Genomic DNA, 136,099 nt, shown 5'->3' with positions numbered 1-136,099 from the left:
TGAACTATGGCACAAATGCAAATCAACACCTTGTATTGTTACATATCTAAGATATGTAACCCTGATTGTAAAGTCTGATTTATGGGAAGTAAGATTAAATTCCAACTAATTATTTATCACCATGGTTTGATGGTTCAGCGGATAAATCTATCTATATATATAAAAATTAAACCCGCTTTCCGTTGTCACGACATAACATGAAAACGGCTTGACCGATTTGGCTGAAAATTAGGGGGGAGGTAACTTAGACCCGGGAGAAGGTTTTAGGATAGTTTTTGTCACCATCCGGCTACGGGACGCGGGTGAAACCGCGGGCGAAAGCTAGTATCATATAATGATCAAATTATCCTAATCTAACAAAATAAAAGGATTAATAAAACTTTTACGATCGAAATATTCAATGAGACCGATTCTTTGAAATAATTTTTTAGTGAAGTATGCCCTGGAAATATCTGGAAAACACAATGGCGTAGCAAAATGGATTGGTTGTATGGATACCATGTACCTAACGTATTTATCTATGTGAGCCCTAAATACAAAATTGACGATCAAAGCTGCGTATCAAGGGTTCAACTAGACAGTTATTCTAAATCTGGGTGTTCCCCGTCTATATCCCGATAATAGACCAAATGTCTTATCCAAAAATACAATATTTCTATGCTATCGTCATAAATATGTAAATGTTCAAAGCTCCTTGCTCCTGTTTGAATTAAAACGCATTAACATTACCTGTCGCTTGAGATATTTCAATCTTTTTTGTGGGTCACTATTAGTAATAGACAATCACTAACACTACATAGGATATGTCTCACAAGCTAACGTAGCTACGGTTTCAGTTAGATGGTAATGGTTGGTGATTAACACTCAGTCCTTTTCAGTGTGAAAGGAGGCCCATGCCCAGCAATGAGACGATGTTGACTATGATGCTGAGGGATAGCTGTGGTTGCAATCGCAACTGCTACTCACAAGAATGAGGGTCTAAGATTCGATTCCCAGTTCGGGTCAAAATCACTATGTTTGAATTAATCACTAAGCTAGTGCAAAACCCATACAATCACATCGAGATTTCAGAAATTAATTTCCAAAAATGTCCGGTGTACTTATATTTTAATAGTCTTCATGTTTCAAACCACGTACTGAAACAATCCTTTTTGGCAGTCAGGTACAAGGCGACGATATCGAATCTAAAAAAAACGATAACCACTTTCGCTTTCATTATTCTAGAACTACATATTTTATTCAAAAACTTAAGTACATTCTATTTTATTTAAAGAACCAAATATTACTGAAATTTAGTTTAATTACTTCAATTAAATTTCCTGATTCTGATTTTGTAACTTAGATAATTCAATTCAATTATATTTGTTCGCAGCTCTCAAGTATCTAACTATTGTAAATGTGGACTCTATTTCGATTTCCGAAGTGAAATACTTAAGAATGTGTAAAACAACACTTACTTACATAACAATATGCAATTGCTGTGTGAATTTACTTGAAATGAATTTTCTCGAATTAAACAACAATCCAATCCAATTTTGATAAATAAGTCAGTGAGTTACATCTTTATACACCGCTACTAACTTTTACGATGAATTCAATTTAAAGTTTAATTTCAGAGAATTTCACCAGTTTTTCTTTCGTATTTTTCTTCTTCTCTGTATTCTGTGTGTGTACATAAACTGTTAAATAAATAAATAATAATTTATTTTTCTATCGTTGGAAAACCCGCGCTATACAAAAAAAGGTATTCATCGCGTAAGAGGCAAAAAGGCATTTATATTTTTTTATAGATAGCGGTAAGATAACACAATTAAACTGATATTTCAAAAAATATATTGAAAGTCTTAGGTTTCACTTACTGACTATAAACCTAAATACTTTCACTAGAACAGTATAGGTTAAACCTTTAAACTCCCCAGGTATATTAGCAGTCATGCATCCTCCGAGCCTTTTTCCCAATCATGTTGGGGTCGGCTTCCAGTCTAACCGGATTCAGCTGAGTACCAGTGCTTTACAAGAAGCGACTGCCTATCTGACCTCCTCAACCCAGTTACCCGGGCAACCCGATACCCCTTGGTTAGACTGGTGTCAGACTTACTGGCTTCTGACTACCCGTAACGACTGCCAAGGATGTTCAATGACAGCCGGGACCTACAGTTTAACGTGCTATCCGAAACACAGCCAATGGTGTCTAAGATATACTTAGAAAGTACATACAAACTTAGAAAAGTTGCATTGGTACTTGCCTGACCTGGGATCGAACCCGCGCCCTCATACTTGAGAGGTTGGTCCTTTACCCACTAGGCCACCACGACTTCCCCCAGGTATATTAGCAGTAATGATTATTAAAAACTTGTAACCCAAATACTTATATTGAAATAACTTAGAATCTGAGAATTTTCATACAGGTACATAGAAATATAAGGTTTGTCAACTTTAGTGTAGGTACTTTCTTTTTCTCGTATGGGTAACAGGAAAACTAAACCGGTTTTTTTTTTCAAAAATAAGATAGCAATGCAATGTCTACACATTTCCTACGTATTTTTGTTTGACCGCCACACACTCACCGAGGTCATTGCAAAGCTAGTGAAACAATGTAGTAACGCATACACGCGTCTGAAATTGCTTTACCTTTAATTTATATCCGGTCAGTATAAATATGAGTGTATGCGATTCAAATTTATCAGTCGACCGTCTGCGGTTTGAAGTGATCTAGTTCGTCAGAAAAAACACAGACCACGTTCACAATGAAATCGATGGTGGTGTTATTCGCTGTGATGGCCGTGGCTTGCGGCTCCCTGGTGCCGCTAGCGCAGCCCGCGCACCACGCGGCGCTCGTGCTGGACCCGCACGGCCGGCCGCTCGACACCGCCGAGGTGATCAACGCCCGCGCCCTGCACCTGCAGGCTAAGGCCCTGGACGGACACTACGCTCCCCTCGCGCACGCTGCCGTCGTGCCCTACGCGCACTCCGTGGTCGCGCCCGCCGTGCTGGCCGCGCCCGCCGCCGTCTCCCACCAGTCGCGTGTGGACGTGCGCAGCAGCCCCGCCGTCGTGAGCTCCGTCGTCGCCGCTCCCGTGCTGGCGCACGCCGCCTACTCCTCTCCCCTGCTGGCCCACTCCGCCCTCGCTCACTCGCACTACCTGAAGAAGCGCTCCCTGGGACACCTCGCCTACGCCGCTCCCGTGGTCGCCCACGTGGCGCCCTCCGCCGTGTCGCACCAGTCCCGCGTGGACGTCGTCTCCAGCCCCGCGGTGGTGTCTCACGCCGTCGCTCCCGTGGTGTCTCACGCCTACGCCGCTCCCGTGGTGGCGCACGCCGCCCCGGTGCTCGCCGTGGCTCCCTCCGCCGTCTCCCACCAGTCCCGCGTGGACGTGCGCAGCAGCCCCGCTGTCGTGTCCCACGCCGTGCACGCCGCTCCCGTCTACGCCGCCGCTGCTTACGCCGCTCCCGCGTACTCCGCGTACGGCGCTCACGCCGGACTCCTGCACTCTGCTCCCCTCGCCCACGGCCACGCCTGGTGAACTGCGAAACTGACGAACACCTAAGACTATGAACCTAAGATGATGTAAAAATAATAAAAAAAGTATTTATCAAATAAAATAATACTCAAAATAAAGTTTATATTTTATTCACCTGTTTGAAGTAATAAATAGGAAAGAAGTAAGGATTTTAATAAGGAATGATTTTCACAAGCCATATAGGAAATCCGAAATCTAATAATAATAAAATCGTAATTTCTTCATTAAAACTAAGGTTGTGAAAGGTAGTGGAATTTAAACGAAATAGGATTTGCCCGAAATATAGCCCAAGTTTGAACGTGCATAATATCTGGTTTAGCGTGTCACAATCCGCGCTTATTTATTCAAACGGGAGCTATGTCTGTCCGTTTGGCCACTGTTTCATTGTTCATTACATCTACATTATATTTTGTATGTAGTTCCTGAGTAAGTTGTTAGGCTCTCCTAAATATACATATTTATACATTCATAGTGTACTTTGAGTACATTGATAGCAGATACTTCGTCAGTATTATATTATCGGCCTATTTGTGGCACACACTGCAGGGGCAATAAAGCCCTCATTACATACAGAAAAAGTTCATCATGATAACACCATTAGATATGCAAACATACTTTAGTCTAGCATGGATTTGAAGTGTAGTACTTCTCGCAAAATAAGATAGGATAAAGGTTCAATTAGTCAAAATTAGTAAAACAGAAAACCCTATTTATTCATCATCCTCCGAGCCATTTCCCAACTATGTTGGGGTCGGCTTCCAGTCTAACCGGATTCAGCTGAGTACCAGTGCTTTACAAGAAGCGACTGCCTACAACCTATTTATTATTCCTTTAAAAATATTCCTTTAGGTCATAAGCAAATAATATAAAACACAAGGAAAGGCAAATAGTTTCAATCAGTGACAGCTAGAGATGTTCATCTTCTAAAAAGTAAACAGACTTGTAAGAAAGCGCAGGCCTAGAATATAATCACATCATTAAGTCATATTATTCATGACCAACATGATAAACATATTTAGAAATGTCTTAAAGAGTTACTGAAAGAGATTTAAGTATCTAAATAAATCTATTCCAACGCCGCAACAGTTAATTGATCAATTATTTAAATAACAAGTGAAGGTTTTGCCGATGCCGCTTGCTTTGTACTCAGTAACACCATTTCATTACTCTCAAAACCTGATTATTCACTGTCAACTATATGAAAGATTGCTTATCAGTCAACTTAATAGAAATAATAAAAGGCAGCAGATACAGAAATAGCCTCGTATTCAGAGCAATGTCTTCGAACAATGAGCTTAAATAGTCAGACAGTAATGGTTCGCGGAATGCGTTTAATGCACCTACTGAACGTTATATATTTGCCAATTGCTAACCTTGCGGAATAGGCAATTAAGGTTTAGCAGTATCCTTGCCACTATCGCTTCGGATACATAAAGATAGTAACTGGCTTTGTATCTATAATTATAATGGAACATACTATTACCCCTCTCACTTAGGATTTCTATCAATGATAGATGTTTCTAAAATCGCCTATAAGATAAATCTTTTCTATTCATGCTATAAAAGTGTTTCAAATAGGTAATTTATTACCATTATTTTAACATTCAAATTGTAGACTATTTTAATACCTACTTCTGAATGTTGCTTTTCACTAGAAAACTCCGAGATAGATACCTAGATATAGTTAATTACCTCACAATCGTTACATGAAACAAATACGCCGAGCGGCATCGCAGCCTATGACGTGAGCGCCACATTACAAAGTTCACTTATGTCGTGAAACATAATTTTAGGTAAGTACAGTCGACAAGTCTCTTATGCCCATTTTCTCCAACAAATTCCTACATTAAGAGATCCCCTAAGAGCATTTACTAATAATTTAGTTTTCACCAAAGTTTAGGTGTCCTTTACAACCTAAAATTGACACTTTTTGGAGGCCGGCTCTTCTCCATGAGAAAAACTTTTTGGAACCGTGCAAATAGTGTGACGTTTCATAGGGGCCTATAAGTAGAGGCCTATTTGAAAAAAAAACCATTTGATTTGATGAGGCCCGATTTATGCCTGCCGGAACAACCCCTGTCCTTATAATTACAGAATACAGACATACCTATTTAGAATTGTTTCTGGCTATGTATAGTGGAAACTAAATATATAGTGTTAATATAAACTTATCTATTCAGCAATATTTGTAAAATCCAACTCTAATCTCAATGCACACACATATGTATCAACAGTGGCGGTGTAGCATCGGGTAGCACCCGGGGCGAACTACTTATTGAGCACCCCTCTAAATAAAATAAAAGTAAAATATTTTTGTTTATTGTTTTCTTTTTTGAGGACTCTAATTCAACTCAGAATTAAGCACAAATTAAAAGAAACCGTGACTTAAGCGAGCGTCAGTTTTTTTTTGCTACTTCGGTGCTTTCTTTTTGTTAGATTGAGGACTCAAAACGTAAGCGTAGAACGAATTAGAAATGAAGAGAAGTCCGGAAGTAGGATTTTTTTTCTAACTTTGAGGAATTAATTAAAGTAATCAGATAAAAGCAAAAATACAAGAGAAGATTAGAATGGCACCCTTAGTGACTTGTCCCTTCTGCCCGCGCCATCCTGGTCGTGCAAATATGTGCCGACCGAGATGGCACCCCCGAGATGTGGCACCCGGGGCGGACCCCCTCCCTCCCCCCCCCTTACGCCGCTACTGTGTATCAATTTAATTATATAGTAGTATAATTTAATACAGCTGTCAATTTGAAAAATGAGCAATCGTTTCTAGAAATTCTGTCACTTAAGAGATTCGTGTATAAGTGGTACCTAGTGTGATGCAAATGAATTTAGGTATGTGTCCAAATTGGGAGAGCCCTTATTCTAAGTGGCACTTAGATAGGGAAACGATAACAGATTGTTGGTGAAAACGGGCATTAGATCCCTGTCATAGTTGGTACCTACTATATTTTACGTCGTTTCAATTTAGGTTTCTAATCTAACTTGAGGTGTCGGAAATAAAAAAGAGTAAGTATTTAAATATTATTTTATTATTTGTCTATTCATTTTAATAAATAAGTATTAAAACGAAAACTACAATCATTTTCGTCGAATCTCAGTTCTTTTTACCAGTGCGCAGCGCTCAGGTGGTGAGGAGCGGTCCAGATGGCAGAGTGGGCAATGGGGGCCAAGTGAGAGACAGCAGGTGCAGCGTACACGGCGGGGGCGGCGTACACGGCAGGAGCGGCGTGAGCGTAGGTCGACACCACCGCAGGCTCAGAAATCACATCAACACGGGACTGGTGAGACACGGCCGAGGGGACAGCGTGAACGACGGGCGCTACGAGATGAGCCAGAGAACGCTTCTTCAAGAGATGGGCAAGACCAGCGTGAGCGCCGTACGCGGAGTAACCGTGAGCAGCGTATGCGGGAGCAGCGTAAGCGGCGGCGGCGTAGACGGGAGCGGCGTGCACGGCGTGGGACACGACAGCGGGGCTGCTGCGCACGTCCACGCGGGACTGGTGGGAGACGGCGGAGGGAGCCACGGCGAGCACCGGGGCGGCGTGCGCCACCACGGGAGCGGCGTAGGCGTGAGACACCACGGGAGCGACGGCGTGAGACACCACCGCGGGGCTGGAGACGACGTCCACGCGGGACTGGTGCGACACGGCGGAGGGCGCCACGTGGGCGACCACGGGAGCGGCGTAGGCGAGGTGTCCCAGGGAGCGCTTCTTCAGGTAGTGCGAGTGAGCGAGGGCGGAGTGGGCCAGCAGGGGAGAGGAGTAGGCGGCGTGCGCCAGCACGGGAGCGGCGACGACGGAGCTCACGACGGCGGGGCTGCTGCGCACGTCCACACGCGACTGGTGGGAGACGGCGGCGGGCGCGGCCAGCACGGCGGGCGCGACCACGGAGTGCGCGTAGGGCACGACGGCAGCGTGCGCGAGGGGAGCGTAGTGTCCGTCCAGAGCCTTAGCCTGCAGGTGCAGGGCGCGGGCGTTGATCACCTCGGCGGTGTCGAGCGGCCGGCCGTGCGGGTCCAGCACTAGCGCCGCGTGGTGCGCGGGCTGCGCTAGCGGCACCAGGGAGCCGCAAGCCACAGCGCACAGGGCAGAGAACACCACCAGCGTATTCATTTTAACGTGGTCTGTGTTGTGAAATTCGACGATACACAAGATCACTTCAAACCGTGTAACGGCTGACTGATACTTTTCCCTCGCTATTGGACTGTTTATATAGTCCGAGCGGTCAAATTATAAGCTGGGTACATACACGGATCATAATTTCTTAGATGTTAAATTATATTAGGTAGTGAGTAGCAATGTCAAGTGTCATAATGAAAGTTATCAGCCTTGCAATAAGGCAGCTTTTGCGAAGTACTTAATCACGCTTCCGACACGGCAGTTACAACTGTGTGGTCATGGCTTATAGGTAAAATAAATACCAATAAAACAAGCATTTATTAAAAGTGCGTCAACGTGTGTAATACGGATATACAGAGAAAACAATAAAATAACAACGATTAGATATAAATATAGTAGAACTAATAGAGCAGTATTTCACAAGAGCTTCTGGTATGACTGCAACGTTACATAACGCAGTTGAATTGTCTTTCACTAAGCGCACTAGGTACCTAATCCTTAAGCATGAATCTATGTCACGCCCTACAACACTGAACTACTTGTAAATGACTGTTTGAATTGACATTATACACCAGAATGTTATGATTCTGTGTTCCATCCAATATGGATATTTTTGTCCTGTTTTTTTACCTTAGGAGTTGTCTGATATGTATCAATCTAATATATTATCACTCTTTCGTGCGCCGGAAAAAACATGGTAGGAAGAAGTAAAATACAATAAAAAAAATCAAATATGAATATGAGATTGTAGCCGAGAATGACAGAATACAATCAATATACCGCCAAAGTATGTCTTTGAATATTATTCTTGTTCCGTTATATTTTTGATGTAGGTACCTTGGTTGAAGGTGGTTACGCAAAATCAAAAGCACATCTTACGTAGATAATAACTGAGCGCGTGTAATTACATATTCTCACGCAAGTCTTGTTTCAAGTTTACTTGAGATCACGAGCTGAATACAATTTGTTTGGTTTTCGTCAACCCTGAAACTAATTAACACCAGTCTTGCTCACGATACATCATTTTTATGTTGCTACCCCTGTAGAGTGTGAACGATGACATGAATATAAAATAAACACTCATACTTACATACATTGAATGTATTTAAACTAGTTGTTTCAATGTCGAAAGTAAGTCAAGTGCAAGACTTACGCTTGGCCGGTTATTGTTCCATGCATAATTTATCTCTCGCGAGAAAGTAATGTACGTTACGTTTTATTATAGGAAAAGCTTAAATTAATATTCGTTAAGGGTCCATGACTTTTTTTCCACTACCAAAATCATATTTAGAACTACAAAGTCAGCTCTAAAATTATCTTTACTTACATGTTTACGAAATAGCATACAAAAGCTTTATCAATATTATTTAATTATACATTTACGTATTTACATTAGGTTAATTCGTTATACTTATCCTTACTTTGTATTTTTATGTTTTTCTACCATTTCTGCCAGTGTCACTGACAGACCAAAAAACAACTACGAAAGCAATCAGTTCCTATCTCTCAGACTTCCTTTACGTATGCGGAGACCTTTAGAAATACCAGCACCATATGTTATGCCGCCTACGTGCTCAATCACATTACGTACTGGCCAGATGGAAAACTATGGGTTAAGAAGGCTTCTTAATGGTTTAAGCTCTTAAGAGAATGTCACTGAAGAGCATAAAAACAATATTTGGAGCTTTTGCGTTTGGCAGTGTTTGAAATTGAAATTCATGCTGCTTAAAATTATTGAGAATTAAAGTTTCAGTTAATTTAAAATTTTGTTGAAGTCCGTGAAAATACTACTATAATGATACCTAATTAATAGCATACAAACGAAATAATAGTTCCCGTAGTTTTCCCATTCCTAGTCCACTAGCATCGCATCACAATAGCCCAAGTAGTTTTATTCCATATTTAGCAATAGTTTAGCACAGAACCGGGGATTGTCCTTGGGTACGTTTCTATAGTGTATATGTTATGGACCAAGTGATAAATTGGGCAGTATACATAATGCCCGGTCATTATGAAAAATGCCCAATATGAGAGTGCAATTTGATAATAATTATTCAAATAATCAAATTGACCGGGCACTATACATATTGCCCGTGACCTTTTGGGCAAAGTAATATAAACATATTTAATTTCATTTTTTTATTATTATTGACATTTAACTTAAACTAAATATTAAACCACACAGCATGGAAGTAAGCATGCAACATGCAGCAAGCATGGCTTCTGTCACGGCTCCGGCGCTGCGGGGCTCCGGCGGTCCCATGCGAGCTTATCGTCGCAGATGGTTTTCACGCTCACCACCGCAGCTTCGGCTTGCTGGCCGGCTCAGCCGGCCAGCCTCAGCCGCGTCGGCGAGCGTTAAAACTACCTGCGCCTCAGCTCGCAGGCCGCCTCGCCCCTCTGCGCCTACGCGGTTTTGAATTGCACTCTAGGGGTAGGGCAGACAAGACTACGTGGAGTCGGGTTTGCAGCGATTCGTTTTCGTCACTGACTTCAATTTTTAATACAATGTTTTGAATCCAAATTAAATTCTACCATCAAAAAACGAGCGAAGAAAAATGAGATCAAGAAAATCGATGCCGAGTGAGTAAATTAGATGACAATTGTCCAATAAATAATTTTGTGGTTAGACTTATAATTTCCCATTAAAAAAGAACATATAATTTTCGAAACAATAATCATAAAATATGTAGCGAGTAACAGAATTTATTTATTAGAACAACTGCCACCCTCGCACCGCATAAAATCTAGCTTTATTATCAAATTGCCCAACTGTCATGTAGCAATATAATAATGCCCGTGCAATGTGATAAATAATGAAGTTAAGATAGTTATTAATCATTTGGCCCGATAATGCTAGACATTATTCATAATGCTCGGGCATTATAAATAATGCCCGAATTAATCACATGGTCCATAACATATACAGGGATAATCGTCGGTTTTGTGTCGCCATTTCATTAAAGTTGTCTCAAAAGGGCTTCAGCGTGTTGGCTTCGGCCCCACGTTCGCCTTCCAAAAATCCGGGACTCTGTAGTCCCGTGGTCGGGTAGAGGCATACAAACGAAATAAAAATAATAAAATAAAATGATTTTTTAATCATAATTAGGTAAATTAAGACGATGTTAATTATTTTGCTATTAATTTCATAAATAATATAAATTATGTTAATGAAGAAATATAGCTGACCTGGATCCATTCCGTCGAGTGTATGTTATTATATTTTTATCAAAAATAAAATGTATATTTAATTTCGCAATATTGCGGAATTTATTAGACCTAGTTTCCATTATTATAACTATTTTTTATTGCAAGAATTCGTTGTGTAACAAATTGTACATATGTACTTTTCTTAGTATTTATATTTCTTTGTGTTTCTTATTTTATATCAGTCAAAAGAATACAATATTCGAGCTATTCTATTACAATAATAAGGTTACCTATATCAAAAAGCTCTGTTGTTCAGCCACACTCTATAGGAGTTCCTTATTTGTTACATTTTTACTGAAAATGTCACAGAGACGCGACGATCTATATACCAATTTATAAAGATATTATTTCATTTATTTTGATATCCTGCTAGTTAGATTTATATAATCTATGTATTGTAATATAATGAAAAATCTTTTTATTTTGTGTGTACCCAAAAGGCTCTGAAACTGCTGAACTAATTTTAAAAAAATCTTTCAGTGTTTTCAAGCTGCACTATTCCTGCGTAACATAGGCTATATTTTGTCCCGGTACGGGTAGTAGTTTCCACGGGACACGGGTGAAGCCGCGGTAAAACAGCTAGTGCCGTATAAGAAGAGAATAAGCTAACTGTGTACAGTTCCAAGAATAGTTATTAAAAGTGATACTCCTGAATCCATTCTGTATATTCGTAGGTGTACTGCTCGTATAAGAAAATTAAATAGAATATCAGTACATTCCGCTTAGAAGAGTCAACAAGTTTTAAAATAAACTGCTTCCCGTAACTCCATTAGCTTTTTAACTTGAATCGTTATCCTCATGCGATTATTTTAAGACTTTCCCAATATCTTTAAGCTCTCTCTAGTGTTAGCTAGCACGTTTTCCTTGCAATATCCTTACAGTTTACCGGAACGGCAAACAATGTTGTCATACAGCATTTATTTTAAAATATCTTATATCTTTATTTCAAAAATCTAAAAAATCAATCAAATATAGTTACCGAAGAAATTGTAACACACATTTACGTATGTATCCCATTGATATAAGTTATTCAAATCGTCTTCTTATTTTAAATCTAATTAAGGTAATATAGGTAAGAATAAGTTAGGCAAAGATTTTTCCATTCTCACCGCATTGGACAGGAATGCAAGGTATTCGTAAGTGCGATGCTGGGATTATCCTGCAGCACAGAATCTCTCTTCTCATTCAAATGAAGTCCCAAGCGTTCCATAGTAAGACGTCTCACAGTGTAGTGCAGCAGAAACATTCGAAGGCTTTGAACATAATAATCTAATGTATAGCAAATAGAGACATATTTACAACTTGTAACCTTATATTTGGTATTGAATATAATCGATAATGTTTCATATGAATAGAAATGACATCATTCAAATGAAGAAATCGATATTGTAAATCAAATAAATATCAATTTTGCAGTCAGAAATACACTGATATTTCATAATTGACATTAAACTTGTGCATAAGCATTCATTATCAATTATTATGGATTTGCATGTAGAATTAAATCGAAGTAGGAACTAATATGTAAATCAATTCATTGAGAATTTCTCATCTGCAGGTGTTATTGCGTTCAATTCGAATCGCACGATATTTCCGGGTACAATTCAATAAAAGTCAAGCTTTTTTCGAAAAATACAAAAGTCGTTTATTTACAAAAATATATACAGGTAACATTTTAACTTTAAAGCGTAATACCTAAACATCAATAACATCGGATCCTATCACTCTTGTCGTTTACCAGTAGGAAGCGTAGACGGAGGGGGCGTACACTGAGCGGGCTTCGAGTACGGCGGGAGCCACCACGTGCTGAGACACGACAGCCGGGGACGACTTCACGTCAACACGGGACTGGTGAGACACGGCCGATGCACCGGAGTACACGGTAGCTACAGGCGCGTATACAGAACGAGCCTCTACCACGGCAGCGGCGGGAGCTACCACCTGCTCAGCCACAACGGGAGCAGAGTAGCTGGTGACCACAGCCGGTGAGTGGTGCACATCCACGCGGGACTGGTGAGACACAGCAGAGCCACTGCTGTATACAGCAGGAGCGACAACAGTGCGGGCAGCTACCACAGGCTCAGCGACGACGGGAGCAGCGTAGCTGGTGACGACGGCCGGAGAGCTGTGCACGTCCACACGAGACTGGTGAGATACAGCTGAAGCACCGCTGTATACAGCAGGAGCGGCGACCACAGTGCGAGCAGCGACCACAGGCTCAGCGACGACTTCCACTGGAGCAACCACTTCCACGGGGGCGGAGACAGCGACCGCGGGGGAAGAGTGCACGTCTACCCTCGACTGGTGCGACACAGCCGACGGCAGGGAGTAGGCGAGGGCGACGTGCCCAATCGACCTCTTCTCCACGCTGGGAGCCGCCACCGCCGCGGCGACAAGGGCGAACAACACCACCAACGATCTCATCGCGAACGAGGTCTGTGTTGGGATCCGAAGATAAAAATTTGACGATCACTTCGTACCGAACTCGGTCGACTGATGACCAAATACGAATCGTCCCGCTATTTATACGTATGATAATAATCTACGTATGAGTATCCGAGTTTGTTATTTGGGCGTCTAGGAATACAAAACCGACCGTCCTTGTCGTTGTCGCCTAAATCAGCAGCTGCTTGAAAAGGTCGCACTAGTTGGTACAGTTACGCCTAATGTAGGCCTGTGACGTGATGCTTAATGGATGTTTGACATTTCATGAGGATACGTTGGTGACGATAGGCGGACCGTATCACAAAAAATCATTACAAACTAGTTGTGATCTAGAAATATTTATTACTTCAAGGGCAAGCAATATCCGCTTCATATCCGCAATTAACAGGTAGTATAGGCAGCTGTGATTGAATAGTACATTCGTTATTCTAGTTTTGTTTGTGAATATTTATTAGATTATGCTAAATCACGTAAATAAGGAACTTATTTCGACATGAATTTAACACTTTGATTAAAACTGAAACCACTTCTGTACGCGCAATATTTCACGCAGATGTTAACTCTATAAAAATACATTCTAATTTGATAATTCCGATGATACTAATTAAATATTTTTTGGATAAACAGCATGCAAATAACTAAGATTAGATGCTAAACACTAACTAATTCACTGTCACGAGCACGATTGCACAGTGGGTCATTACTGCTTATCTGAATACCAACTGTAGATTTCTGTTTGATATCTTCTGTTTGATATCTTAATCCTTCATTTATTGGACCTGGTTAAGTTAAAATATTCTCATGATCCAAAATAGGATTTTCATTCTACTTCAATAGAAGCAACATCCCAACTTCCAAATGCTAGTTATTTTTAAATCCCCTATTTTAAATAAGGATAATACCAGAACCTCTTTTCAACTTTGTAAGGTTGGTTGATCGGTTTCATAATGACAGTGAACTTTATTTTCCGTAACAGATACAAGTCGAAACTTTTAAGGGTTTCCTCGTACTAGGACGATAATTATACGCTTTTACTTGCAACGTTTCCGCGTATTTTCATAACTTATCAGAATTTATTTTTTTCTTATTTAGTTGGGTAGGTATGCACTTACATATTTTATGCTTGTTATTACGAAGCACTAATATTGACTGTAGAAATTTTATAATGAAGCAGAAGAAGAATTTTATTATTTAAAAAAAGATAATTGGTATTGACTAGTGTTCCCAGAAACGAAACCAAAATTCGTCCAATAAAATATTTTATACTGGAAGCACGACATATACCTGCATAAATAAACTAATATCTCTAGGATTATGTTATTTTTACACATCAAGAAAATAGAGCTCGCAGAACTTAAAAATAATTATAAAGAAGGTAAGTATAAAATGACGCCCTCTTCCGTACGTAGCATGAACTAAAAAGTTTATAGCACTGCTGTAATAGAGCCTTAATGTAATCGAGTACAGTCAACTTCAGGTCAGTGGTAACAGTTTTATAGGAAAATCGTACTTATTACTATTGAGTTAAGGTGCATGACAGTTACCACTGATGTGCGGTCTACCGTACATAGAGAAACTCAAGACTGGTTGAGCGTGTAGCATGAAGAGAATGTTCTCCGTCTGAGCTTTTCATATTCCAAGATAGATGTCGCTGTTCTAAATTTTAAATGGATTCAAGGGAAATTAATCCAGAATTATAAACATCATTTTGATCTTTATGACCGCATGCTACAATCTGGAAGAATGGAGAGGCAGAGGTAGAAAGAAGAAAATATAGATTGGTTGCCTGAAAAAGGACATGAATAAGAAGGGTGTGGATGTTAGTATTACGTCCGATAGAGAAAAATTGAAGAAAAATACATATTGCGTCGACACCCCAAATGATTTAGCAACGGGGCAGTAAGAAAAAAATGTTTTAGTTTCCTCACAATGAAAAGGTAATGATAACAAGTTTTTATTAATAGACATATTTCAACTGTTTCGCATAGTTCCTATGTGAAAATAATCATGAGCATAATGAATTGCGTCTTTCTATAGAGCTTACCATGGGAAAATAGAACAAAAGATGTGTGTTATTTTAATCAGTACATCTATTCTATCATCATTTCATACATGCCTTTGTATTAAAACTATGTTCAACTTTCTATGAAAGTAGTGTCTCGGAAGTGATATCATTTTGCATATCCATCCACAGATCACAAATTGTATGTGTATTAGTTACGTGAATACAAATATTGTGGAAAACATGAAAATCTTTATAATAATAATTATCGGGACATCTTTTATATAGGGACATCTTTTCATCTTTCTATCGGGACCTAAATAAAATACCTAAAAAAATCGAAGGTGCCTTTGTAAAAAAACTCGTAGGTATTTGATAAAAATAGCTTACAATTTTAATATATGAAGAAATAAAATCCCTTATTTTAAAAGTGTCATAGGTTAATTAGTAATACCTGTCGAAGACATGGCATACTTTTCAGTATTCCAAGGTTCAGACTGGGGTTTTTTCTATTGTCTCATTGTTCACAATTTTGGTCATGACCATTGACCATATATTCAAATTTTAATTTTATAAAACAAAATATACTAAGTATCTTATCAAATGCAATCTTTGTTTTTTCCTCAATTAATGTACGAAAAAACCCGTCGGTGGTAAAGTGCGTGTTGAATAGGAGTCCTTGAAGGGAACCTTAGGGAAGCCCGGTGTTGAAGTTACATGGCGACTGGACGCTATCTGGGTCATCGATTTAATTCGCACAGAGAAACCTGTGACTCGATTTACTACTAAAATTTTTTTGGACGTTGTCTATTTTGTTGTTGTATAGTAAGAATATTAAAAAAATTGAAATAACTTAAATAAGTATCTACTTAAACAGCTCAGCTTAGCCTTAAACAGCGCCGAGCTGCTTGTGACGGTCGTCACACCTATTTTTTCTTCCTTTATATACTCTCCTTGTAAGGCCCCTTGTGCATCTAGCACTCTTATATACGCCCCGATGTACTCCCCCTATATAATCTCTTATGTAATCCCATATGCACTCCCGTATTAACCGTCTTATCACTTTCCAAATGTATTTAATTAATGTGAATGCATTCCAATTTTCAACCATATCGCCTTAATTGTGTACCAATACATCACTGATTTTTCTTAACTATTTCACCTGGAAAGTCTTATCTATTGCCACCAATGTTAGACAGTAGATAAGTACTCGAACAGTCAAGTCATCGTGTAGCTTTAGATACACGCCGTGCGAGTGACACTGGCGAGTAACACTGCGTCTGTTCACGAACGAACAACCGTTACTTAAGCCTTTACGCAATACTTAGCTTGTATGCAGTATTACAAAATCACTTACACAACACAATTGCATTGTTAGACATCATTTGATAACATAAACAAATACTAAGTTCTAAATGTTAACCTAAAAAATAAAGCTGTAATAGCGACTCCACTCATTCTCTGTGTGCATATAAAAATTCTCTGATCGGCCTTGCGCGAGGCACGTTGCAATACCGAAGCGCAATTCGGAAAACCCGCGTCTTGCAATACGAGTCCCAGTCATTCAGCCAAACATTCAATATTTCATGAGTAACTTGTTACTTGATAGATACCTAAAATAATTGTTTGGAAAATCCGGAATTTATTAGAATGCCGTTTACAAGTAGTTAAAACTTGTAATTATTGAGGTTTATTTCCATTTTACTACATAATCAGAGCCTATAAAGGAAGTTTTCATTGCATATGCACGAAACTAAAGGGGTTTCAATAAATTAAATATTACGTAACTGGGCCACTAACCACGATTAACTAGATGTTTTAAATCGTGTGGTTAGCAATTTAGTTTTCCCAAAAGTAAATTAACCACATAATTGCACCGTAGTCTACTTGGCAGGTATTTAAAAGATACATAGATATTATAACTGCTTCGAAAAATGCACCAAGCTCCAACAAACCATTCGTAGACAAGACATCATGTTTACATTCTTTCTCATAGAAAAAAATCAAACAAAAACTGCTGCAAGAAATCAAAACGAAATGAAGACGCCACGGGTCCAAAGTCATTGATCTTAGATATTTACATAACAGTAAGCTAATTCCAGTGGAGATGCGATAAAAAACATAAACAGATTGTACCGAGGAGTTCCGTAAGTACGGCCGATGACGTCACGAGTTCGTCGCACTGTTGGCCAACGAGCCATAGAGGTCTGTTTACAACCTCCTCTATGTTGATTGATTGTGGTACAGGTAGTAAGTAGTAAAACCTCTTTTTATTTTAATGGCGTACATACGTCATTGCGATGAGAGCTCGCGGCATTTCTCCGTTCATTCATGTTTCAATCAATTGTGATGTAGACTACAAAATGAGTCACTGTATGTTGTCACTAGTTTTTACGAAAGAGTGTGAAGAAAATACAAACTTTTTTACTATTTTTTATTTAAAAGATATCGTCAAAATGTACTGTCTTATTTTGTTGTTGCTTTCGGCTAATCTACGCCGTTTGAATCGTGTAGGTTAGTAAAAATGCTTCTCTTACGTAAATACATACAAATTAAAATCAATCGGTTTCACTCGACCGATTGATATTTAATTGTAGCCTAACTGGGTCAGTTACGTAGAAATAATAATTAGTAACTATATTCAATATTCACGCACCCGAATATATTGTTTTACCTACTCACTAAACTGTAAGTAAGTTTTCACTTAATGCTAAAACGCTAGAAAACTAAAACTTTAATATTCCTGTGTGTGATGTATTTTATATTTATCGTGCCTTTCGTGTTTCGGAAGGAACTATACGGCAAATTATTAGTTCTGACTGCATTTGAACATTTTTGGCAATCGTTACGTGATCTGACTACCCTTTCAAAAAGTCTGACTAGTCTTACCAGGGTATATCGGGCTGCGAAGGTCGGAAGGTCGGGCTGCGGAGTCGCTCTATTTAAAACTGGTACTCAGCTATATCTGTTTAGACTAGAAGCCAACCCCAACATAGTTGGGAAAGGGTAGGCAAATGATGATTATTTCTACGTGTACGTGTAGAAACTACAATTATATAATAAATATTCATTGTAACAATTATTACCATGCTAGTTTTGCGGATAAAAATTATAAAGTCAAAACAAAGTGCAGCTCCTCACACATGCATACATAATATAATGTTACGAGTCACACACACAAGTTTGTTTACATAATATGTTAATAACACAAACACTGACTCATACATTTCTTAACTTCTCCAAAGTTAACTGTTTTATCCGTAACAGTTTTGTGCCAAGGACAAACAGTTGCGTATGAATGATTGACATAATTATGATACTTGGAAATATGCTATAATATTACCATATTATTTTTATATCTTCCAAAAAACCCATATCTGACATTGATAAAATTGTGTGTCTTTTCTTTGAATTCTAACTTAACTATGGCTAAAAGGTTATATTTTCCATAATTATACTGTTAGCTTGACGTGCGAAATCAAACCTTATAAACAGCAAATTGCAATAAAATTGTACGATCTTAGATTCATGAAGTACCTATACATTATCTGCCTAATAACTTTTTTATTTGCGTCTTAACCAATCGTTCGAAGTACGAAGCCGCTCCAATGTCGGTCCAAGTACAGAATCAGCAAACAAGGCCCATACCGTTGCATCGAGGAGTGAGACAAGGGGATGTTATTTCCCCGAAACTGTTCACTAATGCAATGGAGGATATGTTCAAGACGCTGAACTGGAAAGGACGCGGCATCAACATCAATGGCGAACACATCTCTCACTTGCGATTTGCTGACGATATCGTCATCATGGCGGAAACGCTGCAGGACGTACAACAGATGCTGAACGACCTGGCTGAATCTTCTCTACGCATCGGCCTACGGATGAACTTGGACAAAGCCAAGGTCATGTTCAATGAACATGTTCTACCGGAACCGATTGCGATACACGGCGCCGTTCTCGAAGTTGTTCGGAAATATGTATACCTCGGGCAGACATTGCAGTTAGGTAGAAACAACTTTGAGGACGAGGTGAATAGGAGAATTCAGTTGGGTTGGGCTGCATTTGGGAAGCTACGTTGAGTCCTAACATCGTCGATCCCACAGTGCCTAAAGACAAAAGTCTTCAATCAGTGCGTCCTACCTGTCATGACTTACGGAGCCGAAACCTGGACACTGACGGTACGGCTGGTCCACAAGTTTAAAGTCGCTCAGCGGGCTATGGAAAGAGCTATGCTTGGCATTTCTCTGAGGGATCGCATCAAAAATGAGGTAATCCGTCAGAGAACCAAAGTCATCGACATAGCCCACCGAATCAGCAAGCTGAAGTGGCAGTGGGCTGGCCATATTAGCCGAAGAACCGATAACCGTTGGAATAAACGAGTTCTAGAGTGGAGACCACACCTCGGCAAACGTAGTGTAGGACGTCCTCAGGCACGGTGGAGTGATGACTTGCGCAAGACGGCTGGCAGGAGCTGGATGCGAGAAGCTGAAAATCGATCTCAGTGGCGTGCACTTGGCTTATGATGGGAACCAATCGTTAAAAAAAACAACACAAAAGCAAAAACAGTCTCAAAAGCAATACAATATAAAGCCTGCAACTGGCAATACTTCTCACACAACAACAATCATACATAACAATTCAATTGATCTCCATACAGATGACATTTCATACAGCATCCCAACACACTCACATTATTTGGCAACTTGTACTGATTCAATAGTACATTAAAGTCATAGAAGTGGTTCAGCGAACTCTTGCGCAAGTGCCGCGGCGTCGTGCATTGCGCCCGCGCAGGTCCGGCTCGTGCTGGAAAGCCCCTCTTGTGCAAGTTAATGCACAAACGCGGTGTTGAAAAATATTAAATCCTGTTTCTAATTAGTAACAACTAGATAGTGAAGAATTTGGTAATTTTTCTTTTTTAACTGTAAAATGCCTGAGGACCTAGATAAGTTTAAATTATGTCTATAATATTTTGATGATGTATAAGCAAACTAAACAAACTGGTTCTATTACTGTTGCTGTAACATTGTCGCAAAATCATCATCTTCCGAGCCTTGTCCCAACTATGTGGGGTCGACTTCCAGTCTAACCGCATGCAGCTGAGTACCAGTGTTTTACAAGGAGCGACTGCCTACCTGACCTCCTCAACCTAGTTACCCGAGCAACCCCTTTTTAAGACTGGTTGTCAAACCTACACGTAACGACTGCCGAAGATGTCCAAATGACAGCCCAGAACTCCAGTGTACCCTCTCCGAAACACGGGGAATATTTTTATCTCAAAAGAAAATGTCCAAGCATTTGAAATTGAACAGCTGCACTCACGCTCGCAGGAAGTAAATAACAATTAGAACAGAAATAAATCGCATTATGAATTATGAATGTGACTTTATGTAACAGATTAAGCACAATGGGTGGCAAATGTCATATTGACTTCGTGACATAACGAATGCGTTTTAATGATACAAACATTATGCTATTCTTGCGTGTAGCGCGTTGATGTCTTTTGTATGACTTAATTTGTGATATAATTTATTTATCGCTGTATGAAGTCACTGGTTATAAATTAAACAAGATATCGTTATAATATTATAAATATGAGAGAGAGTTTGTTTGTTGTTGTTTTCACGTGGACCATAAAAGGACCATGGGCTCTATATAAAGACTGTACCCGCTTTTTCAACAAGGTCCAACAGTGATGAAACGTTTGTCATTTAAAAGATCTTGAAGAGCAATTTATTTCATTCAATTAATGAAAGCCAAGTTCGATTTCAGATTTGATAGTATTCTGGGGTGTTGATTACAAGCTCTTTTCTATTAGCTCTGCAAGTTGAATGGTGAGTGAAACCACGATGTACTACTAGTAATTATAAGAAGAAGACTTTTTAATACTACGATTACTCATGACTTGACGAATACTTTAATGTTATTAATTTACGTGTATTTAGAAAGTAAATGAATGAATCTTCATGAAACATTCATTCGGCTCGAAGATTTTTAGAAAAGAGTTTCAAGACATTTACATGTTTGATTAAATGATCACTGACATTCACATCAACGTTACATTATTTAGTGAACGTTATTTATATATATTTGGTCTCACTTAACTTTGTCGGACTTCTGGACAGATTTAGAGGAATATGAGATGTGTACTCTCTACTGGTCTTGGGACAACAAGAGTTGGAAAATCATCACATAATCCCTCTATTTCAAGATTTCTGAAACTCTATTCTTATTTGCCATGAATTAGCTACTTTAATCGACTGTCAGCGTACACATTGCTGATTCCCAGGATTTTATCTGCGTCTTAAGGGAACCACTTTCCGTACACGGATAAAATATCTACATATTATAACTCATGGCACTCACAAGTAACGTAGCTTATATTGATAAAACAATTTCTGAAATCGACTCAGTACATCCAGAGTTTACAACATCACAAACACACAAACTTTACCTCTTTAAAATATTAGTATAGAAATAAAGTTACCAAGCATTATTAACTTCGTTCTAAATCAAAGCCCTAATTACCAAATACATACATATTCGGCAAAATACTCGTAAAACTTGCCAGTAGACATTACTGGGTCAACGTGCCTTTTTAGAAAACTATGGTCCTGAGAAAGTGGCTTATTAACTCGATATGGAAGGGTGAGCCCCAGTCGTGGGTGGCTTATGTGCTATTAGATAACAATAGACAGGTATATATGTATGTTTGTGTGTGGCAATCAACTGTATTTCGTGCAATATTCTGTATGTTGAAGGAAACGTAGGATGCCAATTGTATTGTTTTGTTGGTGACATTGAAAGAAGGATGTTTTGATTGATATAGACAGGAACATTAGATGTGTTTCCAAGTTCATCTCTCATAGTTTGGCGTACATCCAAGAAGATGTGAACTTGATGTTCCTTGACAATGTTTTCTTAATCTGTTGCATCTTGAATTACAATAATATACGTATTCTGACGAAAAATGATTAACACTCTTAATATTCCCCGATATTTTGGAAACTCAAATGAGCCGGTATTTTTTTATTTTGTAAACAACATTTGGATATCAATATGTAGGCTCTTGAATGCATAACAAATCACCATGTTTGACAAACAACGCACTGCAATATGATATGATGCAACTGACCCAAAGTACACTATCAACTCAAGTCATGTATCAAAACTGCGACACACGACATCAGCCACTAATGTCAGTATTCAACTTACGTTAACAATATAGATCCGCTAAGACGACCTCAAAATCCCCATATTGCCAAACTTCTCGGAACATGAATGAACTAAGGGTTGATCAATGTTATCGTACGTCATACCCCGTACTATGATACCGTTGCGACAGAAGTTTAGCGACTGAATGTTCGCAAGTTTGGGTTGTTCGTGCTTGATGGGCGTTACACTGGTAGGAGGCTGCGTCGATCGTCTTACAAAATCGGTCCGCGTGCATCTTTGCGTAGCTCGAAGTATAAAGCGCCGCATTGGTAGAAGTGGAAGTCATTCGGACGCAGACAGTGCGCCGGTAAACTTGTGAAAATTTAAACATTACATTAGTTTTAGTGTCAAACAAGGAGTGAGGAAATATAAAGTAAGTTTCAAGTGATTACGTTTTGTGTTCGGGTTCGGAATTACGTCACAGGATTTGCGGTGAATGAAGCAATTGTTATTAACAATTGTAACATTTAAAACGTTATAGAATTTCTCTTAACATTTCCCACGAAGAAATGTAACTGCCGGTGCGTCAAAACATACGATTCACAGAAATAGAGCAATTTAAACTTGGTAGTGATTAAACACGTAATAAAAATAGTGTCCAAGTGCGTGATCAATCCAATTAAATGTTTAATTTTTTATGTCTACTTCCTAAAGTAAATAACTATTTTTAAAGAATATAGCTATTTCCACTTCCGACTGAGTAGCATCGTAAACATCGAAACGTAAAAGTAATAATTACTCCAGTTATAAGATTTACATACAATAAGAGTAGGCAGTTTCCCAAGTACATGATCCTCGCGGAAACTTTCACTTTCCGGTCGATGCTTGTCGTGCGCCTGCGCCGGTCTCCACAACATCAGGAATATGCAAAACATTGCATAACTGCGAAACTGTGTTGTGATATTTCATAATTTTGTGATTCAATAATAACAAGATTTATAGTTCAGATTTATATACAAGTAAAGAGGTATCAGGTTTTATTTGTTCGTTTGTACCCTAAAGGCTCCGTAACATCTAAACCGTTTTGGATCATTTTTCCACTGCTCGGAAGATATATGGCACGCTAGTGAAACTGCGGAACAGCTACATAGTCATAATTGCATATTCAGGGAATATATATTTTTTCTTGAAAATTAGTGAAATAACGCATTACCTATTTTTTTTTATTAATTATGAAATTATAATATTAAACTTATATAAATCATTACAAATGTCGCATACGCAGGACCACAGCGCGCGCGCACGCTTTCAACGAACGTTAGCATGAGATCACACGCCTTTCAAAACGCTTTTCCTTTACTTTTTCTCTGTCATCTACACTACACGCGCTACTTATCACATCATCTAAAAAATACGGAAACAAAAATGTAAATAGTCTCCTAATTGTGCCGCAATGTATTGCATAAAACACAATAAATAATATCGGAAATTATATAATTGTTATTGGCGGTTACCGAATTTGTGACGCATCGAGACGCGCGTGGCGTGCTAACGGGCTGCTCGTGCCACTTTGGGCTGACACCACGACACTGACACCAATATTTGTCTTTCTTTCATAACACAAGACAAAAGCTGACCTCAATAACGTGTTAGGATGCCTGTGGTTATGTCCTAAATGTCCTGGATGCATACAATTTTTGTTGCAATTAGACTTGATTCATCTCGTTATTATTACATGGGAGGAATTTTGTATTGATTATACTGATTGAATCATAAGTTTAACTGATTAATTTATACAAAAAAAAATGCGTCATTAGCAGCCATGATTGGTAGTTATTTAGCTGTGTGTACCCGGCGTGAGAGTGCTTTCGCGGACCCACGCCTTCCAATGACCGCGCAGCCACAACAAGCTGACGTTATGGAGCCTTACATAACTACTGTCTGCGAAAGTAAAAGTGATTCTCCGCTCGCAGTTTCGAAACAATGACATGCTTTACAAAATAAGGATCAAATGACATCAGCATTTTGGTAATTTGATTTTTATGTTTTTTACAGAACATGCGGTGGTCAACGATAACCTTTTTATTGCTGCCAATAATATTAGCAACGACGACAGCAGAGTGGTCTTGGGGCGGAGATGCAAATGCTAAGCCCGCTGAAAAAGCCGAGGAGAAGCCTGAGAGCTTATTGCAAGGAGAACAGTTACCCGAAGCTCAAGACAAAAACTTTGAATCAAACAGCACTGTCCTCGATGACATTGTCGACGAACTAGTAAGCAGTAAACAAGGTAGAAGCCTAGGCGGCTTCGACGATGTATACAGCGATCCCACGATCAAGGATGCCTTGGACGCAGGAGATGACGCTGAAGCTAGAAACCTGATTAAAGGCAGACTGTGCACTCTGGGTCTCATACAAGTACATATCACTTAGTGATCTTTCTAATTTGTTTGATTCAATTTACTTAGTTACAGTCAATATACTTAACTCTTTAATGTCTTAAATTATGTAGATAGTATACTAAAGTTTTCTAATTTAATCATTTCAGTGCGAAGAGGAAGAAACACAAGAAAAACGTTATCTGTCACCTGATGAACTGATTTACGCACAGCCTGTGGATATCAAACCTATTGGTAAACCGATCGCCTCAATCCCTGTTCGTGGCCCACCCAGAGCTTATGGTCCACCAAAGCCTATGCCTTACCCTTCACATTCAAGCAAACACCCTCCCAAGAGAATTGGATATGGCGGCCATCCTAGACCTGGTTTCTCAGAAAAATACGGAGTAGTTGGTGGCAACTACCAGTTCTCTCAAAGCAGTGCTCAATACAATGGTCACGAATCTAACTTTGTCACCAAATCACCCATTTATGCTACACCAGGACCTTATGCCTACGAGAACACTAAACCTAGTTACAACAAAGGCTCGTCTAACTCAGGTTCGAAAACTGATTCCGTCGTACAACAGCACATCCATCACCATTACGTGCATGATGCCGACAAGGACCCCAAAGTCATAATTAAACCGGTAGCTATTCCTGTCGGATCTATCGGACAGCTGAACTCACAAAGCTTTGGATCGCAATCACAAAGCATTGGATCGCACTCACAATCTACCGACATCTTAACTGCTGGAGGTGGTGACTATAGCAGTATTACTTCAGGTGGCTTCAAACCCATGTCTGGCGCATTTGGTTTCGATAACAACAAGCCAATCTATGAATCCGATACAATATATGGCTCACAATACGGTCACAATTCTAACAAAGTTGGGCACAATAGCCAACTTTTAACTCAAGGCTTACCAAATCAGTACGCCAATAACGCATTCGAAGATCAAAAGTATGGAAACAGCTTAAGTGGTTACGCCTCTCAGAACAGTGAATTTTACAAAAAAGAATTACACGTAGGAGGATCACAAAACAATGTTTACAATCAAGGTCCAGCAACCTTCGGGCAGAACAATGCTTATTTGGAAAACTACCATGAAGCTAAAGCTCAAGGGCACGATTGTGTATGTGTAAACTATGACCAATGCCCCAGCCAAGAAATCATTGGCCGCAGGGATGACTTGTACTTGCCAATTGATCCACGCAACAAAGGTAGCGAAATCGTAGCTTTAACTGAAGAACAATTAGACAACTTGAACAAAACTGAAGCTACCGTTGCAACCACTGAAAGCTCATCGAACGCGACGGAAACAAAGAAGATTAGCAAACGTGACACCAAGGAGGAGTCTACCACCGAGGTCGAGAAACAAGCCGAAGCGGTAAGTGTAACAAACCTTAATAACACCATACTTAATTTCGAATACTATGCATTACAATTTACAAGTCAAGCTATTTAATATGGTATACCCTGAATTATAATAACATTTACCCATTAAATTCCCATCTCGAGCACTTATCTATATGAAACCCTAAAGCCTTTGAAACTTTCATGACTTATTCATCATACAACAGCCTAAGGTAACATAGGTAGTTATTTGTTTTAAATTATATAAGGTAACATATTTATTTGGTCTAAATTATTTATGATACCTATTGATATTTAATATCGAAATGGAATGTAACGGTTTAAAAAAGAAATACTAAACAATGGGCACTGACACACTATCTAACATTAAATAGAATAATAAATTTGTTTAAAAATTATCAATAAATAAGTAAATATCACTACAGAGCCCCCGCCGATATCCTGGCTTCAACGATTATAGTGGTATTGACCACAGACGTGTGCAGCCCACGTTTGGTATCTCTTTTGCTTTGCCCCAAGGCGTTTCCAACCATCACCCTTACAACTCCCACCTCGGTCTGGCCGGTGCAGCTGCCACTTCAGGCGGTCTCAATTTAGGTCTCGCAGTAGTTAATCCGTTACTTTCAATTCAAGTGAGCAAAAATGAACATGGAGAAAAGGTTTATAAACCTCTTCTACATTTGCATGTTACTCCAAGTCAAAGTAAACTCAACGCATTAACCCATATTTTCGAAGAAAAAAAGCAACTCTTGTTAAACAAGCATCAGCATCAACATTACCACATGATATATCCGTCCGCGTATCCTGCGTATGCTCCTTATCCCATACACCCAATACCCCCAGCGGTCCACCCTCACCCTCACTCACATTTCCCGCACTATGAAAACCCTCATCATCAGTCATACCCGCACTATGTCCCGAATCATGAGGAACATCCGCATCATCTAGCTCATCCTGGACCTCTGCATCATTCACCGTACTTCAACGAACCCCCACCTCATTCGCCTTATGATGGGCCTCCTGTTTACTCCCCTCATTACGCGGATTACGAGCCAATTCACTACAAAGATCATCATAATCCTGAGGGATATGATGATTACTATGACGACAATGCTAGGAATTATGGTGATGAGGATTATACTCACGTCCAACATAGAAGTTTCAATAACCACGATAGATTTGAAAATGTAACTGATAATAACGATAATCGGGCTAGTCACTCAAACCGGTCCGCCTATTCCCGTTCCTACGATCCTCCTCCGACGCCACCTAGGGCAAACCGGGGATACCAAACATTCCGATTTCCTGAATCGAGAAAGAAGAGGGAAATAGATGTAGAAAATATGTCCATGACTATTTCAGAGGTAATTCACGCACTATTCCTTTAAACCACCCTAACTTTTATGTAGATATTTTATAACAAATGAATCTTCTTGTACAATGTGATTATACCTAAATACTATTTTTTGTGTTACCAACAACGTGGTTAAAAATATTTTTGTTTTGGTTTTAGCGTCAATATTTCGGACGTCCTCCTGTTCAACAATGCAGGCCAAACCAAGTGTGCTGCCGACGCCCTCTGCAACCGCAGGCCGCCAACAAAGGCCAATGCGGCATCAGACACTCTCAAGGCATCAACGGCAGGATTAAAACTCCTTCCTACGTAGACGGCGAGAGTGAGTTTGGAGAATACCCATGGCAAACAGCCATCTTGAAGAAGGACCCTAAGGAATCTGTGTACGTCTGCGGAGGAACACTCATTGACAGTCTTCACATCATGACTGCTGCTCACTGCGTTAAATCGTAAGTATCCGAATTATTCACATGTATATTTTTTTTGAAAACTCAAATGGAAAAGAACTAAATAGATAAAAAAATTAAAAATAAACAATATTAACATTTAAATATTTATCTTCAGATACAAGGGCTTCGAGCTAAGAGTACGTCTCGGAGAGTGGGACGTGAATCGTGACGTCGAGTTCTACCCCTACATTGAAAGAGACATCGTTTCTGTCCACGTGCACCCTCTTTACTACGCTGGAACTTTGGACAACGATCTCGCTATTTTGAAGATGGACCATCCCGTCGAATGGACCAAATTCCCTCATATCAGCCCCGCTTGTTTACCTGACAAGTACACAGACTATGCTGGTCAAAGATGCTGGACTACAGGATGGGGCAAAGATGCCTTCGGAGACTACGGAAAGTACCAGAACATCTTAAAGGAAGTTGATGTACCTATTCTATCGCACGGGCAATGCCAACAGCAGTTGAGACAAACACGATTGGGTTACAACTACGAGCTCAACCCCGGCTTCCTCTGCGCTGGAGGTGAAGAAGGCAAGGACGCGTGCAAGGGTGACGGCGGTGGCCCGCTGGTGTGCGAGCGCAGTGGCACGTGGCAGATTGTGGGCGTAGTCTCGTGGGGTATCGGCTGCGGCCAGCCCGGAGTCCCTGGCGTCTACGTCAAAGTAGCACAATACTTAGACTGGATCTCACAGATCACTGGCAAATACTCTAATTATAATTGAAATGATGCCTAGTTTATACGAAATGATCAATACTTAAAATTGTATAAGCATCTTATATTTATTTTTAGGTATTAGGCATACTTATTTAATATTTATTACTTTTAGGCTTTGGATGGTAATATCCAGAGCATCCGAGTAATTGCATATTATGCAGATTTTTGTATTAAAAAATAAATTATAGAGATAATAATGTAACATCTTTGTTTTTCTGTTATTTTATACCCTGATATTTTTAATAACAAGCACAACGTAGATAACTTTTTGCACCAAATGATAAGACATGCTATGTGAGAGCACATAGCATGTCTTATAAAATTAAAACCAAATTATCATTTGACAGTATATGACACTATCTTGATGACATTTAACGCTATCACGAACCATCGAGCTCGAACTAAAACGTAGTAATTATATACTCTCTGTCACGAACGTCCACCGTGGCTCCGATACTGGTCCTGTGGACTGGTCTCAATTTAAAACACAGCTAGAGTAAAAAGGCTTTACAAAAATGGCTGGCAAAAGTACCGATCGCAAAGGCAGAGTAAAAGAAACAAAATCTGCAGCGATTGAGCAGAATGAAACGGCAGGCTTCACATTACCCGACAGTCTGCCGTGTTCAGAAATCGACTTCCCAGTGCTTATCAAAAGAAGACCCAGGGCTAACTGGAAAGAAATAATTGATGAAAGCAATAAATGGCATAAAGAATTAGACGAGTACAATGAGAGCAAACAGGAACCCATTCCTAGACCACCGTTTCTTAGTAAGCTACTTGTTTTCACTTGTCCTAAAGATGTTAGTTTTGCCATTCTTCATCCTCACTAATACTTATTTACCTATAATTGTCGGAAAGTTTATCTTTCCGACAATTATCTCTCGGTACACCAGACCATTCACAGTTGTAGGTAATTTGGTATACAGATATACATATTAAAGTACCTAGAATTAATTCTTAGGGTTGAGAGTGCGACTCCTGGGGCCCGATTCTCCTAAGTTAATAATGTCAAAATCGAATAGAAATCGAATCGCAATATGATCGCAATAGCAGTTTTAACCATATCGGGCAGTCTGCTAATAATATAAGACCAATCGTATTCCAACGACATTCGATTGGTTTGCGATTGGTCTGCTATTTTGGTGATTTTGGTCTATACGGTAGTTTGCTCTACAATCATATTGCAATCGTAAATCATTTGCAGACAATATGATTCATTATTGAAAGACAGAAAAGGATAAAAACGTTTATTTCAAAGAAAAACTAGCGGAATGCCACATACGCTTCAATCGTAATCGAGTCGGGATTGGATCGCAGTCGAACGTGAATCGAATGGCGCTTAAGTAAAATTAGGAGAATCGGGCCCCTGGAACAAGTTGTGCAAGCTTGAGTAGTAGGTACGTGCATATGACTACAACCTCTATGGCCTAAACACGGACTAGTAGAATACTTATTTCATCCCTCTCCACATTTCTGTGATTTTCTCACTTCTTTCAAGTTCCATTCACTTTCAGAAACTGAAACCGATTACATTAAGAACGAGGTATTTGTTCAACTTATTCCTGCCTTAGTGGAAACTCTAAATAAGGCCAAGATATGGCAAGCCTTGACCAAAGAGAAGTGTTTCTTCAATGGAATAGACCACATTGTGCAGGTTTAACAGTATTCCTTTAGTATTATTATTACATAGGCAAAAGCATTTGTAATCAAATAACATGTTGCTCTAGATATTCTACATTTGTGTCAAATGTAAAATATGTGCCTACCTACAGCTACAGGTAGGTACTTAACTTCAGCTATCTCATAAACATACGACCATAAAAAAAATATTTTCGGAATATAGGTACCTAAATGATTGAGTACTTCTAGGTACTTTGGAACAACAACCCTCGTTATCCAGGACGTAAAGAAAGCAACTTACATTTATTCAACATGCCCTGGGTAAGAGCAACTCTTAAGAAGAAGTAAGTATGAGCTACTTTGAATACTGAAGCCAGAATCTTCAAAAACCAGAATAAGACTTAAATTAATTAACTGGAGATAGCTAGTCAATTGGCAAGAAGTCAAGTCTAATTGAGTTCTTATAGCAAAGCAAGGTAGGTTCTTTAGCTTTCGCCACTCAAGAAGGATATACTATTATATAGACACACTTATGATCCATTCGGGTAAAGATAAAAGATATATAAACAATCCTGATACTTTTTATTTTAAAAATCAGTAAAAAAATAAAATGCAATAGTGACAATAACTTAATCAATTTATTCATTCTTTTAAGCAGTATTTTTTTAAGAGGCATCAAGATTGTTTACCATTTAGATAAGTGCCTACTCAAATGGAGTAGGTAGTTACAAAAATAATAAAATTTAAAAATGCTGACTTCCAGACCTCGTCCACTGTACCCAAAGTCTTGGTTATGGCCTGAGGAGTACGCAGCCACTCTCATACAAAAGACTGTACGACAGTACTTCGTACAAAAACAGGAGGAAGTGCAAGAAATGCGCGAGTTCTGGAAGGTAATTATTATGATAAAAAGACGAAAGACTAAGTTCACTGACAACATAAACTTAGTTTTTCTTAAAACAACTGTTCTATTGAGACTTTATCGTGAAAATTCATAATTAAACATTTGTTTTATGAAAACTGATGTTTGTGTTGCTGGTGAACTTGGGCCTGATTAAGAGTTATACTCTTCTCTAATAAAAATTATAATCGATGACCTCTCAATTTGTGTGCCACAAAGTGTACATACTACTTAAGGTGAATGCTTTGACATACTATTATATTTTGCATTAAAAAATGTTTATTAGGTTACATTTGACTTGGAGAAACATTCGAGGTAAACACAGGCACCAAAAATTACTTTGAGTTATAAATATAATCACGCTGAAATGAAAAAATGAATTTCACGCTACGAGACGAAACATTCAACTTAAAAAATATATTGTAAAATTGTAAATCCTACAAATTGATATTTGCATCAGACTCTAATATATGTATAGTTATCTCAATGCTCTGTCTTGGTAACTTATGTAGTTGCTTGCAATTTCACATTTTCTCATGTTAATTTATGTATCACAGAAACTTGAAGTTGAACGCAACGTTCCTGACATGGAGATGAATCCGTTTCTGGCTAAAGCATTTGCATCGTCTTCACATATTAAAAAGTAATCGCTATTGTGCTGAGGCTGAAATATTCAAGAAAAAATACTTTTTCAATCTCGTAGCCAGTGCCAATAGATGCTTCATTAATACATCTTTTTTAAAAACGTCTTTACGAAGCTTATCTGAAGTTAAAATAGAACATCAAGAAATTTCCTTATGTAAATCTACTTTATTTCTATAACAATTCTATAATTAAATAAACATGTAATAATAATAATATTGATTTCTTTCAACTGAGGGGCACTCCTTCATAGAGAGAGGGGCTGACAGGAGTTCCGAGGCCCATTTTAAATGGTGCTGTTGGCTTTTCATCACCTTTAGCTATCCTCTTCACTCTATTGGGGCTGTGTTTGTAAGAGATCGGCATGGTAAAGTCTGTCATAACCTGAAATGCAACACAAATTCCATTAATACTTTAAATTATTTCAAACACGGTTTACAGATTTTTTAAATTGTTACTGCAAATTTAAAATTACACAGAGCAGAATCATCTCCTTAGACACAACTTTAAACCACTATAAAAAATGTGAAAAAAATAAGCCATAAGAATAGATAAGAAGTTAAACAGGGAAAATTGTGGCTAATCTTTCAAAAATTTACATTGGTTACATTCCAATGTTTGGTCAGTGCATTGTCTTAGAGATTGTTTGTGTTAATCTTGTTATACATATTAGATCTACAAGTGGTAGTGAAATCCTACTCACTTCCAGTCCTTTGTTTGCATGATCCGTGATGATAAACTTCTTCATAAGCGGGGGCATCTCGTAGCTGCTAGGAAGGATTACTTCTGGGTAGTCGTGTACTTTCTGCACGCTAGCTAACAATTTTGCCTCCTCATTCTTAGGTATTAGTTTGTAATCAGGCTTGTAAGATGTGCGGTATATTTCAGTAAGATTCGGCAACTTACGCCCTCTGAACGTTTTCTCAACCCATATTCTTACTCTGCGCCTTTCCTGAAAATCATAAAAATTACCTTCAGATAAATAAGCTCTTAGGAGTTACAATTTAATAATTATTTTTCCTGACTAATAATGAAAGTTACATGATAGAAACCCCTACCTCATCAGGACAAGCTTCAACTTTAACGATTTTCATAAAACACGGTTCAGGGTATCTTTCGAAAACAGACCGGACGATGATTCTTCCGACGCCAAAATTCTTCAGGCTCCCAACAATTTCCCACAAGGTTTTACCTTTGAAATCCGTTGTTCTTCCGACATATTTAATAACTGTCGTGGACATGGCTTAGAAGTTAAAGAGAAACCAAGTCACAAATACAATATTACAGGAATCTGAATCTTTGACTGAAAGTTTATTTATAGGTTAAGTACTGTAATTTGTACGTCAGTCTGACAGATGAAATATTGACATTGACAATTGACTTTTATGGTATTGACAATGACAACTATCACGTACGATGATTATTATATAGCAATGGCCGTTTGGTTTATTCACACATTATTCAAATCCCACGCCATATTCGAACGATTATATTTTATTAACAAATATTATAATTCTGATTATTTCATGTGTCTAAGGCCCCTAGCACAAAGCGTATTTGAATGCGCAGTCGACACATACTCGATTCAAACAATACATGAAGGCAACCTTGTAACTTCAGCACAGAGCGATCGGGAATGTGCAGGTTGTGAACAATTTGTAAAAAAAAAAATACCTATTATCTTCTATAATTCTTTAATTTCACAGTTTAATATGTACTTTTGACATCATCAACCATCCCCGAAATGAGACATGTTGGGGTCAGCTCCCAGTCTTACCTTGATCAGCCGATTCTCCTAATTTTACTATAGCGACATTCGATTCACATTCGACTGAGATCCAATCCCGACTCAATTACGATTGAAGCGTATGTGGCATTCCGCTATTTTTGTTGGAAATAAACGATTTTATCCTTTTCTGTCACTCAATAATAAATAATTTTGTCCGCAAATGATTTAAGATTGCAATATGATTGTAGATCAAACTACCGTATAGACCAAAATCACCAAAATAGCAGACCAATCGCAAACGAATCGAATATTAATAGTAGCAGAATGCCCGATATGGTTAAAACAGCTATTGCGATTCAATTTCTATTCAATTTTGACATTATTAACTTAGCAAAATCGGGCCCCCGATCTCTGTGGCCAAGCCGTAATTGTTATTTTATATAGCTATACTGTTAGTCCTCCACTCCATCCGAAAATAAAAACAAAAAGTCATAAAAAATCAACTTCAATTTATTTTCAATTTCTTATTTTGTTACTTTATGGAATTTACGCAATACAAATGTTGTAAAATATAATTACAATAGTTAACAGTTATTAAATTTTAAATGCAGGTTTTAATTATTTATTAACAATGTCATGGAAAAGTCCAATTTACGCTGACCAATTTATAATGTTGTAACTCATCGCCCATAAAACACTACAAAATGAATAGAAAAGTCCTTCATGCTACTTAGGGCTGATTTTTCAATCATCTATCTGAGGAATAAATATGGCGGTTTGACATATTTTCCATACAAAAGCTGTCAAAACGTTAAAAATATTCCCCAGATAGAAGTTATCTGGCGATTGAAAAATCAGCCCTTAGTGAAATCTTATCAACTACATTTTGCTAAATGAGGGTTTCATATTGAACTATGGATTAAATCCCATTAAGCCCTAATGTTAAATATAACAGGCAAGTTTTAGGCATTTTATTATACCTGCTATTATTAAATGATAATTTTAGAACTTAAATTGCCATGACATTGAATATTAATTGCTATGGCCATAAAATCACTGTTCAGAACAACACAAAACAAAAACAAATTTGCACTAGTCACTATCCATTAAGCAATCCCAATGTCTTAATCAAACTGCAATTAACAAAAATAATATATTTTAGACAATTAAATACCAAGCAATGAAATAGCAGTAATTGTCACCTTTGGTGGCATTATCCGTATACCTTTGCTATGTTAGAATAAAGAGCACAAGTAACTTGCACATTAAAAAGCATTGAAGCTCCCAGACGATGCGTTCATCGATACCAGGGAGCATAATTTTACTCAAACTGAGTTGTGAAAGTAGGTGGCCAATCTCTGCCGGATCGCTCGCCATAACTCTCAACTATTGAAGAAGCTACCCTTCTTACGTATAGCTGCTTCTATTTCCACAGCAACTAGTGTGTGACAATTAGCAATTACCTTTAAAATATACAACTTCGCTAATTCTTATCTATATTTTCCAATTGTCACCGATAAATAGTTGAAGTAGAATATAGAAACATACCAATCATAATTTTCTACGGTTATAACTGTACAGCAGTCACATTCCGTTGGCAAATAATTAAACATAAAATAAATATTAAATTTAGCTATAAATTGCCTAGTTACCAACCGGAATGGGCTTCGTGAACACGCAGGTGGTGAATAACAAGTCCATTCTTACAAGAGGCCCGTATACAATAAAAGTTACATCGCCCCACAATTAACTATTACTAAGCAATCGCAATAATAATTTAAGACATATTTACACATCATCGTCGGTATTCCACAATTAAATAAGGAACTTAAATTACAATAATTTAAGATAGTCGGGATATTATTATTAATAGGAATCAGTCAATCAGTATCCACAGTGATCGAGCAGTAGTCGATCGGTCGTCGTCTCGTAGCCGTCCGGCTTGCGGAGCGTGCGGGTGCCGGCGCGGGCGTGTCTTCATGCGCTTTTTGAACATATGTAGCGCCGCCCGCAGCTCGCGGCACGCTCCGTGGCGACGCCACTGAGCTCGGCAGCGACGGCGGCGTCACGAGGCGAGCCGGCCCCGCACCGGCCGATGCGGAACTTACGGACACGCACGAGGTCGATCATCGACGCGAAAGCTTTCGGCTTGGAATTTGCCATGCTCTAAATCAAGGCTAGAAGTAACCTAGAAGTGTGAACTCGCCGCATGAGGGACGAGGAGCGGGCGCGGGGCCCGGGGGCCGCGGCGGCGGCGCGGGCGCGACTCGGAGCTGCGGCCGCGCCGTCGTTTAAGTCGTGTCCCGTCCATATGTACCGATGCGCACTTCGTCGATAACGCTTGCCCACTCCAAAGCATACGAGTCTGGGTCTTCTAGGTAATATGTACGGTTTGGCTGTAAAAGAACAAAATATTCAGTTATAATTTTTTTTCTAATTTTGGTTATGTTTAATAACGAATTGATCTTTACTATTTATAGTGCCAGAGGCTATGTAAATTACTCACCGTGTGCACTAAAAATATTCTGAAGTTCTTGGCTTCGACTCGTAGTTCGGGTGACCAAGGGATCTCACCCTTGAGCACCATGTTGGCTGGATCGACGTAAAATAGGCGCGGTCCTGTGGTGAGCAGTAGCATACGACGTCGTGGAAACAGTCCCTTCCTTTTGTCAACCAGACCTTGCTTCAAAATTAGCTCTCCATCTACGAACTGATGCCACTTGCTTTCCCGGGATTGAACTTCGAGGCGACGACGTTTTTCTTCTGGACTAATGTTTAAGATTCCTGAAAACAACAGTGAAATTAGTAACCAGTATAATGACAAAGATTTACATATTTAGTAATTATGACAAACGAACTAATGACATTCGGTTCAGTTCGCACTGACTCTTAAAGCATATGTGTCCTACACAGCTGATTATAAGGTCAACATAATAAATACGCAGGGCGTAACGAGCGAGTCATTCATGGCATAAGCGGTTGAGAATGTGGCACTCCGGGACGACTGCGACGTGCCGGAAGACTGACGTCATACCAACTATAAAACCGTAAAGCATATATACTGACTGAGGACGTCCGTTCTGAATGTGTACAGAAGTGAATGCGATGACGTAGTGGTTACTCGTGCAACGAGTGCAAGGATCATATTACGGTGCACAATACTTAAACTATATCATCAAAATAAATGTGTACCTTTGTCTATGTATAATACTGTTTTCTTTAAAAAGTCTGTTTATTTAGAAAATAGTCACAAAATAAAACGTTATTGGACTCGGTTTAGTTATGAAACGAGAAGCGTATAAATTTGCCAAGAATTCAGGTCATGGACGCACCAGTTGCCTCTTACTCGTCGCTTCACTGCACTCGCCCGAGACTTTGTAATTGTCCACATCGGCTACATACTCAACCTACTAACATCTATTTAGACGTCTTTTATATTTGAAACTATCTGTACATCCGTTAGGTGCAATATAATAATGACAACATTAAAATAACTTGGAAAACAAGCTTATTTTAGAGCTTTTCGTTTTAGAAATCTACCTATGCACAAGAATAATGTAATAAAAAATAATTAATTACCTTTAGAGGTAGATAAGTCGAATTCCCACAGTCTCACGAGTTGCTTATTGCCCAATCCGGGTTCAAGATGATCTGGCACATTGTATTCTTCTTCAAACGAACCACCGGGCAAATACGGGCTAATAGTGGGTGGCGTCTGTTCCCACACGCTATCCCAGTCAATTCCGGCGAAAAATGGATGATTGCGAATACTATCATAAGTTTCTCCCTTATCATTAGCGCCAAGTCTCTTAGTATGGTCTAGTACCAACAGTTTTTCCACAAGGTCTTTAGCATCAGCCGGAAATCCTTCTGGGAATTCAAAGTCCATCTTGAGAATTTTTTGAAAAGTGAGGAACTCCGTAGCTGCGCGGAACGGAGGCAAACCCGAAATCATTTGGTAAATGATGCATCCCAACGCCCACAGGTCTGAGGCACGGGTGTCTACACAGTCATGTAATAATTCTGGACTTACATACTGTGGTGTTCCAACGAAACTAATTTTTCTAGATCGTTCATTTTGGGCGTCATTATCAGCATTGTTTGGTGAAGCACGAATTTCTTCAGGCTCCAGAATTTTAGCCGTTCCAAAATCGGCAATTTGCAAGTGCATATTTTCATCTAATAATATATTTTCCGGTTTTAAGTCACGGTGAATTATTCCTTTTGCGTGCATTTTTTCTAAGGCCATCAACAACTCAGCCGCATAAAATTTTGCTACGTTAAGCTCAAAAGAGCCAACTTGATTAATGTAAGATAACAATTCGCCATTTTTTGCAAAGGATAAGACGAAGTAAAGCCTTTCTTCATCTTGAAATGTGCAGTAAAGTTTCACGAAACCATGAGGTACATTGAACAACATGTTTAAGGCGTCTTTCTCGCGTTTAATGTACTCTCTTTTCTTCTTTCGAATGATGTGAAGTTTTTCACACACTTTAACTGTGAAAAAAAGAACAGGTCATTTTGTGGCTATTGTAAAGAACCCTAAATATTCAAGTTAACATTTTTTCTCTTTACATAATAATGTTCAAAATAAATAAAAAATACGTACTTGCATATTCCTTTCCACTGTGAATATCCTTTGCAAGAAACACGGTGCTGTAACAGCCCTCGCCGATTAATTTGCCAAAAATATAGTCCTTAGCAGTTCGCTTGGTGGGCTTTTGCGCCTGGCTGGGAGCCGGTGATGAGGCAGGTGCAACGGGTGCGGCAGACGCCGGCGCCGGCGTGGCCGGTGCGGGCGCAGGAGCTGCTTGCATCTTGATCGGTGTCTCTACTATGGTTTCGGCCGCAGCAATTGGGGCCCGTAACTCACTAGATGCTCGATCGTTGATCTGGAATAAAGGAAACACACACTGAGCAAGGTAACATTAAGACTTATTCACGGAACTGTACGTGATCACAAACTCTGTCTAGTGGAACGTCGATAGAGAAATGCGACGTCGTCGCGCTTCGAAAGCGTGCACTTGTTTATCGGCTCGCAGCAGCTGCGGTGGCGGCGGCGGCGATGGTGGCTACGTCATGCGCGGTGGGGGCCAGGGGGCAACGCGCCGTCTGCACAGTCGGCTTCTTTAAATTTAGGTGACCGCTAAATACGTAAACAATACTTAAACAACTAGGCGAGGTAAAAATTGGAAAAAAAAATCATCTCATATTTTAATACATGATGTGTATACAACAGTTGTCAATGGAACGTCAAAATAAACAAACATTTTATTGCATGTACTATGTAGGTTTTTACACCTTTTGATTGAATATTTAAAGGATGAGGGCTTTTTGTATGTTTTATATAACGTGTTTTAACTAATAATGACATGTATTAAAGAAAAGTTCTATGAACACACAAGAGAATATGATATTTCAGCTTTCGAGGATTCAAACAGTGAAAATGTTCCGCCTGCCACGTTCACTGGCCTCGCCTACAGTTCGATGATCCAATTTTTCGAGTTCGTAGCTCGAGTTTTTGTTCATTTTTTACGGGGCCGCCGTCGGACAAAAAATGACGCTTCCATTCAACGTGACTCAAGATAGAGATAGCCTTTGCGATTCCGTCTCGTTCTAACAACGCTGCAGATCACCGACGACTTCGTGTTTAACGGTATATTTGCCAAAAACAAACTTAATGAAAAGCAAATGAAAGTAACTATCATATAACCGTTACTTTGCGGGAATATCCATTCTTCAATTTTCTCCGAACAGTCAAGTTTTTTAGGTTAAGGTATTCCGTTGGTATTTGCGAAACCGTTTCGACACTACTTTCACTGAAAATTCTCGTGGATCCTGTATTGGGCATCATTTATTTCAGAGGCCTATTTACTAATGGAAAAAAACCGATGCTAGGGTTTTGCGGGAGGTGATGAGTTACATACAAACTATAATTACCACTAGGTCACAGCTAATTACGTGTGTCAGTTAAGAGATAAACAGGCTCCGAGGCTAGATATGACGATGGAAATGCCAACAGCTGTCAGCATTATATTTATATGAGCACCTAGATTTTATCCCTTGCAATTTTAAGAAGGGGTCATAGAAGTATTAATTTTGAGGGAATGTTTTTTTGGAATCTGCTGCAGCATAATGTTGCAATCCGACATCATGTAAGAGTGGAGCATAGTCCGTTGGCGCATGGTTTGGAATGAGTCACTAACATTAATTAAGCTCTGTTGTAAGCGCCGCAAATGGGTCTCGCATTCCGCGGCTGGGGCGCTGGGACGGTGCGGCGGCGGCGTGTAGACCACCGTCACAACGGTACTTACACTCGCATTCCCACAGCAACGGATTCCACCGTCCACTAACACCGACTACAGCCGACCTAGATCCCCACCACAGAACCTTCCTTACACATTGCACTACGCCGTTTGCTCTGTGCACGGTCTTTATGTAATGCTTCAAATTAGTGTGGAATGCTTTGAAGTATTTCTTATTGGGTTACTTTACTTATAGATCTTAACCGACAGAGCTGTTTCGAATAACAATGACATGGCCTAGAATGTGCAATAAACTGCCTATCAAGATAAAACGGATGTAATGCCTTTGTGTTTACCACTCCTGCAATCTACATCCGTTTTAGAGCTAACAGACGTTTAGTCAGCATATTGACGTTGTTTAACAGTTAACTGTTTGAGCATTCTCTTGTGAGCATTTTTACTTTAAAAAAAAAAGTGAAAGATGAATGAGAATTCCGAATGCGTGATCATGAATCACGAAGTAAACAACCTTTGTTGTAGAGTTACAACAACAACAACAAGCGACACCCTTCGGCGCACACAGAACGACCTCTAATTTATATTATAAATATGATTCCACCTACCTATACGTTTGCATTAGAAATCAAAAATTTAAAAGTTGTTTTTTACATATTTGTGCTGTAACTATCGCATTAATGACGTTTGAATACTTATTAACCACCAAATGTGCCAGTTTCGTTCATTTTGTTTTCTCTCCAGTGAAATCAGTATTTTTCCACAAGGCACAAGCCCTACAAAAATTATTATCGGGAAAGATAAAGAATGTGGGTGTACATAACCTCCTCCGCGGAGTATTATAGTTCGGCCATTCAGAGAATGCGTTCCTGACACGTCGCGATTGAACTGACGACGTAATAACATTCATTGATTATTGATATAATAATGTTGTTTTAATGCTCCTCAATTGTTAAAACGGTAAACAACCAGCAAAAATATTTTTATCGTAACTGCAACGCCATTGCAAAGTTACGTCGTCAGTTCAATCGCGACGTGTCAGGAACGCATTCTCTGAATGGCCGAACTATACGCCACAACATCACTGGTGGTGACGTATCTAGTAGTGATGGCGTTAACGCGTCTATTGTATCAGATAAGAACAGGTATGTGGGTAAAGGGCGAAATGTAGCAAATAGTAGGCGGGCATAGGTAATAGTGGGTTTTCGCAATCTGATGTAATATCTACCTAGTACTGGGATCTTAGACTAACTATCCACCAAGCTTACGAATCTGAGAAAATGGCATTGAGTAATAAAAACAAAAAACATAAGTCATAATTATTTTAAAAAATTGGCTAATACGCACGAAGCAAGATACGTCACGTGTATGGCACAACACTAGTGCAATATTGTCGAGGGTTGTGCAAATCATGCATATTACGCGGCAACGTTAACTGAACAATCTGCGTGCAAGGATACGTTGTGTTTACGATAGTTACATGATTGAAGCCGTAGCGGTCTACTGAATGCGGAGATCGTGAGGAGTTCGCACTGGTAAACAAGGTGAGCATGCCGGCGACGCGTGAACAAACAAGTGCGGTGCCGCGGCCGCGGTCGCCGCGCTGTTTGTTTGTTTGTATCACACGAGTACGACTATCTACCCGCGGCGGGCGTCGCACACTAGCCGACCGCCTAGGCGTTGTGAACGGAGCACGGACTCATCCAATGACATGCCTATAGAAAAACAGGGCGAAAGTGTGCATCACCGCTGTGTACAGCGAAAGTTTATAAACAGTGTACCCACTAGATTGTACATTGCCACGTCCCCCGTCATGACTTGAGATGTTTTCATTAATTTCTTAGGTATTCACACCTTTTATAGATGGTAAAACTGATAAAACATGAAAGGCCAAAACGTTTGCTCCAGTTATAAATCTTTAAAAAAAATTACATACCTACTTAATCCATAATATTTTATATTAATTTCAATTGTCTAAAAGCTACTTTTTATTTTTTTTTCAACTAGCTAGGTGTTCTACTGAAATACAACAAAATTGTATCATGTCGAATATAATACATTGAAATTACTATGTTCCATAACAAACCCGCACTTGAATCGTTATTGAACATTGGTGCGTACAGACAGACAGACCCACATGGGGTACCAACACAAACACAAGCGACAGACAGTCATTGACCTTACCTTAGATTTGGGCGAGGGCTGTTTCCCGCGCTTAGTAGAGCTGACGCCAAGTAACCGCAAAATCCTGTTTGCTGCTTCGAGCAGAGTTGCACTACCCCTCGATCCTCTTTTAACTCTGTTGGTCAATCCGCTCATTTCGACTTGTCTCGCACAATATTTTCTACCGTTTTGTTATTGTTTGAAACGGTCAAAAACACGATCACAGTTCATGAATGTTGATTATTGTTCAGTAAATAGTAACTAGTCACAAATTAAGTTCAGAAAATTGTTAATCACAAATTAATTTAAAAGATATGCAATTGAAGATAAATAAATAAACAACGATATTATTTCCCAACGTATTTGCGCGCGTATACACGTCCGTTCGGTCAAACGGCGCGTTGCGGACTAAACTAAATGCAATGCAACGAACTCAACGAACGAAGCGACCTGACGCGAGCGGAGCATTGACTACGTCTTCTCCCTCTCGCTAGACAGAATAATCGCATCGGTCGCGGTCGGTATGTACGACTGAGGGGAGGTGCGGCGCGAAGGCGCGCGCGGCTTGGTGTAGTTGGCGTGAGACGCCATTCCCCATTCGCAATGTTCGCAACCCACTCTACCCTCCGAGTTCGATGTGTGGGGAAGGACGAAGCGTGGCACGTCACCCTCACTCGCCTCCTACACTTGAATACCACCTACCGATCACCTACGTATTATTACCCTTCAAATATTTTGTATTTAAGGGTCAGTGTCTGATAGATTTGCTACAGGTAAAAGTCCACTGAAAAAAGGACTAGGTTGTCAATGCGACTTTTGACATTGAGTATCGATCGATTTCGCTTTAATTTTCAGGTTTTGCATTTATTTTTCCTATTTTTAGGAACTGTCGCATTCATTTCCCGCGTTTAAAAACTACTTAGTGAAAGAAAATACCTTATAAAAGTTGTCCCTTTCCTTATGGATTCGAATAACCATCTTTATCTAATTAATTTTATAGTATTTTTTTTATATCGATGCAAACAAACGCCATTTCGGCCATGTGATAGAAACGCTGCACCCGGGCGGCGCCAGAGATGCATCACGCGCAGTCGATAACAACGTCTAATCGCATTAAAATACAAGCGCCTGATATCTCAAGATTATTATTTAAAATATGTATTTATCTACATATTTTGTTTCGGATTGTGATAAAAATTTCATGAATAAAAAATTCGCTACTTTCTCTGAATTTCATTTCAGGTAGGACATTGCAAAAAAAATTGTCCGGTGTTTACAGACTACAGGTATGTGGGGTACCTATTGTTTATTTTTTCATAACAGGAGTGAATTCTGTTTCAAGAAATACCCGTTACACTGAACTGCGTAAGCGCATGCGGGTAATGAGTAGGCAATTGTGAAGAGTTTTTTTTATTATTCTCTGTGTCTCTGTTCAAATAAGGACAATGCCTATTCACAACTGAGTTGATGGACTTGGCTTGATGGTTCCCAGTTGCGGCTCTTTGAATGGCAACCAGTGTGGGCGCGTAAGCGGTCTTCTTCTATTAACGAAGGACTGCACTATCGTGTACATTTTTATTTGAAAATTCTAAATTTTTTTGATGGATTTCAACTAAAACGCGAAGCGGTTACATAACAATACGAAGCTAGCAAAGCTGCTGAGGATTCTGTAAAATCTTTAACTTTTAATCTAAAAATACACATAATTATAAGATATCTTCGGTCAGTTGCACACACCTGGATAGAAGATTCTTTGAAACTTATTCCAAAACAACTTTAAGCTGAGAAAGGTTGTTTTTTTTTCTTGATTGAATGTATTATGTAGGTTGAGTGGTCCGCAGCAGCTGTCGGAGGCACGTGTTCGAAGCTCGTGCTGCGGCACACATGTGCATTTAGACTACCATCCCCGCATTCATGTAATGCACACCTACAACAATATGCTGCAACATGTTCATTTGTGCGAGTATCGACATTCACCATTAACTTTATACCCATAAAGTATATTTGTTTACATCATGGCTATAGTATAGTTTTAATAGGCGAGTATTTTCAATTATTTCGATCTAATAAATTATTATATAACACGATAGATCTAAAAAAAATAATGTGACTTTCTAGAGCATTTAATTGACTATGCGTATAAAGAGCACTTTGCCAAATCAATCAAAACTCCGGATTAATCGGAGGGACAAAGGAATTTTAAATTTCATTTTGCAACTTAAAAAACATAGGTATTTTTTTTCTACGTTTTGCTTAATTAAATCAACAAAATAACTTTCAACAACAAGTTAAATACATAAAGTTGTTTACGTCCTGCTGCTTTATGTATTTAGGGGCAACCTGTGGTAAAGATAAAAAATACTGACGTTCAAGTGTTTAAAGTTTATGTGCATACGTACATACACACTACGTAAATGTAAATAAAAATGACAAGTCATATCGTATTAAAGCAGGTGGTGGTATTAATAAACAAGACTGTCGACGCAATAACAAACGTGCACTTTGAAAATATACTTAACGAGCTCATGCACCTCAGGATTCGAGTCAAATGGATGTAAAATATCGCCAGGTGGAAAAGTTTTTTTAGTTGCAGTCTGTCGGTCGCAGTTGCAACCCCTGACGGAGCCCCGACGAAGCTACATTTCAAAACAAAATAAAAGCTGCATCGAACATTGAACCCACCACCTGGCACTGTTTTTATGTGATACCGTACCCATATGGGGTAAAAAAACAAGTACATATTGGCTTCCTTATCCCTTACCTACAATTGTTAGTTTTAGTTATTAAATATTTTTCGAGGCTTGATTTTGATTATTGTTGGATACATTGGATGGTACCGGTTACCATATTGCACGAACACCTGCAAACTCACGTGTGTGGTAAAAATAATCACATATGTTTGTCACCTATTAACACAATCGTTATCAGTATCTAGTATAATGAGTATCATAGGTGACTGTGATGTTGCTCAGGATTCATTGGAAGTTAAACAAAAAACAAAGTGACACAAGTCAGTATGATGATAAAAGAGGGACAGGTACGTTTCACTCGGTTCACGCCTCTAGCAATTTCGGCGTAGGTGTATCGATATCGCAACGATAACGATCGATAACGTCCGCAAAATCATGAGCAGATAAGCCTTATCATATAAGATAAGTGTTATAAATAATTACAAAACAATGCTTGTGATTGTCAACAAAGTATTTTTATTTGCATATTATATGCCAGGTATAAGGAGATACCTGAAATTCTTTAATTTATTATAATTTATATTGTTTATCTACTACAAACAAAGCCGTGTTCTACACGTGTTCAATTCTCGTTTGATGGGGAAAACAATTTCTCATTCTATCGAGCAATCCTTTAGCAATGTAGGTACAGTACGTATTTTCCTCGGCATGAATTCCACTTTCATTTCTCCTTTGACTTAACCCATACCCGACATAGTTCCATGGCAATATCTTCTCTATTATTGAAAACACGTGCAAACACCGCAAGGTCGTACGACAATGTTGCAAGTTATTTACCTATACCAATAATATGTATTTTATGTGTATTGTGTGTAACTGTTGCACGTTCATGTAACTGCATGTCATTGCACTCTAATGCAATACGGAGTCTTACACATGTAAGCATGATATACCATTTAGTACGTACTATTGTTATACATGCGCAAGTGCTAAAACCTGATGAATGTGCAATTATATCCTCAGAATTTCCGCGTGCACAGGTTGGGTAACCCACATAATTATAAAGCGGTGACTTCATACAGAATTTGACACGGATAAACCTGGCAAGCGCAAAGTGAATGGTTTTTATGTTTTTTCGTATTATGTTATGGTATTGGCGATACGAAGGCGCCTAGCGAAGGTTATCGACGTTCCGAAATGTCGTGACTCCGGCCTTGAGTAGTCCTTTGACCCTCCATTGGTAGTAATATCCGCCGCTCTCAAACCACCTGCTCGAGTGCCCCTCGCATATTAAATATTTTAAATCTTCAACGGTTCTAAAACCTCCATAGCTACTTTGAATATACAAACACACCATACAAACAGGCTATAGCTGTAACATTTACTTACAATTTATGGATCTTTATCCCTTTAACTAATTGTTCATTGTTATGTCCTCCTTTAAAGAGGAACTATGGTTCTATATAAATGTGTTACCTACGTGCCATGATAATTATCATAAAAAGGTTTTTACTTGAGCATTACCTAATTAAAAATCTAACCATTTTAGAGTTTAACTTCACAGTGTTTCACAGAATATGAAATCATTATTTTCGCAACACACGAGCGTGATAAGTTCGATGACCGATGAATAAATTCAAGGGCTTTAGGCGTAGCTTTTATTTTCCTGATAACCTTCAAATAGCGGCCCCGCGGGTAAGGTGAACTCGCGAATATACATAGGTACTCTTCCGAATTTCCCTTTATTTTTCCTAGTCACTGGTTAATTTAATAAAATAAACTTGATACTCTAAACTTAACGAAATAACTTAAACAGACTTTGACACGTGGAAGGATTTTTTCTAAGCGGTTTTTAATAACATTCCCTTTTACGTTTAATATATGCTGTGTAAAAAAAAAAAAAAAAACCTATTAAAACACCGTAAATAAAAATTGCAAGATCAAGAATCACATGGGATCGTTTTCTTGCATGAATATTTATAATTAAAGTAGTTGTTTAAAATAAACAAGTGAATTGATAAATATAAAAATAGTTGGTTGTCACTACCTACATATTTGTTTTTTTGGAACACGCCGATAAAGTTGGGTAATCCGATGCCCGACTTCTATGCGATGTGAAGCTTCCTTCACTATTAAAAGGCTTCTTTCCTGTTTATGGTTCATTAAAAGTTTAATTACATTTATTTGTAACTGCATATTGAAATCTAATAATGATATGACACTAAAGATAATTGAGGGCATGCGATGAATGAATATTCTTTGTAATGCATTAATGATGGATGACACAGTCATCGTTATGGTATGCAGTGTGTGGCCAGTCCCCACCCGCGGACAATATCGATAAAAAATAATGGACAGAGCATGTGTTGTCTCATCGGAAAACAATTAACGCACAACAAACAATTTAGTTGCGGTCACCGATAGCAGAGCGGTTCAAAGTACAAGAATTTGTGCCGAGATAACATTCATGTTTATCACATGCACTTCCAAAACACATGAACATCAAATTGTTTGTGCAGGCGCCTACTTCAAAATAGGGTAGTTTTTGTTATCTAAGTTATGTACACTAAGCAGATATTTAAAATATATTTTAGTGTACCTATTCACGTGTTATATTCTACGTAAATAGACACTTTTATTTTTATTCTATGCGTAAGGTTATTTATGGTAAAGTCATGACTTATTTCGCAGTTTACCCACGTCATGAAGTACTCGTATCTTATTGTTAATCTTCATTATCACAAATGGAAATTCGTATGACGTAAACAAAGTTTATAATTAAAAACAGTCTACTTAAGTTTGTATGTGATTCACATACAAATCACTCTTTGTGAATAAATCATTTCTTTTTGTATACTATCGTAGTATTATTTTATATCATTATTTACCAACTCCCAGTTTCAGCAGCGTACCGTGGGACCTACTCCGTGCATACCGATAAAACTAGCTGAAGATTTCTTATTGATCATCGAGTGAAAATGAACTTTTAAATTGGCCCAGTGTGTCCTGAGATTAGCGCGTTCAAATAAACCAACAAACTTAAGTTTTATAATATTAATATAGATTGGGCTGTTGTTAGTTGTTATCGATAGTTTTTGTTTTGTAATCAACGTTATCTTATAGTGGTTGATTAAAATTTTATACGTTACTTTATCATGTTCAGTAAAAACCCTAAAACTACTTACCCGTTAAGAGGAAACAGTCCGTGCAATATTTTATTAGTACGATGAATCATTTTACTCATCGTTTTCCTTATACATAGGAATCAAAGAAGTTAGCGTGGCAATAAGTAGATATCTTATCGTAGTGTTTGTATTTTATGAAAACAACTTATAAGTTATGTTTCTAAGTAATAGTTCATTTTTCTGTAAAAATAATCTAGTTAACTTTAAAAAATAGGCGATTGATGATTTTAAATTCTGTTTTACTTTAAATAGTTTAATAATAGGTTTAAGTTTAAAATAGTGTCAACAACTTGGTATATTTTTAGAAAAATATGTTGTAAGCAAATAATAAATTGCTCAACGAGCTGGAATTGTAGTTCTTCGAAGTTAAAAATAACTGAGCCTGATAAACTGGCAAGACTATGTAAAGTGCAAGGCAAAAAGTGTGTTAAAAGTTGCCTTGCAAACACTGCAGCGCGGCGTCCATGCACCGCACACAAATATTTTGCCAGGGTAGATAAATTCGCACTGATAAAATATCCAAACACTATGGGCCTTACTACAAAAACTTTAAACCCTGTTTTACACTTGTCTAATAAAATTTTGGCTGCAAAATGAACCATATGTCAACGTCATAATTTGACATTTTTTTAGACAAGGCATAAACTGACGTTTAAAAGTTTTTGTGGTAAGACGGATTATGTCTACTATGTGAAGGCTTCAAAACATATAAGCACAATACATTCTTAAAAATAAATTTTACTTTATATCTATAAATAGTTATTTAAACCACCCTACTTTACAATAGAGATGGGCAGCCCTACACGAGCGGAATGCCTTCCACTCACAATTCCACATACTTTAATCACTTCCCGCGCGTCTAGACATCGACCTCTAGTTCCAAGTCCTCGCTACTGCCAAATTAACTCTTAGGACTTGTTCTTAAGATCCCTATTTCGTCGAGAGTAGCCCAACGTTAACGATTAATAAAAACGGGCTCGCTGTCCTCGGAAAGTGCATTGATCTCAAGGCGCGTCCTTCTGTGGCACAAAAATTGCTGCACGTGAAGTGGGCGTCTCTTTTGTGTATAAACACAAGAAATAGGTGCGAGCAGGACGCAGTGAACGTAGTAGGCAGGATGCGCGTGGTGAGCACCGGCCAATACACCCAAGCGAGCGCAATGAACGGCAGCCATTAATGTGGAAGTACCACGCCGCATTTTGGCGCCAATACATCCGTTTAGGGAAATACTAACTGTTCTATTTATCTTATAACTTGTAACCTTTACCTTGAGCAGATAACATTTTTACACTTTTAATGAAACTGTAAAGCGAAATTACTAACTTTTTTCCTATTTAAGAAAACATTCTGGTAATAATTTACTGTATAAAAATTTTACTATCGATACGTACAATATATTTAATGTATAACAAAATATATGTTAAGCTGTTTTACAGCTTCTTTGCCAGCCACACAAACACCACGATGCGCCATCCGGTTTCGCGCCAAAAGCGTATTCTCCAAGATGGCGGAAACCACGTGCTCCACAAATACAAACAGAGCCCATGCTTGCTTACTACGATTTGTTTTTCATATCGTGGAATGCTTAAATATTTTCTAGGACCTTGCATATGTATTTCATTTTTATCATGCACATTTCGAACTAGATCGAACTAAAACTTACGTTTAATTTATGTACACAAACATCTAAAATGATTATCGTCAATAATAATATTTCATTCAAAATACATTTCAATAGATGCATAGGATAGGATCAACTTTTTTTACAATCCTTCTTGGAAAAGTATGGCGACTTAAAAAAACAAAAAGTATAAAGGCGGCAAGTCGAGGGCGGCATCGCAATGTGCAGTTCTGCGTTAGAATGTGTGGGTGCAAATTCCACGAAGGATGAGATGCCTGCCGATACATTCAACTTTACTCAACCGGCTAGCCTACCAGTGACCGTTGCGTTTGAAATTGCAAGCAAAGGATCCTCCTTCGCCGTGATATACAAACATAAAATTCGCAAAGAATATATATTTTGTGGAATAAGTAGATATATGAAAATGTACCTCAAAACTGGTGAATACAGACAAGCACTCAAGCGAAAAAATCAACGATCCGAACTGTCTGGCCGTTGAACCCAGAAGCAAATGGCAAAAAGCTGCTACACATCGAATGGAAATGTCTTGATCTTTAACGGATTTTCATTTCCGGGAAAAACTTGGATGCAGTAGATTTTTAAAATAAGGTTTAATTGAAATCAAAACTTCATTGGAAAGACAGTTGCTGGTAAATTATTTCTAATCTTGCAATATAAGAGTTTATAGTATGAGAAGAGCATGGAAGTGGAGAAATGAGTTTTGGGAACCACCTATTATTTTTTAATATACTGAAAACTGCGTATTTGAGGACACAAATTAATTGTTACCTTCCCAAATGTTTAAAGGTTCGAACTGTAAAATTCCTTATGTTACACATATATTATTATTAAAATTTGATCATGTCAGAACACCTCCTGAGAAATAAGTTTGCATAGAACAGAAATCAAATTTTACTTTTTTTTCGCATATTCGGTTAAGTGTATGATTTTCTTCCATCTGCATTTGTTTTCACTTAAACGCCACCGAATATTTTTAAGGAAATACGAATTGAACTAGCTCAGCCTTGAAATGGAAGAAAAAACTCTGTTTACTACGCATTAACTTTAGAGGTCCATGACCTACCGGGTTCAAAGCATGAACGTCCATTTTGTTACATAACAAATTTATTTGTTTCGCAATAATAACATTTTATAGTGATTTGATCCTAATCATAAATTATTATGACACATTAATTAATTTGCTAATCTATAAAAAAAATGAAAATGTATCTTCTAAACTGCGAATTTGTTTCGAAGTCAATCGATATTTATTATCTGCCGGGATCGGCCGAGATGAATCAACTGAAGGGAATGCAAACAGGTCTGGGCGATTCGGTCGTGGCTGTTAGACGCAGCCAGGCGGCCCATTGGTCGCGCGAAGCCACGCATGGTACCTCAGCCACGGTCATTCGCCGAAGTTGCACACCGGCGCCCGTTGCACCGTTGGCGAGACGGACTTGAATTCCACACATACCATTCTCGCCTACCATTACACGAATCCACTTGCATTACTGAGTAAAAGCAATACTAAAAGCTTTTCATCTGGACATACGTTTTGAAGATTATTTTGAGGTTGAACAAGCAGTCAGGAATACATTTGCCAACCCAATCTATCTATTATAAAAATAACATGTACCGTAATATAAAATTGATTTGTTTTTTTTAGTGCGCACTTAAGTAGCTGTAGTCAGTAAGATTGCGAGAACAAAGGAGTGATTCAGATTTCCGGCCTGGTATGGCTCTTTGTTTATCTTGTGGATTTTCGATACTTGCATAGAGTAATTTTAGGAAAATTGTTCAAGATTCATAGCTGATGATGTAAAAGCATCATCAGCTATGAATCTTGAACAATTTGCAAACATAAAATAGGCCAGGACATACGGAATTATTTTGTCGAAGACCGTGAGTTAGAATCGCAAACAAACGGATGATTTACTATTGCAACAAGCAACGTTAAAAACCTAGCAGACCTATGAAAAGGAGTGAGTTTTACGGTTTATTTCTTTGGTAGGTTGCTTTGACCGATTTTTTGAAAGTTTGCAATTTGGCCTGGCTTGGCAAAGAATCTTAAATCAAACCCTCTTGGGCCTTAGAACGTAAAAATTGCTACACCAGGATATATTAATCTAGGAAGTGTTAGGGTACAATAAGGCTGCATAACATCTGCAGCTATTGTTTCGCCAGAGGCACACGTAGTAAGGGAAGTAGCGTGTTGATGTTGCAAGGCGTGGGTGGTCTGCGCATGAGTCACCGTAGCCGCGCGGAGGCAGCGCCGGGCGCAAGCTCACGGATCCTAAGTATTGTCCGCGCCCATTCACGACCTGCCAGCATACAATGCGGTGTTGCAACTATTGCATCCTGCATTGCTAATATTGGATATTGTATATTAAAGAAAACTTACATTTTTCACCGGTTAAATTAAAATTAACTTTTTAGAGATCAGCCACAGGCGATGAACTGATATTTAATTATGTTATTCATTACGCTTTATTATTATTAATTATTTATCAGATTTGTATTCCATCTTGATCACATTAGGGACAATAACGCGATGAAAGATTTCCTCCAACTTTCTTGGAAGGGGATTAAAAAAGCGATTTCCATGTGACCACAGACGTATCAAACTTTTTTCATATTATGAAGAGTGTGTTGGCAACTCAGACCTTCCTGTAAGTACAATACCATGGACATATAAAGCTACAACGACCACTGTGTCAGACGTACATGGCTTCGAAACGGTTTATATCAACAATTAAGCCCCATTCATTCGTAACACAGATTTTAAAGATAAGGATTTGAATGTGTCTCTCCGTACTAGGAAACTACACTTATTTAAAGCTATTGAATTTAAATATAACTTACTGAGTACTATAGAACGATGAGTAATCTGGGTTTGTTATGGACAACTCATCTAGCTTAACGGTCGCTTGGTAAACAGACGGTATATAAAAATAGAATATCTCTTGTCTATGACGTGGACCCTCTTTATGATTAATTCTTTTGTCATCCGGTAATCTTATATTCAAGGCCCAAATACGGGTTGCTTTTGCCTTTAGAAGAGGCTCTTAAATAAAGTTTTAATAAAGATAAGCCATGATAGGAAGGTAGGATGATTTTGTTCAGAATTTTATGTAAGAAAACTCTCGAGTCTTTGCGATCTGTTTATAACATAAATAAATGCGTATAGATGTAATAACATGAGCAATAAGTGTACTACGCATTTGTAAGTGGTAGTATAGGGAGGTGATGCCCGGAGCGTACGTTCACCCAGGCCGTCTCGGTCACAGGAGCGACGCGCCGCCCTTACCCAGCCAACCCTCCCCGGGCGGCTCGCTAAATACTTTAATTTCGTCCTTCCCCTGCCGCGGCGTCCCAGACGAGACTTCGAGACGAGTGAACGACCGCTCATATTGTACGTGTTACTGCAGTAGGAACTGTGCACTGCACTGCACACATGTCCGTTTTAAGGGTTGCAGCCAGTTCAAGTGCCTTTAACATTTGATTTTCTTAAATAAAAAAGTAGCGATGGAGATTGATATATCTTTCTTATTATTATTTTGTTTATTGGGAAAATGATTGAGAGATGATGTCTATCTACAATCTACATAGATGAAAAGAATTGAATAGAACAATTATAGTCAACAAGTAATAACAACAAGTCTGTCTATCCCCAAACAGGCAAACTTTCACATTTATTAGTGTTTTTATCAGGATTTATTAATTAAAGAGAAACAAGGACAATGACATATAAAATCCTTCCTTATTATTTTTCCTCTTGGCACAAATGCATGTTATTTTTATAAAGTCAAGTCAATGTAGAGATGAATGCCTTTTCCTCGTTGATGAATCTGATTCTGAAAACATTTTTATAACTTTGAATAATTTCAATGCTGTATTTAATTCAATACTTCAAACAGGAAGCACATTGTAATAATTATTATAAACATCATTATCATCACTTCGTGTTTATTAACTTAAGAATACATTGTCATGCAAGTTATGAAAATATGACAGGAAACTGTAATAGCCTGAACGCCTGTACGAATATCGAAGATTCAATTTCTGACCACTCGTCTGGCTAGCTAGGAATTAAACACTTCTTTGTTCTATACAAACAAGGATGTTGGTCCGGACTTTGGTTCGCAGAATAAACGTGTGTCTGACCTTACTGTATGAAATAGGTAGGTTGTTCTTATTTTCCTCCATTCTCCCGCATTCTACTGGTTACATTCGTTACATAATAAATTAATATTTTTATATAAGGTCCTTATGTCAAGCCACGCCGTATTACGCTATTATTAAATATTTTTCCAACCTAAAGGACAAGTGGTACTTAGTTAAACAATCATGACCTTTTCTTGCGAATCTCATTCGTGTTCGACTGGTTTTATGAGGATTTGCGTTCTCGTACAATACACCTTTAGTATCACCGTTCTTTATATCCATTGTGTTAGCCAGACAGTATTGAATTTCCATAGTGACTGTCAGAGACATGATTTAATTTAGAAACCAGTAAGTTGAACGTAGAGGTCGACGAGATGCTCGCCGCCTCGCCGTCTGCTCACCTTGGGTGAACCCAAGCCCGAGCGATATCCGGCTATATCTAAACACACGTATTTAATTATGACGTGGTATTATGAATTTACCACTTTCACCTAGCGGCAGCGTCAATGTAACTGATTTAATTATGATGTAATAAACATCTGTGCATCTGAATTGTAGCTTTTATTATTTACAATCTTATATTCATATTTACGTCCACCATACCCTAATATTGCTTTATTAAGAGCATTGTATTCAGCTCCCACGTTTCTCCCCGATGCAATAGAGAGCATGCGGGTAGAAGGCGCATGTAGGATAATAACTCAAACAATATTCCCAATAAGCCACAATCGAATCAATCAAATAAATTGACCGTGTTCACAAGTTATCGGCTGTCAAGCAAATTACTAATGGCTACGTCGCTTTTCACAATAGTGCAAGTAGTATTGTAGCATAGTAAACTTGAAGCACGTGTATGCCGATAAGAGTGCAAGATATATGCACGTACATGCCATCATGTATAGTTTATCGATTATTCACAGCTCTGCAAAGGCCATAAACCTAATCTTTTGTTACATAACGTCTCCGTGCTCCTTAGCTATTGTAGGTACCTGTAGATAAATAAAGCGATATAAAACGGTGCGTGCGACGCGCTTACACGTGGTTTATACTATACGCTGAACTGAACTTACTACATTAACCGCTTATCAGTTACAAGAAAAAATAATAGTGAGCACGGAAAAGGAATGAAATTTTCCATTATCGCAATATAAAATGAAATCAAGCACGATGACGAAGTGCAACACTAGCACGTGTAACTGAGAGAAACTTTCGATCAAAGCCACTGCAGTTTTTATTTATTGTACGGAAAAGTTTTAGGTATTGGTAGGTAGGTACTATCGATGCGTTTTGATCGTTTTAAGTTCCATTCGTCACTGGTTCACACGATCTATCATATGCTTAGAATGGCATTAATAAATCTTCACTAAACAGAAGCACACTACATTTCGAAGAATGAAAAACAGATCAGCAGGGCAGCGTCTGCGTGTTTTATTTATATATTTTCATTGAGTCGACCGGCCGTCCCCACCATTACGAGGACGCATAAAATGCAACACGGTTTAAATATACACTATCTCTCCAGAATAATTTAAATGACGTACGCTACTTTTTTTTCTTTGTCTTAGCACTAAAGCACTAAGCAGGCCCATGAAAAATGATGTATCGAATATCAAATCTGTGATCAATGACCGCGTTGGCATAGTGCCTAAAACATTTTTGTATCTATCTACGCATAAAACCGTATCAAAGAAGTCGTCTTGGTGTATCAGCCGGAATGGAATTTAAAAAAAGAATACAACACTGTAAGTCATCCTATTGTTGGCGCGAAGCGATGCATCGGCATGGCGGCGGCGTCTGCGCGCCCGCGGCTCATGTTGCGGCTAAAAGCGGACTCGACACCAAAGCGCACGCAGAAATAAACGCAAATAAGCAACACCCAAGACCACGCAGACATAAACCAATGTAGCAAACATCACATTATCTAGTTTCAGAATGCACCGGCTATTACTATACGCGCATCCCAGGTTCGGCACAAGGACGCTACGCAATCTGCGCGCTACGAATGACGAAATATTTACACGAATACTGCCAAAATGACTGAAGTAACTTCTGCAAAACAGCCACGCAGGCATTTCCTGTAACTCGTCCCAACAGTAAACAAGGTGAACCTTTTGTTGCACTTCAGGCGATTGTATGGTTATGATATGACGTCATTGTAAGATTGTACCTGCGTCTTTCGTCAATTGTTATGCATGTATACCGATTTATTTAACACCCTCTGTTATTAGTAAGTTTTATAGTGATTGGTTCGTTGATAATAACATTCCTTTATTTCTATTGTATAATTAAAAAGGAGAGTTATGATTACGACATCAATTGTTCAGATTGACGTGCGTATGAGTAATCCTCTGTGCGAGTTTATTAATGACAATGCCGATGCATACGTAATAGAACGGTTACCTAACATCACTGCTAGTAGTTATGGCTTAATATAATAAATTATGAATATTTAGAAACAAATGCTGTCAGCTGTGATATGTTTACATACAATGTTAATACCAGCACTTAATGTTAATTAGGTAGTACGATATGTAGGAGGTATAGGTATGTGGGTGACTAGCTACAAACGATTAATCTAGATTGCTTGCATTTAATGCAATTCAAATGTTAGGGTTAAAAAAAAACGAAAACCCAAAACTGGAAACGGTCTAGGTTGGCAGTTTTTTGTCCATTGAGAATTTTATTTTTCATAGTTTACATTGCGCCTGAATTTCTTCATTGCTGAAGTATCATCGCTGGCTCACACGTTACATATCAAAACCAATAAGGTAAGAATGCAGAGACAACAACCAATTTACAAATTATTTAAGTAATTATTTTATAATGAGTTTCTGCCTATACACGCTATTATATAAGTCATAATATTTATCTACGACGTTGCATGATTCCTAATTGTATACAAGGCCTATGACGGAACACGACGATTTTAGTCAGTAAGAGTCTGACACTCCCTCACCGCTGCTAACCCACAGCGGGAGGGGTCATTTGATGATTTTACGTCGATAAAAAAAAAAAAAAAAAAAAAAAAAAAAAAAAAAAAAAGGCCGAAACGCACGCATCCGCATTGGCGCTGCAAAATACTGAACATAATAGGCATGGCTTTTTGTCTAGTTTATGTATGAAGCTATTTTTATCTGTATTTCCTGTACTTATTGTCATAGACCTTGAAAAACACCACAAAAACATGGAAATTTCTTTGTGTAAGTTTCTTTACAATACGACCTTTATAGAAACACGGTTCGATAACTATGCTAAAGGTTTGGCCACGTCATCATTTGTATGCTATTAGCAAGGAATGTTAATAATTGGGTAAACCATATAGGCATATAAGCTATCAACCACTTACGGAAACGACAGTTTATATCATTAACGGTGAGATAACTGGTGCAGGTATTACCTAGAACCGCACAAAACCTCATATAATAAGTGCTGGTTCTACACAGAAATAATGAGTTTGAATTACCATGTCAATTAACGATCAGTGCGTCTTAAATTTATGTTTCACTGTTTTGGATTGATGATCGAGCTGCTTATTGATATGCAACATAACTGCATAATTTGCTAACTAATCCACAAGAATTTCAGGAAGTCAAAACTCTTTCAGTTATGGATTCCTGCCTCGTGACATATAGACTTTGACGGTAAATCGAGTAATAAAAATAGATATTACTACTCATTGAGGGTCCAAAGGTCCTCAGGCACGGTGGAGTGATGACTTGCGCAAGACGGCTGGCAGGAGCGATGGATGCGAGAAGCCGAAAATCGATCTCAGTGGCGTGCACTTGGAGAGGCCTATGTCCAGCAGTGGACTGCGATAGGCTGATGATGATGGTCCAAAGCTGACCCTAGTGTGCAGACTTGTAGAGTACAGTGCCTTTTACTGTATCGCATCTGATCTCTCTAACATTCTTCGGTTATAGCTAGGTCGGTTTGCATTGCACTGGTCTAGTAATTAGGGTAATGTTTACCGTTGCGCGGCCAAACGAATGAATCACGAGTTGCGTAGGAGCAACAGGCATCCGCGCGTCCAAATCAGTCGCCTTGTGACACTCGCACGCTGTTTTTAAACTGACCCTATTATAAATAATATCTATATTGTCCTCCGTCAAAAAGTGTGACGCCAGAACTGAAAAAAAATCTTCTAACGTAACGTTGTTTGTCGTGATAAATAGATCAGTAGTTGGTCAGGGTTCGTTTGCGTGAACAAGACATGATTTACAAACATTATCTAGTAGTACGTTAATTTGTTTTGAAGTTAGGAAATTATAGTTTTCATGAACATAGTTTTGAGCTAGGTACAGTTAAATAGGCACCATAGTATACCGTAGCGTTCTATTTGGCATTGTAGATAGTTCTTTAAGAATATGAGCCAAACAACAATGGAAAATCTGCTTCTTGCATCACTATCTGACGTTTTTATAATAAAAATAGCGTTCATTCAGAAAGTATCACACGATTAGCACAAAATTACATCACACTGGTACAACAAACGTAGGTACGTCACCTCGTGATAAGGCATGTGTAACATAATTGTTGTACATTCAATGCAGATGTGTCCAACGCGTACGTCAGGATGTAGTATGTACAGAACGAGGCGCCCTCGTCTCGTGATCACAAGTCACAAGCCGCATGCGACGCTGGGCGGGCCCGCGGGACGTCGCCGGCGCCGCGCCAAGCTGCACCGACGCGGCGGCGTCGTCGGCGAGGCCGCGTCATCCATCCATCACGGAGCTCATCATCTACTATTAATAGCACACGCCAGTGTATACTAGTGTTTCATTCTTCGAATTCCGCTCACAGTAAACAATATCGTCATTCTCGCAAAAACGAACCTAAGATATTCTGATTTCTGATCCTTTTCCTATATTCATTCAACCAGCTTATAAAACAGAAATTCAACGTGAACACTTGATAACCTATTTATCAGAAGGTCGTGTTTGTAAACATGGCACACAATTTTACTCACGCTCAAGCTGTTTTATAGCTAGAGGTCATAAATTTTTAAAACAGTCGGCGTGATACGGAGATGCTTGTTATGAAATAACAAGTTAATGTATGTTATTATAACAATGACAGCAAAACATTAAGACGAAACATCTTAACATAGAGTGAACAGTGAAGAGAATATTGATAGTTTCAATGAAACAGATAAAGAGCTGTCGCCACAAAGTGTGTAGTGGCTTATTATAGTTAAATACGGTATGTGCGTGTGCAGGGTACAATGATTGTAAACAGTAAACACGGGGCATCGCTCGCGGCAAACAGCTCCGAGAATATTCCGCTGGACTCCGCTCTGACACAAACACATCAGGCGCACTACACCGGAAATACCCGGCCGCTTGCACCACATACACAAATACACACCAACACAATACGGTTACATTATTTTGGACAAAACATTTACATACTATAAATTATTGATTTCGTTTATCTCTGTTAGCTAGAAACGTTACGAGATGTCCTGATTTAGAACTCATGGAATCGAACAAATGGGAGGATGATTTGTGATCTTTGTACAGCTTGCTGCCTGCACGCGATGTGTGTGTTACATTGTGCTGGCTAGTTTAAAGTATTCACAATATAGTGGCTATGTATTTACTAATGCAGACTTCATGGTTTAGAAATTCGGCAATCCTCACCTAAGGGATGTGATTAAATGCCGTTTATGGGTCAGTTTATATTTCGACTGCAAGCAAGCAATACCTCCTATCTGACATTTTTGTTACAAAAAACTCGTATCTTTTTTCTTTTACTATTAACTACCCTTAGACTCAAAATAAAAATAAAAAAACTTTATTAATCGATACTATCCGTAAAAAAAGAAAACTTAGATTTTCAGTATCTCATTATACCTTGGAATAAGGATATTATTAAGTTTTATTGTTCCCCTTTAAAATCCACCCGGAGTCAGATAGGAGGTATTGCTTGCTTGCAGTCGATTTGTCAATATTCCCCAGCAATATAACATTCTTGAATGATTAATAATACGAAAAATCGCAAAAAAGTAATACTATTTTTTAATAAGTAGACATGTCACCTTTTAATCTATATCTATACATATAATAAATCTGTAGAAAAGTAATTTTTGTACATTGAAGAAATTGACAAAAAAAATAGCCAGCATGTTAAAGGATAACTAACAGAACCCATTTCCATCATTTTTGTCATTTTTGTCTGTTTGTCTGTTTGTCTGTTTGTCTGTTTATCTGTTTATCTGTTTGTTCGTTCGGGATTCACGTAAAATCTACGAATTCAATGCAGAAAATGCTTATATACAAACATTCTACGTAACTTGGGGTATTACTTAGTTTTTGTTTCATCGAAATCGATTCACTCTATCAAAAGATATGATTAATTTTGTGAATTCAAGATGTAAAATATTACGACACGCAATCTGTTTGTCAAAACTGTACATTTGAATGTTGTACTTATATTAGTTGATCGACCTATTATTAACCTTTACACAGAAAATCACACCTTCATAAGTAACTTCGGAAGAAAAAAAAAATATGAAAATTTTGTTTAGCCAAGGTTAAAGTAGCTCCATCTGTGGTAATCTGTGTTAAATAAAATACATAAAATTTGTCAAAGGAGCGAGGTGGTAAATGACAATAAATTACCATACATTCTTTATAGAGGATTATTATTTCAACAGATGGAGTTGTGTATTTTCCGTAATTCACCATATTTTAACACGTAGTGTAATTTTTCGATAGACATTTCAATAGTGTTTGTCAGTTTGCCGTGCCACATCAAAATCCAATTATAATTATTACCTTGATGAAAGGAAAATTAATAGATCTCAGCCAAATTTAAAACGGTGCCATCTAAATTATTTTTTGATCATTATGTCAAAAATGATGACTTTAGTATAACAATTAATTATCATTTAAAGTTACAGATGGAGTTCATATCAGGATGTTTTCATAAACATAGATTAGCTTATCTTCCTCTAATGTGGTGGCCTTAAAACAAATTACTTTGAGTGAGTAGTATTAAGTAGACCTTAATTATTTTTTCTGATGCAAAATATGTAAACTTAATCCTAGAAGAAAGGAGGATCTGTCTCTCGCAAGCGCTGCTAAGCGTGAGGTAGGTATGTAATGTAGGATTCTGTAGCTTTAAGAACAAGCCCAGATACAAAGTGCAGATAAGAAATGGGAGCTTTCTCGATTTAATACCATACACACGTAAAATGCTTTATGAGTCTGAAAACGTACAAATTGCGCGTCGCATACCAGAGACATGCTTACTTTCAACTTCTGATCGCAAACACACTGGTCACGATTACGAACAGTCTCAGTAAGACCCGAGCCAAGTCAAAAAAAACACCTTTTATATAAAACTACGTTTGATGTCATTCAATCACAAAGACAGAATTGTTTTCTGTTGCAAATCCTATCCACCTGTATCCTATCCTAATCCAGCATGCATTGCAGGTGTGCATTACACAAAAACCAATGGTATCCTATTCGAGAAGTCAAAAGAGTCGACCTGCCAACGTCAGCTTCTGCGCTAAGCAAGTGTTCTTAATAGTACCATCAGAATTACATTCATCGTTGAATGAGGTGAATAAATTTTCAGAAACCACAATAACAGTAGGAGCCAAAGCGTATTATCGCTTCATAGAGCTCTGATTGGCCCCAGGTGACCAAGTTAGGTCTGATTTGTTCGTTCATCAGATCTTTGAAAGTGTTTCGGTGGATACTTACTGTCGTCCTGTGTGACACAAAATATGGTATATAAACGTCCTCCGCAAGAGCGAAATTTTCCCGGTGTGCGGTAGTGACGCACAGTATACAACACTTATGTTTCTTTCGATTTGCTGGCTCCACCAAGAAATGACAAATTGCAAGCGTACATTTTGAAAATCTTGGCAAAGCTGCAGGTTTCAAGTACGAACACATGAAGTGGACTCTCACAGATACGTACATTTTGCCTATTCGTGAACTAATGCAAACATTTCGGTGGAGTCCCGGCTTAGGCCTCCCCCACATTAGGCGTGCGCGATCCTCGGGCGTGTGAGTAGCGCGGGCGCCGCGCGTGCGTCGCGTTTTGCTGCCCTGCGGCATTTACCTACAGCGCGCTCGCGGCGCGCACGCGCCGCTCTCCTTGACGTTTAACTGCTAAGGCGTTTAGCGGGCGGCGGGGATAGCGGGCGAAGGGGTAAGAACGCAACTCAAGCGCCGCGTGCTCGCCACGAGCGCGTCGCTTGCACTCTTCACACATGCCGCAGGGCAGCAAAACGCGACGTTCATGCAGCGTGCTCGCGACGCCCGCGCTACTCACACGCAGGAGGATCGCGCACGCGTAATGTGGGGTCAGCCTTACCATAGTGAGTAAGTGCACAGAAAATCCCCGTCATACAAGTGTTTCTCCCCAGTAGTGAAACTATCCTACCCTATGCGCCTGCTGATGATGATGACTCATTTTATCATCCATCCAGCTATTCCTCAACTATGTTGGTGTTGCCTTCCAGTCACTGAATCTGTTTGATTGAGTACCAATATTTTGCTTGGAGCGACTACCTATCTACCTATCTTCAATCCAGTCTCACTACACAAGACGATATCCATGGTGAAACTGACAGACTTTCTGGCTTCTGATTAGTCGCAGCAGCTGCAGAAAATGTACAAATGACAGCTTTTTCAGACTCAAAGCATATAGACATAGATTATAACTGTTTCCTGTGAAAATTACTTACGCACCATACGTAATAATTTTCCAAATTGGCTGACTAGATCCAGAGATATTCACAACGTCACAAACTTTACTTCTTTTGTTTAGATAAATGGTCACATCCACAACTCAACCTTGATCAATGAATCTATGCGACTGCTAAGTGCTAATCCTAATTATACTGTCACGTGAAAGAATGCACCCACGGGATATGTAGTATTTTGACTATTCTATATTGCCTACGCAGACGAAGTTGCGGGCAACAGCTAGTGTTTATATAAACAAAGGGAAGATGGCACCCAACAAAAAATAAACACACACCTAGAGCCACACGCCAGATTTGTGAGTTCATTTCCGTAATCGAAAGTGGGTATCTTATTTCAAGCACATAAACAAAAACAACGAAATGAGTTGATCGTTTCGGAGCCAGACATAAGGAAAACATCTCATGAACTGAGTAAATAATAATCGATAAAGCTTATCTTTAAGCTAAGCTTAGATCATCGAACTAACAATAATTAAATATTTTTATCCCTAAATGGAGATGGCTTTCGCTTCAATCAACGTACGGAAAATCAAACAAATAAAACTAACCTCCTACAAAGGTTAAAAACATTAAACCGAATTGAGGCATTTATGCCCTTAAATGAATTTGTCTTGCAAATCAATCATTGTTATTCCGATTTCCAAATTCGGCTATTAAAATAAAATTATCAGATAATTTGACCACGGCCTAAGTAGGATAGGCACGGATGGTGAAAGATTATTACAAAGACTTCTTAATGATATTAAGAATGTGAAGTGCGAAATAACCAGGTTTACACCTTTGAGGGCAAGGTCCGGGGGTCCAAGCAAGAGTCCAAGTGTATTGTTTTCACATGAGCACGTTAATATCCATGTTATTAAGCGTGTTTTTGCGATGGGTGTCAGTAACCGGCGATGCGACGGTCAGTCACCGGAATGGCATGGTGAGTTGTTCCAAGGTCTGCGCAAATATGCGTGTAGGTACGTTCCACTAAGAACGTGTTCCGATTCAACTTATGAACTAATATTTTTATGACCAACATGAGTAGTTGGGTCTATTTCCAATATATTTCCACACTGGGGTTTTTCCTAACAACCAAAATTCAAAAGTTGCCATATAATGTGTAATGAATCCAGCACAACCCACTAATATACAGCACAGTAAAGTATAGTGACTCTGATAAAGTAAATAAAAAAAAAAAAACAGGAACACAAACCAAGCTAACCGCAATGGAATTCCGGCTCTACACTTTCAAATTATAAGGAAAACATGTAGTACAAATTTCGATCATAGGTATATAAATATAAACTGATATCTTTCATTATTTCAACAGCATGAATCTAAGAGAAAATTAATTAAGTAATACGAGATTAAAAGGAGGAAATGATGCTTTATTACGTACACCGGAAAATTGTATCACAAGTTCGCAAAGTGTTGTTTCTATGTACTAGTTTCACTTGTGAAACTAGTGAGGTGTGCTCAAATCAAATTAGCATAATTTCATCATGATTTTTTAATTTATTTCATAGGATGTGCGTCAAAAATTTACTTTCTATAATTTGATATTTGTCAAGAACCTACACATAAAATAATGAAATGTCACTTAAACTAGCTGAAAATGACGACAACGTAGATGAAACCTAGCGTGCCATTTTTATCAACTACGCAAAGTTTTCCGCCCACAGACTCGCATTTTAGCCGTAATTGATAAACAATTGTCATGTGAAAAAGAGTACGTAACACGTACGTACACGTAGTTCTTACGTATACGTTTAAATTTATCACCGGTTGAAATTACGAAGGGAAACGTCTCGTGAGAAAACCCACGCGATAGTAACTAAATCTGGCGGTGTATATAATAGTGGCCCGAGAACGGAGAACATTGCGCCACTTATCATGGTGGGCAGCTCAGGGCTCCACGTGGGTACTCCATTCATTAGTCAGGCTCAGTACCCACGATGGTGACGTTCACAATGAGATAATATGCAAGTTTCATGTTGTATTGTGAGATTGTGACCAATAAAGTAAATGGGTAGGTATTGTACCTTTTAACTTGAACTGGGTGTTCTGCAGTATGACAGAGATTAAACAAATTCGACATCATAGCGCATCTTAAACCCAGTTGGCATTACTTAGTTGGCGACAGTAGATATTAGGGGTTACTTTAAGCCCACTGGAAAGACTTAAACAAGCTGTGACTAACTGATGCCAGTTAGGGAAATGTAGACAAGGAAATGGGAGACATAATTGCATTTGCAGAACAAAATAGACATGTTATGGGCAAACGGAATATGTGTATCTGAGTACATTATTTACGTGGCATTGATGTTTAGAACCAATGCGGTCTATGTCTATTCCCTTCATTATTATGACGAAAGTGCACCATTTAACTGAGTACTTAAAAACTTTGAGAAATAGTGCCATTAGCCGTATAGAAAAAGTTGGTCGTATCACGTATGGTCGTAGAACTGGTAGATATCAATAAATTATATTTTGATTGACGATAAACAACGCGAGCGTGAGGCCACAAAACTCGAACAGTGAGGCCCGCTTGTACAAATACGGCGCGGCCGGGTGAAAGACATCCGTAATCTAACTAATATTAATAGTCTACGTATTGACGTCGCCTTTATACAGTCTATGCCTATCACAATACAGTAATTTACGCACCAAAACTCACAAAAAACTGCCTACGTCTACTACAAAAATATTTTTTTAGGTAGGTAACTACCTAATCGAAATAATTAGGTCTTTTATGATATGGTCTTTAATTATTGATTATACCAAGTAGGTACATAATTGCGTTAAAAAATACCAATGAAAAAAAAATGGCAGAAATACATTATATTCTGTACCTATCTAGCATCTAGCAAGTTTAATGATATGCAATTATGATGGAATTCCAATGAAATAGAGAAAAACTATGATTTATGTAAAATTGTACGTAGTGTTGTGAAGTTATCGCAGTTAGTTATCTTGTTATTACAGGGTTCTGTATTAATGACAGTTTATTTCCACGTGCGGGGTGGCGCGCGGCGCGGCGCGGCGCCCGGCGGCGGCGCCTCTTGCTGAAAGACGTAAATAGGTTCAACGACCCCGACCTTGGCGGCGCCGACGCAAACCGTATTGTCTTCGCTACACATATTAAAATAATAATTACATAACACAAAATACGATAACATATTAAATTTAGCACGCAACTTCGAAGTGTGAGGTACTTTCTGCGTGCCTATCTTGCCGTATATTTTATCTTATCTGAAATATTTTACCTATTTGTCCCATAAACAACAGAACGTGATCGGGATTATATTTAATCATGCAGCGAGCAATTTTCTGTCCGTGTGGAAATGAATGTAATTATATTGCGTTTCATCACAGCGCCATGTGACATGGTATAACAATAACACGGCGTTAATACTTTACCTGTCTGCAGGTTTTTAGGTCGACTATGATGTGTCAAAGGTTGGGCCGTGAGTCGATCAGAGACAATAGGACGTGGGAACTGTGCGATGCCTACGCGGTTCCCACGCGTGATGGAGCGCCCGCGCCGGACCGCTCGCAGCCGCAGCCCCGGAAGCGGCGCACGCTATTATGTATTACCACAACACTTTCATACTTAGCTGAGTTTTATTTCAATTCAAACAAAATTTATTCAAATGTTACAATTCACAATACAGACGTAGTAGTTGTTAGCGTCACGATCACGGCACTGATCAGTGATCGTTTATCAAAACCAGTTCAGTTCAATTAATTTAGTCAAATTCGGAGCCAATTTTTGAATTATAAAAAACCAGCCTCTCCTAAAATTGAAATGCTATTTTGGTGAGCGTATTGTTATTATTTGGAAACATATAAATTCTTCATACTGATATACATATGTATTAAGCTTCAGCCAGTTTATAGTACATTATCTCGATTTCATAAACAATGGACGCAAATGATGCAAGAACTAAGCATGAGCCATATTAATAACAAGAGAAATGCAGTGCAATACAGCTAATTATACCAGTATCAATAACGGAGGCTTTGGGCGATTTTACCCACAAAATGACGGCTTTTTCTAATGTTATAGAGCTGATAAAACCAACGATATCGTTTTACATAATTAACCTGACTACCCCTAAAATATGGGATACCTTTTGTGGATAAAATATGAAATTGCAAATAGAAAAATGTGGATGGTTTTTGCATAGTTATAAACTGCGTCTAATAGATGTGTTTAGGCTATTTTCAGTTAATTCGTGAATTTAATCTTTACGACCTACAGCGTGACCTTTGAAATATTTTACTCTATTTCAGTTTCACCTCAAGCATTTACTGAGCATTAATTAAATTTGGTGCAGAAAGAAACGCCTCCTAGGCGTCAAGCATAAACGAAATCGATTCATCATGTTCACGTCTTCATACATTTACAAATGTTCACACCAAATTTTTTATGTAGCAGTGTCGCATTCACATTTATGTGAGTACGCGAACAAACAAGGTCGTATAGGTCGTCATAACGCTTCTTTATTTCAGCAATAAACATACAAAAGACAGTATTCTCACGTCCATGTCCTTCACTAGAAGTACAGAAACACGTCGCGTGACCCACCCATGGCAATGTGACTGCTTAATGACACGAGCGCTACCTACACTTTAGCTGTTTACACAAACAGAACACAGATAACGACAAATGAACAACAATTGTACAATAACATGTTATTCTGAGACGGAAACACGAAATAATTGTACAGAATGATCATTACTGATTTCATGATGATGATGATGTTGTTTTTCAATAGTTTAAGCTTCAGCACAATGGCACCAGCCCGTTTGTTTGTTAACATCCTAGCATTAGCAGCTAAACGAACAAACATCATTGTATTCATTAATGATCTACTTCATTTGTGGAGAAGAGTTAAGCTAAAAATACAATAATAAATTCACCGTCTTGAATATGAACTATGCATGTTACTTATTTTCATCTCAAAGTCATGCGGTCGTGGTCGGTCATCGCAATGTAAAATTCGTTTTAAAACTATGTGTAGAATATGCATAAAAGAAAAATTCTGCATGAATATTAAAAATCTATTAACAGACTAATCATAATGCAATGCTTTAATTTTCGGTGTAATTTATAAATGTACATCATCTATGTATTGTAATAATGACGACAATTAATGATAAGATTATCAGTTATTATGAATAGAATAAAATAAATAATTATGATGTCTTAACTAATTTGTTCAAGAATGCGTAATTAAAGATTGAATATTAATAGTTCTGATGACATTTAACTTTGGCCGGTCAGTTTCACCTTGGGTCTTCACGCAGACACCTTCATATCTTAGCCGCTTAAGTCATTGAGTTATGTATGAACTCAAGCAGTATTCTGGACGAGATATTCGTCGGAAAATTCGTATTTTCCGTCTCGTGTTTTACCATTACCGCCCTACTATTTCACTATATAATTTCCCCAGTTTTGAGTATAGTTGGTAAAAAAATATCATTAGTAAATAGATGACGTATTTATTTCAACAAAAGATTATCTATAGTCTTCTGGCATAAAATGATCATAACATAAACATATTTACGCCAATAAATAAACACTAAAGCAGTAGTTAAGTGCAACAATATTAATATAATAAACACGTAATTATGCGGAGGGGACTTACATAATCCGTGTGATATGAACCCTTCACCCCCGTTATCGTGGTCTCGTGGCCGGCCCGTGCAAGTCCCTGGGGTCACTAGCATTAGCTATAAAGTAAAACCTTGTATTCGAGGTACGTAGCTAGGTACATGAAATTCGTCTACCCTTAGCGTTCGAGTACTACGATATTAAAAGGGTCACGGCCTGTCTAGACAATACTATTGATGTATATAAACTAAAACTCTTGTCTAGACGTCTGTATAATTTAACATTTCGGGCGAGAATCATTGTAACGTTATTGTAGTATCTGAGACACGTTATGTTTTTTTAGTCTAACTGAAACTGTATTGTTCGGTTTACTCAGCTATAAAGATAATTATGCACGGAGATAAACATGTGAATGCCATTTTCCACACGTTTTTCGAACCCCTACGTGTTGTTATTATAAACTTTCACGTAAATTAATTAATGCCGTTGTTGATGTTATTATAAACTTAGATGGCGTTATCGCGATACTAGCTTTTGCATCTGCATCGCCAGTCTTATTCTTGTAGGTATTAATTATAAATTCCTGGAAGTCTTTACAGTCCTGAAACATTTTTTAAGTATACAAAACTTAGCCTCATTGCTGCACGTTTTTTGAGTTATTCAGCTTAGTTAAGGGAAACAATGAAATGTAATCTAAGTATATTGTATTTTTATTATCGCCAAGTTACAAATTATTCAAGTAAAGAAGTTCTTCAAACTGATAAAATACTTTGAATATAAAGAAACAGCCAAATAGAACACTGAACAGCGCACAGAATGTAAAAAGTAAGCACACAAAACATAGCTTTCTTCCTGTTTTCGAGTGGTTTCGGCACAATACACCATATGTTAGCTTGGGTATACGATATTTACGTATGTTATGAAAAAGGATAAATCCCATATTTAGTGTTAGAGCCATAAAATAGAACCCATTCAAGGAAAAAACAAAGCTAATGACTGTGAAAAACCCCATAGAATGTAATACAATGTAAACAAAATAATTATTAATCATTATTGTTATTCTACCGATCCCATACAAAAGATAAACAAAATTAACCAAAATAATTGTACAGATTCAGTTTGTTCGTACCCAACTTTGTAAAGTGCAGGAGGTTCTCAATTCATCTATGTTTGTTTTGTAATTATAATCAAAAATATTAAAGAATGAGATAAGATACCCATAATTACACATTCTAAATATTGAGAATGCTTTAAATCAGATACTAGCTTTTTCTCGCTGTTTCACTCGTGTCCCGGGGAGCGCGAGGCATCCCGGTAATGATTTTTTTTTTCAAATAGGTTCGGGAGCTTTGGAGCCTGTAGTGTACCAATCAATCAAAAATCTGATTTATAATATTAGTTAAATAGGAAAAAAACTGATTTCTTTGTCTTACTATATGAAACTAACAGCAGTTCTCCATTTTCCATTTTCACCATTAAAAAGAACTCTCAAGTAATAAAATGGGATATAGCTGATTTTTTTTTCCATTACATGATTTTTGTTCAAAACAAATACTTGCCGCAATGGTTTCTGTGCATTGGTAAAATGTATGCCCGCTGCAAAAACTTGTAGACGAGAACAAAAGATTAACAAGAAGTCTTAGCGGATATGATTTGGCAGTACAGTTAAAACCGTACGAACGTAGTACTCGAACATACTACGAACGTGAAGGCACGCGAAAGACCCATTGTTTATGACAGATAACCGAATGCGATTGTCGATTGAGATTAGCGGCGACTAAACATCCTGTTTTACAATTAAGAATACTACAATAAGTATCTATAGACGAATTTGCAACAACTATTTTTAAAATCTTGTAGACAATGCTTCGAACTACAATGAGCGAACAATCAAAGCACCGGATAAAGATAAACAGTTATTGGTGAAAGACAATGTACTAGTTTTCTAATTATACCGTTAAATGAGCAGATGATTGTTTTGTGTATCCGTACCTAAATTAATATTAATTAATCTTTAAAATAATGAAGCGTAGACCGAAATAAATATGAACAAAATATGCATATGTATAAACAAAAGCATAATTAAGTTCCCTAATTACATTTAATAAGCATGCATTTTATTTTGAAAACATTAAATATTTATAATAGGTATCTGTTTTAACTTACCGAGCTGTTCCGTATTATGTTGAGCACAAGCAAAGATTTCATAGACATTTTCGTCAAATGAAAATTGTTCCATTTATTTTCACACACTGACGAAATGTTATTGAATAAACACAAAAAAACTATGGTTCAAATGCGTTCTGACCAACCTGCGGAACCGCGGCGGAGTTTGTTTACAAACTGAAACGGGGACACGGCACCTTTTCTTGCGAAATACTTTATAAACTAGTGACTAAGTAAAGTTGGCAAAACAACTTGCGTCACTCTTGAGCCCGATTCACGCGCCCTACACTTTTGTGGAATCCGTACCGAGTATGCTGCGTGAATGGAAATCATTTTCCCACTAAGCCGTATGTGTATTTATTTGTCATAATTTATTAGAATATGCACATGACGCACACACATACTTTTAAACATATGTGTTATGTTGAGAAGTCTGCTTTTGTTGTTCTGCTATACGCTGGGATTCTTTCATTAGAATTCAAAAGACTGATTAATTTAAACGAACCAAATAATACAAAACTTTGTTTTCATTCATTCGTCCTAAGTCGTAAAAATGTTGCAACTAAGACGTTTTTTTATTGACTTTAAAATACACTCCTAGCGTAAAGGTCAGATTTAAAACATGACTGTTATAAAAAGCCTGAACTTATCAATAAAATGACTTTACATCTTATTAAAAATAGTCCAATGATTTCATAAAACTTTATTTATTTGCTGTTTCACTACAGCTAGGCAGCCGTATAATAATTTCAACCCTAACGGATTTTAAGTTGGACCACGGAACTCTAAAAATATATTCAATTTACCCGGTGAGTTCTGTGAAAAGTAAACTTTTTTGATATTTTTCAGAGACATTAATTAAAAATAATACTTGAGACGGGCTTGTGACGCTCACGGCTATGTCGGAAAAATTCGTACGAAACATGACGATGCACGCAAGGAAATGCGCTCCATCTTCGTTATTGTTAGTACCTATACATAAGGTGGAAATGAAAATATATTTTGCTAATCTGAAACACGGCGTTACTTTTTTTTTCAAATTCAGTTTGTTTTATTTGTCACGTTTTCCCTGTAAAACGGGTGAAAACTTAAGAAGGGCACGGGAAGTAGTTCCATAAGAACACAGGTAAAACAATGGGAATAGCTAGTTTAATAATACATATATGATTGAGGTAAGCGGCAGAGTCTAACATAAACAGGTAAACCAGTTGTGTTTTTTTATTAGTAACTGTTGTTTTTATTTATTTTTCATAAGGTAGGTATGTTGTTCATTTGACTGAAAAATAATGGTCTGAGTAATCTGAGAACAAAGTCTTTTAAAGTAAGAAGGTTATTCTGGTTTATACTGAACGTTAAGAAACATGAACTGAGCAACCTATAAGAACTTACTCATCACATAACATCAATAGCAACTTTAATTCTTAGTAAAGTGCTTATTTCCGATAAAGCAAAGTTACTAAGCTAAAATATGCATTATTATTTAATTCTGAAATCTATGTATTTTATATCAGCGTTTCTTTAGGGCTTGGTAATTATATTGGTGAATTCGTCGATCTAGATTTTATTTATCTCTTTGTATCTTCAAGTATATTTCAATACTTATATACAACGAGATATCAAACTTCCATGCTTACAAGTTTCAGGCGGAAAGCTTGACCCATGTTTCGGATGGTACCTAAACTATACTTCGGCCGTTCAGAGAATGCGTTCCTGACACCTATCAGTTAGTCACGACTAGTGATGGGCACAACATAACACTGAGTTCGTTACCGTTCCTTCAAAATGAACCGCCGCATTATTTTAAGATTATTTTCGTTTTAAATTGGCGGAATCATTTGTTTTATATTTTAGTTATTTAAGTGGAAACCAAAAAAAGGTAATATTCATATAATAAAATTGTTTTATTTATTCTTTGTTACAAGTACATTGAATTGAATGTGCGAACAGAATATTAATCAGACTCCGATTTGCTTGAGGAGGTGGTGTCTTCATCATCATCTTCGCCTACATGTATAATTATATTATTATCAATAACAGAATCAATCCTGATATCTCGGTCTAACAAAAGCCGGGTAATCAAATAAAAACAGATCGAAAACACTTGAAAAACGTGGTCTATGCGCACGAAACGACAACGGACGACTGTTTTAGCGTCACAAAATGGCGGCCCATAACGCCATTTGGGGTTACCATTTTTAATCTAAGTATAAAAATGCGGTTTGGTCATAGTTTTATTTTTATATTTCATAAACGTTATAATTAAGTCTTATAGTCCATTATTTTCCAATTCTTAAAAAGAAAATCAAAACGTATTATTTTATATTATAACTGTATAAGAACAGATTACGATACTTGCCTGTTATTTTTAGCACAGCACTACAAAATATAAACCGCTGACATAACCTTGTAATAGCGCAGTATAGATTTAGAAAAATATTGTTTACCAAGTTATTTGACACTCAGTTTGGCACAAAATTATAACATTCATTGATTATTGATATAATAATGTTGTTTTAATGCTCCTCAATTGTTAAAACGGTAAACAACCAGCAAAAATATTTTTATCGTAACTGCAACGCCATTGCAAAGTTACGTCGTCAGTTCAATCGCGACGTGTCAGGAACGCATTCTCTGAATGGCCGAACTATAATGCGATAAACCCGCACAACATGAAAACATTTGAATTAGGTTTTTACAGTTTTTAAAATAACAAGTCTGTAGTTATAAATAAACTCGATAAGTACACAATGTAGTTATACATTAAATAGTGTGCAGTGCGTTATAATGATGACGCATGACGTTGCGGGGAAATCCTGCAACCACAACAACAGAAGTGTTATTTTTTGTTTATTTTGTATGGATGTTTTTTTTTGTTCTTTTGTAACTGTTATCTGCGTTGATAAGAATCGCTGAAGTGTAACAACGCAATAATAGCATTTCTATCTCTACTTGGATCATACTGTGCATTTATACAGTTGATTGACATTTTACTTAAGACGCCACCGTGATTTTGATAGCCGTTTGCCATGCCAAATTATAGGACTACCCGCTTACCAATGGATCTGAAATTTTGATATAGGTAAATTGATATCTTTATCTAGATTCTGCCAGAACGAAAACACGATACTGATAATTTTACTCGATCATAATTAATTCCGAAAACACGTCTAAAAAAGTACTATTTTTGAAATTACAAGGAAGTTACACTATCTTTATGTTTCAAAATTACTCTAATATATTCTTAACATCAATATTAACGTTCTGTCAAAGTCATTTTTCCATAACTATTACCAAACATTTTTAATTAAAGTTTTAAGATATTGGATTTTTTGAGCGGCAGCGATCATGATAGACGCTACGCAATTCTGAACCTTATGTCCGTGCTCTAGCGATTGATACACAATGTGTACGGAGACGAGCCAGTCCGGCGATAGCCCTCGTCGAGGTCGGACCTGTGCATGTTGTCGCTCCGGCCGTAGGTATAATAATTTGTGACGATAACTCAGATTTGCGCGCGGCCCTATGTGTGCGTCGGCTTGTAAATATACAACTTTCGCTCGTGTGACAGTGACGTCGTCCGAGCATGACGTGTTCTTATCGCTTTTTGTTATGGGTACAGTCGTTTACAAAAATGTCTAGTTGTTCACGAAGAAAATGTTTAAGGAGTCAGGTAGCGTTTCAAAAAATGAAACAACATCCAAAGCTTTTTATTATTACAGTTTTCTTATCCATCCAGTTTTCTTATCCATCTTACAGTTTTTCATTATTTTCTCATAAGTTTTTTCAAATTGACATTGACAGTATCTAAGAAATAAATGAGGTGAAATATCTAAGATGAATTAAATACTCCTTACATATTTTCTAGCTCGGGGTACGAGGACAATAAATAAAAGTGTGGACTTGATTTTTCAAGTAGCGATTCAGAATCATTATAAATAAATAAATATTTTTATTGGGTATTAAACAAATCAAAAACTAACTTAATAATTTCAATAGATATTTACACAGATAAATAAACATTAAATTACGTAATAACTGTTTTTCCTTTAACAGCCGTAACCCCTAAATAACTGTATTTGTACCCGACTGTACCTCTTGTCACGCACACAAAGTCACTGTATAATTATGTACAAGGGTTACCCACACATAACGGCGCGCAAGACTGAGTTGAACTTACTATGAACAAAAAATCTATGGAGACCGTGTTATACTATAAATTCTTTTTTTTTACATTATATTATTATTTATATTTCAGTTTTAATAAATATGTTTAAAAATGAATTACTTAGCTTCATTACTTCTTTGATACCTTACAGCTTCACTACATACATTTATAGCATACATAACACACAAGATCTGCGACGCTTTTATTCCTTAACCACTTAATTTTTACTAGCTGTTTAACGCGATTTTAGCCGCATTCCCGGGGAACTTCTTCCTGTGCCCGGATAAAATATGGCCTACATTCACTGGGGATAGTGTAAATCTCTAATTGTGAAAGCAAATCAAATCAGTTAAACAGTTTCAGAGCTTATACAATCCACAGAAACGAACAATCAAATCTTCCCTCTTTATAACATTAGTATAAATTATTTAACACTGGTCAAACGCTTTCATTTGATACCCATATTGAGAGAGCTATAAAAAAACAATGCAATTCAGCATTTTCTGGCGGTGGCTATCTTGGACTTTAAATAATATTATACATGATTCTACATACTAATCAAGCCCTTTCATTTTATATCCATACTGAAGGAATTGTAAAAAAAATATGTTATTCGCCATTTTGTGGCGGCGGCCATCTTGGGCCGATATTCACCAAATAAAGCTAGGAACACTCCCGATTAATTTCATTTCAAACAAAAAAACCTAAATACATATCGATTCATCCGTTCTGGATATACAAACACACATACACGACACACCACACATACATACACACAACCATACGCGTCCAAATTATCATATTACTCTTCATAAAAAGTTTTCATTACAAATAATTTTTGTAAGTACAACAAAAAAAAAATCCGATCAAAAAATAAAAAACTTAGGTAAGTTGCGGCTCCCTATCTTCCCTGTTCGGTTCTCCTGACCCCGCGCTGACCTCGGCGTCTGCGATTGGCGCGAAATTCAAATTTTACACATTGAGTGAAGAGTATAGCTTGCGCGACGCGATAGACGCGGAAGTGTAGTGGGCGGAGCTATCTAAAATCAAAAAATCCGCGGTGCGGTCTTAAATTCGACTTAGGAAGTGAATTCAAGTTGCGTTCACCCCATTCCACATCGTTTACTTTTAATGTGTGTAAGAAATAACATTTTGTTTATTTACATCCTATATCCTGTAATCGTCGACTATAATAAAAATATTTCTTTATAAAAGAACAATAATGATGAATTTAGTACAAAAAGCACCGTTATTTGTTAGGAAATCCCAAAGTGAAGGAAATTAATATTTGCCCTTGGACTAGTTTGGTTGGCGATATCACATACAACAACATAACGAGGGAGTAACTATGCATACTTAGGCCGAGATGTTTTTGTTTATTAGGTATTATAAATATGGAGACTTCGATGTAATTTAATATTTAATGTGAAAGATATTACACACAGTAATACAGAAAAATAACTACTGCAATACCCTTTAAGTTACGGCTCGAGTTTATCAAAGAAAATCCTTCATCGAGTTCTTAAAAAAAACTTATTACCCGTGATAATTTTTTAAGTCAAGACTGACATAATTTCGTTTATTTATAACAATATCAGTACATAGTATTTAGTACTTGATCCCACGAGTAAAATACTTGATTAAGGTTTGGGCACGCTAAGTGCCACAACGTACTCGAATGAAATCTAGCATAAATATTGCGATATGTTGATAAAAATGCACTCTGAAATAACAGATAGCGAACCCACGTCGAAGATACGAAGACGAGATAGTGGGTACTCATAATACATAACAACACTTACTGAGTTTGACTCACCGACCTATGTCAATGCCCATACCATTTCCTTTGCAAAATATTAAAAGCAACTGCATCTGGCTAATTAAAATTATTCTTGATTCCGTTTTCCTCTATACGTAATCGTAATTAACTTTCTTCGAAAGCTAAAAATAGCCAGCAACACAAACAGCAGTAGAACAGCTAGAAGGTTGTACTATTTTGTATTACCTAGAAAATATAGCCGTAAATACGGCGCGGCATGACGGCTTGCGTCGTGACCCAGAGACGGACGACCTTATGCGCAGCAACCTTCGGTATTAACGGAACTCGGCAAGTACAGTACCTACAGCTGTGGACTTATGTAACGTTGGCGTGTACGCTCCCCCTCCAGCTCGCCTTCTCCTGGCGCCTACCTGCCGCCTCCCAACCCTCGTGGAACACACCCACGCCCCGCAGCTGCACTGCACCACGACCTTTAGCCTTTCCGCTGCAGCTTGACCCATATAGAACTGATGCAATATTATGTCATATGGGTGAAATACTACGCTATGTGGGTTTCAGTAGCTCACAAAATCAATACTGAGTTCCAGTTATGTGCTATTTAAAAGTACCTAATTCATGTTTGTAAACGTCCATTTTCAGAATTGCCTGTCCTTTTGTGTTCTGGCATTTAAACTAAATTATAGCCTACGCTTATGTACGGACCAAACGCCTACTTTAGATATCTATCAGAATCTATCCCTCATTCTCTAGAACATTGTCAAGTTTTTCATCTTATGACTTGATATAACGTCATAGTAGGAGTAGAGTAGTGGGTGTTAAAGTTCAGCTCTGCCTACGCCTTCGGGGTAGTGCAGGCGGAACGGCATATTGTAATATTTAATGATAGTGCAGTATACAAAGGTTTCCTTTTTATTACGCATAATGTCATACATAATGACAAACTGCTAATTTTAGTACAAGGTGGACAGTGTACAATACGGGCAAGTAGGTACGCAGTTGCCGAACATCAATAAAGTTATAAATAGTACTACTGAAAATGTAGCAGGTAACATCGGGAACATGATTACAACTACGTTGCTCAATGTATTTTGATTCTCATTGTGTTTTATTGTTGTGCAAACACACGGTCATTCTGTACCCTTGCCGGGCTGTTTAGTGTATTACTGACGTCACCGTTGAAATAGCCTTAGAAGCAATCATAAAGGTTATACAAGCGTTCAAAGTGCGCAATTTCCAGCGTCACGCGTCCCGCGCCGTGCACCGTGAGCAGAGAGTGTCAAGTGGGCGGATGTACCTTTCAGTTTCAGGTTCTAATGAAAACATTACGCAACCTTTCACTCACGCAGCATTTTAATGGGTTTGCGTTCAAAAACTTGTTTGTATAAAACACGTCACGTGTGTGCCATGATTTCTGCTGGACATCTACGGTTTCGAGTGTAGAATTTTTCAGGAGCAAAATGTACAGTCTTAATCCTATTTTGTACTTCTCCAAAAAAAATTAAAGAAGATAGTATTTTAGTAATTCAAATAATTTCAATTCCGTCTCCGTTTTTGGAATCGGTAAAAGTGTTGTAAATAATAAAATTGCTAACAAGAATTCGTTGCCCGTTTTTCGCCAGGCTGTATCTCATAAACCGCAGTACATGAAGACAGTTTTTTCACAGATGAAGGATTTTCATAGATAGGGAACCCTGCGTGCGCGAGTCCAACTCGAACTTGGCCTGTTTTATTACTTGTTATTTGCTATCGACCTACACATCACTATAAAGACAATTCCAGGATCTCTGTAATTACAGCGTTGTTTGTTACTTTATCATCAAGATCGTTTCAGGTATGACGTCTGTTTGCCTCGTCATAACACAAAAATAGCAAAACATCATCCTTTACACGTAGATTTGTAATAATATTGTCGTACGCACAACAGTTGAGTAAACAGGTAAATACTTTTTTTTTTAAGTTCATAAGAACAAGGAGGCCAACGCCACAGAGTATGTTCTAGTCATGAGGTGACTTAAGTATGTCTATGGTTGGTTACAAGTGGCGCCAACGCGTTAGGTCGACTGTGGTTTCTTTCAGCTAAGTCTTAGTTCTACACATACTAGGTTTCCTATGTAATTCTATACTGTCCTTATCATGTCACTTAGCACACACTACATTTTAAGTGGTTTTACATAATATCAATAGAATGCAAAAGAAAAATATTCATGAATTTCCATCGTATTAAACCAGTAGCAGAAGAAAATATTAAATGGAAAACTCATCCTAACATTTCCTAAGCATGAATGCAATCAGACAGTTATTTTTCTTTTTCATAGAAATTGATTTTCAAAGAATAATTGACTAATACGAAAGGAAAGAAAATTATGATGTTTTGAAACGTAACTCCATAAATAAATCGAAGTAGCAACAATGTTCTAGAAAACTAGTTATGTAGAACAAAGTGCCTGAGTAAGAGGATTATAACGATTTCCTTGCAGCTCTATAAGTGCAGTGTTACGTCAGTAAACAATGCTAAATGCTGCATTCTGTTGTAAAGTGAAGGGCGTTATGTAGGGCGCGCCTAAGCCGACTGTTACGCACATGCAAATAGTGCACACACACAGGCTAGCTCCATTGTGCCATGAGCTTCTAGTACTCTCGTGAAATCTAAGATTAGCCCACTATGCGGTTTGTATTGTTCCTTGCATAATGCAGAACACAGTTTCGAATCGATATACGCATACTCGCTGTTATGATTTCATTCATCTTTCATACGGTTTTGCATACTGATACACTTTAGCCACGTGATGCATTTCCCAAAAAATTTTATAGAAGCCGTGAACTATGAACTATCTGAAAAATCATTGCATGAGTTTTATAACTTCCTTTGAATGCGAAACTACGATTCAAATAAAATGAAGTGACTTGTTTGCTAGAGGTTTTATGAAGTGAAACTTAAATGCGTAAACAGTACTACAACATTTTTGTGGCACGTGTACAAACATTGCGGGGAGACTTAACGACTTAATAATGTCCGTAAAACGGTTCCACTGATTGTGGAAACCATACAGTCACAACAGAATATTGTGCCACGTGAAAGTAAACAAAACAAGAACGTTAATTACCTTATCTTGGCTATAACATCTAACTTTGTAAATATTACACTATTTGGCTAAAGCAAAACCAAGCAAAAAAAGCCCAATATTTCTTTGAAGCGGAATTGGCTGACGTCACTCGTGAAAACTAAATATTACTGGAAATCGCACTTCGATATTTTATCAGTTCCAGGTAAATAAAGTACTACACATTGATATAATCCGATAAAGGTTACCTACTGATTTTGAACACAAACAAATGACGTTGTTTAGTGTTACCTATTACTCACAAATACTGACATCTGAAATTGGCAGAAGGGCAATTTATCTGAAGTCGTTTAGTACTCTGGAGATGCCTCGAGTTTTCCTATTTTCTTAGATAATTATCTGGTTAAGAAGAAATGCTGTTATTGTGGTCATTGTTTGCGCTAAAATAGGTGGATGACATCGTAATTGCAGTTTGCAGCAGAAGTGGGGCGGGCGTCGGCGTCGGGGGTGGCAAGGTACGGCGACGGGGGTAGACAGGGGGTGTAGTATCGGACGCGCCAGGCGCTACGTCACTTACGGCGCCACGTGCGCGATCAATAGTGACGTCGTAGTGGCATCGGGGGGAGGGGGCGGACAGCCTGCGCGCGCACTACCAGCCAGCGACCTACTTACGATTACGTTTCACGTTCCGTCTACGTAACGCGATCGAACTCTACAATGAGGGTGGCGCGGAAACAAAGTTACAGTGGCGCAGGCGCGGGACTTAACTTGCTAGACGATCTGATCTGCCCTTTAGGTATTTGTATAAATTCAACAGGGTTCTGGCCATGACTCTTATTATTTTTAAACATATGCAAGAGGTACATGAAAAAAAGCCTGTTTGATTTAGCATTTCCACACCACAACATAACAATCCCATGAAATCCACCATCCACATGCAAATAAATAAATAATAAATGAATTTAACCAAAGTAAACATACACAAGAAGTTTAATATTCAATTGGGGTGCTTAGTAATCGCATTAAACATGGAAGCTAGCGGAACAAGGCTACTACGGCTCCATCGATTTCCCGCACCACGTGGGTGAAGGCACGGGTAGCCCACGTGGCCAACTTAACAGAAAATAAAGCGTCTACGTTATGTTATAAAAACAGAACCAGATAATTTTACTTGCTAAGTACTGCAATATCTTTGAAGTCGAATAGTTTTTTTAATGAAATATTTGGACAAAACAAAATGAAGTCAAAATCATCCCTGTGTACGTAATACCTGAAAATTATGTTTACTTGTCCTAATCGCGAAGGTCGACAAAATTGGACTACATTACCATATCAAAAGCAAATAGACCTCGAGCCTTTTATTGCACGTTTAGTGTGCTTGCAGGTCGATGAAGTTGGCGAGGAGCCTTACTTGAACATAGATTTGAATTCGTTTACTGGTTGCGAACATACCTTAAGTAGATTTATGTAAGTATAGCAAAGTATTTCTGAAGGTCTAATAGCTTAACTTTTTTGCGCGTTTAACTGCAATGGATCTTCGTTACCTGGTAGACATTAAAAAAAGAAGTAAATAATATGAGTGAAAAAATTGAATTCTCCGAAGTCGAAAACATGATTTCATCATTAGGTATCAGACATCCTTCAAAAGTTGTTTATCATTTTCATCACTCAAGCCAAGGTCCTCTATTATATTACTTTTTACGTGAAACTTAAAACAATAGAATTAATTTCCAAAGTTTCAAACAAATAAACAAAACGAAATAAAAACAACCGGTTCTAAGCGGTTTATTTGACATTGATGCTACTAATTACACCAGGTGCTTAAAACAATTAAAGTTACATCACGGAGCTATGCAGGTATTAGCAACAGTCATTAAACATTATGATATTTTCGACATTGGTTGAGTATTTAGCTGTCGTGCGGAATTACGAGTGCAATCACGAGTGGCGCTTGCGACCTAACGCCTACAGCCGTGGCCTAGTTGCAGGGGACAGGTCAGCTCACTGGCGGCTCACAATCATGTCATAGGCAGGCACGTGGTGACGCTACACTTGTTTGAAAACCTACGGCCTGTATCGGATATCACACAAACATCACATTCTGAAACCGTGCTCGAAATAAATATCGCGTGCTGTCCCAAAAACATTTTTGGTACGACAGATACTACATTTTTCAATGAAAGTTAAAATGGATTTATAAGTTCTAAATAGGCATGACGTTCGTGCACCCTAGATCCGAAACGTAAACATTGCTATACCTCTCTGGGATTTACCATGACTTCATAATTACAAGGAAATGAACTTAATTTCATATTTACACATTATCCCAAAACCGTTTTGAGTTGCCATTTCTCAGAAACGGTTACGGCAACCAATGCACAAGCTAAAACCAAGCTACGAGTCGATATGAATGATGAACCCGATTAATTGATGAAAATGCAACGGCATCATACAACGTTAAATTATTCTCCGCCCAACGCAGGTCTTGTTATTTCAGTAAAATTAGAAGGCAACTTTTTCCAACAATATTATTTATACCTCCGTGCTATTATTAAATCGCAAAGGAATATTGAAGTGACACAAATAAAGTATGATTAATTAACTTTGCGGTACTATCCTTATTCCGCTGAAACACGTAGTTGACACTTGCTAATTACAAAAACCCCACGTGGTTTAAAACCGCCGGTCGCAACGTGCTTGTGACCGGGTTTAGTGTATTGTTACACCAAGTCGATAAATTCAGTCTTATTCAAATGAGCAGCGTGCTTTGTCAGAAAATATAAATGAGTGTCAAAGACGAAACATGGGTAAAAATATTTTTGTAGGTATTGGGAGCTCACTTTCCATGAATTTGCAAATCAAGAAATCAAAGTCTATTTTCCTATAGAAAATAAACATTCTATTCTAGCCAATACAGCAAACGTCGTCCTGCATGAATATTACATAATTCGTGTAACCTCGTGGCCGGAGCCGCGTCTGGCGAGGCTCCTCACGTTGTCGTTGTCATGTCAACCCGACATAAAGATTATAGCGGGGGTGTGCGTCTGTCTCCTATCTGACCTACCCGTGTCGATTCCGCCCTGATACGTTCCTAACAACACATCAATATTTCACAGACATTTCGGCTTTCATATATTCATTAAGCTCCTCCATAAATTGATGAATAGCTATGGAAGCATTACTAAAATTATGTTCTTTTTTTCCTCTTCTTTACCCAATCTCGTGTATTTCTCCAACATGTATTAGGTACATAAGTTGAGAGTAGAATAGAGAGTAGAAACTGCATTGGCAAGTTAATGCACAAGCTGCGGTGGTCTGCGTGCGCACAGCTTGGGGTACCGAGGAGCTTGATCAATAAAGGGGACCCAAACAAACGGGCGCTGCGGCGGCGTGGGCGACTGACCTATTTACCACCAGGCCAGCGGATGCAGCAAAATTACGGCGCGGAACATGCAGCTTGCATAACCACGTCGAACAAATGTTCAATCGATAAACGGTTACGGAAAACATACTCAAGTGCCACACTGCCTTGTCAATATCCGAAGAAATAGAAAACGTTCTCAGAATACACACCTCGGTAAATTAGCACACAGCAAGGCATATACCTACCTTATTCAAACAAAACTTAGAGCGTTATGCTTACTTACACAGAACGGTCTTTCCTTATTATCTTACTGGAAATCACCAGTTGGCAGTTTCTTATTTGTACATAATAATATTTATTTTCCTGCAGCAAGATTTAACAGGAAAATCAACATGCAGGTGATTATGCATTTTTCCGCTAGATATAAATAAATTATTACTCCGAGAATGCATTAAAAAATGCAGTAGGTATTGTAAACGATTAAGAATAGAAAGCTATATGAATACAGCTCTGAGTCAAATAAAGTGGGCGAGAGTATTTAGTGTCACCGAGATGCACTGCATGCTGATAATGTTTAACGGCTGATAAAAATAGAGTGATGTAAAACGTGACGTGCGAGACGCTGTAAGCAAAGGTTGGCGTATTATTAACGCATTCTAATTTTGGGGACCCACCGACCCAAACAAACCATCGCGAGCAGGTGACCTACATTCCGGCTGCGTCTGCTGGCCGGGCGCAAGGTACGGCATGAATCATACGGGAGGTGCGGCGCGCCCGGCCCCACTCATTACACCAGATTGTTCCCTACGGATACAGGCTTCGCTCATCAAATGTAAAACAATTCAAACATGTATTCGTGACTGCTCTTGTGAATATATCCTTGATTTCAATAATGCCTGAAAAGGAAATCTTATTTTTCCTGGACTGAAAATCTACAACAGTACACCATCGTTAATCAAATAGTTCTGTTTATGTTCTCCGATAAAATATTATGGCATCGTATTTGGTGTTCTATTTTCCAAATAGCTTTATGTGATGTTGTGGTGGTAGGTTGCACCGCGGCGCGGCGCCAGTAGGATGGGCATCATAACAAGCGCCCGTATCAAACGTAGCTTGTTTTACTCGCTGACCCAGTTTTGTAACGCAGTCGCAGCTCAGCGCAGCCGCATCGCATCGCGCTCTAACATTAAAGCGTTTTTAGATGTAGCTTTGTTTAGTTTTTTACCCCTGCTCTAAATCATTCAGATTCCTTGGTGAATACGATTTCCGCATCTATGCTACGTAGGATATTAAGTGAACTCGAATATTGTAGACTTATACACTAACCGTTTGCAAAGCTGAATAAATATCATAAATCTAACGTTACCTACGTCATTACCTAAAAATGCATTTGTAGTCAAATAACTAATTATATGTATGCATGTACATGCATTATCTACAAATCTGGAATATCAATGATATCCAGATGTTCGATCCTTTCGTCCAAATGACGCATTATAGAACAAAACATGTTGTATGAGAACGGAATGCACAATTAAGTAAAAAACAATTTCGAAATCCGCTCTATTACGTAATTATGTATGACAACTCTCTAAACTGGATTTTTAGGTTCGAAACTCGTTCCGTCGGCATATGAATGGATTTGGAATGTAACAATGCCGTGTTCTCGTACTCACAGCAGGTAACATGAAAAATGCACAGTCGCGACCTTAGCCCAGTTGTGAGCGGCGGCGAGGCGGCGACGTAGTGGAGCACTCGCCGGCTGCGTGGAGCGAAGCCCCACCAGCCAACTGTGACACCATTTCGAAACATCAAGCTGTAGGTTGACGTGATTGACACAACTTGTGGCGGTTTTGACTTATGTAGCCACTGTGGGTAGCGTGTAAATTACACATTCGACTGCTTTATTACAGCACGCATAACTAACGGGACGTCTGAAAATAAAGTACCATTCAACTTTGACACAATTTATCCGCCCTAATGGATACTTCTGTACAGCAAAATGATCATTCATCATTCACACACGCTTCGCAGAAACAACAGATCTTAAGGAGCTTGCATTAACACGTGGATGATCAATTAGATAGTTCGAGAATCTTAATTACTTAAGTATGTAATAAGGAAACAAAAATCTTCAAGTAAACAAGGTGTAACGACGGCGATTGTTTTCAACAGCTGTACACAATTCAATGTTACGTAAATTGATGTTACAGCCGCGGTGGTAGGAGTGTGCTGAGTGACAGTGGAGGTGGCGACTGCCGACCTTGCCGTGGTCGTTCCAGACAAACGAAACACTGCCGCTGCTGTACAACAACACGTGGCAATTACAAAATATTAGATAAATTGATATAAAATATTATATTCTTAGTTTCTTGTTTTGTTTCTTTGTTTCCCGATTGCAAAGAAGAGTCTTGATCTTACTTCTACCAGCAATTACTTTCAAATACGTAAATCAGGCTCTATTTAATTTACTATGAGATTACTTCTATTGAAAAAGTATGAAAAATATAGATTAGTACATAAGGAAATGCCATACTAAAATGTGAAACCAGATTCTTATGTAATATCTAAGTTAACAGTAACAAAGCAGTACTTTGATTACGAAACGCTAACGGGAACCAAATAATGGACAGAGGAAAAGTCATCAAGTCATATGCTGTGAGAATTTAACAGCTGGTCAAGAGCTTTTCAATTTCTAAATTATAGAAGAGCATGGCAAATCGTCGATGTTGATAATTCGTATAAAATTATAATTTTTTTCCAATTAGTCCAGTCAATTTAGACATAAAAGTATTCTAGGGAATTCTAACGGCAAGTATTTTTTTTAAAAAGACAAAAAAAGTAATCGTAACGGTTTTATTCAAATAATCACAAAATGTAAACAACAAAAATGATATCACCGAGAGCTCCGATCGCGATGACGGCTGGCCGAAAAGAGACCCGAGCGGCGGTGCGCGCGGGCTTATATAGCAACATTCAGCTGGTAGTTTCTTGATCTCCTACACGGCCTCTCCTGACAGGAGACCGTCCCCGGGCTCCTTCCTTCCTTGTTCGACTAGTCCAGCAGGGGCATGGATAGCCCTGGCCCAGTCACTGCAGCAGGCTCCTGGTCTTGGTGCACATCAGCGGTAGGCGTGGCACTTGTATGCCTCTGAGTCAAAATCTCGCTGAAATCGGACGTAGATGGCTGTTGCCCATCGTCGACAGGCAGCGTCGCAGCTAGAGCAGGTGGCGGTAACCCGCGACCAAACTCAACTGCTTCATCAGGTTGAGCGGTACCAGGAACCTCATCTTCCGTGTCTGCACCTATGCACAAAAACAGCTATTAGCTTAGATCACACATTAACAACAATTTAAAGTGCGAAGCTTGACATCTCATAAATATGACGCGTCCATCATATAAACAAGATACGAAGCCTCACTAGCATAGATTAAGCCATAGGCGCTACGTTAGCATAACTTAATCAGGGCGTAAGACATAGGCACGACGTTAGCATAACTTAGCCCGGCGAAACAGAGGCCCGACGTTTGCATGTTCGCCCCATAGTTGTTAGGAAAAGAGGCACGACGTTAGCTTTCTCCCGACAATTGTACACACAGAAAGGAAGCACTACGTTTGCTATTTCTGACAACATACACAAAGACAGTTTGCAACCTGCTTTGGAGTAAACAAGCAACTCACCATCAAAGTAAGCAGCACATACTTCAGGTGTCCACTCTCCTCGCCAAGGAATCATAAATTCCGCTGCCGCTTGTGTCGACTTCCCATAGGAGCCGGCTAGGAGTTGCAGCTCGTAGCGTCCATGCGGGAGAACCTTCGTCACACGGTACGGGCCGCGCATACCGGAGTCCAGCTTCCCCGTTGACTGCGCCTGCTTTTTAACAAAAACTAAGGAGTTTATTTCAAAGTCACGAGGCACCTTTCTGCCTTGGTTTACATAGTCGTCCTGGCTTTGCTGGTTTTGCCTGAGTCGTTCCGATGCTCTTTGACGGCTCATTTCACGTAAAGCCTCTCTGTTTGGACTGGAGCCCTCCAGTGCCACGTCGCGCACCAAACTTCGTATGAGAGGCGTCGCCGCTTCTATACCAACAAGCAGGTTCAGGGCAGAGTACTGCGTTGTTCTGTGCCGCGTGATGTTCAATACAAGTTGAATCTTCCAGATAACAGAAGGCCATTTCTGCTGCCGATAATTTGCTTCAATGCGAATCATATTTAACACCGTCCTGCAGTAACGTTCAGCCTGGCCGTTAGATTGGTGCATCTCGGGTGTAATTAAATGAACTTCACAACCCATGCCTCTAACCCAGTCAAGAAATTCGGTACTTTGGAACATACGACCTCTGTCGGCGACAATTAATTTAGGGGCTCCGAAGAGTGAAAAAACATTAGTAACATTACGCTTCAATTCATTGGAATCTTGCCGATACATCGGGTAAAGCAAAACAAACTTAGAGAAGGCGTCAATGACTATGAGAACGTATCGATAGCCATCCGCCTCAGGAAGTGGTCCCAGAGCATCCATATGGACAGTTTCAAAAGGCACTTCTGGTTTTTCCCAAGAATGAATAGGCTGTAATGGGGCCCGAGCAATTTTTTTATGAGAAATGCACACTATACAGTGTGCTACATATTTTTGGACAAATCTTCTCAAACCAGGGAACCAAAAATGTTTCGTAATTAAATCAAACGTCTTTTCTACCCCAGGATGTTCGTGCTCATCGTGAAACACACGAAGTAGGCTAAGCCTATGCCCCTTAGGAATATAACACAAGAATCGGGTGGGTTCACCAGTAGGTGCATACTTAACGTAGAGGGTGTCGTTTTTAACAATGTATCGACTTGAGTCTATCTGACCATCATTCAATCGCTGAATGAGGGTTCGAGTCTCTTCATCAGAAGCCTGAGCAATCTGTGCCCAGTTCAGTGGCTTCTGAACCGTGCACACATTGACTGGATTCCGACTAAGGTAGTCAGCATGTGACATAAGTGAACCCTTTCGATAGTCCAAGTTGAAATCGAAGTCCTGCAGGTATACCCACCACCGAGCCACTCTAGGAAGCAAATCCTTTTTGCGCTGCGTAAGTTTCAACGCATTGCAGTCGGTGACTACAGTGAAGCGTACACCCACAAGGTAGTGCCTAAAATGTTGCAAGGCTTTGACTACCGCAAGGGTTTCAAGTTCGTACGAGTGGTACTTACTTTCAGCTCCCTGTGTTAGCTTACTATAGTAAGCGACCACTCGTTTACGACCGCCCTCGTGCACCTGGAGTAGCACGGCCCCGTAGCCGACAGAGCTTGCGTCCGTGTGCACCTCAATCGGCAACGAGGGGTCGTACACCGCAAGTACGGGCTCACTTGTCAAGCATTCGATAATTTCTTTGCGAGCTGCTTGTTGCTCTGGTCCCCATTTAAAGTCTACACCCTTGCGTGTTAAAGCCGCTATACAGGCTGTCTTTTGCGCAAAGTCAGGTATATAACGCCGGAAATAGCCAGCTAGACCCATGAACTGACGGACCTGCTTGACATTTCTAGGTTCGTCTGTATCAGTTAATGCCCTAACTTTTTCCGTACTCGGCCGTACCTGACCCTCACTAATATTACGACCTAGATACTCAATCGAGGGTGACAGAAAAGAACACTTCTTTAAATTTATTGAGAAGCCTGCGTCGGTCAAAGTAGTAAGCACCCTATGCAAAAGAACTAGTCCCTGCTCTATGGTCCTGCTCAGTATCAGGACGTCATCGATATAGACCAGGATTTCACCAGACTCTATGTGTTCCCGGAGTGTTTTCGTTATGATCCGCTGGTATACAACTGGGGCATTTGCAAGACCATATGGCATTTTTAAATATTCGTAATGCCCCTCGGGCGTTACAAATCCAGTTAGAGGGATGGACTCCTCCTGGAGAGGGATCTGATGAAACCCTGTGGCCATATCTAATTTTGTAAAATATTTGTTTCGTCCTAGACGATCTATGTGGTCATCAATTCGTGGCAACGGAAAACGATCTTTAACGGTTATGTCATTTAGCTTCCGGAAATCGACGCACATACGGTCAGACCCGTCCTTCTTTTTGACGAGCAGAATCGGACTAGCAAAATCTGATTCCGATTCTCGAATGACTCCCTTATCTAACAAGTCCCTAATAATTTCACGAACGCGAAGGGTCTCAGCGTGGGAAAGACGGTATGGTCGATAATTAATAGGAGTTTCACTCTTCAGTCTGATGACCATATTCCCTGTATTTACCGTAGATGTGGCAGTACCGGATATAAAAAATTGCGAAAAGTCGTTAATAACCGCCAACAATTGTTCGAGTTCATCGCCAACAAGAGGTGTGTTGATAGGTATTGATACATCAGACTGAACAGTCATCACTTGGTCCGATTTCGTAATTTCTCTCTTAAGTAGTTGGGAATCGCGTGTACGTATGTAACGGACGCCCTCTCTATTGAGGACATCTGTACCCACTATGACCGGTGTGTTCATGTATTCGGAAGCAACCACAAACATATCGACTTCAAGAGTTATACCATCAAATTCGATCGGCAAAGTTACATAAGAGGTACTTTCAATTTCCTGACTACCAAGTCCCTTTAATATACGAAACGATGGCTTACGCGCACATTTGAAATGTTTTAATAAACTTAAGGAAATAAGGGAAATTGTTGAGCCACTATCAATTAAAACGTCAATAGGCACACCTTGGATAACAGCCACAATAACGTCATTATTGCGGGTAGTTTGAGTTTCGCGGCAAAAGTTAACATTGTTTTTATTGCGTGCCTCGGATTTCTGTTTTGCAAAGCAGTTCTCGATTTTGTGTCCCGATTTTTTACAAAATGAACATGTATCAGATTTAGTTGGCACAAAAACAGGCTTAGAAAGTGCATTATTTGTACTAGTCGTGGAAGAACCTTCCTCTGGATTGACTTTAGACCGTTTACTACACTGAGCTTGTTTATGTCCCGATTGACCGCATACAAAACACCTAGCTTCGTCAAAACGTCGTTTTCTCGAGGGTAAATTACACGAAATGTTTTTATTTTTACCGGCATAGTTTTGAGAGGTGTTACGAACAACACTATTTTTAGATGTGTCAGGTTTTACATATGTTGAAAAGAATTCTACCAGATCGTTAGGTAACAGCTTAGCATTTGTGGCGGACGCTTGAATCTGGGGATCAGTTATTCCACGTATCACAATTGCTGATATTAGTTCGTCACTGAGCCCCCGTACAATGCGTAAACGAAGGAGTGAACGACGAGCATAGTCGGCATATGTAGCATAGTTGTCAGACTTGGTATTCATTACTTCAAACAGAATATTAGCAATGTTAGGTGTTTTTGGACATAACGGCTTAAATTCTTTCTTAAAATTACTCCAACTACGATCGCTAGTCACCCATTCGTTAAGCCATGTTTTGGCGTCTCCTTTTAAGCAGTTACCAATACGTGAAAGGCATTCATGATCACTCCAATTATTTAACAATTTAGCACGATCTACCTCCTCACACCAATCGTTGATGTTATGTAAGCTAGGGTCGAAATTCGAAATGTAATAATGTTGGCTTGGTCTTACTACCGTGTTGATTGAACGAATAGCATCCACAATTCGATCTGTTACCGAGGACGGGGCGTTTACTTCACTAATAACATGTTCGGATCTGTCACACGCCGCTTGATACATGTGTGGAGTACTTGGGTGTCGCGACGGGAGCGGCGGCGTCGTAGAACGTCCCGCACAGTGCGCTGGCGACGCAGGCCTCTCAGGCGCGGGTGACGTCACGCGTATATTCGATTCCCGGCGCCTATGAGACGGCGAAACATTCTGCTCGTCACGTTGCACTGGCGGTGGCGTGTCTCGCGCAGCCACCTGACCTTCTAACGCTCTAAGCCTAGCTAACATCTCACTCATCTCACGCTTTAGACCACTATCCACTGGGGTACGATCACGATATCTACTACGACGCCTATGCTTTCGCCGGCTGCGACTTTCGCGTTCACGACAATCGCTATCAGACATTTTTTTTTTTTTTTTTTTTTTTGTCTTTTTACCCTCTTGCGCTAGAAAACAAAAAACCAGAATGGCCAGCAGGATAGAACCACGTTGGTCCTATCCCACTTCTGATCTAGGGAATTCTAACGGCAAGTATTTTTTTTAAAAAGACAAAAAAAGTAATCGTAACGGTTTTATTCAAATAATCACAAAATGTAAACAACAAAAATGATATCACCGAGAGCTCCGATCGCGATGACGGCTGGCCGAAAAGAGACCCGAGCGGCGGTGCGCGCGGGCTTATATAGCAACATTCAGCTGGTAGTTTCTTGATCTCCTACAGTATATATATTGATCCTGGCCGATTTCGGCCACAGCGACTTGGATCTGCGCTTAATTTTGAGAGCTTCGCTGGTGTGCTCTCCAGTGACTGACAAAGCCAATTTTTGCAGTGAATGTCCGTCCACATTCACTGCAAGTCAGCACTCCTCCGATATAGGTGTATTGGATGGCCGCGGGTGGTCGGGCCTTCAGCTCATCTCGCCTAGCGTCGAGCTGTTCTCTCCGCCGGCTCTCAAACTCGCACACCTTGTCCTTAATAGTCCGCCTCCATTTGGTCCTATCTGCCGCCATAGCCTCCCAGTATGACGGATCTAAGTCATATCTCTTCATGTGGCGTTTCAGCTCATCTTTGTACCGCAGACGTTGACCACCCTGCTTACGCTTGCCAGTCTCCAGTTCTGAGTAGAAGACGCGCTTTGCTACTCTGGCATCTGACATCCGGAAGACATGACCAGCCCAGCGCAGCTGTCGACGCATTAGATAGGCCTCAATACCGCTGACATTAGCGCGTCTAAGTACTTCCGTGTTACGAACACGGTCCGACCACTGGATGCACATAATGTCACGTAGGCATTTTAGATGGAATCTATCTAATGTCCGAATATGCTCGTGGTATAGACACCAAGTCTCAGAGGCATATAGGAGATTTGGCAGAACTATTGCCATGTACACAGCTACTTTTGTAGAGAGCTTTATGTCATGTGAGCGGAACACCTTGGCACGAAGTCTACCAAAAGCTGCAGCAGCTGCTCCTATTCGGCTGTTGACTTCGTTATCAAGGAGACACCTGGATGTTATGGTGCTGCCAAGATATTTGAATTGGTTTACTTGCTTAAGCGAGACATCTCCGAGTCTAATGTCAACTGGGGCACTGTTCACAGTATCAAGTGCCATGACTTCGGTTTTCTTGACATTTATCTTCAGGCCAAATCTGCTGCATGCCTGCAGTAGTCTCGACATAAGCCTCTGCAGCCCATCTGGGGATTCCGCCACAAAACATAAGTCATCTGCATACATCATCTCAGTGATAGTCGCGTGAGACACTCTTGTGCGAGCCTTGAGTCTATTTAGGTTGAAGACACCACCGCCATCGGTACGAAAACAAATACGGATACCTTCGGACAGAGTCTGCAAGGCTTCCCGAACGACAACTGCAAAGTACAGGGCAAAGAGAGTTGGAGCGAGCACGCAGCCCTGTTTCACACCGCAGCTCACTTTAAAGAACTCCGAGTCTTCGCCCTGCACACTGACACAACAGCGCATGTCATCATGCAGAAGTCGTATCATTCTTATAAACTTGTCCGTGCATCCAAGTTTCGCTAGTACCACCCATAAGGCTTTGCGCGGCACCGAGTCGAAAGCTTTTTCCAAGTCAACAAAGCAAAGAAACAATGGTTGACTCTGCTCACGACTCTTCTCTAGAAGTTGACGGATAGAGAAGATGGCTTCACACGTACCTCGATTCGGCCGGAAGCCAAATTGGGTTTCAGGCAGTATGTCTTCAGACAAGGGCATCAAGCGGTTCAGTAAAATTCGTGCAAAGATTTTGCCTGGAGAGGTAAGAAGAGAGATACCTCTATAGGAGTTGCAGTCAGATTTGTCGCCTTTGTTCTTGTACAAGGAGCACACCCGAGAGACTCGAAACTCATCGGGTACTCGCTCCTCGTTCCACATCTTTGCAAAGAGTTTCCAAATGGTCTCGTGCAACTCCGCACCCCCATATTTCAGCAACTCTCCAGGAACATTATCAATGCCGACCGCTTTTTTGTTCTGTTGTTGTTGAACGGCGACGATGACCTCACGCAGGGTCAGTGGATCGTCTAGCTGCTTGACAGTGGGCAGTGATGCCATCGAGCAGATGAACGACATGTCCACAGCTCTATCGACATTGAGCAAGTCGTTGAAATGCTCTACCCATCTCTTCAGTACGTCCTGCTTGTTGGTCAGTAGCTGTGTGCCGTCATGAGATCTTAAGGGCACTCTTGTACGACTGGTTTTACCGACCAGTTTGCGAACCTCATCATAAAACGCACCTAGCTGTTTCGTGTCAGAGAGCCACTGCATACGTTCGGCCTTTTGACGCCACCACTTGTCTTTTATTTCCCATACATATCTCCGCAACTCGGCTCCACTTTGCTTAACACGCTCCGCTTGTTGATCATCCCTAAACTGACATAGTATGGAGACATAAAAGTAGTGGTTAAATAACATTAATTCCCGGAAAGCTGAATTTTGGTGGAGAGCTTGGGTTAACCATAACAAATAAAATGTCAAAAGTCCCCATCGATCCCATGTGTGCGTCAAAAGTTATTCGGGTCAAACGTCAAAATTTTAGGTTTTTTGGATTTTTCTCGAAAACGGTGAGTTTTATCAAAAAAAGACATCAGACCAAAGTTGTAGATCTTAAAATTCTCTACAAAATGGTTCCTTGATTTTTTTCCCTAGGATTTACCATTCGTGAGAAATCGCGATTCTAAGACTCACATAATACATGACATGCACAATTGCACACATTTCCAAGCCACATGTGAGGTAGTGTCCTCGGCGCGTTACCCGTCCTCGAAGGGTTTTTGGCAACTCGTCATCACTGCTAAAACCGAAAGATATGCAATTGACAGCCAGAACCCACCGTTTTAACCTGCCATCCGAAATGCGGAGGAACTCGTCATGACAAGATGGTCACCCACTCACAGACCACCCCTGCCGACCCCTGCTTATCCACAAGTATAACCAGACTAATAAAACAATAAAAATAATTTGTTGAATACATGAAAAAGACTGTAACACCTGAAATACAATCAGTATTTAGTATATCTCTCAACACATGAAATGCTTTGTGTGTCCTTTGGCCACAAATTGATGGAATCATCCTTTCCAGTGCGAATGTGTGAGTTCTATTCTATTATGTTGGACATCTGATACCTAAAGTCTAAAGTCTTAAATTACCAAACCGCCTTGAGCTAGCATGGTGTTAAACGCTCATTTCTTCTCGGTATGAGAAGAGGCATTCAATTAGTGGTCCCAGCTGTTATTTAATAAGTTGTTATTTAATATAATAAAACGAGCGATTAAAAAAACTCTTTGCGACTGATGATGACATACTGTATTAATAACTTCCCAAGTAGCATTTTGTTCCATTTAAGAGTACACATTTAGTTCCAAGGTGAACTTAAAGCATTACTACAGTTCACTTGTGCTGTATTAGCTGCATTGTTGTAATTAATTACACCTATACCTGTCTAAGGGACTTACAGGAGTGTAGAGTAATACTTTTATACGGTTATGGGTGTTATAATACTCTAACAACTATCCTTTAGTCAGCTTTCTGACTAAGAGCATTATAGGAGGGTAGAGATACGGCAACCGCTGTTTAACGGCCTACTTGTTCGATGTTATAGAGTTAGCATTTGAATAGAACACTTCTGGTCATTTAATAAGCCAAAGGCTGTTATGTTTACTTGTCTTAGACTGTTGTACAGCCAGTAGCTGTGTTAGGACTTGTTTGTGATACTGAAAATAACCTTTTTTTTACTATCTGTACAGAAGTGTTTAAATGATTCACATGTGGACTGTAGGCTGTTAGAAGGGCTATATAACAGTTCACATAGCCGTATTTCATGTCCACCATTTTGTTCCACGTAACCTAAAATACTTACCAAATAAATCTACAAGATTAATGCAGATTTATCACAAAATACGCAGATAGAGCGAATGAGTTTTGGTTTCATGTTAAAATTAATTACCGTAGTATAATTATAATGCCAATAAAATTTAAAAAAATGAAAATGTAAATTTTCCTCTCAGCCAGTTTTAAATATTTCAAAATGAATAAAGCGTCTTTACAGAGAAAATTTTAAACTCAAACTCAAACTCAAACTCAAAATCGTTTATTCAAATTAGGCTAATAAATCAGCACTTTTCGAACGTCAAAAACAAAAGACAGCCCCCAAAACGCCCGCCCTTCACCACTTCCTATGTGTTTTTGCTGGGAAGAAGAAGTGGCGCAACAAACTCCCCAGCAACACATGTCTGTCTGTAAGGTTTGAAGAACCAGAATGTATACAAAACAAGTCAAATAAAAATATCATTATCACATGATAACCATTATATAAAATTAGGAAAGAAAAAACAATACAAACTAACACAAGTAGGCTAGCACACAGATTTACACCCATAAATACTAAGCACTCAAGCATTACTTATAGTCTATTAACTGTATCTAAAGCCTCCTGTTACTGAAATAAAAATGTATTTTTAACATAAGCATAAAATCGGCGTGCCCACCCACATGCGCAGATGGTTATGTTGTAGCTGTACAACACAAACAAGGTGTACCTGCTAGGACTACAGTATTATTATTTTCTCCAAAAAAGCTAATAGAAAATCATACTATTATTAATAGTGTCAACAGCTACCAACACGACCTGGTACCGCCAGCAGCACCCGTTCACGAGTATAACGCGAGGATCAGCCATCGCCCCCTTCGCACATTTTTGAGGGAAGGGGACAACCCGACCCCCAACGCTACCGCTGGCCATACCGTCTAAGGGAGCATGACGTGCTTGCAGCTATTCAACAAAAGTAGAACATGTAAGAAGTACTGCAGTACTAGCAAGCCATAAAGCAACAACGCTAAGTAAAATTTAACAGAAGTTCCCAAAGTAATTAAAAAAAGAAAAAATCAGAATTAATGTCTGAAGTAATGTCAATCAATGTAAAAAATAATCATAATAAGTTTAAAATTTAGTTATAGCGATAACAAGAATGAGCTGCCTTGCGTTCAACTTAGCGACCAACTATTCCTATCATTTAAATAATCATTAATGCTATAATAAGCCTTCTTTGAAAGAATTGACTTTACTTGTAATTTAAATGCATGAAACGGTAATTGTAGTAAAGTTAGAGGTAGTTTATTGTAAAAGCGGATACCGAGCCCCAAAAATGATCCATGAACCTTATGAAGTCTGTGAGTGGGTACACACAGTTTGTGCTTGTTTCTAGTGTTAATACTGTGAACATCGCTTTTTTTGGTGTACAAATGAATATTTTGCCTAATGTAAAGTATATTGGCATAGATAAATTGTGATGCCACAGTAAGAATGCCTATTTCTTTAAAGAGCTCTCTTAGCGAATGTCTACTACCTAACCGGTATATCGCACGAACAGCTCGTTTTTGTAAAACAAATATGTTTTGAATATCAGCAGCTTTGCCCCACAGAAGAATACCGTAGGACATAACGCTGTGAAAGTAGCTAAAATAGACTACTCGAGCTGTTTCTACGTCAGTGAATTGTCTTACTTTTCTGACGGCGTACGCAGCTGAGCTAAGCCTTCCCGCGAGGCTAGCTATGTGCGAGCCCCACTGAAGTCTGCTATCGACTGATATACCAAGAAATACTGTGGATTCGACAGTTTCTAGAACCTCGTTACTTAATATAATATTCGGGCCTAGGTTTTTCACGTTCGGTAGAGTAAATTTAAGGCATTTTGTTTTCTTCGCATTTAAGACCAAGTTATTAGTACTAAACCAGTGTGTAACCAACGAAAGTGCACTGTTTACGTCGTTAAATTGTTGTTTGTCATTTAGTTGTCAATATGTATACATTTCACGATAAAGTTGCATTCCCATGGCATTAACATGATATAGTATATAAAACAGGTACTACCGCGTGTTATATTATAATTATAATCCGCCGGAGTTAGTTTGTGCCGAATCCGTGCACTTCGTACAATTGTCAAACTAATATATTAAAATGTGGAAATAATTTAGGACACTAGTGAATTTAAGGTAGCTTACTGGAGTACTTTTGTCCGATTTTAACTGTGAAGGCTGTGTATTTAGCCACTTATTACTCTTTATTACACATTATTATCATGTACGTTGTATGGTTCACACTGTGTTCCATATAGTGCCGTAAGTCAGCCTTAAGTCCGATGTTACTACTTAAACTGCTATTATAATATAAATAAATAATGTCGGGACACACATTTAAGTAAGCGAAAAATTAACTAAACTAACAACGAATATTGATTAATAATAAAATCCAGAACGAGCTTACAAAAAGTGAATTGTGATAAATTCATTTCATATATTAAAATTTTATCCGAGCGACTACATTACTAAGTTAGCGACTGGAAATACAGAGGGCAACTTCAATATTAAGATAGAATCGATTTTTCTAAGTGAGGTTATACATAACGTACTACTAAATAGTTCACTTTGAGCAAAGTTTTGTAAGCTGCTTTATTAATGATTATTGGTTTCTGATATTCTTTTTTAAGATGGCAGAATTTTGAAAACGAATCACTGCAAACCCGACTCCTCGTAGTCTTGTCTGCCCTACCCCTAGAGTTCAATTCAAAACCGCGTAGGCGCGGAGGGGCGAGGCGGCCTGCGAGCTGAGGCGCAGGTAGTATTAACGCTCGCCGACGCGGCTGAGGCGCAAGCCGAAGCTGCGGTGGTGAGCGTGAAAACCATCTGCGACGATAAGCTCGCATGGGACCGCCGGAGCCCCGCAGCGCCGGAGCCGTGACAGAAGCCATGCTTCTGCATGTTGCATTGTGCTTCCATGCTGCATGCCTGCTTGCATGCTTCGCTTCAATCCCCTTCCCTCGCTCCGCTATCCCCCGCTTACCCCTTGATATCTTAATTATACATTTCCGATTAATATTTAGGAAATGTATAGATTTCCTAGGAAATGTGTCTAATGTAATTAATTTCACACATTTTGTATTCGAAACACTTCATTTAAGATAAAATGCCGCTCAGTATAAAAAATAAGTTAGCCAAATATTGAAAAAAATGCAGGACGTAACGTTGACACTCAAACAAACATTAAGTCGCTCAAATATTATGAAGCTGCTCATTTTGTATTTTAAGTAACTCAAATTAATGTTTGTAAGATACTATTCTGTTGATTTTTCGTCACTTGCAGTCAGTCGCTCACTTAGTAATTATATAACCCAAATTAATTAATTTTGACACTTAAAATTGTAATTCAGTCACTCGTTTAAATACTATCCTTTAATAAGTACGCATTTTCACTTGAACAGAACCTTTAGCACTAAAAGAAACAGGGACCTATATGATGTTTTACAAGGCCACATGGGTAGTGGGAATTCAGTTAGGGACTGACTGTCTTTTCAATAAATATTTTCAGGATAGTGTAGTATATAGAAAAGAGACCCAGATAGGTATTTATACTTTTAAGTGCCTTTTATGTATGTACTTGGTTTATATGTGCATATTATGTATACTGTGACTTAGAATCGCGATTTCTCGCGAATGGTAAATCCTAGGAAAAAAATCAAAAAACTATTTTATAGAGAATTTTAAGATCTACAACTTTGGTCTGATGTCTTTTTTTGATAAAACTCACCGTTTTCGAGAAAAATCCAGAAAACCTAAAATTTTGACGTTTGACCTCGAATATCTTTTGCCGCACACATGGGATCGATGGGGACTTTTGACATTTTATTTGTAATGGTTAACCAAGCTCTCCACCAAAATTCAGCTTTTCGGGAATTTTTGTTATTTCAAATGTCTATTTTGACCGGGCTAAATGCACCGCACGTCGAAAGTTTACCAATGGCGAAACGTGCGCAGTCTAAAGTATCAAAAGTTTCGTCATGCCTAGAGAAACTACTGAAAATTCTGCTAACTTCAGTCATAATAAGATGACGTGAGCTACAAATTTAGAATAGCTTCAAATTATAAATTAGGAGTGTACAGTGTCGAGTCATTGCAAAAGAAACGTTATTTATTTACGCTAAGGCTGCCGGCGCCACGGAAGGCATGACAAGACAATTTCACAATAGATACGTAACATTACATGCTATGAAACAATTTTTTAAACAATATCTGTATTTGAGTTATTAAATTGTTTGCCAGTCGACACTACATATAACTACTAACTAAAGGTAGATTAATTATTTTATGATAACTTTACATTAAACAGGCGGCTTAATTATGCAAATAATAGGGTATTTTAGTCTAGATGAGAAAAAAATTAAAAGTGTAAGTATTACAATGATTGTTTAGAGGAAAAGCAATCGGGAAATGTTAGTTTCACTTCGTAAGGTACATAAATATATTTTTTATTGCAGTTTAAAGTTTTTAGGTTTTTTTATCTGTCTTTGAACACTACGAAATGTCGCCGCCATGCTAATGACGTCATTACGGTAGTAAACAAAAGTGTCAGTTAAAATTTTCAATACTTATCAAAATATGTATTACTGACAGCTGAAGTTTGTTTACTAACGTAATGACGTCATGACCAAAAAACAATCATGGCGTCCGTTGTGTGCCGCGTTTTCGCGAAATACGCGCGAAATTTGAAATTATGATAAAACAATTAATTTATATTCGTACATAACGTGAGAAAAAAAATATTTTTTATTTTTTAGAGATATATTAAGACTAAAGGATTTATTTAAGATAAATTTCAAAAATGCATGTAATACCCTATTTTAAAAAATCTGAATTTACACAATAATCAGATTGTCAACTTCTGTATCACAATATCCAAATAATAAACAGTAAGTATCAATGAGAGAGAGATTTCGCAATGAGATTCTTGTTGAGAGTTTAGCACATACACAATGAAGATAACATCATGACTTGACAGCTTAAACATTAAGAAATGCTTTACAAAGTGATCAACTTACTTTCAATAACGCTTAAATAGCAAGCGATTCTTCGCAACAGGACAAGAAAGAGAGAGTCAATCGTAGCCTCGTTGTTGTTGCAATAGTTTTGCAAATACACTGCCTCCAGCAAGGCTGTCGACACGAGCGCACACCTCACGCAGCCGGATCCGACCACCTGGTTACGTACCCTTTAACTGCAGTACGTTCCTTGCTGTACATTTGTACTTTATTAATCTATCTATCAAAAATATATTCGAAGGCATTTTAAACGACAAACAAAAGTAACAGATTTTTTATCATTTATATTGTAAATATTTCACTATCGTCACGATAATAATTTACTGACGTAGATATGCTATTATCAAAATATCGTAAAAGTACGGCTTGCGTCAATTATTTATCTATGGAGGTCCAATGTTCGACGACAGATTTTGTAAAACCAAATTTTAAGGTTACCAAAACAACAGGAAAATTACTTAACATAATTGCAGTATGTTATTTACATTGTGATGGAACGTTATCCTGGAAAAAATGGTAGAGGCATCTATTCACTTTGCTTTAACACAACTACAATGCGTTGAACGTAATGAACATGTTGTTGAAACAACAGTGCTTTAGTCTGATTGAGAATACTTTTATAAGTTTATAAACATTGCAACAATGATGTTTTAATTCAGAGAACAATATAATAAACCACGAAGAATCATACTTATTTACAGGAAGAAGACGATAGATATCAGAGTTTCTTTCTACCTTGTTGATCACAGTTGAACAACTTCGCTTTTAAAATCTTTTATTCATCAAAATTCTGAATGTAAGCCGTAGGTACAGCGGCGAAAAGAAACTATACAAAGACCTGTCTTACTTGACACTTGACTGGAAAGTAAGTACCGTCTGTAATCTGTATGAAGCAATGAAGGTTTCGCTGCGACTGCGCCGCCCGCGCCGTCAAAACAAGTTGCGCAATGCGCTCGCATTCCGCTTCTGTGGCGGATGTCACACTCACAAGATTGTAGACCGTAACTGTGCTTGTTATTTGCTCTTCGGATGTTTACAAGCTATTGACTACGCTCGTTAATTAGAACATCATTTTTTATTCAGTCTGGTACTCGAAGTGTCTATCTATCTACAGTTACATTTACTTTAGACTTTCACATCTCAAAAACAAAGATTGCACGCACCTAGATCTAAAACCTGAAAGTTAGATTGGTATTGAGCTTCCTGACTTCCAAGAACGAAAGTTTTAATTGTTTACATTAAAACATTATAGCTTAAATTTTTCAAAATATCATCATCCTCCGAGCCTTTTTCCCAAACTATGTTGGGGTCGGCTTCCAGTCTAACCGGATTCAGCTGAGTACCAGTGCTTTACAAGAAGCGACTGCCTATCTGACCTCCTCAACCCAGTTACCCAGGCAACCCGATACCCCTTGGTTAGACTGGTGTCAGACTTACTGGCTTCTGACTACCCGTAACGACTGCCAAGGATGTTCAATGACAGCCGGGACCTACAGTTTAACGTGCCATCCGAAACACAGTCATTGGTGTCTAAGATATACTTAGAAAGTACATACAAACTTAGAAAAGTTGCATTGGTACTTGCCTGACCTGGGATCGAACCCGCGCCCTCATACTCGAGAGGTTGGTTCTTTGCCCACTAGGCCACCACGACTTTCAAAATATGTACTTGCAAAACAAGATTTATTGCTCAACATTCGATTTACGAAATTTTGTTTTCAAGTTTGTCAGGGGAAAGTCTTAAGTTGTTAATTATAAAAGTGAGTTTACGTGGCTTCATTTCGGAAAATAATGGTGGTCGCTAGTTGCTCTGCTGTTGTTGGTGGCTTGTTATTGTAAGAGTTGTTTGTAAACAGGATCTTTTACCGTTACGACACAGTTTTGTTTCAAAACAAAATATTACCGTTATGTAAGTTAGAAAGTTGCGAAATAAATTATACTTCTATCAAAGAAGCTAAACCAACCAAAACATATCATTTCTTTAATTATTCTGCAGAATACGTGCATGCAATGGATTCCTGATTAACAGTAACTGTACTTGAAACCGGTCACACGAGAATTTATCTATTTGACGCGCAGTTATGTATATGTAAGCATGTTTGAAGGTTTTCCTTTTCCTCGATTATATAATGTTTTTCTTGGAAACGATCGATGAAAGTAGCGTGGGCGGAGAACAGTTGACCTATATGAATGACATGTTGTACGACCGTGAGGATCACAAACAATAATAAGTAAGTTATTGCATTGATTAAAATTCGAGTTTATCTTTTTCATTATTCAAAGAAATGTGGCTTTCATCAGCACGTTTTTATGAATAAATAGCGTTTTATGCTAGGGTGAGTCCGGAATGATTGCATATGACAGAAACGAGACGTGGCATTCACGCAGGCGCGGTCATGTTGCGTTTGTTTGTAAACATGTCCACTGACTACTGAAGGTTACTCATAAAGCCGACTTGCCACCAACCCGGCATTTGGCTCCAACGTGGCACTACAAAAAATCATGTCTGCATTTGCTATGAAGCACGTTATGCAGGCAACCAAAACAACACCGTCAGACTTCATTTTCGACTTCACTAGTAAGGGAAACAAAGGTCGATTCTACCTTGTCGGAAATCTTGTAAATTCCCAAACATTAAGTGAACCTATTCCTAGAAACTTTTTTAGATTTTTATATAAAACCGAACTTTAATTCAGGATGTTAGTGTACGGGAGATATTCTTTGAAATAATATTTTCTGCAGGTACTCAAATAATCTCAATCTTAAAAGCTATAGAAATGAATGTCCTAATGAGGAAACGTTGGTAAACAAACAGGGATCCAAAACAAGAGTGACGCATCACAAGAATTTCCAATGCAAGCCCAAAGGACGTGAATCAGTGTTTACCACACATTCTTTGTATGAGCGGTGGGTTACGATATCTACCTTAAAAGGTCGTGTTTCTTACTTACCTCGTTCCGCAATAAATAACGGCTTGGCTAAGTGCGTATGACGCCTTAACCTAGTTGCTGGCGCCCTTGGTCGCCATCTGCCCATCTATTTGTTCCTGGATAGACAAGAAAATAACTAGCTTTATAAATAGAACTTATTTTTAGAATGTTGTTGTTCTGATAGATTTATGACAATCGTTTTAATAACTGCTTAATACTAGAGATTGCTAATGCTTTTTATGGTTCTCAAGTTTTCAGCGTTACCAGCGACGATGCACTGATGGCAAAATTTCTGATGAAATATAACCTTTTTTTTTCTAAGAACAGTAGAGATGAAGGTCATTAATTACGGTTTCCCACATAATTTGCTCCACCTGATAGGTATAAATGGATGGGAAACTACATTTCCTGAACAATACAAAGGACCATGTTTACAGAACCTAGCGAGTAGCCCTGTAACCTGTTGAACCTAATATGGTTATCTCAGAAGTTAGTTTCAAATGAAATCTCGTGAAAAAGTCAATGACAGCATTTCTGCCATAATAGGTACTTAACACGTCCACTATGTTTCTGAAGCTTAGGTAATCATTTTTCAACAAATAAACAGTCGTCATATATCATCCGTCGTCATGAAGTGCATGTCAACTGGTAGTAGTATACCTTACAAAAGTAAAAGTTGTTTTAAATTGAAAGGAACTTTCTTCTCAGACAATAACCACTAGACTAAACGTCTCAGTCCTGCTAATTCCTGGATTAAAGTTTTGTTGCGGGATCGCAATCCCCAATAACCACACGTCCAGGACTAGACTAAAGAAAGGGATGATGCTAAGTGACGACTTTGCGCCGCGTGAAGAGTTTGCAAGTAGTCTTTTGTCACATGATCGCGTACTTTTACGGCTCATCCAATAGGTGCCGTAAAGACCTTTCGCGACCATGTGCTACAAACTCTTGGCTGCAAGGGTCTCAAAATGAACAGCAGTAGGCTACGGTCTGGGGGTTACAAACCACAGAAATGAAACTGACATTTTGGGCACAGAGAATAAGGTACCTATTAGGTATTTGGAGCATTCATTACATTACATGGAGTGTCTTGTCGGTTCTTCTCCATGACATCAACTCTTTGGAAGAATGCATCTTGCTCCAGACTTTTCATAAGGAAACTGTACTGAGTAGGTACCTATTTGAAAAAGAAAACCTTTGACCTTTACTTGGACGGAAAATGACGAGGCGTCGTTCTTGCATTTTACCTAATTATTTTTAGCAAAAAACAATTTGTCTAGGTACTTATAAATAGGCCGTTTTTATCTAGTACCTCCTGTGTTGTGGCCAGTAGGTACCTATAGGAGTGTAGGGACGGTAGTCGTCTGTTAAGTAGTACTTAAGTTTTTTTTAAATGCCCATGTAGGTCATTTAAATTAAATAAACTCGGTACCTACCTATGTAGGTGGTAATACCTAACTAAGCATTAAAATATAAACAACTAAATTCTATTTTGTTATTTCAATTTGTCAAAGGAACTTGATATGTATTCCAGAAGCAATAACATGCGATTGCGATTCAAATTAAATTACAAATATCGGGAATTCAAATAACAACATATTTTGTACAAAAATATTTACCTAGTTACTTATACTTAAGCTTGGTTAAGTAATTAAACGTGAAATGATTAGTAATTAATTAGTAACACGGTAACAAAATCAAAAAATATTTAATTTGAAAATGACACAAACTTGTCAATTTGCAGACAGAATTATTGATAAACAAACGACATTGACTTGACAAGATTAGATTCAAGGTCGTCTAGTCTAGTAATGTAGGTATGAATAAAAGTTGGGTTATGTAGCAATAGGAAATTAAAAAATATCCTTAAGGAACATTCAATGAGTGGATGCAAATACTATGTTATAAATTAATTGCAGGAGATACTAAAATTAAGATGATAACACATACCTACGGTCAGAATTTCAGCCATTGCAAAATTATGACCTCGATTATTAAATTTGTTACAGTTTTCAACACAAACACCAAAATTAACAAATGTACAAAGTTTTCACTGACTGTCTGTATTGATAACTATTCACACAACTTCACAGTAATACACTTGAACGTTTGATTGCAATTTTCCTAAAAAACAATCACTTAAATTATTACTATCAGCCATTCAACCCAAAATCCAGCATGACAGACTATTACGAAGTTAGACATTGCGCCATCTGGTGGCTACTGATGCGACCAAAACAGAGGTCGTGCTTTATTTCCAGACGGAAATCGTCAATCTGTGCGGTGAATACAAGTGTTTATTTCCTGGTATTACAATTCATCCAATAGGTGGCGGTAAAGTAGCACTATGGTATATTACATAAAAAAAAAACAATAATCTTAGAAACTGATTTAATTAAACTAGGTAGGTACTTCGCTACGCTACAAATTGATGTCATAAAATGAAAAGATTTTAAAATTTTATTTTTCTGTTCGTTGCTAATACCTAAAATATTGTCAATGATGGCGTACGGCTATGTATGTGTTTTCAATCGCACTTTTACAGCAAACCGAACTTTAAGATCACAAAAAAACTTAACTGTTCTGCTCTTAGAATTGAGAGTAATCATCGAATGAAAAATAATTATTCCAGACAATACTTACGTTTGAAAAATATGGAAGGCAATAGCCGGCTGGGTCATCGTCTATGCCCACTTCCGATAAAATCGATGACAGATTTTTTGTAGGGGAAAAATTAAAATGGAACATACTGAAAACAATCGTGTAATGCACACGTGTCTCAGAAAATATAGGTATCTAGTCCTATAAAAATCGACCTGATTTTTTGTCCTAGTCTGACGAGGACGGGCAGCCTTGACGCAAAATATGAACTCTAAGCAAGTTCCTAATAAAATTTTTCAATAATCTGTTCAAGAGCACACACTACCTGAGGGCGGCACGGATCTTTACAGTACTCGTAGCACCCCTAGGGTTATGTACCGTGGGTGCCTCGGGTCCTACCCGTTCTATTTAGATGTGGCGCTGCATGTTTTCCCCTTCCATACTTGTATCTAACATGTCACATTCACTTCAACTCGTATATTTCAACTACATCGACTGAGTACACAGCCCGTCCAAGTTTCTTTGGGGGGTCTTCTTTGGTATGGTATCCATCTCGATGCCCATGACAGCCTGTTTCACAGCAACTTCACTTTCTCTTACGTGTAATGGGATTGGTAATATCAATAAAAAAAGGTCTAATAATCATACATTTATTATTCTGAATTTAATACTGTATTACATAGAAGAAATGCACTTCTTAGAAACATTCAGAAGACTTCCCTTTGGGACAGTTTTGTATAAGGAGTCTCTCTCCATATTTTGTCGCTCGTGATAATATTAATCAATATTTATGAAGATCTGCATTGCCACATACTTAAAAATCTATGTATATTTTTCACCAACTCTCAATTTTCGAAACTAAATCCTTAAATAGTAAAGCATAAAAGTACGATTGCCTATGATGTTGGATCAATAAAATTTTGCAAATTAACAACAAATAATATACTCTAGTAGTGCTTATACTGCCGCTGCCACATAATTTGTCAACAACATTTTCCATCACAATAAAGAAAACTAGAAATTAATAAAAAAACGAAATGAACATTAAATTTTTTCAATTCGGTGACCGCATAGAAAGGCATTGTGACACATATCCAACATAGTGAATACTCATTTTTTTGAGAAAACACACAGCAAGAGAGAAGAAAATACTACCAATATAAATACAGACATCTTATTCATTCAGTCAAAGTGGAACATGTATAAAATATTTATTAATAAGAAATAATCAGTCTTGTTTAGAGAAAACATTTTGTCAAAACGCGGTGAGCACGCCTTGATATAAATATTATCACAATACAATATGTCAGATATGATGTCATCCCTTCTCATGGACGTTACTAGTATATAAATCGCCTGCTACGCTACTTAGTGTTATTATCACAGTTGTTAGTAGAGGTGGGTGCAGTACTTTGTACATAATAATACAGGAGCTACCTGCGATCCGCGACCAATCCGGACACGACACACGATGGCCAATCTAAATTACGCACGCATATCTAGCAGGCCGTTACCGCCACGGTTAATAAATAGTAAAAAAAAAACTAACGACGACTTCCCTGGCCAGCTAGCATTAAGATATCATCTTTAAGACGAAATTACGCACATAAATACACATCCTTTCATGGCAGTCTTCTCTTATAATGTACACAAATAACAAAGCAAGTCCGCATTAAACTCGTTACGAATGCGAAACTCACAAACACGTTGTTCACCCCTTAAATCCGTTTATTAGACCCATTGCTATTACATCGTATCTCCGGGATGTATAATAAAACAGGGTTCTTACTATAGATAATAACTTTTACGTCCCATTGAACTGGTTCATTTACGTCACCTAACGGTAAACGGAAAACTAAATTGAATAACAATAAATTATTAAATCTTACACCTATTATAATTATTATATATTTGTGAACGACTTGCAAGCTTTGTTGTCACAAACATTCTCATGAAATTCGTTCAAATAGTCAAAAAATATATTTTTGTCTAGGAAACACATTCCAGACTTTGGAAGTGTTCTTATGCATTAACAATTGACCAACGCAACGACAGGTTATATAGTAATGAAATATCACAGATTTTTCCAAATCTTTGGACAGTAACGGGCATCTAAATAATACATTTGTTACTTTCAGTATAATTTGTACCTATTGACTTTCTTATTAATATAGCCTTTAGAACCCGTGTACGTACAAAGAAATCCAGTAAGTTACTAGACGACTTATCTGAAATGATGTCATAAAAATAATCAAAAATAAGAACAAATCACTTATTTTGCTATGAAAGTAAATATTGTGGTTGATTATTTATCACACACAAAATACTAATCACTCTAAGTTAAATGCATGGTATATACACACTTCTACATTTTTGTGAATGGTAAAATGAGTTTTTATTCAAAGCCCAACTTTGTCTTAGATCAAATTGACGCTGACTAATTAGTATCCCTAGGCATAATATTCAAGATTATAAAGATCTAATCTTTAATAAAAAAATAACATTGAAATCAGTGACTGAAATGTCATTGACATCACTTTACATAAGAAAAATATTCACAATTTTATCTGGCAATACAGATTGTTACTATGAAGTATATCAAAAGCATTTTTTAACGCGTTTTTTAAGTATTTAATTTTCTAATACTAAATTGTCCCATTATCCACTGGATTCAATCGCTGATAGTAAAAATAATTTATATAAAATATTTCAGATAAATTTTCTGTCATATTAAAACCTTTCCCCTAAATTTTCAATCATCTTCTATATGTTTCGTGCATTTCGTACATCATACAGACACTTTTAAAGAAAACGAAAGGCACCCGGGATTACACAATTGGGTACCCACACCAACTACTACTCTAACAAATATAAAGATTAAATTCTAAAGTGGAACTGACAATTTTTTTTTCATAATATGTCCCACTGCACAATCATATTTTGGAAAAACTTAATTCTCTGTTGGTGGCATCCTAGCTATTCACAAATTCGGTGTGAAAATTGATACACAACTTACAGTCCTACATTTTGAGTTTTATCACAACTGCTCAAATATGCACATTACTGTTTTCTTATTGTATTTTCTAACCAACACTTTGTGTAAGTTCTTGAATCCCCTATACTTTAACCTTTATAGCATACCCAACCAACAGAGAATAATCTTATAAACCTAACACACATTAATATAACTTTAATTCAAATGGATCTGAAAGAGAATTCACAAAAGTTTTATGAATAGACAAAGTTTTTACGTTCTAAAGTAATCTAGTTGACAATGCAATTTTTAACATTAGTCACTATGGTTAGGATAATATTGTCCACACACTTTGTAAAAGTAATTTTGTAAGCCTTCAATCAGATCTAATAATAATAGATGAAATTAATAAAGTATTATTGACATCGAAAGAATCAACACCCCGCTTAGATTATAATGATTAACTGATATTTATAGCTCAAGTACCAAAACATGGACAATGAGAGAGCTTAAAGGGAAATCTATGATGAACATCAAGTATTACTATTATTTCGATAATGCTATTTATGCCTACAAATTGGCATGCGACTTTAAACCGGTTTTAGTTTAGGGCTTAGAGGCGGTGTGTCATCAAAAACTTCTTACTGCTGCACTGGAGCCGCGTAAAGCAGGGAGCCAGGAGGCAGGTGTGCGTAAGGCCCGCTTACACCCACTGCAGCTTGGTAACCGCAGGGTCCACCGCCGCCAACACCGCCGCCGTAAAATTTGCCGCCTAATTTGTAAAACATCAGTATTTCAATCTCATACATACTCAAACACAAAGTATATGGTACAGAAATTTAATACAAACCTAGCATCTCTTGATGATGAGGATGCATCTGAGGGTAATGCTGTGGGGTAGCAAAGTGTGGAGGAGGAGATCCATAAGATGAGCCAGTGCCATTGTTCTTGTTGCCAGCATTATTGTTGCGATACTGCTGCCCACCATTGCGCATGTCTGTTACACATATAGTTGAAAAATAAATTAATTTATTAAAATTCATGGCAATCTGTTTTACATTGTTTTTTTTACCAATATAACATTAAAGAAGGCTGTAAATACTAACTATTGTATGGGCGTTGACCATATCCGTTTTGTCCATTGTATCCATTTTGATATCCATTATTGTATCCACCCTGGTAATTGCCCATAGATTCAAAAACATTGGGGCTAGGGAAGGGCACTTGCTTTTGATAGTTATTTTGCCGGTATCCTTGATTTCCTTGGTTTTGGTTTGAGAATCGAGGAGCTTGAGGATTACCGCCACGGTTTTGGTAAGTGTTCTGGCTTTCTTCAGGATTTGTGTTGGCCATTTTGTTATTCCACTGGTTATTTTGTTGACGCGGCGAACTGGCACCACTGTTATTTTCTTTGCGTTGTTGCCAACGGTTACGACCTGACAATAAAAAAATATAAATTTATTGTACTTTTGTAATTATATTTTTCGTGTCTCATAAACTAAACTGTATTGAAATGGAAAACTTACCAGAGTTGTTGTTGTTGCTGCGAGCCATATCGTTTAATTTTGTTGGTGGATTCTGGCCAGTTTCTCGTAGGACAGCGAGTAAGCCGCGAGCCTGACGAGCATCTCCAGTTGTGAAGTAGGTATAAGCTGTTCCAGACTGTTGACAACGCCCAGTTCGACCTATACAAAATGTAACATTTTAATGTAGTTATTATGAATATTTATTAGTTATTAATATTGAATATGAAGGTTTATATATTTTGTTCAAACTAACCAATTCTATGAATGTAATCCTCAGACGAATTTGGGTAATCAAAGTTTATGACAAATTTGACGTCTTCGACATCGAGACCGCGCGCTGCAACGTCCGTGGCAATCAGGATGCTATTGACTCCATTCCTGAATTCGGTCAACACTGCATCGCGCTCAATTTGCGACTTGTCCCCGTGTATAGCAAGAGCATTGTGGCCCCTGCGACGTACAGCACGAGCAATATCATCCACCTGGAAATATTATGTTAAATCAGCCTATTCTCTGGTATAGGATTAAATAGATACCAAATTTTTATAAAAAATACCTTTTTCTTAGTTTCCACAAAAACTATGACCTTGTTATCTCTCTCTTGTGAAATCTCTTTCAGTAAGTTAGTCAATTTAATCTCTTTTTCGTGCTCTTCACAAACTTCAATTATTTGTTTAATATTATTGTTGGCAGACAGATTCAATGAACCAATATTTACTTTTACATAATCATTAAGGAAGTCTTCAGCAAGAGCTTGAATTTCTTTAGGCCATGTAGCGGACCACATGAGAACTTGACGATCTGGGCGAATCTGTTCAATGATCTTCCGGATTTGTGGTTCGAAACCCATGTCCAACATTCTATCGGCTTCATCCAAAACTAAGTAAGTGCAGCGACGCAAGTTAGTTGTGCCGCGTTCCAAGAAATCGATCAATCGTCCAGGTGTTGCAATCACTATCTCTACACCTCTTTCCAAGTCCCTTGCTTGTGGTCCCTTAGGTGAGCCTCCAAACAGACAAGTGTTTCTAATAGTGCCACGAGCACTATAACTCTGAGCAACAGATTGAATTTGCTGGGCCAATTCCCTGGTAGGAGCCAGAATAAGCGCAATAGGGCCATCCCCTCGCTGAATGCGCTGTTGATGGCTAATATGAACAGCGGCGGGTAACATGTATGCAAGAGTTTTACCCGAACCAGTGGATGCTATGCCTACCATATCACGACCAGACAGGGCAATTGGCCATCCCTGAGCCTGGATACCTGTTGGCTCAGCATACCCTTGTTCCTTGATCGTACTAATTATGTGATCAGGGAAATTGCCTTCATCAAAGACTTGATTAGGGCGGGGAACATTGTTGCCACTGACAGTTATTTCCTTTGAAACTCTGAATTTTTGCACTTCTTCATCTGAGCGACCCTCCACATTAGCATGTGGCTTGTAAAAGTCTTTCTGGATAGGCTCAAGTTGTGATAAATCCCACATTGGCTTTACCAAGCTATCACCAGGGTGTTTGGTCTTTTTTCCCCTCTGCTTCCCATTAAAATCAACATTTTGTTGCATATTGTTGGGATTGAAAACTTTTTTAGGCCCAAAGTTTTGCTGTCCATTTTGATTATTGAAATTCTTGGGACCATAATTGTTTTTTGGGAAACCTTGTTTCGGTCCACCAAAATCATTTTTGCCATTGTTATAAAACTGCATATTTCCACCTACTGCCTTATCTGCTTCATAATCATTCTTCTTTAGGGGCTGGTTATTATAATTATTTTTCATCTTGTTGAAATCTTTAGGCCCACCAAAATCGCCCTGGTTTCCACCATTTTCATTTTTGTGATTGAATTCATTCCTCATTCCATTAAAATCGTTTCTGGGCCGAAAATTGGGTTTGTTTCCCAGCATGTCTCAACCTTCATTTAGTAAGTGAGGTAACCGATGCTCTCAATGTATGGGACGACCTACTCAAGTACGTAAAGTTACCTTCCTGTAGTGTACCAATTTTTTTTTTGCATGCAAAACATAAGAATCTACGTATCAAAATATTGTTTACGTTGTTAAATTTATAATAACTACATACAATACTCACAATATTCTCAATTAAAATATTGTTCAACCACACGGAACTTTAGACACCAAGTTCACACACAATAGAAAGCAAATACTGAATTTTACCGCCACAGATTGTTTTTAAATATATAACACGCTGAAAATAAAGCGTTCTCTCAAACGTAGTAATGTAATGCTAATAGGGTATTTCCTACTTAGCAGTATAATAGTCGATAAAAAAATAGAGTTGTCAAGTTGTCATCGTAGTTTTGGCGTCAGCAACCGTGTAACGATATCCACCGATATCCACTTCATGCGATACAGAATACCAATGTTTTGAACTTATAGGTTGACATCAAAGTTCCGATGACAACTGAGGCCAGTTGACATCTGAGAATTCGAAAGTTAGCGAATAAGCCAGCAGTTACACATCAATCAACCGATGCGATGATAAGGTTGGGCCGTACATCCGTGGACCGTATCATGAAATTACACGGCACGTTAAATTGGTCATAAAAATATCGTAAACATTATTAACATTCCATTAATACTCCATGGGTGCGGGGGTAAGTCAATGACAACCAGTGTAATCAAAGGTATCGATGGGCCGAGGAAGAAGCCACCTCCGGGGTCTAGCATCGTAGTAGGAGGGGTCACCATCGCTGTCGAATCGACGATGAAATACCTCGGTCTCGTTCTCGACAGTCGGTGGGACTTCGGGCCGCATTTCCAACGTCTCGCTCCCCGATTGTTGGCCGCAGCTTCTGCGCTCTCACGCCTGCTGCCCAACCTCAGGGGACCCAATACCTCCTGCCGGAGGCTCTATATGGGGGTCGTGCGGGCGATGGCGCTCTACGCAGCGCCAGTGTGGGCGAACACCCTGATGGCCCGCAATCTTGCAGTGCTGCGAAGACCTCAGCGAGCGATGGCCATCAGGGTCATAAGGGGATACCGTACGATATCCTTTGAAGCGGCATGCCTCCTAGCCGGATCCCCACCATGGGACCTAGACGGGAAAGTCCTCGCGTCACTCTATACATGGCGCGAGGAAGCAGTGCAGCGGGGTGAGTGCCTCGTGCCTCGACAAGTCGAGGCGCGCAGAGCAGAGCTCCGCCAGGTGTTAATGATGGAATGGGAGCAGCGACTTGCGCGACCCACGGCAGGGCACGCCGTTGTCGCGGCGGTCAGGCCCGTTATGAAGGAGTGGCTGGAGAGAAGCCACGGCGCCCTCAGCTTCCGCCTGACACAGGTTCTTACCGGACATGGGTGTTTCGGAAAGTTCCTGTGTCGCATAGGCCGGGAGCCCACGCCCAAGTGCCATCACTGTGGGATCTGCAGCGAGGACTCGGCGTTGCACACGTTGGTGGAGTGCCCAGCATGGGCAACGCAGCGCCGTGACCTCGCGGCAGCAGTAGATGCTGCGGGAAGTCTTTCGCTGCCGGCTGTTGTGTCCTGCATGGTCGGCAGCGAAGAAGGGTGGAACGCCGTCGCCTCCTTTTGTGAGGATGTGATGGTTTTAAAGGAGGCGGCGGAAAGGGAGAGAGAAACTGCTTCCTCTCTCCCCGCCCGCAGCAGACGTGGTGGGCGTCGCAGGGTGGCTGATCTCCGGCCACCATAGGGCGCGGCCTGCGGGCGACAGACTAGGGGCGTCTGTCGTCCGATCAGAAACAGGCCTCGAGACGGTGGCGTTGTGTTGCGCGCGCCTCTCTTAGTGGAGTTTGCTGTGGCCGCTGGGTGACGGCCACAGAGGTTGACGGGGCCCGCCTTTGAACATCTGGCGGGTCAATACCTGTCGGGGGTGCGGAAGAATGCTTTGGCGATACCCGTGCCCTCGACAATAGGTAAGGTAGAAGGCAACACTGGGTGGGTTTTTAGCCGGTAAGAGTCCGGCACACCCCCTCCACCGACCCCAGGTGGAGGGAAGTCCATGAGGATTTTCCCCCTGCCAAAAAAAAAAAAAAAAAAAAAAAAAAAAAAAAAAAAAAAAAAAAAAAAAAAAAAAAAAAAAAAAAAAAGGTATCGGGTTAACCAAGTAAGTACTGGATTGATTAGTAGGTAGGCTACTACGGATAGGCCGTTATAGTGTAAAACGCTGGTACTCAGTTGCATTAAATTAGACTGAAAGCCGAAACGGTAGGGTAAAATCTAGGCAGATGATGGGGGTCAATCAACTCACACTTGCCTTATTCTATTTGGCTAAATGAAGAGGACCTTCGACCTTTAGAGAGTTCAGATTTATCTATTCTGAATTAAAAATGCTTATCAGCATCATAGGCTGTTCGCACACGCATGGGCTTAAACAAGCAGTGTGAAAGGCACTTCAGATTACTTCGATCGACCAACTTTGCCTGCGAGTGTGGAGGGCGCTTATTCTGGTAACGGCATAGAGATTAATAATCTCTGGCAACAACCACCGCACGCACAGCACAGGACAGGCACCTCTCTAAAAAAATTGACGTTTCAAATCAAACAAATCATCAATCAAATTAAAATTACAATAAAATAATATTTATTTATTTTAAATCAATTGAAAAACTAATAATAAGTAGATTAGTGCACAAAAAATATACATGCATACTAAATACCGGTCTGCAAAATTCTAGATAGTTGTTCTTATAATTTGACCATGCTGAATAAATAAGTGAGAAGAATCATAGCTCACGATTATTCGTTTAAATATAATGAATAAGAAGTGATAACAAGATCTCAGCCGGTTACCTGCTACGCTTTTGGGAAAAATACTTGGGCATTCCATTCCATCATGGACCAAGTCGTGCTCGTCGAGTTTGAAGCTGCAACTGATAATTTATATCCAGCGTTATTCCAGTGCTTCACTATCATTTTATGCGGGTGAGTTATTATAACCGACTTATAAAAAAGCGGCAACATAACTGAGAAACAGGACTTTCTAAATTCTGGTTTTTACAAGTATTCACCAATTAATTTGAAAATATACCTTCATAATAAAATTTATTAAAGCAAAAGGTCTTATCTTTAAATTTAATAATAAAGGATATATGAATTTTTGTTACTTATTTATTACCAAATGTAATTTTATTTAAATGCTTTACTTATATGCATTCCTTTTATCGAAAGCACAGAAATAGGGTAAACAGAAAAAAGAACTAAATTAGGGAGCATTTTATGGTAAATCTCACACTCCTGTTAGAAATAATATTGTGTAACTTTAAATCTTACTCAATATTTTATTATTTGGGACCTCATAAATATGAACATGTGTATGACTAAAGCTTAATTTGAATTTAATTATCAACAAAATCATTTTTACGAAAATGTCTAATCCTTCAAGTTGTATTTCCTCATGATGCATAAGTTTAATAATACATTGTATTTTAGGTACATAGCAGGCCGCCTCAATGTGGTCTCGGCAACTGAATCTAAAGGCATTGCCACATTTGTGGGTACTTTTGCGTTACCATCCCTTATATTCCTATCGCTCGCTCAGCTAGACTTCAGCACAGTCAATTGGACGTTCCTTGGTGCAATACTTCTGGCTAAAGGCTTGGTATTCTTCGGTGTTATGTTAGTCACAATGCTGGTCTCCAAACCACTGAATTTGGGAAGAGCAGGAATATTTGCAATTTTCTGTACACAAAGTAACGATTTTGCTTTGGGATATCCAATTAGTAAGTATTATTTTTCTGCTATCTAGATGAGTTTAATCTGGGCAGTCTGCCATATACCAACATTATTTTGTGTAAAAGTTTTATCTCAATAGAGTAGTGCTTAACCATATTTTTATTTTTCAGTTCATGCATTGTACCAGAAAACTCATCCCGAATATGCTCTATATTTGTACTTGATGGCACCGATCTCACTTGCTATACTGAATCCTATTGCTTTTGTTTTAATGGAAATCAATAAACAGAATGACCAAACCCCAGTAATTACAATTGAAGGAGAATCAAAGTTGTGTCGTTGTAGTATGAAATTGTTGAAGAATATAGCAAAAGGTATTGCCTTCAACCCTGTGGTAGTGATGACTGTTTTGGGTATTTTTGGTAATGCTGCATTCAAACACCAACTTTCTATTTATGTAGAAGGACTTTTGGAGGTAAGTCTGAGACTTGGGACTATATTACCATCAAAACTAAAGGGTATTTAACATTTTTCAGTTTCTAACTTAATGTCACTGTTGCAGGTATTTGGACAATCTTTTGCTGCAACAGCATTGTTCTTGCTGGGCTTGCGCATGGTAGGGCAGATACACAGGCTACGAGGACCAGCTCTGTTGCTGCCATGTGTATTGATAATGGTTAAACTGTAAGTTATTCATTTAATCTATAGCTCTAACTAGGTTCCATTTCACCTGTTTCCCATAGGAACTACGCCGCATACCCAGATTTAAAGGAACCTAAGGCCTTCCTCTTCAAATTGGCTATTTTACACTAAAATATTTTTTTTTCAAATAGGGCCAGTAGTTCCTGAGATTAGCATATTTATCAAGACAAACTCTTAAGCAGCAAGGACTTACAATATTAGCATAGATAAGCATCTGTCCATAAACTATGGCAGACACAGCACATTTTTAAGATAATTTGTTGATAAAAATACTATTAAATTTATTGTCACATGAATTTTGTAAATGTCAAGGGTACTTGTCAGTACTATCTCAGGTCTTTGGCCTGTAAGTATCATGTCCGGTTGGGTTTTTGATGTTTAGTAGCTAATGATATTTATCTAATAAAAAAAAAACGTTTATTTTATAATGTCAATTTAATATTAATAGCATAATGTGTCTGAGTAAAATAGACATGAAATTTAGAAGTAAAAACCAGTAAAGTAAGTATATAGTAAGTACTGATAAGAGTTCAGTGCTACATACCTACTGCTTTAAGTTTATAAGCATTGACTGATTCATTTATGATTCACTTTATTGTGGTTTCATCAATCAACACGAACTCTGACCTCTATTGAGTAATGTGATGAAGACAATTAATCCTTACTACATTGTTGTAAAATTATGAATGTAGTATAAGGGTCCGTTCAAACAGACCGGCTCGGAGAGCATCGGCGCGCATTTTTCTTTTCACACAGATCGGAGCCGAGGCTGCGCGAGCATTAAATCATGCAGAGCTTGCAATCGTAGCCAAACGTCAAGAAAAAGTACGCGATCGGAGCCGGTCGGCTGCTCTTATTATTTCACACCTAGCGCCTTCGAGCAAATGCAGACTTCGAGCGAATAATGACAAAAGCAGTGCACATCCAAAAAAAAATGTTACTACAAATACTATGTATTCGATTTTCTACGTGTTAAGAATTTGCTCTTCTCTCCGAGCCGGTCTGTCTGAACGGACCCTAACAATGTTTATTTCGCTTTGTGGACAAAACGGCTGAGTCGACTGAGATTAAATTTTGACAGTGATAGGCTTCATTTTATCTGAATACCAAAGTGGCTGTTGCTCTGGGAAAGAGTATTCCAGAAAATCTATATAAAAATACCAAATTAATGTGAGACTGAGAGCTATACTTAAGTATTTTTAGTATCTTCTACAATGGATAATCCTATAATATAAAGTCGTTCGAGGTTAGTTGAAGACGCGATGTTTGTGTGCAGTCACATAATACCTACATGGACATAATATGACCACTTCATTTCACTTCTTATTAAAACGAGAACACATTTATGCTTTTATAATATAATGGACATATTTGCATACATAGATATCAGACATGCAAATCAAATACAGCCATTACATTATAATGAATGCTGTCTTACATATAATTGTTATTTATCTATGAAACTAATACAAGACAAACATTTTGCATACCCACTTGTATTATTGTTAGTTGAAGAACTAGTTTTTTTTTTGTAGTATGTTAAATGTAAATTTTATTTTGCTAAATTATTTCTGATGAATGAGATGAATAAAAATAATCGCAACCCAAAGAATTATATGAGAAAATAAATAAATTCTAAAATCAAATCAAAGTCAAAAATTATTTAATCAAACTTGGCTCCAAGACAGCACTTTTTGAACGTCAGGAATTTACAAAAGGCAGTCCCCAAAACGCCCACCCTTCACCACGTCCTGGTTTTGCTGGGAAGAAGAAGACTATGTATTAATGCTTCGAAATTTAAATTTATTACAGAATTGTGCTGCCAGTAGTTATGAGGGAAAGTGTGAGCGCTCTCCAGGCTGGAGCGAATGATTCGGAAACCCTATCCCTTTCCACTTACGCCTTCTTATATGGAACAATACCTACCGCACCAGCAGTGTTCGTCTTTTCCAACTTATATCAATTGGAAATCGATTTGGTAAGAACCTTTTTTCTCAATTTACTTTTTAACCTTGTATAGAATGTTATGTAGGTCGGTCGCGTGCCGACTGCCTTGTCTAATCAATCAGAGAGTTAGCGGTATCGAGTGAAAATCTATGACGATCAATCTATTAGATTCTGTTGGTCGCTGATTAAATTTATTTTATCGTTGCTACGTGTGAACTAGTAAAAGGATTAGACACTAATCACTAAAATAATCGTTGTTGAAATATTTGAGTCATTGGTCATTTAAATGTCATTGTTATTATAAAATCAAATAATCATTAACAACCGGCTACTTGCATTTAAGAATATGTAACGATAAATTATTTTCAAAATATTATCATACTTACATGTCTTCTTTAGGTACTTACAATATTTTTTTAACATGAGGGCTTTTAGTTAAAGATGAGCAAAGAAGAGTTAACTATTTCATATAAAAAAAATCTTCTAGGATTTATTTCGGAATAGGCACACCATACATTAGTTGATGACCTGAATCCCAATTAGAAGACCATGTAAACACAGTCCAGTCATAGCTAGGCTCTAAACATAGGCTCGATATAATATAAAAGTGTCGTTGAATACAGTAGGAACTACTTTTATTTCAGATGGCATCATCCATGGTAATCTGCACATTCCTGTCAGCACCAATGATGTTCATGTCTGCGCAAATGATAGCTATAAACAAAGACTATGCCGATCAACTAAAGAGGTTTGGCTTCGACCTCTCTATCGTGTCTCTGGTCGCCTCGATCTGGATACTCTTTGTGTTCATCGTCACTAAGAAGTATAAACGCATGCCGCATAGATTGACGCTGTGCTTAATTGTGTCTCAGGTAAGAAAACAAAATATTTATATACAAGTTTTTCTGCATTCATAGACAGACTCGTATTTAGAATTTAATTAGGTACAACTTGATCGAGGTTGACTACTGGTATAATAATAATCGGATGCAGTTTTAACATAAACCAACATCGTAATATCTGAACACTATTAACTGAATAAAACAATTCCCTCTAAAACACCTAAAACTGGTTGAAACTGTCACTTCAGACTTCCCGAAACCAAAGATTTAAATATGTAGGTAGCTGATAGATCGTTCCCAATATTCTATCTATGCCTTGTTTTGCTTATCACAGATAGGAACTTGACATAACTTGTATGGGGCTTACTTTTTTAACGACGTCAAAAATCATGAAATGACCCCTCCCGCTGTGGGTTAGCAGCGCTGAGGGAGTGTCAGACTCTTACTGACTAAAAACCGTCGTGTTCCGTCGTAGGCCTTTATGTACCAGGGCCGCGGTAACTCTTTCGAACAATCCCGCAGCTCCGGCAGGCCTTGTCCCTGCTGGGCCCCGCTGGGGAAACTTGTATGGGGCTAATGTCAAAATTCTATCTCTAGTAAGCGAATCCACGGATGGATAGAATATTAGGAACAGCAGTAAACGGTTAACTTGTACGATTTTTTCAGTTGTTGCTGGCTATAAGCGTGGTATGGGGCGGGCCTTTACCAGGGTATACGCCATCTTGGCACGCGTCCGTACAACAATCCCTCAGAATATTCAGCATGTACTCATGTTTGCTGTGGACCGCTATGCTCTCCGTTGGACTGCTGATGTTACAGGTAAAGGGTTTCATTTGAATACTAGCTGATCCCGCGAACTTCGTATCGTTCAAACCTTCCCTGGACCTCTACAAACATTTTAAAACCAAAATCAGCTCAATCGGCCCAGCCGTTCTCGAGTTTTAATCAGACTAACGAACAACAATTCATTTTTATTTATATAGATTAGAGAACAACCATCTGTAGGACCACTTGTAGGGTCTGCAACGAAAATCATCAAAAAGAGATATTTTTTTCATTTTCGAGTTATTGCAAAATGTATTATATTAAGTAGGTAAACTGGCATTGTAAAATATACCTTGTGAGTGTCAGATTACTTACAACTATCCACCTGTTATGGTCCATAGGATACAACCCTGACATAGTTGGGCGAGTGACAGGTCACAGGATAGAAACCACGTCTAGAGCCTTAGATTTCTGTCGACAATATTCAGAAAATAACTACTGTAAAAAGTATTATTATTTATCTACATGTTTTTGGTTAAAAATCAAATTATGGAGATTTTTTTGCGAGATTCCTAGAGAACCTTTATCATAGCGAATATACCTGATTCTAACCGAAGATAGGAGGGTACAGCTAAATTTAACCGCATGTGCTTTAACACCTAGGTCTAGCCTCATTTCGGGCTTTAGACGTTGCATACTTATACACATCTGGACACATCTATTGGCCCACCTTGTATTTTCAGTTTCGTTTGGTCCTAGCTAAATTTTTATATTAGGTCGAGCAAAAGGTTTTTATGCAGTTTTGAACCTTGCACATTCACAATTTCATTCAATAGTCTTTTTTTGAATTTCGAATACAGAATTTAAAGAAACAAGAGACAATTTGGAGCCTGCTTGTTGATATCAAACAATCGATTACTAAGAAAAATTGGTTTTATTGGTTCACTTGGATTTAATTCTTGAAAAAGTGATTGATATCTTTGGTTTTGCAACAAACATTACTTATTCTTAACATTAAGGTGAGGTTTTCTCAATAATTTATGGATACTTCACCTGAAGTCGCCGCCCAAGCTGTGGCACTTATTCAGGGCGGACATAGCCAAAGAAACGTGAGTGCTCAACTTAATTTAAGTCGGTCTGCGGTCCGAAATGTTTATCGGAGGTACCTAGAGACTGGCGGCTTTGTTCGTCGCCAAGGAAGGCCACGATCTCGGGTCACAACTGAAAGGCAGGATCGATTCATCGTGACGACCAGCTTGAGAAATCGTCACCTTACCTCCATTGAGATACAAAAACAACTTCGCGACTTCCACGGAGTATCTGTGAGCGCTCGAACTGTTCGGAGAATGTTAAAAGAACGCGATATGGTACCACAAGCCAGCTAATGGGCCCAAACTAACGCGAGCCCACCGAACAGCGCGCCTTCATTTCGCACGCAGTCATTTAAATTGGACACAGCAAGATTGGAGCCGTGTACTCTTTTCTGATGAGTCTAAAATTGTGTTACATGGCAATGATGGAAGGAAGAAGGTCTACCGACGTAACGGAGAGCGTTTCGCACAATGCTGCTTTGAAGAGAGGGTTGCTTATGGCGGTGGCACAAGGACTGTCTGGGGCGGTATATCGGCGAGCGGTAAAACTCAACTTGAGGTTGTTACAGGACCACGGCTGCCAACATTAAATGCTGAAAGGTACATTCGTAAGTGCTTAGGACCTCACGTGATACCATACGCGGACTATGTGCAGGCCCCTCTTCTCCACTGGGCACTATGGGCAAGTGCCCAGGGCCCCGCGATCGAATGGGGCCCCCTAGTTCCTGCCAGATCACCAAATGATAACCTATATTTAGGTACTAAAAATCTGATGATAATGACCAATTAAAAGAATGATAATGAACATTTAAAAGAATACTTAAAAAATGTTCAGAGTGAAAATGAAGCACCTAACTGTGTACAGGAAGCATATAATCTATCAAAACAAAATTGAAGAACACACATTTCCTAACGTAGAAATTGCATTGAGAATATTTTTAAGCATGATGATAACGTCACTAAGGGTGCCATTCTAATCTGCGAAGCCTTTTTAGAAATTTTAAGCAAACCTACAACAGTGCATGTGCGAGACATCGAGGCGGTCACCCCTCTCAGTTCGACTGTCACCCTTCTCTTTGTATTTTTGCTTTTATCTGATTACTTAAGTAGCAAAAACAATTGACGCTCGCTTAAAATTTTCGGTTTCTTTTAATTTGTGCTTAATTCTGAGGTAAATTAGAGAGTCCTCATAATAACAATAAAAAAAAATCACTTTACAGTGGATATTTCTAAGCTATTTAGGCGCTATTTGTAAGCGGAGGTGGAGGACTTTTGCGTCCCAAATGTCAAAAAATGTTGAGCTCGCTACGCTCGCAGCTGCTTCACTTTCTGGTCGCTTTTTTTTTTAACTTGTTTGAGTACTTTTGTGTTCCAAAATTAAAAAATTTCGCGCTCGCTGCGCTCGCGCCCTACAATTTACGGTTATTTTCTCTAATTTCTTTAGATATCTTTTTGCGTCCCAAATATCAAAAATTACGCGCTCGCTGCGCTCGCGCCTTCTTCACTTTACAGTGCTTTTTTAGGGTTCCGTAGCCAAAATGGCAAAAACGGAACCCTTATAGTTTCGTCATGTCCGTCTGTCCGTCTGTCCGTCTGTCCGTCTGTCACAGCCGATTTACTCGGAAACTATAAGTACTACTGTGATGAAATTTGATGGGAATATGTGTTGTATGAACCGCTACAAAAATATGACACTAAATAGTAAAAAAAAGAATTGGGGGTGGGGCCCCCCATACATGTAACTGAGGGATGAAATTTTTTTTTTCGATGTACATACCCGTGTGGGGTATCAATGGAAAGGTCTTTTAAAATGATATAAAGTTTTCTAAAAAACATTTTTCTTAAAGTGAACGGTTTTTGAGATATCAGCTCTCAAAGTCGTAAAAAGTATGTCCCCCCCCCTCTATTTTTATAACTACGGGGTATAAAATTCTAAAAAAAATAGAGTTGATGCATGCTAATTAACTCTTTCAACGATTTTTGGTTTGATCAAAGTATCTCTTATAGTTTTTGAGATAGGTTGATTTAACTGTAATTTACGGAACCCTTCGTGCACGAGTCCGACTCGCACTTGGCCGGTTTTCAAACTTGTTTGGGTACTTCTATGCTAAAAATCTCAAAAATTTCGCGCTCGCTGCGCTCGCGCTTTACACTTTTGCAGTAGTTTTATCTGAATTCTTTACATCTCTATTGCGCCCCAAAAATCCAAATTTAAAAAAAAATACTTCCCTTTACAGTGCTTTTTTTCAAACTTGTTTGGGTACTTTTGTGTTAATTCTGTATGATTTTACTACGTGATTATATTTTGGAAGGGGGTTGCTCAATAAGTGGTCCGCCCCGGGTGCTACCCGATGCTACGCCGCCACTGGCGGAGAACGCTCCTTCTCCAAATTGAAACGAAAAAAAAAATGAATTAAGAAGTACAATGCTTCAAGAGAGATTAACTAGTTTGTCGCTGATGTCCATGGAATGCGATATTCTCAATACCTACCATAGATTTTGAAGAAGTGATTAACAATTTTGCTCATCTTAAATCTAGAAGGGTACCTTTGCAATCAACATAGAGTTAATCTAAGGATTTTATGCTAAGCGAGTTATTTTTGTAGATTATTTTTATATATCCTATTTTTTGTAGGTAGTAACTAAATATAAATAAATTTAGAACCTTGTTTGTCTATTTTCTTTATATATTATAACTAAATAGTGTTTTCTCAAGGTCATAGGGGCCCCATGATCCTAATGTGCCCAAGGCCTCAAATAGTTTAAAGACGGCCCTGACTATGTGGGCCCAAATTTCCTTTTTATGCATGATAATGCAAGAGCCCATGCGGCCGGCATCGTCAGGGAATATCTTCGGGATGTGAATATCACAGTTATGGACTGGCCAGCCAGAAGCCCAGATATGAACCCCATTGAGCACATGTGGGACGAGCTAAAAAGACGTGTTAGGGCTCGTCAGCCAGTTGCCCAGACGATGCAGGAGTTGAAAACTGCCATAGAAGAGAAATGGGAGATGATCCCTCAAAACTTCATAGAGCGGTTGATAAACTCTATGCCTAATCGTATGAGAGCTGTGGTAGATGCCCATGGAGGCAACACACGTTATTAAATTAAACCTTTATTTTATGAAACATGTTTTTTATTCAAAAATCAATTGCCATTAACGAGGCACATATCCGACTTGTTAGGCGTAACTCTATGTCGTATGGTATTCTGAATTCAAATTTAAAACAATACGATCCAAAAAGAAGGTAAAATGTATCAGGTTTAAAACTGCATCATCAATTTTTGTTCAATCTAGCAATCATATTTCGGTAGGGGCCATCAAAACCTAAACTCTAAGCCCACGCCAATAGATGTGTCCAGAAGTGTATATAAAAAAATAACAATATTTCAACTGGCCCAAAATTACAGTATTTTTGTTATAAGTTGCTCAATACCTCATTACCAAAAGTTACGAGAGCTCCATTTATTTTGTATCATTGATTTGCTGATCTAACACAAGATCTAATATTCTAAAACGAATTCACAAAAACCTTCCGAATTTTAATAATTATTTTTTATTTTGTTTTCCCAGAGTCGCGGCCCGTGTTTCGTGGTAACCCTATGGCCGGTGTTAGGGTTCGTAGCGTGGGGCGCTCCTATCGTCATGGTGGTGGTGTTACTCGCCACTAAAGGCACCGGCGATCTCGACTGCAAGGCTACCGATGCCATAAGGCTGTGTCTACTTGTCTTCTGTATTACTGGTAAGTATTTGAATTCTAGGCTTAGGCCCAACTGCACCAACAGCATTGGTCCGTTTTTCTTTGAAACTTTTAGGAGAAAATACATAGTGAACAGTTGTTTTAAAGAAACTGACGTCTTTGTTTTTGCTTGGGCCTTCATTCTGTTTCGTGTTTTGTAATAAACCTATGCATAAACTTGTGGCGGCTGAGCACTTTCTCAGATGTCAGAAAAAGGACACGTCTTTTCTCATAGTTACTTTCCCATCCCTCTTGTTTGGCATCATGATTTGTTCTATGCCCAGAATACGGAGTTATCGGTCCAAACTGAGCAGAGAACTAGCGTTCTCCACAAACTATATGCTTTTTAAACGTAGTTTATAGATCATCCATTGGATGGAAGATCAATTTCTTTCATCGGAATAGTCAGCGGGCTAGTCGCCAAAGCCTAAATTATAAATCAATCAATATATCTGAATATTTTAAACTAAGATATTGATATATGCCGGGGCTGCGGGTTGTTCGAAAGAGATACCGCGGCCCTGGTACATAAAAGGCCAATGACGGAACACGACGGTTTTTAGTCAGTAAGGGCCTTACTACAAAAACTTTAAACTCTATTTTACACTTGTCTAATAAAATTTTGGCTGCAAAATGAGCCATATGTCAACGTCATAATTTGACATTTTTTTAGACAAGGCATAAACTGACGTTTAAAAGTTTTTGTGGTGAGACGGTAAGAGTCTGACACTCCCTCACCGCTGCTAACCCACAGCGGGAGGGGTCATTTGATGATTTTTGACGTCGGAAAAAAAAAAAGATATTGATATATCTGCACATGTTATGTAGTTAGTACGAGGGCGGGTCAATAAGTCCGTGACTTTTGGAATAAAACACAGATTTTTTGATAAATAAATCATTTTATTTTTCAACGTAGTCCCCCTTGAGCTCTATACACTTTGTCCAACGCTTCTCCAATTTTTTTATCCCTTCCAAAAATTAGGATTTGTCGAGGTCCTCAAAATAAGCCCTTGTTTGCGAGATGACTTCATCATTGGAGTCAAATCTTTTTCCACGAAGCCATTTCTTCAGGTTTGGGAACAAGAAATAGTCACTCGGAGCCAAATCTGGAGAATAGGGTGGATGAGAGAGCAATTCATAGCCGAATTCATGGATTTTTGCCATGGCAACTGCACATGTGTACTTGCATTGTCTTGGTGGAAAAAAACTTTTTTCTTGGCCAAATGAGGTCGGTTTTTTTTCAAATCGTATTTGAAGCGGTAGGTAATAAGGTGGCATAATATTCCCCATTGATTGTTCTTCCCTTTTGAAGGTAGTCAATGTGGATTATCCCGCGTGCATCCCAAAAAACAGTCGCCATAACTTTATTGGCTGACAAACTCACCTTGGCCTTCTTTGGTGCCGATTCACCCTTAGAAACCCACTGTTTTGACTGTTGTTTGGTCTCTGGTGTGTTGTGATGGATCCATGTTTCGTCCACTGTTACAAAACGGCGCAAAAACTCCTCCATATTGCGATCAAACAACGCCAAACCTTCCTGTGAAGTTGTTACACGATTGCGTTTGTGGTCGACTGTGAGCAAACGCGGCACCCATCTTGCGGAAAGCTTTCTCATGCCCAAGTGATCATTCAAAATTGAAACCACTGAGCCATGCGAGATCCCTACAGCTTCCACAATCTCTTGCACTTTCAATCTTCGGTCGGCCAACACCATACCGTGGATTTTTTCGATTGTTTCGGGTGAAGAGACTTCAACTGGGCGTCCAGGGCGTTCGGCATCTTCAGTGCTTGTACGGCCACAACGAAATTCAGTAAACCACTTTTTTACGATTTAAATCAATGGTGCAGAGTCCCCATAGTATTTATCAAGCTTAGCCTTGGTTTCGGTAATGGTTTTTTTTCGCAAAAAATAATGCTTAATGAGCACACGAAATTCACTTTGTTCCATTTTTTCCTCAGATTACTGGGTAGTCTGATAAAGATAGCTGTCAAACACAATCTAACTGACGCAGCAAGTTCAAATTTTGTCAGGAGTCACCTGATAGATGCCTGTTAACAGGAGTAGTGTTGCTTTTTCAGTAAAGAGGTCAGAAATTCAAAAAGTCACGGACTTATTGACCCGCCCTCGTATATAAAATAAATATATTAACTTGTTTATTGTTACAGTGACCATGGGATGTCTGACCCTGTACATAAGATTCAGACGGCGCAGCGCTCACTTCGCGTCGCTGTCCGCCGACTTGGCGACAACTTCAAGCCCTCGCGAAGAGTCCACGAGTTTGATCGACAACGCCGAACCTGTCTCACAAACGCAATCTATATCTGCCAATGGGAATGGTAAGATTATTATTTTATGAACTAAAGAATAATAAAAACAAAACTTGTTGTTTAATTATGCAGATATTTATTTAGCTTGCTTTTATGGATTTTTTTGTATTTTGAAAAAAAGTGGTCAGTTGGCTACTCGGAAGTCTGGCTTAATTATCATTAAATACCAACTTTTTTTGTTTTCTAAATTATTAGTCATGTGATTCAAGCAAAACCAGCTTAGAAATATATGAATACATAGGCACAATTTGATGACTGGAAGCCGACCCCAACATAGTTGGGAAAAGGCTCGGAAGATGATGATGATGATGAATTTGCTTTGAGGATTTTTGATTTGGCAGGGTGCTACGGAACCATTACGACGACGCCATCACCAAATAAACAATGTTGTTCTGATGATCCCAACTGCGAGAATGGATTATCTTCATCGCATGATATCGAAGACATTGGTGACGCCAAGTAAGTTCTGTTAAAATAACAATTAACCCCCTTACTTATAAAATCTCTAATCACCTTTTAAGCAACATTTTTACTAATCACTACTTAAAGCCTTAAGTAGTGATTAGTTGAAATGTTAGTTAAGACATGCTTAAAATTTCAATATTCATATTCAATGTTGAATGCATGTATTCAGCAGGGACTGCGCGTGTCCTCCGTCTCAGAAGCACCGGTGTCCCCCTGGCGGCGAGTGCCAGTACCTCAGCGAGCTGACCGCGGCCGCCGGAGCCCTAGGGCTCCTGCCGCCCGAGCAGACGCGCGGCCGCGGCGGACAGCTGCTCAAGCACACCGTGCTAACTATTGTATACAGCCTCAGCATGTTCATAGTGAGTATAATATTCTTTTTAAAACAGCATTAAAGTAGGTTGTCACAGGGGTGACTACCTCTGCGACCGCCAATAGGCGTGATGACAGGGTCAGGGGGGGGGGGGGGCTCGTGTACTCTCAATCTTTGTTGCGTTATATATCTTAATTAATTTTATGTATTTAATGTTTCGTTAAAATAAAAAAATACGTGTCCATTATTAGGGTTATCCAAAAGACGGACTAATTACTTTTTTCAGTCATCATGCCTCCTCATCCTCATCCTCCGAGCCTTTTTCCCAACTATGTTGGGGTCGACTTCCAGTCTAACCTAAAAGTTCAGTCATCATACCTATTGTATTAAAATCACAATTCTTACCTTTATTCCATCGATACAAATATGTCGGAGGAAAAAATAACTAATAAATCAAACTAACTCATTACGAAACTTCCAGGGCATAACCTACACGACGTGGCGCATGATGTTGAAAGACGAAAGCGGCGTGTTCGTCGAAATAGAGTTCCTGGACATAGTGGCGAGCTATGGTCAGGCGTTAGTCATGTTCATACTGTTTGGACTCGACCCGGAGGAAATATTCATACCCGCTATCCGGTTCGTGAAGAATAAATGGTAATTATTTGATCTATTCATCTATTTAGTCATCTAGGTCCTGGTCAACATACAGAACTGTATTTTTATGTAACTTACAATATTATTTTTATGTCACTTATGAAACTTACAAAAGGCCGATTTTTCAATCGCCAGATATTTTTTTTTTATCTAAAGAAGTGTTTGTAAGTTAGACATTTTTACAGTTTTTTTGTAGAAAATATGTCAAACCACTATATTTATTCCTTTAATTCTTATCTATTAAATATCAATTCTGATTTATTAAAAGTCGTGGTGGCCTAGTGGGCAAAGAACCAACCTCTCGAGTATGAGGGCGCGGGTTCGATTCCAAGTCAGGCAAGTACCAATGCAACTTTTCTAAGTTTTTATGTACTTTCTAAGTATAGCTTAGACACCAAATGACTGTGTTTCGGATGGCACGTTAAACTGTAGGTCCCGGCTGTCATTGAACATCCTTGGCAGTCGTTACGGGTAGTCAGAAGCCAGTAAGTCTGACACCAGTCTAATCAAGGGGTATCGGGTTGCCTGGGTAACTGGGTTGAGGAGGTCAGATAGGCAGTCGCTTCTTGTAAAGCACTGGTACTCAGCTGAATCCGGTTAGACTGGAAGCCGACCCCAACATAGTTGGGAAAAGGCTCGGAGGATGATGAAATAGAAGTTAATAGATGATTAGAAAATCGGTCCCAAAAGTAGAATTGAGACAACGATTGCAGATTATAACACATATTTAATCATTTTACCTTGTACTGAACTATTGAATCCCCTTATAATAAAATACAACTAATACTAACATTTTTTATTAAATACAGGTATGGTGGTGACACCGTGGTACTGCCGTCGGTAGAAGACTTGAGCTTTGAGACCAAACACGTTTGCGACCAGTTTATTACGCATCATCTCGAACGCTGCAGGGAGGCTATTGCAAAAGATACAAGGTAACTAATCTGTTTCATACCTGTCTATGCTCTCCGGGAATCCAAAGTCATTTATTCAAAGTAGGCTGAAAATCAACACAGGTCAAGTTTATACCCTAAAAACGCCCACTCTTCACCACTTTTTCATACTCTACGTGTTTTTTCTGGGAAGAAGAAATGGTGCAACAAACTCCCGAGCAAAACAATTCTGTCTGTATGATTTGAAGAACCGGTTCTATACATAATCTGTTATTTTACGCGCTTATTTAGTCTGTTTTTTCCTCAATAAAATATATTGATTTGTAATTAATATTATCTGATCCAAATAAATGTCATCATCCTTCGAGCCTTTTTCCCAACTATGTTGGGGTCGGCTTCCAGTCTAACCGGATGATCCAAATAAATGGATTACTGGAAATTTTAGCTGTGTCTTTTTAAATTGTATATTAATTTATCTAGGTGGCGTATGCGCACATACAGAGGCGTATTCCGTGGTTCCTGCCTTGTCCGTTGGCTGATCAGCTGCGGCCTCGCCAAAGACGATCACGAAGCAGTTCAGTACGGACGACACTTGCTCGACGGACGACTCATATCGCACGTGAACAACGCACATCATTTTACCAACTCACCGCTACTTTACACGTTCAAGTAAACTGATATACCACAGAGTAGTGAACAAATGGAGTGTTATAAGGAGGTTACCGGTTTTTTGTGCAATTGACAGCTGTCAGTTTTCAAGGGAAAATAGTGTTGTTTGTACTGACTGACAGCAACTGTCAACTGCACAAAAAATGGTCATGAATTTTAATACTTTTTAATGTAATTTATAAAGAGCATAGGTACGATGTATTTCCAAGTTCCTTTAACATAAATATACAGCGGATATCACTCCATTTGCTTATAACTCGATGTTTTAAAAATGCGACCTTGGCTATGCTGAAACTGATATATTTCTCAGGCTGGAATCTAGTGTTATAATATTATATATTTTTATTGTATACATACATTATTAAAGAATAAAATGTTACTGTACTTCATGCATTAAAATTATAGATCTTAATAAAATATAGGTAGATTACTTTTCTGTTCTACTATTGTCGGCGATTGTACTGATTAAGGAAAATGTCGGAAATAATGTTTTAAGTCTAATTTATACGTTGCAAAATTTGGTGCTTTTTTACGAATAATTTATTGGTACAAACGTTTCTATGCTAAAGTTGACCAAAAATTAAGTTATTGTTTTTTATGAAGTTGTAAGACAACATTTTAACAATTTTTTGTGATCTTATGGGGCTTGTGGTAATTTATAGACAGTTAAGTAATTTAGTTTTAGTTCACATGATTTCTACATTATGATCTCAACGACACAAAACCATTTAGTTATAAGTGATGTCTATAGAAATACTTGTATTCGTTTTTGCAGTATGTATCTGTAAGTGAAAGGTATTTATTCAAACCACCCATTATATTACTTTTGAGCTAGCCACTTTTCGTTCTCAGTTTTATATTTTCAACCAACTTTCCAAAAAATATCTGAATTGAGAACCAGAGGGGGTTCTCAATTCAGATATTTATATTACATACATATTTTATATACATATTTTTTTTGCAACTCTTAAAACATGCGGCCAAATTATATACTATTATAATGCATAAGTCTATATGTTCGGAGTTAACCCAGTGGGGCCAGTGGCAGTGGAAAATAATGTTTCGCTTCATGGTACTTAAACAACTGAATATAATTATTGACTTACGTCGTAGAAACTCTTATTTATCTTATAAACAGCTTACGTTAGTTGCTTAGTTGAATATTTTAAATAAGGAACTTCACCGTCTGTGTTAGTGAGAATAACATGAACAAATAGAATTAATAATTTAATGAATCTTTACGATTCACGTATAAATCTATCTATAGGTGGCATTCGGTTTTTAGAGACTGTAATTTAGTAAGTATATATTTACTTTCATTTGTACAGCCCAACTTGCTTGCAAATACATGTTTCTCCGCCTTCTTTTAGGCCTACTTGGTATATCAGTCATAACCCTTTATGAAATGCTCGATAGCCTTTCTTGAAATGGTTCACTGTCTATTGGCCACATAATCATGGCGTTTGGGCGACAAATGATAAGAAATCGTGTCTCGATATGCAACCGAACCTACCTTCAGATATTTCATTTTAGAAGCTAAATAATTTACGCGCATAAATTTTTGTGATGTTAGGCTGTTATTGTTTGCCCTTGTTGTAGTAATAAATAAGAATATCATAATCAACATAATGGTCATATTAAACCTATTTAAGAATAATCAAATCTATGTTATTAATATTATATTGTTGTATTTTCTGATTGAGCATAAAAAAAATGTTAAAAAATATATTTGTTCATATACTGAATTTATATTTAGTTTTCTTTGCACACCATATTACCCCGTCATTATTCTCGAGAGGTGTTTAAAAACATCTTGTAAGAGGACAACCCTTTATAAAGGAGCAATCTGAGGTGGTAGAATTAAACAGAAGATAAACTTTTTAGATTTTTTATTCATCATTTTCTTGTTCTTCATTGTCATCAGCATCATCTTGCTCTGGTGCCTCCCACCAAGTCAACAGGCCTAGGCCAGGCTCATTGATCCCTCCTACTATTCTGTAAGGTGCTACTGTTTGTATTGTGCACTCTGTGCCAGGTGGCCCAGTGGGTAAACTTTCTTCAAAAGCTTCACTTGTAATGCGAAATCTTATTGACTCTCCTGCAATTGAAAGGTTTTATTAGATCAGCCACATTTTATGAGGATTTGAGTCATGATAGACAGTGTTTTCTTTTCTAACGCACTACTGGGGTTATAACAGGGTTACAATTACATAAAATAGTTTTCTCAATAGCTTTGGTGGAAATTAAAGTTTTCTATTTAAAACTTAAACTTGTGTGCTTTCTTTTTATTTAGTATCTCCAACAAAAGATGTACACTTTATTTTAGTAACCTTCAATACTTAAAAATTGAAGTTGTATTTCCCTTTAAGGGGTAAATATATTTTTTATTTTGTAAGATGAAACATGTTACCTGAGTCCATAAACAAATCATGTTTCTCTCCATCTTCTTTTGGATATTCCCACACCCAAGCCTGATCAGTTTCATCGAATCTAGATGGATGTTGTAAGGCATTCACTGGTATTAAGATGTCATCAAAAAATCCTAGGGTCACTGCAATGAAATAGGGTTATTTCATTAGTTTTGTAAGCAGAAATGTACTTATTTATAGCAGAATACTAGTGGCCTGCGGTCCATGTTTCCAAAGTCCACCATTTTACTAAACATTTATTTTGAATAGATAAGACCATTCTTGAGTTATAAATTACAAAGAAAAGTGGCCTTAACTTTTATACATACAGATTACACAAAAGGAAAAACTAGAAATGAAATGTACATACCATGCACACCTTCCCGGCTACAATTTTTTATCTTTCCTATAAGTATTTCTTCAACAATAGGTCGGAATACAATATATCTAAATTTTACTTCAGTGTGAGATGAACCATCTCCAGGAAATATATATGAATGTCCAATGTCTTTGATGTCAAATAAAGCTATGCATAATCCAACATTTAATACTACCTGTAAAGAACCAAAACATGACACGATTATGAAAAGCATAATGTAGCAACCTCGCTTCATATCAATGATTTATCCCATATATTTAATGATCATTATATCTACACCAGCAAAGTATTTATACGCTTTTTGGCTGTAAAAATAGCTAAATGAGGTTAGAATCATACTTACTTTATTTGCTAGTTTCCTATTAAGTAATGTTGTAATAGATTCCGTTAAACTTTGATGGAAGTGCTCTGGAGTAATTCTGATTACGTCTTTCATTTCAGCTAGCACAAACATTTTGTTTTGAGGATAATATCCGCATTGCAATTCAAAAACAATAACATTGGCGGTATGATTTTGTCGATGTTGGTAAAAGTTTTTTTTTTTTTTTTTTTTTTTTTTTTTTTTAAACTTGGCTAGTCGCTATATGCGCATTGCCACCGACAAAAACGGGGAAACTTGGTAGGAATGAAATAAAATTTAGGTAACGGAACTTGGATAGGTATTGGATAGGATTATTCGAAAACTAGGATATTAAATACGTATATTATTCAGAGAGATAAATGCTACTAAATACATATATATATTAGGATCTTTAGTTGCTAGCAAGACAGGGATAGAGGTAGGAAAAGGTATCTTATAGGATAAAAGACTTGATATAAAAGGTTCGTGATCGAGAAGAGGACAGGAAAAAAAAATGTGGTTTAAATCGCCAATCTCACCACATTCGCAAAGGGCACTATCAACGATCTGCAGTCGGGCGAGGTGAAGCTTGGAACAATTATGACCTATTCTCATACGAATTAGGCAACTGGTAGCAGCTTTATTAAAATTTAATTTAGCGAACCACGGTTTTTTTGGAATGCATGATTGGATACGAGCGTAATAGTTACCTTTATTGATACTGCTATTTGCCCATGACTTACTCCAGTCATCCCAAAGAAAATTCTTTGGTAGACTAGCCAAGTCATGAGCAAAATTTATGTATGGAAATACATCACCACATTCTACCGCTTCGCTAGCCAGATGATCAGCTTTCACATTTCCTGTGATATTACAATGACCCGGAATCCAGACTAAGGAAACTTGAAAACCTAATTTAATACATTGATATAACAGGCTTCTAATGATTAAAATAATCGGAAATACTGGTTTAGATTTAAAAGGATATTTTTTAATTGCTTGCAAAGCACTTAATGCGTCAGTAAATATTACTGTCTTACCCAATTTCATTAAGCGGACGTACTCTAAGGCCTTGAGGAGACCAAAGCATTCTCCAGTAAACACTGAAGACTCAGGAGGAAGCTTAACTTTTTGAACTATATTATATTGGGAGTGAAAAACGCCAACTCCGACATTACCAGAAGAAGAGTGTTTAGATGCGTCCGTGTAAATATGATGCCAATTGTCCCAGTGTATGCTCTTTGAAAAATTGAATAACTCTTTTATACAATTATCATTTTTATTAATGCCTAAATTTAAAATAACATTCGGAGTAAACACTATATGATGATGTTCTCCTAGCCGATTATCGGCTACGGCGGCTGTTCTCATGTAAGGAGATTAGACAACTGCGCAGGACATATTATAGTGCACGAGCATTTGCGCAGACACAGGTGCACTCACTATTCCTTAACTCTCATAGCCCGATGGGACGGCAATCCGACACGACCGGAGAGAGATCAGGCGCAGGACCGACATTTACGTGCTCTCCGATGCACGGGTGTATCAATCACCACCTTCCAGGCTCCGGGCTGCTATGTGAAAGTCTTCTAAAACCCACAAAGCGATTTCGGCCCGACTCGGGAATCGAACCCGAGACCTCGTGCTCAGCAGCCGCACTTGCGACAGCTAGACCAACGAGGCACTATAACTAAGGAACTATATAATGATTCGTAAGAATTGCAAAAAAGAGGAAATGTTATTGATTTATAAGTTGGAGCTTGCAAAGCAAGGTACTTTTTATAGCTAACAACAAGACAGGGAGGTGATTTGTGAGACCAATAGTGAGAAGAGTTGGTTTCCTCTAAAAGAGACTCAAGTTTTGCGCGTAAAGGGTGATTGGAAAATTGTAAGGCACGGAACAAAAACTTGTCAGAAAGATACTGACGTCGAAGGGATAGAGGAGGATCAACCGTTTCGACCTGTAAGGCATTAATTGGGCTTGACTTCATAGCTCCGGTTACAATTCGTAAAGCCTTTGACTGAATAGCGTCCAATCTTTTAAAAGCAGCTAAATTACCAGGTTCTAGTAAGAATGTACCATAGTCTAATACACTTCTAACTATTGCATTATAAATTAATTTTAGTGAGAATGGATGGGCCCCCCACCAAACTCCAGACAAACATCTTAATATATTTATTCTTTGTTCACACCTCGCTGCTATATATTCGCAGTGTGGAAGTCCAGAAAGTTTGCTATCTAATATCAGACCTAAAAACTTGACTGATGATTTAACAGGAATAGGAACATTATCATAATATACATACACAGGAGGAGGAAGACGCATCCTAGAAAAAAGTACAACAGTACTTTTTGCGGTAGACAGCTCAAGACCATTGTTATCCATCCATTTCTTTAAAAGATTGAGACCCGATGACAATGAATCACAGGCCGTTGTGACAGAGTTATTTGGGCAATACAACAGAAGATCATCAGCATATTGGAGCACTTTCACTTCATTATTTAGAGAAGATTCAAGATCGTAAGTATAAATGTCATAAAGTAGAGGACTAAGAACTGAACCTTGAGGGAGGCCTCTCCACACGACTCTAGATTCACAAGAATCCTCGTGAGTAAGTTTTATATACCTCTCAGATAATATATTTAAAATGAAATTTACAAGCATTATAGGCACATTTAACTGCAGAAGTTTATATTTTAACATAGAAATTACAACGTTATCGTAAGCCGAAGTGATATCCAGAAAAGCTGAAACTATGGAGTGATTGGAAGAAAATGCTAATCTAATGTCAGTGATAAAGATACTTAGACTATCTAGGGTACTTTTACCACGCCTAAAACCAAATTGACTTTCGCTTAATATTTTCTTACTTTCTATAAACCATTCTAATCTATTTTTGGCTAAGTGTTCCGAGACCTTTAACATTACAGATGACAAAGCTATTGGTCGATAAGATAAGCAGTCAGAAGGACTTTTGTTGGGTTTCAAAATTGGAAGGATATCTTGCGATTTCCAAGAAATGGGAACCTTACCAGAAATTACAATTTGATTAATTAATTTTAAGTAATATAAAAGAGATAAATCACTCATATTAGCCAGAAAAGAGTAGGGTATACCATCTGCACCTGGTGCAGAGTCTTTGATTTGGTACAAAACACCTTTTAGCTCTTCTAAAGTAAATGGATTATCAAGTACGCAGGGAGGATCTGATAATGCGTAAGGCATATGATACGCAGATATATTATCTGGGACGTATGGGGGAGCTAATTTATCTAAAAAACTATTTATTAATTGAGGTGGAAGG

The 136,099-nt window shown here is 38.4% G+C and overlaps 10 protein-coding genes across 16 annotated transcripts; 4 read left to right on the top strand and 6 right to left on the bottom strand.

Moving 5' to 3' along the window:
* Nucleotides 1-2,688: 2,688 nt before the first annotated feature.
* On the top strand, nucleotides 2,689-3,619 carry LOC124635117 (cuticle protein 16.5-like). Its single transcript, XM_047170910.1, has one exon. The coding sequence runs from the start codon at nucleotides 2,748-2,750 to the stop codon at nucleotides 3,522-3,524; it is 777 nt and encodes a 258-aa protein (XP_047026866.1). The 5' UTR covers nucleotides 2,689-2,747; the 3' UTR covers nucleotides 3,525-3,619.
* Nucleotides 3,620-6,535: 2,916 nt separating this feature from the next.
* LOC124635345 (calphotin-like) lies at nucleotides 6,536-13,357 on the bottom strand. The gene is made up of 2 exons (XM_047171223.1): nucleotides 12,591-13,357; nucleotides 6,536-7,727 (listed from the first exon to the last, which is right to left on the bottom strand). Exons 1-2 carry the CDS (start codon nucleotides 13,274-13,276, stop codon nucleotides 6,629-6,631), a joined length of 1,785 nt encoding a protein of 594 aa, XP_047027179.1. The 5' UTR covers nucleotides 13,277-13,357; the 3' UTR covers nucleotides 6,536-6,628.
* Nucleotides 13,358-22,657: 9,300 nt separating this feature from the next.
* On the top strand, nucleotides 22,658-28,933 carry LOC124635388. Of its 2 annotated transcripts, XM_047171268.1 has the most exons (5): nucleotides 22,658-22,887; nucleotides 24,510-24,869; nucleotides 25,000-26,220; nucleotides 27,721-28,010; nucleotides 28,126-28,933. In XM_047171268.1, exons 2-5 carry the CDS (start codon nucleotides 24,513-24,515, stop codon nucleotides 28,736-28,738), a joined length of 2,481 nt encoding a protein of 826 aa, XP_047027224.1. In that variant the 5' UTR covers nucleotides 22,658-22,887; nucleotides 24,510-24,512; the 3' UTR covers nucleotides 28,739-28,933. The 2 variants fall into 2 exon arrangements, with proteins under 2 accessions (XP_047027224.1, XP_047027225.1); XM_047171269.1 differs by lacking the exon at nucleotides 22,658-22,887 and having other exon boundaries at nucleotides 24,330-24,869.
* A 313-nt stretch (nucleotides 28,934-29,246) lies between these two features.
* Nucleotides 29,247-31,907, top strand: LOC124635307 (IQ domain-containing protein K-like). Its single transcript, XM_047171174.1, has 5 exons — nucleotides 29,247-29,499; nucleotides 30,246-30,385; nucleotides 30,601-30,695; nucleotides 31,115-31,244; nucleotides 31,810-31,907. Exons 1-5 carry the CDS (start codon nucleotides 29,247-29,249, stop codon nucleotides 31,897-31,899), a joined length of 708 nt encoding a protein of 235 aa, XP_047027130.1. The 3' UTR covers nucleotides 31,900-31,907.
* A 135-nt stretch (nucleotides 31,908-32,042) lies between these two features.
* Nucleotides 32,043-33,235, bottom strand: LOC124635306. Its single transcript, XM_047171173.1, has 3 exons — nucleotides 32,953-33,235; nucleotides 32,598-32,846; nucleotides 32,043-32,278 (listed from the first exon to the last, which is right to left on the bottom strand). Exons 1-3 carry the CDS (start codon nucleotides 33,133-33,135, stop codon nucleotides 32,123-32,125), a joined length of 588 nt encoding a protein of 195 aa, XP_047027129.1. The 5' UTR covers nucleotides 33,136-33,235; the 3' UTR covers nucleotides 32,043-32,122.
* Nucleotides 33,236-34,112: 877 nt separating this feature from the next.
* On the bottom strand, nucleotides 34,113-104,640 carry LOC124635413 (3-phosphoinositide-dependent protein kinase 1). 4 transcript variants are annotated; one of them, XM_047171295.1, is made up of 6 exons: nucleotides 42,068-42,469; nucleotides 38,233-38,515; nucleotides 37,203-38,120; nucleotides 36,130-36,407; nucleotides 34,484-36,019; nucleotides 34,113-34,352 (listed from the first exon to the last, which is right to left on the bottom strand). In XM_047171295.1, exons 1-5 carry the CDS (start codon nucleotides 42,200-42,202, stop codon nucleotides 35,915-35,917), a joined length of 1,719 nt encoding a protein of 572 aa, XP_047027251.1. In that variant the 5' UTR covers nucleotides 42,203-42,469; the 3' UTR covers nucleotides 34,113-34,352; nucleotides 34,484-35,914. The 4 variants fall into 4 exon arrangements, with proteins under 4 accessions (XP_047027251.1, XP_047027253.1, XP_047027254.1 ...); XM_047171297.1 differs by lacking the exons at nucleotides 34,113-34,352; nucleotides 42,068-42,469 and adding exons at nucleotides 102,531-102,625; nucleotides 104,460-104,640 and having other exon boundaries at nucleotides 34,569-36,019; XM_047171298.1 differs by lacking the exons at nucleotides 34,113-34,352; nucleotides 42,068-42,469 and adding exons at nucleotides 102,531-102,625; nucleotides 104,464-104,640 and having other exon boundaries at nucleotides 34,569-36,019.
* A 1,106-nt stretch (nucleotides 104,641-105,746) lies between these two features.
* On the bottom strand, nucleotides 105,747-111,510 carry LOC124634871 (ATP-dependent RNA helicase dbp2-like). The gene is made up of 6 exons (XM_047170531.1): nucleotides 110,167-111,510; nucleotides 109,864-110,092; nucleotides 109,611-109,769; nucleotides 109,191-109,520; nucleotides 108,935-109,081; nucleotides 105,747-108,856 (listed from the first exon to the last, which is right to left on the bottom strand). The coding sequence occupies exons 1-6, from the start codon at nucleotides 111,508-111,510 to the stop codon at nucleotides 108,726-108,728; spliced, it is 2,340 nt and encodes a 779-aa protein (XP_047026487.1). The 3' UTR covers nucleotides 105,747-108,725.
* A 2,620-nt stretch (nucleotides 111,511-114,130) lies between these two features.
* LOC124635004 (integral membrane protein GPR155) lies at nucleotides 114,131-131,411 on the top strand. Of its 3 annotated transcripts, XR_006984952.1 has the most exons (15): nucleotides 114,131-114,504; nucleotides 115,012-115,301; nucleotides 115,425-115,729; nucleotides 115,817-115,938; nucleotides 117,769-117,934; nucleotides 118,548-118,775; nucleotides 119,412-119,564; nucleotides 124,179-124,347; nucleotides 126,511-126,681; nucleotides 127,014-127,131; nucleotides 127,307-127,496; nucleotides 127,929-128,104; nucleotides 128,914-129,039; nucleotides 129,478-131,024; nucleotides 131,082-131,411. XR_006984952.1 is itself a non-coding variant. In XM_047170735.1 (14 exons), the coding sequence occupies exons 1-14, from the start codon at nucleotides 114,416-114,418 to the stop codon at nucleotides 129,668-129,670; spliced, it is 2,493 nt and encodes an 830-aa protein (XP_047026691.1). In that variant the 5' UTR covers nucleotides 114,131-114,415; the 3' UTR covers nucleotides 129,671-131,411. The 3 variants fall into 3 exon arrangements, 2 of the variants coding, with proteins under 2 accessions (XP_047026691.1, XP_047026689.1); XM_047170735.1 differs by having other exon boundaries at nucleotides 127,310-127,496; nucleotides 129,478-131,411; XM_047170733.1 differs by having other exon boundaries at nucleotides 129,478-131,411.
* A 127-nt stretch (nucleotides 131,412-131,538) lies between these two features.
* LOC124635005 (DNA-directed RNA polymerase III subunit RPC8) lies at nucleotides 131,539-132,982 on the bottom strand. Its single transcript, XM_047170736.1, has 4 exons — nucleotides 132,797-132,982; nucleotides 132,445-132,628; nucleotides 132,077-132,217; nucleotides 131,539-131,764 (listed from the first exon to the last, which is right to left on the bottom strand). The coding sequence occupies exons 1-4, from the start codon at nucleotides 132,905-132,907 to the stop codon at nucleotides 131,556-131,558; spliced, it is 645 nt and encodes a 214-aa protein (XP_047026692.1). The 5' UTR covers nucleotides 132,908-132,982; the 3' UTR covers nucleotides 131,539-131,555.
* Nucleotides 132,983-133,144: 162 nt separating this feature from the next.
* On the bottom strand, nucleotides 133,145-135,714 carry LOC124635343. Its single transcript, XM_047171222.1, has 2 exons — nucleotides 134,498-135,714; nucleotides 133,145-134,114 (listed from the first exon to the last, which is right to left on the bottom strand). The coding sequence occupies exons 1-2, from the start codon at nucleotides 135,496-135,498 to the stop codon at nucleotides 133,145-133,147; spliced, it is 1,971 nt and encodes a 656-aa protein (XP_047027178.1). The 5' UTR covers nucleotides 135,499-135,714.
* Between the last annotated feature and the right edge of the window lie 385 nt (nucleotides 135,715-136,099).

This window comes from Helicoverpa zea, chromosome 12 (assembly GCF_022581195.2).
Source record: "Helicoverpa zea isolate HzStark_Cry1AcR chromosome 12, ilHelZeax1.1, whole genome shotgun sequence".
Classification (NCBI taxonomy): domain Eukaryota; kingdom Metazoa; phylum Arthropoda; class Insecta; order Lepidoptera; family Noctuidae; genus Helicoverpa; species Helicoverpa zea.
This window is presented reverse-complemented; position numbering and strand designations above follow the sequence as displayed.

Excerpts from the sequence above, each read along its gene's own strand:
- LOC124635307 (XM_047171174.1), top strand. The coding sequence starts at position 29,247 with ATGGCTGGCAAAAGTACCGATCGCAAAGGCAGAGTAAAAGAAACAAAA. Across the intron at positions 30,696-31,114 it reads AGAGCAACTCTTAAGAAGAA|ACCTCGTCCACTGTACCCAA; the intron begins GTAAGTATGAGC and ends GCTGACTTCCAG. Across the intron at positions 31,245-31,809 it reads AAATGCGCGAGTTCTGGAAG|AAACTTGAAGTTGAACGCAA; the intron begins GTAATTATTATG and ends TATGTATCACAG.
- LOC124635306 (XM_047171173.1), bottom strand. The coding sequence starts at position 33,135 with ATGTCCACGACAGTTATTAAATATGTCGGAAGAACAACGGATTTCAAA. Across the intron at positions 32,847-32,952 it reads TTGAAGCTTGTCCTGATGAG|GAAAGGCGCAGAGTAAGAAT; the intron begins GTAGGGGTTTCT and ends TATGATTTTCAG. Across the intron at positions 32,279-32,597 it reads ATGCAAACAAAGGACTGGAA|GTTATGACAGACTTTACCAT; the intron begins GTGAGTAGGATT and ends GTTGCATTTCAG.
- LOC124635388 (XM_047171268.1), top strand. The coding sequence starts at position 24,513 with ATGCGGTGGTCAACGATAACCTTTTTATTGCTGCCAATAATATTAGCA. Across the intron at positions 24,870-24,999 it reads GCACTCTGGGTCTCATACAA|TGCGAAGAGGAAGAAACACA; the intron begins GTACATATCACT and ends TAATCATTTCAG. Across the intron at positions 26,221-27,720 it reads TCGAGAAACAAGCCGAAGCG|CGTCAATATTTCGGACGTCC; the intron begins GTAAGTGTAACA and ends TTTTGGTTTTAG.
- LOC124635345 (XM_047171223.1), bottom strand. The coding sequence starts at position 13,276 with ATGAGATCGTTGGTGGTGTTGTTCGCCCTTGTCGCCGCGGCGGTGGCG. Across the intron at positions 7,728-12,590 it reads TCCGTCTACGCTTCCTACTG|TCCAATAGCGAGGGAAAAGT; the intron begins GTAAACGACAAG and ends CTATATAAACAG.
- LOC124634871 (XM_047170531.1), bottom strand. The coding sequence starts at position 111,510 with ATGCTGGGAAACAAACCCAATTTTCGGCCCAGAAACGATTTTAATGGA. Across the intron at positions 110,093-110,166 it reads TTGTGGAAACTAAGAAAAAG|GTGGATGATATTGCTCGTGC; the intron begins GTATTTTTTATA and ends TAATATTTCCAG. Across the intron at positions 109,082-109,190 it reads TGGTCAACGCCCATACAATA|ACATGCGCAATGGTGGGCAG; the intron begins GTTAGTATTTAC and ends TATGTGTAACAG.
- LOC124635005 (XM_047170736.1), bottom strand. The coding sequence starts at position 132,907 with ATGTTTGTGCTAGCTGAAATGAAAGACGTAATCAGAATTACTCCAGAG. Across the intron at positions 132,629-132,796 it reads ATAGGAAACTAGCAAATAAA|GTAGTATTAAATGTTGGATT; the intron begins GTAAGTATGATT and ends GGTTCTTTACAG. Across the intron at positions 132,218-132,444 it reads TAGCCGGGAAGGTGTGCATG|TGACCCTAGGATTTTTTGAT; the intron begins GTATGTACATTT and ends ATTTCATTGCAG.
- LOC124635343 (XM_047171222.1), bottom strand. The coding sequence starts at position 135,498 with ATGTTAAAATATAAACTTCTGCAGTTAAATGTGCCTATAATGCTTGTA. Across the intron at positions 134,115-134,497 it reads TGCAATTCTTACGAATCATT|AGTGTTTACTCCGAATGTTA; the intron begins ATATAGTTCCTT and ends ACATCATCATAT.
- LOC124635004 (XM_047170733.1), top strand. The coding sequence starts at position 114,416 with ATGGACCAAGTCGTGCTCGTCGAGTTTGAAGCTGCAACTGATAATTTA. Across the intron at positions 127,132-127,306 it reads GAAGACATTGGTGACGCCAA|CAGGGACTGCGCGTGTCCTC; the intron begins GTAAGTTCTGTT and ends GCATGTATTCAG. Across the intron at positions 129,040-129,477 it reads GCTATTGCAAAAGATACAAG|GTGGCGTATGCGCACATACA; the intron begins GTAACTAATCTG and ends TAATTTATCTAG.
- LOC124635413 (XM_047171295.1), bottom strand. The coding sequence starts at position 42,202 with ATGAGCGGATTGACCAACAGAGTTAAAAGAGGATCGAGGGGTAGTGCA. Across the intron at positions 38,516-42,067 it reads AGCCCTCGCCCAAATCTAAG|ATCAACGATCGAGCATCTAG; the intron begins GTAAGGTCAATG and ends CCTTTATTCCAG. Across the intron at positions 38,121-38,232 it reads CAGTGGAAAGGAATATGCAA|TTAAAGTGTGTGAAAAACTT; the intron begins GTACGTATTTTT and ends TTTTTTTCACAG.
- LOC124635117 (XM_047170910.1), top strand. The coding sequence starts at position 2,748 with ATGAAATCGATGGTGGTGTTATTCGCTGTGATGGCCGTGGCTTGCGGC.